The following is a 144,179-nucleotide window of genomic DNA, read 5'->3' as shown; positions in this document are numbered from 1 at the left end:
GATAGTCACAGGTGGCTGACAAATGCTTCTCCTGTTGCCATTTTTCTAAGAAGATTCAAGGCTTCCATTCAGAAACAAATGGAAGGCTACCCTCAGAGATAGTTTGATTTCTTCAATAACAGATGAAGTATGAGAAAAGTGAGAGAGGAACCCTTATAATATAAAAATAAAGAAATTGTGGTCCTAAAACAGATACCCAGGAGAGTAAGGGATACCCGGAGACACTACCATTTTCTAACTACAAAATTGATTGCCAAAGGCATAAATTTCAGATGGCTAATGCCAGAAGGCATTTTAATAAACTGGAATAATACAAGATATCGACTGGACTCAATTTGGAAAGCAGAGGACTTTGAAGTAAGAAATAGAGTAATTTTGGATGAAGGATTGCAGCAACAACAAGAGGATAGCAGAACAACAGCAGGAGAAAAGTGAACAAACAGGTGAAAGAGGAGGAATTGTCAGAGAGCAAAGGACTACAAGATCGACTAAACCAAAATACAAGTAATGAAAGAGGAAATGGAGAAAAAAATGAATTTTTTTCGGTAAACGTAAATGGACTAAATTCCCCAATAAAAAGAAATAAAATTTTTAGGAAACTTCAGAAATTAAATATAGATATAATCTGTTTACAAGAGACACACATAAAAAACAACATTATAAATTGTTGGAATACCTGAAAATGAGGAAGCTTTATTATACATCAGCACAAAAAAAAGAAACGAGGGGTGGCGATAATACGTTAAAGAGACAATAGATTCTAAATTAATATATTCAGATGAAGAAGGAAGAATTGTAATGGTTGAAATATATTTACATCAAAAACAAATACTGTTAGTGGCAATTTATGCCCCAAATGATAGTCAAGAACAATTTTATCAAAGATTACATAGGAAATTAATAGAAATGGAATACCAAAATATTTGCTTAATAGGAGACTTTAATGCATTAGTAGATGGAACAATGGATTACAAAAGTAGCAAAACAGGAAAACCCGTAAGAAGAAGACTACCCAAGACATTCTTTGATATGGCAGAAGAAATTGGATTTCAAGATGTCTGGAGAGAAATCAATCCTCAAAATTGACAATATACCTTTTACTCAAATAGCCATAAATCCTGGTCAAGAATTGATATGATCTGGATGACTTCTGAATTAAAGATGGATATACAGGAAATTGAGATAGAAATAGGTACATGGGCAGATCATAACCCTTTAAAAGCAACATGGAAAGGAACACAAAAAAACCCAAGATGGATTTTAAATCAATCTACACTAAAAGATAAAGAATTCATAGGCTTGGCAAAAAGAGAAATGGAATTCTTCTTTAAAGAAAATAAAGAAGAAGACACATCACTACAAAACGTATGGGATATAGTTAAAGCGTATTTTAGCGGTATAACTGCAAATGCTGAAGTAACAGTGTCTACATTTCTTTGTTCAGTATGTGGCAGAACATTTCGTGCTAACATCGGTCTTATTAGCCACCTACGGACACATCGTTGATGGCCCATAACCCGCAAGATGTCAAGGTCTTCATCAAAATCGATGGACGAACAACATATGGCAAAGAAAAATAAACGGAGAAGACAGCAATATTTATTATTAAAAGAAAAATTTATAAACTTGAAGACAGAATTACAACAAAATCCACAGAAAAAGACTTTGAAAAGAGAAATGGAAATAATAAAACATAAGCTGAATTTGTTGGACTCAGAAAAATTGGCGGAACAAATAAAGAGAGCAAAACAATTTTTTTTCGAAAATGCCAACAAGCCAGGAAGATGGCTAGCTTATAAGCTCAAAAAACAGAAAGAGAAGAAAATAATACATAACTTAGTAGATGGGAAAGGTTGTTTACAATTTAAAAAGGAAGAAATAAAAAAGATAATTAAGAAATATTATAAGGAATGGTATAGCAAATTGAAGGCTGCAAAAGAGAGAATTGCTCAATATTTAGAAGAAAGATAATTTGATTTCCTACCTCAAAGGACAATGTTACCTAGTTTGGGTAATGAAATGTCTGCAAGAAAAGAGAGCACCAAGGGCCCCACATTTCAACCCTGAGCTACAAATATTCTCCTTTATCTTTACCTCAAAGTCAATCACAGCTGGATTGTCCTTCATTGACTCCAGCCAATTGGTAAAGAGGGTGTGCTCAGGAAAAGCCCCCTTTCTTTCCCAGGCAAGAGCTGCAGCAAATTGGGATCTTCCACCTCTGATGAAGGATACAGACTTCTCTGAGGATTGCAGAAATGAACCTGGAAGGCAGATTTAAGGCCTGTGATTGGCGCAACAACATAAGCAAGTAGGTTCATAGCAACCATCAGAAGTCAAAACAGAAAAGATTTTATCAAAGACACTCTTGGAAATCAGAAAGAAATAAAGTAAACCATCTTCACCTATCAATGTCCTTTGCTACATTTTTGAATGGATTTATCCATTGTGCACCGAAAAATTATGAGTGGTCCTCACACTTATAGCTTCTGCAGGATTTATTATGCTATAAAACTTCTTCAACAACCATATAAACGCTATAAAACAAGAGCTTTGGCTACACTAAGGGCTATTAATAAAGCTGTATGTATTCAACATCCTCCTTTGCAGAATTTAACAGATGGCCCCCAAATAAACATCCTTCCCTCCCTTTTCATAACAAGCTTCTAGCCCTCAAGCATTTTGAAAGAATCTTGTAGAATTTCTGAAAACTGAAGCAGAGTATGGGTACTAGAAGCTGGGGAACCAGTTTTCTATCTTTAGGAAATCAAATGTTTTGGACTTCCATAGAAATTCACTAAAATTTACATAATGTTTGCTTATCATGGAATAGAACCTTTTCATTTTACATTATTTACATTTTGGTTCTGAACTTTCTTCGTTCGATATCTCAGAAACAAATATAGATCAAAAAAGTCAAGATGTGCAATGCACATATAAAACAGGCAGATCCTTGAATGAACCACCACTATCAACTTTCTTTTTAACCCTAACTTTTGGACATCCCTTCCAGCTATTTGCCCTTTTTGAAATTATTCTCTTTATTACATACAAAAGATGCATCTTTCTTTTGATATCTATAGATTTGATGAGCTTGCAGCAAGCAACATTTGGGCTGGTCTCTTTTAATTCTCAAAACATAAGAAGTCCTAGTCCTCTGTGCTTTGCAAGTAGCCCTTGACTTTCATCCATTAGTTTAGTGGTTCAAAGTTATACCAGCACTGGAAAATTATGAGTGGTCCTCACATTTATGGCTTTTGCAGCACGCCCATAGTCATTTGATCAAAATTCAGGTGCTTGGCAACTGGCATATATGTACAATGGTTGCAGCATCCCAAGATCATGTGATTGTCATTTGTGACCTTCCCAGTTGACTTCCAACAAGCAAAGTTACTGGGGGGAAGCTGGATTTACCTAATGACCATGTGATTCACCTAACAACTGCAGTGATTCAGTTAACAATCATGGCAAAAAGGGAGTAAAATTGGATATGATTCATTTAAAAACCACCTAGTTTAGCAATGGAAATTCTGGTCTCAACTGTGATTGTAAGTCAAGGACTACTTATATTTAGGAGCCGTGCTTGCGCAGTGGTTAGAATGCAGTATTACAGGCTGACTTTGCCCACTGCCAGGAGTTCAAACCTCACCAGCTCAGCCTTCAAATTGTTGGAGGCAATATGCTGACTCTGTAAACTGCTTATAGAGTGCTGTAAAGCACTGTGAAGTGGTATATAAATGCTATTGCTATTTTTAGATCTCTCCTCCTGAAAGATAACAGAAAATTAAAGGAGACACACGAGTGTTTGAGTCAATCCTAACAGTATTAACATTCTTATAATTCGTCATTGGAAGCTCTTGGAGTGAAATTATAACACTCTGTTCCCAAAGGGTCATGTTTTCCTTGATAATCACCTTCATGACGGGCAACCATTCTGTTGCTTGTACAGCTTGTTCTCACTTTCCTCCTTTTAAAACCAAAGATACGCCTGGTTGTTTCTGTCCGGATGCATTCTTGTGATGCTGCCTGTGTTAAACCTTAAGAAATGAAAATTATTTCCAAATTTTTCTTTGGCATTTACAAAATAAGTATTCACGCTTGTTTCCTCCCCTCTGAAACCACAGTTTCATCTAAATTATATGCATTTGACATATAAGGAAGCGAGACTGAAAAATTAAAATTAAAATGAGTTTACAATAGGAAGACCCAAAGGACATATTGTTCTTAATTATATCTGTACATGCAGTTTTTTCTTAATTTGAGGCTGCTTTACTTTTTTGGTTTGGTTGGATATTATTGTTCCAATTTCCCATTTCTTATATAAGTTTTCTAAGCAACCTTTAATAGAATTGTTATTTGGGGTTTAATTAGTTGTTTTTAGCTACTGCAAATGATGTGTATTCTTACGCCAGGTATATTTTTAATGATGAAAAAGCAGGATGCATTTTATTCTTAGCAGTACATTAATAAGAAGCTTCTTGTGCCATTAGCTGTTCATCTGGATGCAGTGATTATTTTAATATAGTAAAAGACAATAAAATAACCAAGAAATGAAAACATTCCTTGCTGTTTATTTCTTCTCATCAGTTGGGTTTAAGTTGCTCTCTATGACTGGAGTATTTCTCTACCACAGCAGGATCACTCTGTGAAGCAGTCACGTAAATCTGCCTTTTTAAATGGTCTTTCTCATAGAGAAAGCTTCCAGCAACACAGATGTTATCAATAACATAGCTCAGGGTTGAATGATGGGTCCTTGGTGCTCTCTGAACTTGGTTGTTTTCTTGCAGATGTTTTATTACCCAACTAGGTAATGTCACCACTGATGATATTACTTAGTGTGGGTAATGAAATGTCTCAGAGACCACCAAGGACCTCTCCCAGATGTTATCATTTTATATGCCTTCCATTTTTCTAAGTATTCTCTTCTCCCAAACTCTGTTTTTCAGACTTTGATAGAAATATATCTTTGGTTCCCTTCTCTTTTAATCATCTGAGAATAACAGAGTTGGAAGGGACCTTAGAGGTCTTCTAGTCCAACCTCCTGCTCCCTAAAAAAAACCCTTGGAAAGAAAAGGATGAATTACAGTGCTGCACAGTGAAATAGTAAGGCAACTTTTCCTTTCCCAATATAGTTACTGGCCCAGTAATGGGCCCCATCTTCTTTGGCTAAGGACCATATACCTGAATTTCTCAGCTCTTCAGCGCTGTACTGATAGAGAAGGTCATATCTGCCTCCCAGTGATCCAGAGGCATAGTAATGGGTCCCAAAATCATCAAATATCCGGCTGTAAAGGGGATAGTTGTACTCCAGGGGCAAGCTGTTAAGCGCCTCTAAGAACACCTTAGACAGCTGCAAGTCTGATCCCTTCGTTGTGAAGTTGGATACTGCTATGACTCTATGAATCCTAATAAAGTTGGACACCTAAAAATGAAGATGAGAAAATGTGGATGTGACTCCAGTTGATAATTAAAATATCTTTTCCCTAGACCTATGTTATGCAATGATTAGTAATGATTATGGTTCTGTTGAACCAAAACTGGAATCTGTCAGTCATCTTTTAAAGCCAACAAAATAAATAGCCAGGGCCATATTTTTTTTTAAGAAATAGGTTTTTTAATGAGAAAGTCAGCAATTTGTACTTAGGTAGCACATAGTCCTCGATCCATTTCTGTGGCTCCTGAATACATGCACACATGCACGTGCGCACCCAAATACCCAAACACATACGCACACTATGTCTGGGAAATACAATATATGTCTTTTATTTGATCAATTAAGCTCTAAAACAGATACATCATGATGGCATCATGGGCTATCATGTTTTAAGCTATCCTGAAACTCCCCAGAAACCCCAAAAGAGAAGTGAACCTATTAGCTATGTTTCCACTTGTGGCACCATTACTATACAACTTGAAGCCTTTTAGTATGAAATAAATAAAATCCCACTCCAAACTAGAAAAAAATTTCCAGCTCCCTTTTAAGTTCTCTACTTCATTTAATAGTAGAGTGTAATATTTTTTTAATCCTAAAGATTTAAATAATAGTGTACGAGATTTAAATAATAGTTGTACATAATCTTTGCAGTAATAAAAGCAGTTTTTATAACTGGAAACAATATTAGAAATCATGCTCACATTTGCCTTCCTTGGAAAAATGAATATAGACTTCGAATGGAACAAATGCCATTAAGCATATTTGTTTAAAGTAAACATTCTGGATTGTAATATTTATTTATTTATGAGACTTATATACCGCTTTAAGTGCAAGCACTCTCTAAGCGGTATACACCAGTAAGCAATGTATATATATATTTACATTGCCCCCAAAAATCTGGGTCCTCATTTTACCTACCCCGGAAGGATGGAAGGCTGAGTCAACCTTGAGCCGGTGAGATTTGAACCGCTGACCTGCTGAACACAGTCAGCTAAAGTGGCCTGCAGTACTGCACTCTAACTGCTGCGCCACCTCGGCCCTTTATTATATGCTTTTAGCCAGTGAGGGTTCATGTTGCATTTGCACATATATAAATATTAAGACAAAAGCAGAAATGCTGCTCCATGTCCAGCCAGGATAGAATTTATTAGAAGGAAGGTGGAAGTTATAACAAAAGGATTTTATCAAGTCCCTTACTTTCAAATAAGGCACCTGTATGCAGGTAGTCCTTGACTTATTAAGCCCAACATTTCTGTTGCTAAGCAAGACAATTGTTAAGTGAATTTTGTCCCATTTAATGATCTTACTTGCCAAGACAACTGTCTATGGAATCAATGGAGAGTCTCAGTCATAAACCGAGGACTGCCTATACCTTGCTTCACAAAAGGCACTACTCCTGACTTGGATACGTTCTTCTTGGATAATTCTTTTACTGCACTTTTCCAGCAAATACATGGGGGAGTCACTTCTGGACACACATCTACCTACTCATATCCTGATTGCGGGGCAGTGGTGCTTTAAATTTTACGACTGCTATATTTTTGAAATGGATATACTGCAAGATTATTGGTCTCTAGTTGGCATTGGTAATCACTATATAAAAGGAGATCTGTCTTATTTGGCTACAAATCCAAAGACGTCATATATTTGAGAAGCCAGATGTCACCAACTAGGAAACAGAAATGTTTCTCATTTTGAACTAGTTTAATTTCATTTTTAAAACAGAAATGAATGACCTGGATAGGAAAAATAATAGCTCTGTTCTCCCACCACGCCAACTGAATTGAACAGCCTTTTCTTGAAATTTATAACAATTGGCATTGACATTTCAGGCACGCAGTAATGTTTGTCACTCACATGCAAAGCAAAAGGCAATTCAGTAGAGAAATGTTTTCTATATGAGCAGGCTAATGAACCACTGACTTTTCCTGGTCTCTCCCTTATGTAGATGGAGTCGAAAGCTAGAATGAAAACAGCAATACCTTTTTCTTTGATGCTTGTATTGCTTCCTTGAAGGAGGAAGAGGATGTGATGTGAACTTTTGTCTTCTTGGAGAACAGGAATGGGATTCCAGATCGACTTTTGCCAGAACCAGAGAAAGAACCACTCTGAGAAGTATGGGTTTCAAAGGGAATTAAGTCATTGTAAAATTCTGAAACCACTTCATCTTCTTCATTCACTACCTATGGAGAGATATAATTACAGACACTTGGTTTGACAAAGGACTGAATCTTACTTCTTAAAGGGCAGTGAAAAGAACGGATACCCAGTCCCCATAGCTGGAATTCCCACAGCTGCATTTTTTTAAAAGTGTCTTCTACAGAGAAATTTAGCTTTGGTCTTAAGGAAGAGGTGAGAAATGTAGAATGGTTAGAATATAGAATAACAGAGTTGGAAGGGACCTTGGAGATTATTATGGAGACCCTACACTATTTCAGACAAAAAACTGTCCAGTCTCTTCTTGAAAGCCTGCAATGATGGGTTACCCCCAGCATCTGAAGGCAAGCCATTCGGATGTTGAAGGTTGCTCAACTCTGAAAAAGTATATAGAGTGAGGAGATACAGAACAGCTCCATCATGACCTTGTTGTCCTTGAAAAGAGCAGTGATGGTTTTTGACAAACCACAACAATAAATTAGTAGTAAATATAAATGTCAGTTTCTTGATCTGGCCTATTTCAAAGAGCTGACATTTTTCATTACCTGTTCGCCTGCACACCGCTCAAGTCTAGGTTGAGCCTGGCATGTCTGTAACCTCCTTTCTCTAGTTCCATTTTCTCTCCCTCCTTGTGGACATGTTAAGAACAAGCAGAGTTTCCATCCACAGCCACTGTGTTGACTCTTTTGACCAGGTCCTGCAGACACTTCTAGCACTCATTGTAAAGCATTTGTGCATATAAATATAACTTGTTGGTGAGTAAAAACCCATGCTTACAGCTAACATGTTTAATATTTTTTGATAGTTACCTGAAAGAAAACAGACTCTAAGTTTGCAGGGAGACGATATGTTTTCCTCAAGTCATTGGTCTTGATAAGTCTGCAGGTGTCTCCATTGAAAGAATTATGGAGAACTTCACCTCGATGCATTCCTGCCAGAATATGATATCTAAGGGAAAGCAATAGGAATTTTGCATCCAGTCACACAAAGCACCCTGGACCAGGTCCTTAATTATTCATAGTAAGGGAGGGGGTTCTACTCAAGCTGGTGTTTTTCTGAAGAATAAATAAAGCCACATGCTTATATTGTAACAGAGCAAACAGGCCAAAAGCTGATTCATTAAATTCATCAATAACTTAAATGATTGCTGGTGACCTCCAGATACTTGATTACAGTTCTTATCATATCTAACCATAGTTGCCCTATTGTCTGATGGGAGCTGTATCTAAAATACTTGGAAGGCATCACGTTTGATAAAATTAGACTAGATTCCCTTTTTTTCCATGTTCTTATCTGTCACAAGTTCTTTTCTAAATGTTTATCTGCAGTCTTTCTCTCTCTCTTCTTCTCTTCTCAGATAACTGCTTCTAAATGAAATTGAACATTTTAATGTATAACTATAGAACAGGTGGTAACATTTGAAGCCATGTACAGATATGGAGGAAGCCTGGATGGTTTGCAAGGTCAGAAAAGTATCAAACAGTATAACAAATGGTCTTTATATAAACGAGTGTTAGATGTGTTTTCTTTTCCTTTTCATAGCTTATGCCTTTGATTCCTTTGAATTATTGCTTCTAATTCCTCTTTCCCCTTGAGCACGTTAAACTTGGCTTACCCAAGGCCCATTAAGTTCCCACCAGGAATACTCTCATGTTTTCTAGTGCATACGGGTCTCACACGTGGACAGTTCCTTTCGTCTGAATTGTCCTCACAGTCATTTTCTCCATTGCACTTTAACTTCTGACTAATGCAACGACCTTTGAAGAAGAAGAAGAAGAAGAAGAAGAAGAAGAAGAAGAAGAAGAAGAAGAAGAAGAAGAAGAAGAAGAAGAAGAAGAAGAAGAAGAAGAAGAAGAAGAAGAAGAAGAAGAAGAAGAAGAGGAGGAGGAGGAGGAGGAGGAGGAGGAGGAGGAGGAGGAGGAGTTGGAAGCCATAAAGGAAAGCAGACAAATGACTCTGTAAGGAATGAATACTTCCATGAAGGCTTACATTATTATGCAGGAAAGAAATATTGTGCATATGTAGGCTTGAGCCAGTAAAATTGGGATAACTCTACAACTATCATTGGAAATACACAGAATGCTTATGGGGGAAAGGGAGGGAACCATAGAAACACATCGTAATTCAAGGGAAGAAACCAAAAATTTGACAAGAGTGTCAAAGAATAAGAAATTGCCCTCAGCTATGGCCAATAGAAGTTTCTTCTCTATTGAAAGCTTCTCCACATCTGGAGGGGTTCCTGCCACTTCCAGATCCCAGCCTGAGGTAGCTATACCCAAAGACTCTGGCTTAGCAACATATGTATAGATACGGTGTCTTCCATGCCTCCAAAGTCAATACATGACGTTAATGTACTAAGCAACATTTTAAAATTGCAGAGATGGTTTCGGATAGATGATCGTCCAATGGTATTGTTATTACTATCAATTAATTATTATTGTTGTTACTATTTACACTTAGTCTATAAGATATTTCTGGATTTGACACTTTTACGATATTACAATAAATGTGCTGTTTCAAATACTGAGACTTTTTGTAATTGATGAGTTGAGATTTTCTCCATTCCCATGGAATTGTGCCTTAAATACTTTTCCAGATCTTTTGATACATCCCAATCCATAACAACTGGCACACTATTACTTTCATTTTCACCATTCACTCCAGCTATATTTGAAGATCTTTATATTTCTCTATTATTTTTCTAGTTCTTTCCATTGAACCTTCTGTCTCCAGCAACTGATGTTTATAAGTTATAATTCTTAGTCCAATGAATCAATATAGTCACTATTTCCAAATACTCTGAATAATCTTATTACATCCACATACCAAATGTTTAACAGTCTTTTCCTGTTCTTTGCATAACCAGCATTTACTGTCTTACAAAATTTTCTGTTTCAATTTTTATTACCTTTGTTCATCAAAATTGTTCTTGAACTGCGAAAATAAGGTCTTTCATTTTCATGAATGTGTCTTTTTTAAAAATTGCACTTTTATTGTCTTTTTAAAAGCATATTATTTGTATTTATACTATTTGTATTTTTAATGCATCAAAATCATAAAAAGGAAGATACTATCAAGTTACCATTTTCACAATGGAATTTGTTGCCACAGTTTATTTCCTCCAGGTTGCAAAGTTTTGTGGAAAAACACGGTCGCGACTCCACCAAAGGTTCATTGCATGGTTGACCTTTAAACTGAGCTAGTTGGTTAAAGGATCTAGTACGAAACTGAAAAAAACAGAAGGATAATAACTAAACAGAGATTGTTTTATCCAGGTACTTTTAGAGAAAGGAATGAAGCAATTGGAACCACCAAACCCACCTTGGCTGACCTCAAAATAATAAATAAATCATAACAGGATTGGACTTAATTAGTACTTGGATAAAAGGTCATGGGGGCACTTTACCTGGTTAAGGAGCTTAACCACCCTGAGATGGTGGTTAAGCTCCTTAACCCTCTTCTTTTCCAAACCCATCTGCAAAATCTGAGTATTTTATGTAAAAATAAATCATTTGCTGTACTGAACTGGGTTATGGGGACAACCAGTGTTACTGACATTTTGGGGATGGGAATGAAATAGTTTCTTGTGCCCAGTCCAAATCTCGATTTGTAACTGCAGCAACTTAATTCCTAAGACAATGGGAAGATAAGGACTAGGAGTGACACGCTAACAGTGTTCCAATATCTCAGGGGCTGCCACAAAGAAGAGGTCAAGCTATTCTCCAAAGTACCTGAAGGCAGGATAAGAAACAACGGATGGAAACTAACCAAAAAGAGAAGCAACCTAGAACTAAGGAGAAATGTTCTGACAGTTAGAATAATTAATCAGTGAAACAACCTGCCTCCAGAAATTGCGAATGCTCCAACACTGGAAGCTTTTAAGAAGAAACTGGACAGCCATTTATCTGTAATGGTATAAGGTTTCCTGCCTGAGCAGGGGGTTGGACTAGATGACCTCCAAGGTCTCTTCCAACATCAATAATAATAATAATAATAATAATAATAATAATAATAATAATAATAATAATAAAAAAAACTGGACTGGACTGGACTGGACCAAGCAGCATCTGTTCATCTATTGGATCTACCACTGTTAGCTTTGGAGTGTCTGGTGGTTAAGCTTAATTTTTATACTATGTTCTTATTTATGAAATTAGCAGTCACCTTCAAGTGTATATTGTTACCTGAATCTAAATAAAGAGTAATGGGAACAACACCCCTTTGAGATTTCTTTGTCTGAGTAGGCCCCTTCAATGTTTTGGGAGCTCTTGGGAGATGGACTTTAAAAATATTCCTGACACTGTGAGGAATGTGACACTCTTGAAATGAGTTGGGCATTTGCTTATCAAGTGGCCAATAAATCCAAAAGCCAACTCCTGGTCCTCAAATGCTGAAACTATCTTTATTGAGGTTGGACATAAAAAAGAATCTTGCAAGCCTGATTGTGCTGTATTTCCTTGTTCTCCTCCTTCTTATACTCTGGTAAATTCGGGTGTCATCTGCCTGAGCTGCTTTCAAATGTTATCTCGCTCTTCTGAACTTAAAAAAATACTGAGCCCCTTTTGCCAAAGCAATGATTCTTGCATATCTCCCTCAAGATCAACTTCCTTACTCTCTACATCTATATCTTTTCCAACATACATTTTACTTACTTGTTTTTTAACACATGGATCACATTCTGACCAGGGGCCAAAGTCTCCAAGCTGGCAGTTGATTGGACACATCTGCTGGTTACAGGCTCTGGATTCCTGGGTGGTGCAAATTTGTGCACAGAAGTTTTTTCGGTAATAGTCATCCACTTTGATTTGCCTAGAATTCCAAAAAAGCATTGTTGTGACCAGAAGAATCTGTTAAACCAAGGAAACTAAGATCCATGGAATCCATGCTGAAAAGGACAAAGCATGGCTACAGTTTAGGGTGCAGCTATTTGATCCAGAACGTCAAGGCACATATTTAATATTTACTAGATGCAATAGTAAAGTGCTTCAGTTTGACAAGATTCTGTCTATAGATGTGGATCAATAAATAACTGAACTTATGTTTTTGGTTTGGGGACCTGACAACAGGCTTCTCCTTGGATGTATTTTATTGCAATACCCATCATTCCCAACTGAGATAAATAGCTTCGATCCAACATATGTAGACTTCTGAAGAAAATTTCTTTGGGCAGTTATGTCAAGGATTCAGGATTAGGATGGTCTAGTGTGAATGGATATTTCTTAAAGCTTTGATCCAACTTTTGAAGGCAAGCAAGTAGGGAAAAGTCAGAGGCCTTTTATATCCTTTTAAGATGATTGAATAATAATAATGTATCAGTTCTGTGATCACCATGATATTTTCTACTTACCTATGCCTATTTTGAGTCCCATAATTGCAGGTCCTTGAACAGCCAGACCAGGGAGTCCATGGATAATGGTCACAGAAGCACCCCTCGCTATTCTCAATTGCAACCAGCAGCAAGATTAGGAACAGCCAGTTATATGCTTTGTTCATGACTACCAGCCTGAAGAAGTCAATGAAGCCTACAATACAGACAAACAAAGTTCAGTTAGACCAGTTTGATATCTGTTTTAATACTGTGGCAACTGAAAAACTAATGTGCTGCAACATGCACTGCAAGGAGCAATCTAAAGCTGCATCCAGCTGTGATAACTGTGAAATCATAGTAAAACTGCTGACTCGTTGAGCACAAGCATCAGGACAACCCCAAGGACACCAAAGTTAAAAGTGCAGCAAAGGAGTTATCAAAGCACTCTAATTTCTGAAAGGGAACCATCAGAGGGAGACTTTAGTATTCCAGGTTCTCATTTAAATTCAACCAGGCAACCTGTACTCCATTTCAGAGATATTTCTTTACATACACAGAGAAATAGAATGACCATATATGGGCAAAAACACAGTGGGAATGGGAGTGTCTTCTAAATTCATGCTGGCTTTCCCATTGAGTTGTGGGAAACTAAAAGCGGGCATCAGAATTTTTCCTTCCTTCTCAGTTATTTTGCTTGTTGGAAGTTTGCACAGAGCAAGTCAGTGGGGAATCCAGCAGGAGACTTCAAGTACAAGGCAATCAGGCCGGTAAGTGGCTGCTACTGGGTGGGGGAAGGAGCAAGGGGATGCCTGTCAAGAATGTTATATGGGATGCATGAGATTGCCCTATGTATTGGGAAGGGTGTATGGATGCATGCTAGGAATGCTACATTGGTTGGGGAGAGCATGCAAGTGAGTGGCAAAGATCAAGAAGGGTGCACAAAGTGTTGTGTGGGTAGGATAGGGTATTCAGGGAGACCATGTGGTTCAAGAAGAGTGAGTGAGGGTCACAGGTGTGTGTAAGAGATGCTACATCAGTCAAATAGGCTGATTTCTCATCCTGGCTTCTTTTAGCACAGTGTTTCTCAACCTTGACAATTTTAAGACATGTGGACTTCAACTCCCAGAATTCCACAGCCAGCAATGCTGGCTGTGGAATTCTGGGAGTTGAAGTCCACATGCCTTAAAATTGTCAAGATTGAGAAACACTAGCACAGTGGTTCTCAACCTTTCTAATGCCACGACCCCATAATACAGTTCTCCATGTTGTGGTGACCCCCAACCACTTATACATCACCCCCAACCACTTATACATCACTTGGCCACTGGCCAGGGGCGTGGCCAAAGAAAAGGAAAAATGGCGGACAGCCTTGTTTGGCGACCCCCGTGAAATGGTCGTTCGACCCCAAATGGGGTCCCGACCCACAGGTTGAGAACCACTGCACTAGCACCTCTTCAGAAGCCAGATATAGTTCCTAAGCATTCAGAGTGTTGCTTCTGCAAATCCCAACAAGTGGCAGGAAACAGCAATTAATCATAGATAAGACTTAGCTGAGCAAGGCAAGTTTCCAAATTGAGCAGTCCAAAGTCAAGCCAAAGATTTATGATGCCAAGGGAGAGATGAGGATGTTGTTAGTCAACAAGCCAGGGTTGTAAATAACTAGATTCCAAGTGCCACAATGGACAAGCCAAATTCTACTGTTGCTTCTAGCAAGAGGTCAGTTGTCCCTATGGGAACTTAAATGCACTCTCTATGGAAGATTCACAGCTGTGAATATTGGTAGTGAGTTCAGCATCATGCTGCTTGATCATGAGTCACACACTTCAGTGATGTGCAGAAATCCCAGGAGGAATTGCTGGGGGGGGGGGCAAGTGAGTACCTGGAGCAACTGCACTGCAACTGAGTCAGACCCTGAAAGTATGATAGGCCCATGAGGGGAAAGGGACAGTATGGGTTAAGAAGAAGGCATGAGGGTTGCATGGGAGCATGAGAAATATGGAAGAGTGGGTTAGGTTGGGAAGAGTGCCTGAGAGTGCATGGGGACACACAAGAGGTTTCTCGCTGGTCAGGGAAGGAATGCAGGATTGTAACAGAGGTCAGAAGGGTACAAAAGAGTTCCTTCCTCTCTGTTTCTCCCTCCCATCCTTCATTTGTTTCTTCTTTACCCCTTCCCTTCTCTTTCCAGTAGGCAGGTAAGTGAGTTCTGCTGGGTGGATGGGGAAAGGAGAGACGGATTGTGAGACTGGCTGGGAAACTTCACAGAATATTGAAGAAGAAGATCATATGAACACAACAGCACACAGCAATATAGAAGCAGCCAGTGGCACTAAAGCAGCCACAAACTTCCCAAATTTTATTCCCTTGGGAGTCATGGTTCCTGGATTTTGGACACATTCTCTAAATGGATTTTGGACACATTCTCTATTTGAAGTACCTTGGTTAAAAACTTGTTGCCTCATGATATAGCATTTCACACAGTTAAAGGACACGACAATGAAAGTTTTAGTAGAATATATATTTGTCCTTTTGCCATGTCAATTTTGTCTTCTTCTTTTTTTAACATATCCATGTATTACATTCACTTTTGCCTAATGGACCCATTTTCTTGCAAGCAAATTTGCCCAGTATAAAGCATATTTGCAAGTTATATTTATTAATATAAGCTTGCTTGTATGCATTTTATGTTACTATGTGAAATTTCACATTTCTCTTTTTACTGGAGAATGGCATTACCACAGTGGAAGGAGTACCATCTTTGAAAAATGATATTTCTGTTTCCACAGATTGGATCTGAAGAGCTGAACAAGTAGCTGCTCAACAGATAAAGGCTGTTCCGGATCCACCTCTTCTCAGCTATTGAGAGGGTAAATATTGGAAATACTTTTATGGACTGGGAGAGACGGGAAAGTAAATGCAGATGTAGGAGGGACAATGGGTCATATGCTACAAGGCAGAATTGATTGACAGGCCTATTGTTGTATTCCAGAGGTCCCCAAACTTTTGGGCACCAGGGATCGGTTCTGTGGAGAGGTTTTTCCGCAGACTGGAGGGGGCATGGTTTTGTGTGCTGCCTGCATCCCGTGGATGGGGCTTTGCTTGTTTGTGCGGCCCCGTTGCTGGCATTCCGCAGCCCAGTACTAGTCCACAGAATGGGTGTTGGGGACCCGTTCTATTCCATAGCTTTAATATAATAATGTATTATACAAACAAATTGATACCCATCTGCATGCCTAATGATTAGTAATATTAGGATATTACTAATCTAATATTAGTAATTAGGATGCTGACAAAAACTTCTCCCTTTGTCTATTTTTTATATCAGAGAAGTCCAGAAGGGGTAGAAAAAGGAAGTGGGGGGGAAGGAGAGGGCGAGATTCATGGCTGACAGCTCTTGGTTGCAATCACACATATTTTACTGGAATGCATTAATAAGATAAGATAACTTTTATTGTGATTTTTTTTTACTGTGGGCACAATGACACTAAATGAAATTTAGTTGCCCACTTTCAAACACACACCTAATATACTATATACAACAAATGTATAGACTCACATTCCTACATATACATAACAAATAAATATTAAACACTGTCCATCTTGAAAATATAATGGAAGAAGAAAGCTTGAGAGTTCACAAATGCTGTATGGAATGAAACTATGACTGAATCTGGATGTTCTGCTTTGGATACCACGAATCCTCCTCCCAGAAGGTAACAAGGAAAACAAGTCGTGAAGAGGCTGTGTAGTGTCCCAGACAATCTTGCGACCCTGCTTAAGCAACGCTTCTGTGCTACGTCCTGGATGGGAGGGAGGGTACTGCCAATGATCTTTTCAGCCATTCTCTCCACTCTCTGCACCGCATTCCTGTCTGAAGCAGTGATGCTTCCAAACCAGACTATAATGCTATATGACAGGATGTTCTCAATTGTCCCCCTGTGTAAAGTGGTAAGGATAGAAGGAAGATGTGCTTTTCTCATGCGACGCAGAAAATGCAGGCGCTGCTGTGCCCACTTCACCAGTGTCTCGCTGTTGAGTGACCAAGCCAGCCTACTCATTAGCTGCACACCCAGGAATTTGATGCTGGTAACCATCCACAGGTGAATCATTAATGCACAGAGAAGTGTGGCTATGCTTGCCTTTTCTGAAATCAACAATGATTCCTTTAGTTTTTCCAGTATTTAAACTAGGCTGTTTCCTTACACCAGTTCACCAACCCCTCAACCTCCTTGCGGTAAATGCCCTCATTATCATCATGAATAAGGCCCACTACTGTTGTATCATCTGGAACTTCACAATAATCATTAACCAGGTGATGCAGAAGAGATGTATTGCAGGAGTTTTCCAGCTTCCATTTGCTTTGTTAGGAGCAGAAAGAACATTGGTGAAGCTTGTGAGAGCTGAAGACAAGGTGAAGAATGAGACAGTTGCTTCAGTAGAAAGTTCAGTTATCAAGGTTTTCTGCTTCTGCTAATGTATGTTTCGCTTCCATCATGAACCACTGTTTTGTGTGGTTTTTATGACTGGTACCGATTGTGAAGACAACAATAACAACAAAAATAATACAAAATACGAACTTTTTTCTCTTGATAGGATTTCTGCCTGGGGATATATCTGCAATTTATACCATTTTCATACCAAATGTAAAAAGAAAAGAAAAGCAAGTGTGAAAAAGCAACCTGCTTCTACCATTTCAGAATTTCAAGACAGGCCCAGCATGTGAATTTTCTTAAAACATTTCAGATATCTGTCAGCTTCTATAAAATATGCTATTATTTTTAATTCTTTTCCCCAAAATATTTGGGAATATGAACCTCCTGTTGAAAAGTTACAACCCTTTTGTTTGTGACAAATCCCCCTATATATTTATTTATTATAAACATCGAACAGAAATTAAATGCCAGATAATTTATTTAACAAAATGAAACAAAGGTTTATTTAAGAATAATTATTTACAGACTTGGAATAATATAATGATATATATCTTAAAATGGAAAAAGGTAAAATTGTCTGGGTTAGGAAGAACTGTAAAGGTAATAACTTTTTGCAAAGCTTAATTTTTTATTTAAAATTATTCCAATAATTATTGAACAAAAGATACTAAATGAATTGCAGATCCAAATAACCAACTTTAGATGACTTTAAAAGAAGACAATTTCCAGAGGTCAAATGTGCCATACTTCTAAGCATGTACATGTCTGTCTGTGAGACATGTACACAGTGGTGGGATTCAAATATGTGAACAACTAGTTCTCTGTGTGGATGCCACTTCTGGAAGTCCATTCTGGCCTGGGCAACAAAAAATTGGCTACCGGTTCTACTGAACTGGTGCGAATTGGCTACATACCACCACTGCATGTACACAAGAAAAAGAGAAAGACAGAGACAGGGGAAGGGAGGGAGGAGGCAGAGGGAAAGAGAGAGGGAGTTGTACTAGTTACATGAAAATTACAATTTATCTCAGTTCTTTCTCAGCTTTGAAATCAGTATGCCACATCTGTCAAAGGCTAATCTGTCTTATCAAATACATTCTTGGTGTTTAGATGATATGCTCTTTTAGAACATAATAAATGCCAAAGATGTTTTTAATAATTATAACTATATAGATGAATGTATTAAAACTTACCTTTTCTATTTGAATAGAAGCACAGCCTGAATATAATAATTCACCAAAGACAGCTACTTAAAAAGATTCCGTACTAGCTAAGAGCAGGGCTGACCTCAAACCATCAGAGCAAATGATGGTGCAACTCAAAGGTTTTGTTTGCAATCAATTAAACTGTAACTAAGCTTGTAATCCGGTAATAGAAGTATGTCAACTGAAATCAATCGTCAGGTATCTGGAAGGAAGTGCTTCATTTTTAAGCATTCCGGCTGTTATGTACTGGGTTTGATTGAGAGCAGGTGCAGGGAGCTGCACCAGAACAATCAGCAGATCACGTGGTCTGCCCAGGGAGACCTGCTGTCTGCAAGGAATGAATAAGCATGCAATTTGAGCGGGAAAGGCCATTGCAATGATTGGCTGGTGACGCCCCAGGGAGATTGTATAAAAGGGGTTGGAGCCATTTTGTTGTTGTTCTGTTTCTACTTGAATAAAGACTTATCTGTGCATGACTCTGACTGTTCAATGCCTACCAACGCGAAGAACAGAACATTGGCCACCCATTTTTTTTTTTAAAAAAAGTAATAATAGCTACAAAGCTTCTTATAGTTGCTACAGTGAAGCCATAGAATCATCATGTTGCCTTCTACTAACTACTAAGCATAGAGACCGTCAGGATAAAATAATTTTAATGTTATAACTTTACTAGAACAGGAAAATGTCAACTGCAGCCCATTAGTTACAATGTTCATTATTAGATAAATGTACAATCAATGAAATAAATTTCTCAGTACAACTTTTTCCCAAACACTTATATTTGTACACCATTTTTATGCTGAGGATTATAAGAGACAAGAGATATCATAACCATCATGATCTCATTTATTCAGTGAGTTGTTATGCAAAGGACATCATTGTTGCTTCAACCAAAACTGGGATTCAAGCAGTGAAACAGTAGGATAACCTGTCTCCTGGAGTCTTGAGTGCTCCATTATTGGAGATTTTCAAGCAAAAGTTGGACAGCCATTTATCTGGGATGGTACAAAGATTTCTGCCCTGGGCAGGGAACTGTGCTAGAAGATTGCCTATGAATCTATGATGATGGCACCAAGAATGATTTTAAAAATAAAACCTCTTTTTGCTGGCTCCTGATACAGATTAGTCTAGACCAAAAAAAAAAAAACATGCAATGAAAGGAAGACTAATGTCAAGTGCCAGGGGAATCAGGAGATCCAGGCAGTTCAAATGGGTATAAAGGTTTGTTGCAAGCTTACGTTCTCTACAAGAATCTGAACTACTACTGTATTTCCCCAAAAATATTATTTTTGCCTCCAAAAGAGGCATCAGGTCTTATTTTGGGGGGATGTCTTATATTTTTCACCTCATGGCAGCAGCATCCAGCTGAAGTCCGTGTGACTGATGGCCCACTTCTTCTGTGGCCACTCATGGCAGGAGGCTGCATGGCACATCAATGAGGCAAGGCAGGTGGGGGAGGGGTGGAGGTGCCCCATGCGCACCCACTTACTTCATCCACCCCCCCCAAAAAAACTGCCTAAGCACAGGAATAAGAGTAACAGTGAGACACTGGTGAATAAGAGTCACAGGAATTCAAAGTCGGCTGGACTTAGATCTCTAGGCACAAAAGGACTCATGACCAATGATGCATTTGACCCCTTCCTCAGACTCAGCCTGATCATCTCCTACAACCAGGGCTTTTTTTCTCATAGAACGCCCAGAATGGAGTTCTGGCACCTTTTTTGGATGGAACCTTGTAGGGTAGGCAAGGCAGGTTGTATGACGTGTGTGAGTTCTGGCACCTTTTTTTTTTTTTTTTTTTACAAAAAAAGCACTGATTACAACTAATTCACTAATAGCAATTCATGACTAATTGATGTCTTAGTTTACTGATGCTTATGAATCTCAGATGTTCTGGGGTTACATACATATATATGGTGCTGGTGCAGTAGTTAGAATGCAGTACTGCATGCTATTTTTATTGATTGTTGGCTGCCAGCAGTTCGGCAGTTCAGTTCTCACCGGCTCAAGGTTGACTCAGCCTTCCATCCTTCCGAGGTTGTTAAAATGAGGACCAGATTGTTGGAGCAATATGCTGACTCTGTAAAACTGCTTAGAGAGGGCTGTAAAGCACTGTGAAGCGGTATATAAGTCTAAGTCAGTGGTTCTCAACCTGTGGGTCGGGACCCCATTTGGGGTCGAATGACCATTTCACAGGGGTCACCAAACCATGCTGTCCGCCATTTTTTTCCCTTTTCCCTAGCTGTCCTGCTCCCTCTTATTGGTGGCCACACCCACTTGGGGGTCACCACAACATGGGGAACTGTATTATGGGGTCACGGCATTAGAAAGGTTGAGAATCGCTGGTCTAAGTGCTATTGCTATTATTTCATACATAGAAAGTGAAAATGTTAATGTTTCCTATAATAAAGAATGTAAAAATATATTACATAGATTGCTCCTTAATCATATTTCCATTATTTGGTCTTCATTATGCCTTCTCAGTACATAAAATGTGAGTGTTTCTAAAGCTGAGCAATTTGTATTATGGGGTTCTGTTCCTTGGCTTCTACTTTAACTCTCTTTCTTGAAAAGCTTGTACAACTTTCAGTATTATTTGAAATCCTTGGCATCTCTATGAGCAATGCTGTGAAAAACTATTCTTCTAGGTTCATATCCAAGACTCTTAGGTGGAAGTTCTGAGTTACTTTCATTGCTTTTATGTAAATATTTAAAAGATATTCTATTCTTATAGACTGTAAAATGAAATGTCTCAATAAAGCATTAATAAAAATAAGAAATTTGGAGTCTCCATGGGAAAAACAATTGTGTTACTACTGATATCTAAATATTCACTGCTCTGCAGTTAATAAATGTTTTCAGTATGACTTTAATTGCATTTCAACAGTAGGAACAAATACATTCCAGACAGCAACTTAGAAATTTTAATGATTTTTAAATATTACAGGCATTTAGAGATTTGTTAGATTTAGTCAGCAGAATTCCCAGTTCATTTAAGGAGGAGGAGGAAAATTCCAAGTGCTTTTCTAAGAATTCAATATCCTCACTTGGAATCTAATTGAAGAGGGAGTGGGAATAATTCTAAATTAATTATATAGATTATGGGTAGTTTCATAGAATCATACAATCATTAGATTTGAACACACTATTTATGCCTTTCAGATGCAACTGTCTGTTTCATGGAGGAATCTAAATCAGGGGTCTTAGTGCTCTCTGAGCTTGGTTGTTTTCTTGCAGATGTTTTATTACCCAAACTAGGTAACATCATCAGTGCTAGTCTAGTCTAACACTAGCACTGGTGATGTTACCTAGTTCGAGTAATGAAATGTCTGCAAGAAAACAACCAAGCTCAGAGAGCACTAAGGGTCCCTCATTTCAATCCTGAGCCATAAATATTCTCCTTTACTGGAATCTAAATTAATCAATAGCTGTCCATCCTCTGCTTAAAACATCCAGTCACTGTGAGATCACCACTTGCTTATGTAATTGGCTCCTCTGTCAAACTTTTTCCTGATGGAGTAAGTTTTCCTTATGTTCAGGGGAGGGGAATCCCTCTTTTTGCAATTCATGACTACTATTATGTGTCCTATATTCCAGGACAACGGGCTTTTTGATTGCTACATTCTTTCAAGTGTTAAGTGCTATCACTTCGCGATTCCCAATTCTTCTTTGTTTCCTTTTAAGGTTGAACATATTCAGTTCCTCGGTCTCTTCACACAAGATTTACTTTCCATGTTCCTGATGTGATCTCTTACACTTTGTTTACATTCTTAAAAACTGAGTTTTCACATCACGCTAGATAAACATGGCTCAGTGTGTTATGCAGATCAAGGTAGCTGGATTTTATTTTAACCCACAGTTGAGTAAACTATGGTTAGCATGTAGTAGGAACACAGCCAGTGTCCAAAACTGGAAATAGTGAGTTGATAATGATAATGTAAAATAGACTGGAATGATTACTTCCCATAATTTGGAAATTATATTAAAATATTTGTGATTGCTTTTCCCCCCCCCCCCAGCACTTACAGATTTTTTTTTTTATAAAAATGTTCTAGGTATATCAAGCCAAAACTTGAGCACAGCTGCTCTTCCTGGTAAGTACTGGTAAGTCTTTGTAGCTCTCATAAGTACAGATTTAGAAAGTTTTAAGACGGGGTGTCAAACTGCCAACCCATAGGCCAGATGCATCATGCTGAAACTGTGCCCATCCCATTGCCAGCAATGGAAAAAAAAGTTGCGATACTTCATGACATGTCACGTGACGTTGCAAGTTTGACACCCCCGTTCTAAGATCTTTCTCTTCCGCAACTGATCCTTCTAAATGAACATGTTAAAAAATAATGATCATGTTTGATGACAAGGGAAGCCCAGTTACCTGCTTTCCTATATAAACATCTCCTGAGAGAACAATTGTGAAAATAATTAACTAGTGGAACACTTGCCTTCAGATGTTGTGGGTGCTTCATCACTGAAGGTTTTTAAGAAGAGACTGGCCAGCCACTTGTCTGAAATGCTGTAGGGTCTCCTGCTTGAGTGGGGGGCTGGACTAGAAGACCTCCAAAGTCCCTTCCAGCTCTATTCTGATTCTGAATGTATATCTTGGGCTGTTGAAACACATTGGGATAGTATCCTCAGAATTTTGTTACCTTATTCTTAATTGTATAATCTTTACTTTTTTAGACTGCTTTCTACCTCTTCCCAACCTTCACCCCTTCTGCCCTAATTCTAATAAATAGTTTAATGGGTTTTAATAATGGCTGTTACTGTGGCAACCTGCTATAGCAACTAAGCAAAAGCTAAGATTCTATATTCAGAGAGAAAAAAACTTTGCTTATGTGATTTCAGAGTTACTTGAGTACCTTAGTATTTTTCTCTGCTTTTCATTGACATCAGTTTAATGCAATGGAGGAGGAAGACGAGGAGGAGGAGGAGGAGGAGGAGGAGGAGGAGGAGGAGGAGGAGGAGGAGGAGGAGGAGGAGGAGGAGGAGGAGGAATATCATCTTGGCAATCTATGATCTCTAAAGATTGTTCTAAAGATCTGTTGGACTAGGAAAGATCATATATGTTGCATGGAGTTCTTGGCAGAATTTGGCTGAAATAAAAATATATTATAGTAGGACTATTAATGTTGAGTTGAACTCATTTGTTTTTAAAGACAAACTCTCAATCCACAGAAAACCATACTATCGGGGAAGTTGCTGAATTACAACTCACAATATGTCATTAATGATAAATAGCTATTAATGATTTGTAATTCAGCAACATCTGGAGATCCATAACTGTGTATCCATAGTTCAGATAAATCTTACCATTAAAGTTCTTTTCCTAAAGCTATTTATAGACTCTTCTTCAGCCTTGAATCATCCATATATCCTAAACTTTCCATTTAGTTTGTTTGGTGTGTGACAAGATAGGTATTTCTCTGAATATCTTTAGAGGCATCTAATTCCTAATTCCGTAGAAAAACGGTTTGGTAGTATATATTTAGCACCAGGGAAGACAAGGAGTCCTTGTTTAAGCATTCAAAAGTGACTCTGCTTTTACACACCTTCCCCATGTCCCTCAGATTCATGTTACATCAGACGTATATTTAAAAATGGAGTAGAAAAAATAATCATATCAGGAAGGGAGCAAAACAATCTTTCAGTAGATTGGGTTTGCTTCAATTTTGAAGGAAGATTTTTTTCTGTTTTACTGTCTTAAAATAATTTTTTTAAAAAATATGATAAAAGACAAAGTTTCTTCAGTTTTGAAGAACATTCTTTTCTGTTTTACTATCTTAAAATTAATTTTTTAAAAACTGATAAAAGATCAAATAAAAAGTTGTCCATATTGTTGTAAACTGTTGAGTGAAACTTTCTTCCAGAGAAAGATATTTTAAGTAATGATGATCACACATTTGTCTCTACTAGGCTAGAAACAACAAGAAAAATGTCCCCAGGAAAGGGTTCCTAAACTTGATCCCAAGTTCTTACAATTTACCAAATTTATTTTTATTAGTTCTACATATGTAGCATTGTAAAGAAGATTAGGGCTACCATATCTGTCTTGCAAAAATATGAGTAGCAACACGGACATATAGAACGTATTACTATTTATGGCTGTGTAGAGGTTATCCAGATTTTTTGCAGTACAAATCTGATACAGGCAGACATTGGCTTGTACTCAGATTGGAATTTTGGTTGCTAAGCAATGTGGTTGTTAATCAAGCTGTAGTGTGACTTACCCAATTTTACAACCATTTTATTGTGGTTGCGGTAACAAATCACCCAGCTGTTACGTGAATCACACAAAGGTTAAGCAAATCTGACATCCCCAATTGACCTTGTTTGTTGGAAGCTGTTGGGAAGATTGAAAAGGTGATCACATGACCTCAAGATCTGCAACCATTAGAGCCAGATGCCAAGTGTCTGAATTGTGATTACATAATTACACGATCACGGGGATGGTGAGACAGTTGCAACTGTGAGGACCAGGTTTTAGGTCACTTTTTCTGAGGCCATTCTAACTTCTAACCATTGTTAAAAAAAACCGTCATAAGTCAAGAACTATCTGTAGATTAATGTTTCAGATTGCTTATCTACAGAAAAGCCTATGATTTGTAACAGAAGTTAAAAGATCAAGGACAGTAAGTAAGTGCCTGATGTCATTGAGGCCTGTGCTATATCTAAAATTCAGCAATTTTAAAATATGCAAAAATGATCAATCACACAGAAAACTATCTATTAATATATCTGGAATGATATCATTTTCACGCAAAATTTATATTCATTATTTAAAGAAAGCTTTGCCACTAGGGAGCGCCAGCATACTAATTATTCGGAAAGCCATTTTTTCCTGCCAAAGGAAAAGGGAAAAAAAGTTGAGTTGTTTCTAATGTACCTTCAGATTCAGGATGGCACAGGCAAGCATCTCAATTATCTTTATATTAGATTAACGTATTATTGATTTTAGTAATTAAATTAGTGAAATATTTCATTAACTAATAAATAATAGCAGAATGGAGTTTTGCGTTAATTTTAATTGCATTGATTAAATGACTGTATTTTTATTGGGTCAATTAAGTTTTGCATTACATTTAATGGAAAACCAATATGATGTGTATATTTCTGAATCCTGAGCCAACCAGCTGCTTTAAAGATCAGTGGCTGAAAGCACTGAGCAAAGCAAAGCCCTGTTCTCTATTTCTCCATCAGCATTACAATATTGACTCAAGCTCACTCTTGTACAGGTAGTCCTTGACTTACAACAGTTCATTTAGTGACCGTTCGAAGATACAACAGCACTGAAAAAAGTGACTTATGACCATTTTTCACACTTACGACCTTTGCAGCATCCCCATGGTCACATGAATGAAATTCAAGAGGCTTGTCAACTGACTCATGACCGTTGCAGTGTCCCGGGGTGATGTGATCACCTTTTGTGACCACCTGACAAGCAAAATCAACGGGGAAGCCAGATTCACTTAACAATCCTGTTACTAACTTAATAACCGCAGTGATTCGCTTAACAACCATGGCAAGAAAAGTCATAAAATGGAACAAAAATCACTTAACAAATGTCTCACTTAGCAACATAAATATTGAGCTCAGTTGTGGTTGTAAGTCGAGAACTACCTGTATTCTTGATAAACCCAACACTTTTTTTTTCTCCCAAGTACTACATTCTTGGTGCAGCCGAGTTTCCACTCTGCCTTCTACTAATTGTTGGAACTTTTGTAGAAGTTACTATTTTATTATGATAAGAAGACTGATATTTGGTCGTATCTTGGGGAGTTAAGCATACATGGTGCCTTCATTTTCTCCCCAAAAGATGAATGCTGTGAGATAGAGTGGTCTGACAGAAAATCACAGGCTAAAGAGCTGCCAAGCTGAAAGAGGCTCCAGTCCCAGCTCAGTGCCTTTACTATGAGGACTTACTTGAACAATACTTGAAAGTATTGTTCAAGTAAGATGCTAGATATGAAAATCTATTATGTGCCAACACAGCAGCCAGGAAAAACAGTCCCTTAGCTTTGCCTCTTGAGAAGAATATAAAAATCAGGAATGCCCAACCTTGGCAACTTTAAGATCTGTGGACTTCAATTCCCAGAATTCTCCAGCTACCTGTGAATGCAGAATTCTGGGAGCTGAAGTCCACAGATCTTAAAGTTGTTAAGGTTGGGCATCCCTAGTATAAATGTATCCCTATGATTTCTGACAGCCACTCCAAGAAACCCTCACTTCTGTAGCACCAATGCTTAAAGAATAATTTCTTTAGTGGGATAAAATAAGGAAACCCATTGCTGCATCTGGCCTTTGTTGATGGCTCTCTTTACCTTTCCTTAATTGTAGAAAATTTGGTATCCATTGTAGAAGCGGGAGAAAAGTGCTTGGAAATTTACAGGCAATTTAAGTTCCTTCAAGCTTTCTCTCTGCAGAAGGAGAGGCTTCCCATTTGCCACTTACAAAACTCTTTTGTGGGAAGACTCATCACCTTTATGGAACATACAAAAATGTAGTAAAGTTAACTGAAAAATTCATCTGGAAAGACACAAAGGACATTTTTAATGACTTTCTGCCATCTCTTTGAATGGGTTTCTGGAGTTCAGGTCAAACAGAGCCAAAAAGCAAACGCTGTAAACAAACTATGGAATGATTTGATGCCTCTTTTTATGATTGCAATACATGAAATAGGTCTGTTTATTTACATATTTGCTGGGCAGAAAGGAGGGAAAAGGAAAAAAACCAGCTCTTGTGGTACCTTCATCTGGAGATGGGCATCTGGAAATACAGCAGGTGTTATCTGTGCCTGGCATGGAACTGAGCTGGAGCTAAAATCCAGACTATTTTCTTTGCCAGGCTGCTCTTAAAGACACAAGAACAGAGCCAGAGAACAAAACAACACCAAAAATGGTTATCTGAGAAAACATTAGTGAGGATTAAAAAAAAAACCTTGTAATGATTTTGTAGACCTTTACAAAATGGTACAACCAGATCAGAGAAGGGATTGTAGCTCAGTGGTCATGCTGAAGTCACAAGATTTTTTTTACATTTATAGTCCAGCCAACATGCTCTTGGCTGGACAATATGGCCTTCTAACTGATCTCCAACTCTTCTATGACACTGCTTGCTTTTAAAATGGTATTCAGGGATTATGCTAGCGTATTGATGGGCTGTCTGTCAAAACAAAGCAAGATTCTGGCATACACTTGAAGGGAGACCAGGAAGCCTGTAATTGGGAAGTTTGTCTGGCAAGAACAAAGAATGTTTATTCACAGGGAATGTGCACATGTAAAGCTTGTAACAATTCTGTGTGGTCAAAAAGCCGATAAAAGTAACAAAAGACTTAGGCATCTTCCAAACTCAGCTAGAAGCTAGGAACAGGGATGGCCTGGAGCAAATAGTATGTGTATTAGATAACTCCTGAAACATTCATTAACCAAGGCTTTGGAATAGGGATAGCTAGAGACCAATAGAATAATTGTTAGATTATTATTGAAATGTTTATTAGATGATATTTCTTATATATCCCACCTTATCCCGCCTTCTGCTTTAGAGTCAATGTATAAAGCTTTATTAATTCTGTGGTTCTTGGTTCATTGGCATTTTGGCCAGGATCCTTTTTCTTGGAGTGCTTCAATAAAAGACAACAAAACCTGCACCTCATGTCTAGTATTCTTCATCAGTCTCAGCACCAGGCTCAGAACCTAATTGGGGACAACGGTATCATGCTAAAATATGTTAACACGACTGGTTTTGGCCTGCCCATAAGGTTCCAAGCAATGTTTTAGGGATTATTGTGATTATCAGTTTGGGCATCATGGATTAAAACAAACTGTGGCCTACCTGGATCATTGAATCCAGCTAGTGGCTCAGTGCAGCAAGTTAATAAAAGAGGCCTTCACCTGAGACTGAGGAAAAAGTACCAGGATGAGAGAGCACAAGTTCCTTGATTCAATCACTTCCAAATGGTTGATTACTACTCCCATAGTCCCAAAACATCGTATATTGTGTCTTGGAATACTATATTTGAAGTCCATCATATTTGGAGGATCTGGAAAGAATGAGCTAAACGAATAAAGGATTTAGTCTGGCATTTTAATCACATTGCCAATGGGTGTTCTCTAATAAGGTTAGGAGCAGGCAACCTTGGCTCTTTTATGACTTGTGGACTTCAACTCCCAGAATTCCTGAGCCAGCCATGCTGAGGGGAAAGGGAAAGGTTTCCAAGCTGAGCTATGTTGGCTCAACAATTCTGGGAGTTGAAGTCCCCAAGTCCTGGCCTAGCTAGAACTTGAGATGCAGGATTCAGCATGTGAAAATGTCATAGCATGAGGACAAGTCACAACCACCTTGCATGCAAATACTCTGAGGGGAAATAACAATAGTGGCTAGTAACAAAATGGAAGACAGTTTAGAGCAGTACCACTCCAAAACATGAGAAATGTCAGGAAAAAAAGCTGTTCCCAGAGCAAGAGTTATTTTAAATGTTCAGCAACATTTTTAAATCTGTAGCAAACTATGCTTACAGTATGTTATTTCTCTTCTTGAAAGAACTCAGAGGGTGAACATAATTAAATTCCCATTTAGGAATAGCCAGGAATGTCTGCAAGTGGGATGGGGCTGGGGGCAAAGATGGTCGACATGACCATGATAATAGCTTCTCCCATTTGATGTACATGCAGCGTTGAAGCATATACAAAGAGCTGGGCTTTGATCATGCAGTTGTGTCCACCAGTGTGGCTTTTTGACCACTCCTTGCCAATGCTCCTGTGACTGGTATTAACTGAACATTGTTTCCTTAGCTGATATTGTATTCTCTTACCAACTTTTTTTTTTAATTTTAATGAATGTTTGCATCATCCTTCCAAAGATAGAGCCAGTGTAGCATCAAATTGCTGGACTGAAGCCAGGAAGATTCACTCTCTGCCACTATAGTTCGTTGGGTGACTTTGATTGGTCACTTTCTTTCAAACCAACCTACCTCACAGTGAGAAAAAAGTGAGCAGGGAGTCCTGGATACCTGGCCTCAATCTCCTGGTACCTATGAAAAATGGGGTGTAATTTGAACAAAATCATAAATAAAACAATCTCCATACCCCAACCTGTTCAAGTTATAGATATATTAAACAGAGAAGCCTAATTCACTAAGAAGTAACCACATCTTGCTGGAAAAAGTAATGGTTCTTTGAATAGAATGCTTTCACTTTGTTTTACTTTGTTTTATTTGACTTTGGCTTAATGTAGCATGCCTGCTTAGTCATTTGTAAGTTGCGGTTTGTATTTCAATGTTCTGTATGAACCCAGCCAATTGTTGTTTATAGTACAAACCCTCCAAGGCTCTGTTTCTTATGCCAACAAATTGACTGCCCAGTCAGTTTCATGCACACTTTTGATGTTCAGATATTCAACAGCTTTCTAATCTAAGAAAGAGAAAGCATTACTGTGTCTAAGGAGTTTCAAGCAACAATGGAGGTGTGTAAGGGGCTCCCTCTCTTTGATAATCTGAACAGGTCTTTCAGAGCAGCATAAAAGAAACAGTGTGCTGTTAACAGGATCAGGAAGATCAAGCTACAACAGCATCTGGAGCACTGGAGGCAACATAGCCCCATGTAATTACATTAATTGCATATAATTGCTTCCAGAGACCCACACATGCTGCTTTGAAGGTAGGCAATATCAAAGGAGGTTTAGGAAGTAACTTAAACAAGCACATAAATCTCATTATAATATGATAGCCTTATTTAATGGGCCCAGGAAATAATAGGAGCTGTTGATACCACATGTTCTAACCATCAAGAGTTTTTTTTTATTGCAGCTATACTGTATAGAAGCTTAATAAATCCTTAAAAAAATAAAATGGGAAGGACCAAAACTTGATTGGGGCTATAGAGGAGCTTGGAGTTTCTGTAAAACACAATCCATAATCTAAGATAGGACTAGAACTCACAGTTTCCTAGTTCTTTGCTTGGTGCTTTAATCGTTATACCAGACTGGCTCCCATATGTACTGCATATATAAAGATAAAGTCCCATAATGATATAGAACACTAATAGCGAACCTATGACACGCATGTTAGAGGTGACATGCACAATATTTTGGATGACATGCCAGCATTCACCAACACCCAACAAAAACTATTCTCAAAAACGTACCCCATTCTCATGCAATTTTAGAACCATCACAGGTTCTCCATCACAAGTATAGAGGCTTGCCAATCATACCACTCTCAGTGTAGCACACGTTTTGTATGATCAGAAAGGGAAAACACCTATAGTTCCATTTCTTGTTTTTGTTTAGTTCAATATGAGTGGATGAAGACCTCTGTACTTTGAAGAGAAAGAAGGTAATTCTTCTCCCAGTCATTTTTTATTAAAATTCTCATTCTCTTTCTACGTACACACTAACATGTAACCAGAGGCTTTTAAAAATATATATATCTGCCGGTGCCAGTGAAGTTCTTTAAATGAAAACACAAATCCTGCACAGAAGATTATTTTTTCAAAGGGGCTATGAGGAAAAATCAGTTTTTCCCTATATTGCGTGTAGAGTAGCCGAACTGGACTGCACCTCTGCACAGTCACACTAAAATAAATAAAACATGTAAGCTATTTTTCACATCAGTAATAGGCTGTAATACTTGAAAAAGGGATATAGTTTTGATAGATATAGAAATTTGGAAGGGAAGAATATAGGATATGCTCCTGTACAATAATTTAATCCGTTTCCATAACATCAGCGTTTCCCTGGTAACACCATATTCCCAACTGAAGTTCTTTGGGACACCAAATATTTCTTAGGCATTTTTTTCCCATTAATACATTCCCTTCTAAAAAGATACCGTGCTACTTTTCTTACACTAAAGAATTCCTTTGAATTCCAATTAAGAGCTGATTCTGGAAGTAAGGCTTAGACCTTGAGGGATAACACCATTCATGCTTAGCCTTAAGGCACAGAATGGTAAAATCATGAAGACTCTAATTAGGCCATGTTTGATATAAAGCATAGCTGTCTGGCCAACTATATGTCAGTTCTTAGTGGAATAGGGCACAGCTCAGTCCCATGGCAAACAAAAATCCAAATCCAAGCAAGTGGAGTTTGAAAAAATGCAATTCTCAAATCCGGTAATGCCTGGTATTTTTGCATACCATTATGATGGTATCAGACAAATAACATTAATTATTTCATCTATATCAGACGCATCATGCTACTGATGCAAGTGACAATTTGTGTCGTTGGTACAATGATATTCCCCCCAGGTAATTTGTTGATCTTTATTTTGAATTTAATTGTTCATAGTTGCCCCATGTAAAATTTGATCCACCAAAATAACACGATTTTCATAATCAAAAAGCAAAATGTATTCTTGTAGAGTTGCAGGAGTAATCAACCTGTGGCATCTTTGCTCAAGCCCAGCCTTGCTTTGTGCAATCCTTTAGTTTCCAAAACCGTGAAGTACAGAGTATACAGTGTACCGTAAGCATCTGTTTTCATGGCATATTTTTGCTTGTGCAAAAATTCAAAGACATTTTGGAAAAAATAGAATGCAGTACAGTATGTCAGCTTTTCTCATAATTTTAGTCTCAAGCAATGCCCATATTCTGAATATCAGATGACCACAATTCTGGAAGGCAGTCACCAGCATATAAACCCAGCTTGGGGTTCAGGGGATTCCAATGCCTTGAATTACTAAATACTGCTAAATTATTGCTTAGGACTCTTGAGAGTAGGATCCTACTGCATTCAAAGGATAACAGAATAAAATACTCTGGTGTAGATGGTACTAAGCTACATGGAACAATGTCATGGTTCCGTATGAAGCCTCGGCTTTATAAATCTGGTTTGCTGCTTGTTGTTCTATGTCACAGACACAGAACTGGTAAAATGAGATTTGGAAATTATAGATTGTTAAATTATGGCCATGATAGGTCACAATCTCTCCTGCCACCAGGTTTCATCATGTTTCTAAAATTTCAGGGGCTTATGGAAGGAAAGCTTCAGTTGCTGAACTAGAGGAACAGTACAACTCAGATCATATTAGAGCATTAGCAGAAGAAAGTGGAAGAGATTCCTGCTTCCAAATTGCCAAGCAGAATGAATTTGAGACCCTATCTATATGCTCCATTAAAAGGCCTTAAACCTTTAATTTTCTTTCTCTATCATTTTTGCTGGGAATTCTTGTTCCTTATTAAAATCCCTCAACAGAAAATCTCTTAGGCTGTTATGGCTGGTAGTTCTTTCAAGACTGCCTTGATTATTTTTCAATCACATCACTGAGTCTCAGAATGAGAAAAGAATTGTTGGCATTTCTTGCTTCTCTCCTGTGACATTTTGCTTAGTTATGATGGCAAAAGAATGTGTAGTCTTTTGTATGATCAGTTTTATAGTGAGAAGCAAGGCATGGGAAATGATAATGCTTCAGTACACTGGACATTAAAAAGTATTCCACTTTCAGCATTGTACTTATATTCCTAGCCCAAGACAAAAGATGGACCAGTTTTATTGGATATATTTTATTTTCTGGGCTGCTTAAAAAATGCTTAAAAAATACACTTACAAGTTGTCAGCAATATTTGAAGCTGTTTTAAGCAAGAAGCTGATTATAGCGTGCAATTTCTTCACCAAGGTGATTTGTAAAACTGGAATAGTTACAAGTGCACATTTAGCTGCAACTACTTCATTAAACTAACTTTGCAATCTCTGTCTCCCTCTCTCTCTCTCAACAAATCTTTCCAGTTTCTTTCACTGTTGCTTTTAATAAAGCATGTGTGTGACATACACTGGTAGAAATATAAGGAATGGAAAGAGGCTTTGCAAAGGATAAAATTCAAATGATTCTTTTGTTTCATTTTTGTTATAAGATCATCAAGTAGAGAATGTTATACCACCAGGTTAGGAATGACCAGGTTCAATTCTCTCTGGTTTCTCAAGATCAGCTAATGGCAGCTAAGTTCTGCATCTACTTGAACTACCAAGTCTTGGAACATCTTGTGATGAGCACTCTTAACAATATTTTGTTTGCCATAGTCTAGATTTCTTTGTGCCACTATCCACTTTAAAACTAAAGAAAATACACTAAATTGCATATTTTTATTTGTCATTTAAGGAGGCTATTTATGCTTTAAAACAGTGGTTCTCAACCTTTTTAATGCCGCGACCCCCAACCGGACTTTCCCTGTGCCAGCTAAGGCGTAGCTGGCAAGCGGCAGAGATGGAGCAGGCCGACCACCGCCTGGGCCACCAGCTGGCCCAGCCCAAGGCAAATAAGGCACCCGCCGGAAAAGGGGAAAAAATGGCGGACAGCCTTGCTTGGTGACCCTCGTGAAATAATCGATTGACCCCAAATGGGGTCGCGACCCATAGGTTGAGAACCGCTGCTTTAACATATTGCTACTGATGTTGTTGGCAGTGCCAACTCCAGAACAGCTGCACTTATTTATTTAGGTGTATGTATTTTATAAGGCCACTACCCAACTGATAATAATTTCTGACTCTGGATAGCATAAATTAATACAAATAAAAAGCAAATAAAATCAAAATGAAAAAAAGAATCCCACACATTCTTGAGGCTAGGTATTACAATAGTTCTCAATTTATGACCACAATAATGTCTAGAAAATTCATTATGGTGTGGTTGTTAACTGTGACTTGTGACTTCCCTCACTGGCTTCCCAGTTGACTTTGTTTGTTGGAAGCCAGCTGTGAAGGTCACAAATGGCAATCATGTGATGTAAGACACTGCAACCATCGTAAATGTGTGGCAGTTGCCAAGATCTTGAATCATGATCACATTACCATGAAAATAATGTGACAGTCACAAGTGTAAGGACTGATCATAAATCACTTTTTTCAGTGCCATCATAATTTTGAACACTCACTAAACAAGTGGTTGTAAGTAGAGGTCTACTTGTACCAACATTCATTTTTATAGCAGAACAGGCTTAAATAATATTCTATCCCCAGGCATGAGAAAAAACCCAGGAGCCTGGTGGTTAGAATGCAATATTTCAGGATAATTCTGCCTATAGTCTGGAGTTCGATCCGCACTGGTTCAAGGTTGACTCAGCTTTTTATCCTTCTGAGGTTGGTAAAATGAGGACTCGGATTGTTGGGGGCAATATGTTGACATTGTAAACTGCTCAGAGAATGCTGAAAAGCACTATGGAACAGTATATAAGTCTAAGTGCTATTGCTATAATTCCTGACAGAAACCTTATACTTCTTAACCATTTTATTAAGAATGGACTGTAGCAAATTAACTTGTTGCCCTTTGCTGCCAGTATTCTATTGAACAGCATAATACGTACCCCAAATTTGTTTGATTTACAGTTGCTGCATCATAGATTTTGATAATTAAAAGTGCATAATCTTGTAATATTTTTTTCATATGTGATAGTACAAACCCTTCCAAAATGCTCAGTGATAATTCCAGTCAAAGCAAATAAATTGTGCAAGTAGAAATGTCCTCAATAACTGAATTTGATTCTGAGCTCTACATTGGTTGATATCAGATGTGCTGAGTACTTCAATTCTAAAACCTTTGCCAAGCCCTACAAAAAAAAGGAGCTGTTTCACTGGAGATATTTGTATCTCTCTCTCTCTCTCTCTCTCTCTCTCTCTCTCTCTCTCTCTCTCTCTCTCTCTCTCTCTCTCTCTCTCTCTCTCTCTCTCTCTCTCTCTCTCTCTCTCTCTCTCTCTCTCTCTCTCTCTCTCTCTCTCTCTCTCGTAAAATAAAAGCTGAGACCCACGGGTTGGGATTGCAGCATTCAGAAATCAGTGTTTACTTCAGGTTTCAGGCAAAAAAAGCCCATTAGCTAAAATGGGTTTACTTAGCAATCACCAACTTCATTTAATGACGGCAATGTTCACTTATCAACTACTACAGAAAAGATTGTAAAGTTGATCATAGTCACATGGTGACCTGCTTAACAACCAGCATGACTTACAACCATAATTCTGGGCTCAATTACACTTGTAAGTTGAGTACTACTTGTACTTACAAGAATGTTTTATGCTTTGACAGAGGATATCGAAGGGAAACAGATTTTATTGGATAAAACAGACTGGTTGTATGTGGATTCGGAGTTTTAAAAAATGTTGTGTTACAAAAGTGATATGGAAAAAGATGCCAAATGCCCTCTGAACATGGACTTAAAAATACAAGAATATAAGAGAGATATGGGGAAATATGCCAAAATGGATTTATAGTAGAAATAAAACTAGCTGATGTCTTAGTAATTAAAGGGGACATCCAAATAATAAATCGGAAGAGTTGAAAAGCCTTCTTATCTCACATTTACAAAAGGAATGTATGAAACCAGGGAAACTGTTTCTGAGAGGGGACAAAGAGAAAACTAATGAGAAATCAACTGGTAGGACATTATTTGATGGGATTAAAGACCAAGCTTTTTAAAAGTAAGCAGAAGGTTTATAAAGTGAACTTATTCAATCAGGATTAAAATATATATGTTGTGGTTTCTGGTAGCTATTAATCAGATTTATTTTTGACTGAAAGATGAGGGTTCAAGAAGCTGTTCATAAATTTTGCTTTATTTCTTAGAGAAAGTGATAAATTGGATTACAAAATGGACTTTTTTAATTAAGATACATTTGCTACTATTTCTGGTAGCTCTTAATAGACTTTTGCTGATTGGGAGTGAATGATGAGTTCTTACAATTTGATTATTGATAAGGGATGAGATATTGGGAAAATGTTTTTTTAAGTGAAATACTAGAGAAAGTGTTAAGGTACTGACATTGTTTATACAATGTCTCTTTGGAGGGAGAGAATTATCTTTTATAGATCTACTTTTTCTTCTTTTTTTAATTTGTTTGCACTTTTTTCTTATTTTGTATTAATCTTTTATCTTTGTATTTGTAAACTTTAATAAAATTACTGTAAAAAAAAACCAGACAATCAAGCAAAACAAAAATCCTAATAAAAGAACTACCAAGACCAAAATCCCACCCCTACCAATCTTGGCAGGGCAAGGTATTGTATACAAACAGGGAGCAAATTCCACACTCTCTAGCACTGAAAATAGTTGGGTAAGCAAACAACTACCGGTAACCTCAGAGAGCAGACTCCAACCTACAAAATAGGTTATATGCTCATCTTAGTCATCTGTTGGAACCCTTCTCAGCTTCTTTATCAAGCAGCCATAGTTCTGTGGCAGAGGGCCTCTCTATGTACTTTCCTGGATTAATTCACAGTAGCGATAGAATGAGAGGAAAAATGTGTTTCAGGAGACTATAGTATACTCAGAATGGTGTTTTGGCTTTGGATAAAGCAGCTTACTGTCTAACATCTGAATTTGCCTTTTCTATCTACTCCAGATATAAATAGCAAAACACCGGTGCTGAGAATTACGAGCTTAAACGTTACTTCAAATCTTCACTGAGCTGGGCATGGCTGAAGTATGACAATGATCAATTTCTGCCCTAATCCCCAGAGCTAGAAAACTAGATTTTAATTAATTTAGTCACAGCTGAATTTTGTTTCAGAGGGCATATTGGTATGCAGCACCATCAACCTTCCTGTGATAAGGAAGAGGAGGTAGCTGTGTCATTTTATTCCCTTGCCATCACCTCTTGTCACCCCAGCTAATTTGCATTCAGATTGCTTGACTCAATGCCATAATGAAATTGTCACATTTTGTAATGTATAGAGGAGCCATTTTTTGAAGCATAGTCTGAAATGATAAATTCAGAAAGGCAACCAAGAGAGTAAAACCCGTGCCTTTGACAAAAGCAAATAATGGAAACAATTCAATTACATTTTTCACAATGACCTATGAAGTTCGGCAGGCTTCTATGTGTGTTTCAGAAGGTGGGAAATGTATGTATAGGAGAGCATTCTCAAATTGGTTGCAGAGTTTTTTTTCTCTCTCTCTTGCTTCCAGATATTTTTGTTTAATGATTGCAGAGTTTTCTACATGATTAAATTTCAATCTTTCAGTTCCACCGGTAAGGCTATGTGAATTCTATAGTGCCTGCTATTAATTTGTGCATGTATATAGGCATCAAAGGCTATGTGTATATGTAGAAAGGATTCATCCATGACATTTGCACTGTACTGCCCAATGACATCTATGAACAAAAAGAATATGGATTATGAAATACTTCTATAGTTATTATGTTTCTTAAAGTGGAGGACAGCAGGATTGACAATGAAACACGAACTTCACGATGTGTGCCTATAAATGAACACAAAAGTCCCGTGTACTCTGAGAATAAAGAAAAAACTCAGGATGAAATGTCGTCAACTCCATTCCTGGCCTTAAAGCACCTATTTTTTAATATGACCTTTGTAGCTTTAATGTTTTTGATGATGAAGCACCTCTAATGCCTTGACAAAAAGCAGCAGAGTAATACAGTCAATACATAAATAATGAAATAATAATTTTAAAAAACCCTTCTGGCCAGTTTTCCTCAGTTTCATATATGCTCCAAATTACTATTTTAAATATTTAATATTTATTTAAAGCAATATTTCCTGCTATCAGAGAATGCACTTCAGACGATATTGTCTGCTAATATTTTATATTTTCTAGCATTTTCAATCTTTTGCAGGAGAGTCATCTTTTATGGATTACTATGTAGTCATGTCCTCTCCATGTAGCAACAGATAATGCAAATTGTCTTCTGCATTATAATATCCCAAATCCAGAGAGGCAGCTCATTGTTACTTACAAGGGAGGCTATTTCATAAAATCAATACAACAATCTTTATCTCAAATCTGCAAATTGTTCAATGATGTGTACTAAATAATGAAAAAGGTGTGTTGAGTTTGATGGCAAGTAGAATATGAGGGGTCCTTGGTACTCTCTGAGCTTGCTTGTTTTCTTGCAGACATTTCATTACCTAAACTAGGTAACATAATAAGTCTCTTGCTTCTAAATATTTTTATTTAATGATTTCAGAGTTTTCTACATGGTTGAATTTCAATCTTTCACTTCCACCAGTAATGTTATGTGAACTAGCACTGATGATGTTATCTAGTTTGGGTAATGAAATGTCTGGAAGAAAAAAATCAAACTCAAGAGAACATCAGGTACTCCTGATGTCAACCCTGAACTACAAATATTCTCCTTTACAAGTAAATGTCAATAATATAAAGGCTGCTCCTTAATGGGTATCTCCATTGGCCACTGTTTCTTGATTCAAAGGAGCCACAATTACAGAGGCAAGCCAACATTAACAGAGACACGGGTAGTCCTTGCTGAATGACCATTCAAAATTACAGCATGCTGAACAAAGAGACTTATGACCCTGTGCCTGAGGTTATGACCATTTCAGTTTGCTGTGGTCATTTGATGAAAAGTCAGGTGCTTGGCAGTCTGCCCACACTTATGCCTGCAGGGGCACTGCACCTCCCACAACCTGCCTATCTATCCCTCCCATCTCAGCCACCTACCCAGCCCACCTGTGTCCCACATCCTTGGAGTCCTCAGCTGGTTAAAGGGTCCACCAGTGCTTATAAAGCTCCCCACTTACCTTTGTAATTTTTCTGTAATTGCTGACAGGTGTCCCCAGTTGATGTGAGGCAGGCTCACCTCGTGCCATTCTCCAAGTGAGTACCTCCTTCTGCAAAATGTTTGTGAAAAAAAAGCACACTCTTGTGGGGTTTTAGAAATCTCATTCTCCAAATTGTACAATTGGGAGAATCCTAGGCCAGAGAATATCAGGATTGTGTTTAGGACTGCTTCTCTGAGATTCTGATCCCAATTGTGGTTGTAAGTTGAGTACTACCTGGATGAGAATTTTTGTCTGAACAATTATAACAGCAGAGGAAAGTACTAGATTTCTGTCCAATATGCATTCACTGTTGAGATCTGTCAGATGATTGAGGAGATGCATCTGTTGAATGTCTATCCTTCCTCAGATGAAAATTGACCTGAAAAAAGCAGGGTAACTGTGGCTGCCTGCACCAACTTGGAGCCATGTGAGACTGAGCAAAAGCGTCACAATTTATGTGTCACGGAATATCAGAATAGAACAGATACTATTTCCTTGAAATGTAACTAAAACCTGAAAATATGTATATTAAATTGATATGAAATTGAATGGGATTCAGTTGGATAATCCTCTATTTGAAGGGCTGCCTAGATTAGATGAGAAGCCATTGGAAGATTAGCAAGATCTCTTCAAGGGAAGAGGCTATTGTAAGTGTAGCTCAGAAGATCTGAACTGGCTTCTACTTGAAGAACTTGAAACAGTGCTGAGAGAGTAAAGCGAAGCAAAGCAGAATAGCAGAATAACAGAGTTGGAAGAGGCATTGGAGGTCTTCTGGTTCAACTCTCTGCTCGACAGGAAACCCTATACTATTTTAGACAAATGATTGTCCAATCTCTTCTTAAAAACTTCCAGTGTTGGAGCATTCACAACTTCTGGAGGCAAGTTGCTGATTAATTGTCAGGAAATTTCTTCTTAGTTCTAGGTTGCTTCTCTCCTTGATTAGTTTCCATCTATTGCTTCTTGCCCTGCCTTCAGGTGCTTTGGACAATAGCTTGACCCCCTCTTTTCTGTGGCAGATATTGTGCTATCATGTCACTCTTAGTCTTTCTTTTCACTAGACTAGACCTACCCAATTCCAACAACATTCTTCATATGTTTTAGCCTCCAGACCAAACCAAACCAAACCAAATCAATATAGGCAGTTGGCTAATAGAAGGAAGAGGCTTCCTTACTCTGAGCAGTGCTATGTGTGCTGAAATATTCATCACAGCATCTCCAGGATGCTTTGCATAGTTCTAATTAACCTGCAGGCACAACACAGATCCTCTGATCACAACCATCCCCTGCCTGGTGAAGCAGCAGAATACATTTTATTTGAGTTAGAATAATTACTTCTACATTTGCATCTCTTAAAACAGCCGATGCCATTTCAATGAAATTGATAATCGAATGTACTCCATTTCAGTCAAAAGCCTTACCTGTCTTTCGTTTGATTTCTGATGGTCTTCCAGCTACCCATTCCATTTAAGCAAAGGCCATAAAAATGTATCAACAAACTAACATATAGAAAAATAAAATATTTTATTTTAGAATCATGCTGCATCAACACATTAACCAAATAATCAAACCAAAAATACGGTTACCAGGACTTTATTTGACATTTCACGCAATACAAAGAAACATTTGGTCTTTTTTTTTTACATTACATATATTTTTTAATAAAAATTCACATTTGCTATACAGAACTGTAGACGATTGGTTTATTTTCTTTATGCAATATTTATTAAAATACCTACATTTGAAAAGAAAAACAACCTTTGGTACACATTGCAGTTTTAGCCAAGTTAACATATTCACAATTTCCATCCAAATAAAATTAAGTCACTGTAATACATTAGCAAAAGAAGGGAGTTGTTAGAGAAGGCTTTCCATTTTTCTGAAGAAACACAGAGGACATCAAAACTCACAATAGGTAGTTAGGGCAATGTAAGAATGAATCTTGGCCTGTGAAACAATCCATCACTTTTGTGATTTTCTATTCTTAGAAAAGAAATACAACTCTACTCCAGCTCCAATTAACTGGGATCAAGTCCCACTGAAAGCATTAGAAGACATTCAACTTCTATGTTCCATTAATTTTAATGGAACACATATCCTGATAATGGAACATATATCCTGTGTTCATTACAGAGACCAAGTCTTGATGGAACTTACTTACAAAATACTTGTACCCGAAATGGGAATTATTCTAGTTTAAGCAATATGGAAAGTGATGGCAAATTGAAAGAAAGATACATTAAGCCACCCCACAAATAGTACTGCAGCTCCTTTCAGAGAAGTGATTGGCAACCTTTGAGAAGCCTGAGGGTGTGCTTGACATTTCTTGGATGGATAATTATTGCAGTGGACAGACCTAGGGTACAGAATGCTAAGCATATTTTCTTGTATTTTCCTGGAGCTTGTTAATTATAGCAAATCTAACTCAAATGGGGTAAGTCATTCTCATGGTATACTTTGCCATATTTGTGACAATTGGGAAGAAGGTGACCATTTATCCCATATTTGGATTGCAGGTAGCCCAAAATTTCTGTTGTTAAACAAGATAGTTGCTAAGTGATTTTTGCCCCACTTTACCCCCTTTCTTACCATAGTTGTTAAGCAAATCCTTGCAGTTGTTAAATTAATAACATGGCTGTTAAGTGAATCTAGCTTCCCCATTGACTTTGGTGGGAATCACATGACTCCGGAACACTGCAACCATCATAAATAAGAGCCAGTTGCCAAGTGTCTGAAATTTTGATCACGTGACCATGGGGATGCTGCAATGGTCATATCTGTGAAAAACGTTCGTAAGTCACTTTTTTCAGTGCTGTTGTAACTTTGAACGGTCACTAAATGAATTCTTGTAAGTCAACGACTACCTGTACGCCACTGGATGACCAGTGAGTAGCAGCAAAGAAGAAACGTTTTATGAATCTCTCTGGCCCCATCTGGGGATCTAGCCCAGGGGTAGGCAACCTTGGCTCTTTTATGACTCATGGACTTCAACTCCCAGAATTCCTGAGCCAGCCATGGAGTCCCTTGGATTTTCAGCACACAGAGTCTTTCTGCCTTTGCCTTTACAATGTAAGGTAATTATTTTTACTCTTTTCCCCCGAGAACTTGCCTTTAAATAATTACCTTCTTGAGTGCTTTGGGAGCAGAAAGATTGGATAGAAAAAGCATAAAATAAATGATTGGTCTAAGAAAATTTTACATTTATATGTGTTGGTTTTAGGTTTTTGCTGATGTTTGACACATATCTGGGCTCATATTTACATGCCTAATTTTTTTATAAAGGGGTAGAGAATTCTTTGTATTTGAATATGGTTTTAGGGCATGATCTAATGGAAGTTTATTTTAGTCCCACAGGGTACAGTCTATGACTTAGTTCCAGGTAACAAAGTGAAGAAGGACTGCAACCTTAATCTGTCAGTAAAATACTGGAATTTGCTGAAAAGGTATCAGTAAATAATGAATGAAGGGAAAATCATTTTTATGTAATGCTTCAGTTGATCATTGCTAAAGGTAGGGGAAATGAGAGGGGAGACATATTAATTTAATAAATTAATAAAATAAATAAAATAAAAGTGTTCCTAAATCTGCTTACCCCATTCTGAATTGGCTTTCAGTCACACAAGACAGAAGCTGTGGACAAATTTCTATTCCTATTTGTGAAAAGTGGCTGATCACTATTATTTTGAAACCAATGTATTAAAGCTATGTATCAATTAATGAATATGTTAATTTTCATTGGTTTAGTTTAGTGCAATCAGTTCTGAACATTCAAAAAAATCTCTCTAACCACAAAACAAAGAATTTTTTGGTTTGGCTTTTTTTTAAAAAAAAAAACTTTTACAATTGATATCCCACCTTTCCTTATAAATATAAAATTCAGGTTTGGAGAGTAATAAGGCTAAAATTTACTGGTGGTTATATTAATAGACTTGAGTTTTAAACATTACAGAATTTATCCATCTTCCTTCTGGGACCTGAACTCAGGTTTCATGCTGGAACACAGACAGATGATGAATTTCAAATTGGGTGACAAATATATATGTCAAAGCAAGAATATACAGAAATTATTTTTTCCCCATTTTCAAATGTGAGATTCATGGTTATTGTTCTGCATTTATTTTCTTTCAGAATACCACAGTCATTTTAATGTTTATGATTTAAAAAAATGCATAGTAAGAACAACAATCAAAGCTTGCAGCTATGAACCAGAGAACCGTATGAAAGGTTTCATTTTTATTTTTATAGGCGCTCACTAGAGTTTCGTCCATATACATTAATCCTCAACCATACATGAAGCTTCAAGATTTCACAAAATCTTAAACAGATGCAACTTTGAAAAAACACAACCAGCTTTTTCATTTAGAATTAAGTTACTAATTCTCATAAATTGTATAATGCTCACAACCCACACCCCTGCACACATACGCCCAAACATACACAGGGAACTTACAGGAACACTGGCACAGTTTCAGAATTATGGAGAGGGGAATCACCAAAGTTTCAACTAATATGTCATTAATACATTTTACACTGTATACAGCATTTTTCTTAAAAGAACCTTGTGATTAAGTAAACAGATACAGTTCAGAACAGTGTAAACACAGAGGCCACTGAAGAATTATACCACACAGATTGTATAATATACTATTAGCTTTTGCTTCACTGTAAAGAAAGAAACATCTAAGAAAGTTATCATTTGAGCTATTACAATTACACAAAGCACACATTATAGATGGTTGTGCTTGTGTCTCCAGGTGCCCTCTTTGAAATTAAACACCCTGTGAAGAACAGGTCACTTTCAGAAATATTTAGTCTAAAGCTTCCCAACCAGAAAGTTTCTTTTTAATTTTTTTTTGCTTTTTTTACATTCCAGTAAGGGAGACAGTTCTTTGAACTAATTAAAATCATACTGGATTGAAATAAATGTAAAAACAGAAACACAAAGACAGACAGAAACATAGTCATCCTAAACCATGGAATAATAGAGTTGGAAGGCCATCAAACCCAATCTTTCTGATCAGTGCAGGAGTAAAAATGAAAGTGAAGGGATCCCACCACTTCTCTAGGTAGCTTGTTCCACTGTGATCATCTTTGTCCCTTAACTTTAAATAGGAATCTGTCTTCTCAATGATCAAAATCCATTATTCTATGTTATGCCCTCTAGAGCAGGAGTCCCCAATCCCCGGTCCATGGACTGATACCGGGCTGTGGTGTGCCAGCAACCGGGCCACACAAACAAGGAAAGCCCCATCTGCAGGATGCAGGAAGCACACAAAACCATGCCCCTTCTGGTCTGCAGAAAAACCTCTCTCCACATAACCAGTCCCTGATGCCCAAAAGGTTGGGGACCTCTGCTCTAGGGTGACAAAAAACAGTTCTTGGCCTTATGTGATAGCCTTAGTAAGTGAAAAATGCTATCATACCTCTTTTTAAGCTTCTCTTCTCAAGGCTACCCATTCCAAGTTCTTTCACCTCACAGGAATAAGATTGTAGACCTCTTATCATCCTTATTGTCCTTCTTTGAATTTGTTCTGCTTTGCTCTTCCTAAGGTGCAGTATGCAGATCTGGTAGCAGTATTTAAGGTGCGGTCTGATTAATAAAGTCAATGATTACCATTGATAAGCTATACTATTCTGAGTGAAGCCTAAAATTGAGTTTGCTCTTTTTAACCACATTGTGCTGCTGTTTGAATGCATAGTCATATTTATAACTGAAATCTTTTTCTCAAAATCTACTTTGAACTATGTCTCCTCATTCTATATTTATATGGGTGATTTATGTTTCCACTAATTGGGCTACTTCCAGTAATATTAACAACAATTCTATATGTAGATGTAGAGTCCTTGTTCATAGTGAAAGAGATCTCTACTGTAGTGATGTGCACAACTCTGCCAACCACAAAGAATGGACAGTTGTTTAAATTTGCATGCCTTTTTAGCTGGAACATAAACATGACTGTGGAATTCCTTGATCCAAGAAGTTAGAAATTAGCTGACTCCCTTCTTTACATAAAATACTAGTACAGGACAGAGGACTGCAATACAGGACTGCAATACAGTTCCCAAGATGCCATAGCATCTGCTGGACTTTGAGCTCACAAGTTATTCCTTAAAAATCTCATAAGAGTTTGGGTAACATGTATCAAGAGTCGTGTATCAAATCTCATAAAACTTTGGCAATCTCACAGGATCTCACTGAAATGTTGTGAGGGCATAGTGATTGGTGGGGGGAGGGAAGGACTGTGGCAAAAGTTTGTGTAATAATGCCATCATCATTTTAAAAAAAAGTAGTTAACCCTGGTAAAGAATGTAGAACAATCTTGGTGGAAATTGTTCTGTGGAAGAGGTGGCAATTTGGTGGTGGTGGGGAGATGCCAATTGGGCAGGATTTTAGAACATTCATGGGCAGGCTATGGATGGTTTGTCTGGGGAAGAACCCCTCAATCTTTCTGAAATTGCTTTTCAATTTATTTTAATGCTGTGCCTTTCTATCTCCAAGGGATGGCAGGAACATGTAAGTGTCTCAATTTCCTCAGCCATGGTGGAGCATAACAGTATAGACCATACTGGCCCAATAAGCAGAATTATCCCTTCATGTCTTTCATATAATAGTCTTTTCTGGTCACTAGAGGTGACTTAAAGGAAAGCTTTGTAGAAACCATTAAATTCATTAGAAGCTTATCAAAGATTTCTCTGGAAGTGGAAAGAATGAACAATGTACTATGACCTCTTTACTAATGCTTTTGATTTTTACACAGGAAATTCTATGCCTAGAACAGGGAAGGCAACAAGTAATATTCCAAATATTGCATTCACCATCCTTAACCAGTCTTTGGTAAGAAATAAAGCAGCAGTTTTTGGAAAGAGCCAGGTTGCCTATTACTGATCTAGAATAAGATTTCTATTCAGACATTAAAGAGACACCATTGTTCTTATGACAAATTTTGGATTTTTTAAAAGATCATTCAAAGACGATAGCCAGATTTATTATTCTTATGTTTTTAATCCATTGCATAGCGATAGTCAAAGAGCAATGGGGAAAGTTGAGGATATACAAATGAAATCATCATATGCTGGAGCTGAAAATTTGATAACTCCAAGACCCAGGGCTGTATGGAGTTTTTGAAAGCCTTTAGAGGATTCCCCCAGATTTCTAACAGCTTTTACAAGATTAATCATTTTTAAAGTGCCCCAAGCGAGACAGGTTTAATGCATGAATCAAGTGTGTTCATTTTCTGTTAATTTGATTTACATTTTAATAAAAATCACCATTAGCTTTTATTTCAGGCCTAATTTAGGCCTAATTTGTAAGGGGCAGGCCCTCCCTCCCCTGGAAAAACTGTGCATAAAGTGCACTGAAATTGTATGAATGTCCTGCTGTGGAAAGACTCAAATGCCAAATTACTTGAATTAGAACAGGAGAATTTTTAAAGTATTATTGCAAACATTCCCCATTAAAATTGTGTAGCCTTGCTTTATCCCACTGTGTTCATCAGATGTTTTGTCTCTCACTGATTACTTCCACCAATGAATAAAATGGGCCTTAACTCTTTTTAATGAAGGCCAATATATCCATCTGTCATCATTTCCATACTATTTTAGATCTCTCTAATAGGAAAGTAATTATTAGTTAGATGTAAATATATATTAATTAATGTTCCTCTCTCTTTTTCTACCTGTAGTTCAGTAACATCAATAAAACAAGGAAATATATTTGGTTATATCTACAGGAGCTGTTCTTTGTTTTTAAAGCTTGAATCAATAACTACAAGGGATGTCAATCTGTCATCTGAATGATTCCAGTAAATCTAAGATATACTGTACTATAGCTATACACCCACACAAACACACATACACACACACACACACTATACATTCTTCTTTTATGACTATTCAACATTAACTCCTTGCAGTGACCTTGACTGTAGGCTGTATTCTAGAGATCTAAGTATCCATCTGTGAAAGACTATGTGAAGGTACTAGAGTCATGTCAACTGAAACATTGACAATTTGGACAGCCCTTCCCCAAATCCACTTTGTTAAGTCCTTTGATCGTGGGCAAATGATGAAGACTCATTGTGTAGTTAACAGCTCTTTATTCGTTAACAGCAACACCCCAACAACACAAACAGCACGCAGGCCTCTCTCTTATCTGACCAGAGACTCGGACACAATGGCATGCGCGCAAGGCTGGCGCCACTCAGTCTAGTCCCAGGCAGCTTTTGGAATGCCCGGGACCAATGCAACGTCCCGAGCCTGCTTTTGAAGGCTCAGGACACAACACCCCTCCCCCCTAGATCTCTGCGCACATTCATGTACATCCTACCTAGGGGAAATTATATATAGTTCCATAAATCAAATGCACAGAATGTGGAATATTAGAGGCTACCCTCAGGCAAAACCCCCTCCACTTCGTTTTGGGAATAAATGTATCCGAAATCAGAAAATAATACAAAATGATCATGCCCCTTTATTCAGGGCCCATATGAATAGTTCCCTTTTGAACTTGACAGCAACTTCACAAATTCCCTAATATATTTGGGTGGGCACTTGGCCCGCTGCAACCTTCTCAGACCAGGAGATATTTGCTTGGCCCACCTGCTCACCTACCAGGCTAGGTGGGCCAAGGTCTTGCTGCCCTAAATTCCCAGGTGACCCTGGTGCTGTTGCCTGGCCTACCTGTCGCATACCAGGCTCAGTAGGCCAGAACTTTGCTGCCCCAAATACCCAGTTGACCCGCCCATCTGCTGGCTGACTGGACCCCCTAAGTCCAGGCCAGTATACCTTGGAGGGGTGGTAGTCCCCGGATCCACAATGGACCCTTCTTGGGAACACTGTCCCTCGAACCCAAAGCCAGCAGATGGAGAGTGCTGGGTAGCTGAAGTGCCCCAGTACTCTGTGGCCCCCAAGCACATGCCAGAAGTGCCAGAGTCAGGAGTCGCCTCCCTGGCTACCCCTTCCCTGTTGACCTCCTTCTGGGAGCAATTGTAGAATTGGGCCAGCGCCCTTGCTATAATTCTTGTTCTCTTGTTGTTTGTGGATACCCCCGGTCAGTCTCCCTGTCTGGAGCACTCTGTGACATGTGTGAATAATGTTGATACCCCCGGTGTCTGGAGTACTTATGGAACCTCAGTAGCGGCTAATGATGGCCTGTAAAACTGAACCTCAGAATGCATATTATGGTCCTCCTCCTCCCCCAGAGCAGAGCCAGGAGCGAAAGGGTGAGAGTCCAGTCTCCAACGCAGTTGGTCAATGTGTCTGCGAAGAACGCGGCCATCTCCCAAGGCTACTTTATATGAAAGTGGTCCACAGACCTTGTAGACCACAGCTGTGACCCAGAGATGACCAGGCTCATAGTTCCATGCCCAGACCGGATTGCCCACTTGGAGTCTCCTAGGTGCCCACAGTCCTGACACCTGTGAAGCCACCCGGTCGGGGTGCAACCTGTTCAGTTTAGTGATGAGGCGGCAACCCCAGTGGAGTTCAACAGGGCTCTTTCCTGTGGCAGTGTATGGTGTGGTGCGGTGTGCAAGAAGGAAATCTGCTAACCTGTGATGCCAGTTACTGTAAGTCAGTTTCTTGAGAGCATCTTTGGTGGTGCGCACCATTCTCTCTGCCAATCTGTTGGAGGATGGATGGAAGGGAGCCGAAGTCGCATGGCGGATCAGGTTGGCCTGAAGAAAAGCTGGAACTCAGAAGAGGTAAATTGAGACCATTATCGGAAACCAGAACATCTGGAAGGCCGTGTGATGCAAAAATTCCTCTCAACACCTGGATGGTCCTGGCAGTAGTAGTGGAGGATACAGGAACAACCTCTAGCCACTTGGAATGGCTATCAACAACAACCAGGAAGAATTGCCCCTGAAAGGGCCCAGCATAATCTATATACACCCCAGACCATTTATTTATTTATTTATTTATTTATGAGACTTATATACCGCTTTAAGTGCAAACACTCTCTAAGCAGTGTACACCAGTAAGCAATGTCTATATATATTTACATTGCCCCCAACAATCTGGGTCCTCATTTTACCTACCCCAGAAGGATGGAAGGCTGAGTCAATCTTGAGCCGGTGAGATTTGAACTGCTGACCTGCTGAACACAGTCAGCTAAAGAGGCCTGCAGTACTGCACTCTAACTGCTGTGCTACCTCGGCTCCATGGGGTTTGAGTTTCCTCCCACCTATGTACTGGGGCCTGAGGCATTTCAGGCCGAGACTGTTGGCACACTTGGCACCTGTGCACCTGGGCCTCGATGGCTTTATCGAGTCCAGGCCACCAAAGATGGCTGCATGCAAGCACTTTCATCCTGACTATGCCTTCATGAAGAGAGACCAAGATTCTAGACCTCAGTGAGGTTGGGATCACTACCCTGCTACCCCATAACAGGCATCCCTTGAAAGTGGAAAACTCATGCTTCTTGTGCCAGAAGCTTTGGAACTCAGTATCTGGGCACTTGTCAGGCCAACCTGACAACACCCATGTCAGCATGCATGTAAGCGTGTGATCAGTGGCAGTTTCTGCAGCCACATCCCTAGCATTGAGGGGAGACTCAGGCAATTTCTGAATGGACAGGATATTCACAGCTGGAGCAGGATCAGGCTCCAATTGGTTCAAGGGCAATCTGCTCAGGCCATCGGCCTGACCCATTTCTTTTCCTGGTTTGTGAACCAATGTATAGTCATATGCTGACAGGAAAATGGACCATCTCAGCATATGAGGAGAAATGATATGTGGGGTCTGTTTGTTAGTGGTAAACAACCTCAGCAGAGGCTTATGGTCAGTATAGACCGTGAAATGGCGGCGATATAAGAAATCATGAAATTTCTTAATGCCAGCCAATATAGCCAATGCTTCTCTGTCAATTTGAGCGTAATTACGCTCTGCAGAAGACAGAGTCCTTGAATAATAGGCCACAGGGACCTGTGTCCCATCAGCCTTCAGATGGCTAAGTACAGCTCCCACCTCATAAGGAGATGCATCGCAGGCGATACAAACAGGCAGTTGCTCATTGAAATGTGCTAAAACAGCATTAGATGTGAGCAAGGCCTTAACCTCATTGAAACTCTTGTAATGGACTTTAGTCCACTGCCAAGGAGCCTGCTTGTCCAAGAGCCTGTGTAAAGGCTCTGCCACAGCAGCCTTATGTGGGAGAAAGGCATGATAAAAATTTAATAGCCCCAAAAAGGCTTGTAGCTCACTCTTAGATTTAGGGCTTGGGGCCTGATGAATAGCTTGCAATTTAGTTTCAGCAGGGTGAATGTCTTGAGTATCTATCCTGAATCCTAAGAAGTCAGTGGAAGTGACTCCTATCTTACATTTATCCTTCTTTAGTTTAAGACCTGCTTTTTGAAAACGAAGCAAGATAGCCCTTAATCTCTCTGCTTAATTTTGAGATGACTCTCCAGCAATGAGGACATCATCAAAATAGGAACAGACCCCAGGAATACCCCAAAGTGTGCTCTCCATGACACTCTGGAATATGCCAGGGGCTATATTTACCCCAAATTGCAGTCTCTTGACGTTGAAGACCCCTCTGTGAGTTACAATAGTCTGGGCCTCAGCAGCTGCCTCATCAACAGGTAGCTGTTGATAGGCCTGTGCCAGGTCAAGCTTCGCAAAAATGCACCCCCCTTTGAGGGAGGCCAGGATGTGACTTACCGCAGGCACTGGATAAGCGTGCTGCTGCAGCGCCTTGTTCAGTGTACACTTGTAGTCTGCACATATGTGTATGTCCCCATTAGCCTTTAGAGGCGTTACTATGGGGGTTTCCCATGGACTTGAGTCTACAGGTTCTAAAATGTCCTGCTGGAGCAATTTGTCGGCATCAATCTCGCCTTTGAGGGCAAAAGGTACCCTCCTAGGCTTAACCCTGATGGGCATGATGGTTGGGTCTAACCGTAGCGAAACTGGAGGATTGGACCCTTATAGGATCCAAGCTCTGAACTAAACACATCTGCAAACTCCTTGCAGACTTCTGCCAGGCTCAATGTTTGCAAATGGTGCAGCCCAGTGACCTGGATTCCCAGAGCCTCGAACCAATCGAGTCCAATAAGACTCGTGCATTCACCCCCAACAACCACCACATCTAGGGGACCTTCAAAATTCTTATGCTGTACCTTAAGGGTGGCCTCCCCCTTAACACACACCATAGAATTCTGAAAATCTGTGAGTATTATATTGGATGGCCTGAGTTTGGCTCGAAGGCTACTGCTGTTGCAAATCCTTTTGAATGTGTTAATGGAAGTAATGGAGAGAGCGGACCCAGTGTCCAACTCCATGGATAAAGGAACCCCTTGCAACCTTACTTTAATGGACAGTTTCTTCTTTAGGGGTTTATGTGTGCTTGTCCTTAAAATACTCCTGCGCGATGCGCAGAAACCCACCTTATGTTAGCTGGGGACCCTGGTACCTTTCAGACGCAATTCTTCACGAGGTTGGACCTTCTGGCAACCCAAACAGACGGATACAATGTGGCCTTGCCTGCCATACAGTCTGCAAATGGCAGAGCGGAACCTGCAGTCAGCTCGCTTGTGGTGTCCTCCACACCCGAAGCATTGAAGAGGTGCTGGGGCCTTGTCTGGACATTCCTTCTGCCTCCTTTCAGTTGTCTGGTAAAGCTTATCCACCTCTTCTTCATGATCTGCTTCTGAACATTCTCAAGCGTCCTCTTGATGGATGGTGGCTGCCCCTGGAGGGCTCCTGGTGGGCCGCAAAGTCTTTACTGCCCCGCCTGCTGCTTCCTCAGCTGTCACCTCTCGTAGAGCATCTTGGAAAGAGACATCTTCTTTTCCAAAAATCTTCTGCTGTAAGTCTCTGTTCCTTAAACCGCATACAAAGCAATCTCACAGCCTCTCTTCCAGATCCTTGAACTCACACGGTCTGGCTGCTGGCCTTAAGGCCGCAATAAAATCCTTAACAGATTCACCTGCCCTCTGGTCCTTTTGCTTAAACGTGTGCCTCTAGGCAATAACAGACAACTTGGGCTAGAAATGTTCCTTCAGCAGTTTCTTCAAGTCAGTATACATTACTGACTCCAGAGGTGCAGGGGCCACCAAGTTCTCTGCAATTTCCAAACCTTCCTGTCCACAGACACACAACATGGTTGCAGCCTTCAAGCCATCTTCTCTAATCTGGTTTTCCCTGAAGTAATTCTCCACCCTTGCAACGTAGGATTCCCATTTCTCTGGGTGTGAGACATCAAATTCGGATAAACGACCAATCTTCTCCATCCTGTAGTTTACAGTCTTCACCACTCACTCCTCTGCAACTTCTATTGGGGAAAGGGTCTTTCAGCCGAACTCACCCTCCAGCGACGCTATACTGGCAGGCTGGGACGCTGATTCCAATGCCGTCTTCTCCTCTTCAGGACTTCTTGGGTAAGTCTTTAAAGCTTTCTTTTCTTCAGCTTGTAAAGCATCCCACCTTCATTGCCAGTGTTAAGTCCTTTGATCGTGGGCGAATGATGAAGACTCATTGTGTAGTTAACAGCTCTTTATTCGTTAACAGCAACACCCCAACAACACAAACGGCACACAGGGTTCTCTCTTATCTGACCATAGACCTGGACACAATGGCAACAATTAGCGGAGCGTTTCGTGCCCTGCGCATGCGCGCAAGGCTGGTGCCACTCAGTCTAGTCCCAGGCAGCTTTTGGAATGTCTGGGACCAATGCAACATCCCGAGCCTGCTTTTGCAGGCTCAGGTCATAACACACTTCATATCCAGAAGAGAACTGTGGAGAAGGAACATTGTATACATTTTGACACTGGCATCTGTTATATAAGGTTTGGTACATGGAATACCAGGCAACACCATGTGATTTGTTTAGTCTTTTTGACACTCTTCAGGTGAAGGTAGCTAAATGTTATTCTGGAATTCAAACTTTCTATGGGAATGGGACTCATAGACTTTTGCACTTTAGATGACTACACATGGTGTTAGCATTAATGTCCGAAGGGAATAATGTTGTAAGATTCCTCAAATTAGAGTCCTTCAGATGTGAATTTCCATCTTCCCTTGTCATGGATCATCTAAAGCAGAGTTCCCCAACCTTTTGGGGTTGGCAGCCTGGAGCGGGGGAAAGGGGGAAAAGAAGGGATGAGTTTGTGTGTGGGTGAACGCATGCATGCGCGTGTATGAGCACCCACTGCTTGCGTAAATGGGGCCGCAAATGCCCATGATGCTCGGGCGAGTGGGGCTGCAAATGCCCGTGATGCTTGTGGGCTTGCTTGCATGAGTAGGCCTGTGCACATGCGCACACACATGCACACTGGCCAGCCACTCATGTGGCCAGTGGCCAATAGGCCACAGCCCAGTAGTAGGCCCTAGTCCGTAGGTTGGGGACTTCTGGTCTAAAGATAACCCAAACTAATAACATGCCCTCACCAAGGACAGTCAAATGTTATTCTTCAAAGGAAAGCTTTGAATGTGAATACAAAGAAGGTGGTACTAATTTGCTCTCAGCTGTGTGCATACATTTACAAAAGTAGTTCTGCCAGGTTGTCTAATACCTCTTTTCAAACAAAGTAGTCAGATATTCCTGGAGAAATTAAAGCTATGTTTTGAAGACCCTTTCCCATTTGGTCCGATTGTAAGATTTGGTCAAAAGTGAATTTGCTCCTTAAGAATAAAATATTTATATTTATTTAATTCAAATAAAGACTTTACTTTTAAAAAGAAAATTGACAAACCAGGGAAAAAAATCTTCCTGAATTTGGCATTGTAGACTTCTTACATTAACCATTTCAAGCAAGGATCAATGTCAAAATTAAGATCCTTGATTCATCAGTTCTAAGTAAAATATGCTGGGTATAGAGATTGAATGATATAGTTTAGCCACCCAGATGATTACAAGTGTTTATTGGGATAATTATTTCCTACATTCATAATATTTTATCTCACTAATGGGAGCTATTCTGGGAGCAGATCAAAACTGACTTCAAAGAATTCTTAACCTATGTTAAGATTTAAATCAGAATAAAAAGGAAGGAAAGGGAAATCCATTCCTTGGGCAAAGGAGGTTAACAGGACACTAAACAATTGCTATTAGCAAGTTAATCATGATTGTCATCATCAGCAACTTCATCAACATAATTCTTGCTAGGTAGGAATTATAAAGCCCCAGATTAAGGAAAGTTGTAGTAAATAGAATAAAGAATTGCATGAGGAGAAACAGAAGAAAAAAAATCAAAAGCTGAAATGACTTGGAAATATTCTGATAATAATATCCTGGAGAGTAGGAAGTTATAACAGGGAAAGAAATGTGGGTGTGGATATTAGACGGTAGCGCTTGATATTGGTGATTTGACACAGCAGTTGCCACAAAGAAGAGGGAGTCAACCTATTTCCCAAGGCACCTGAAGGCAAGACGAGAAGCAATGGATAGAAACTAATCAAGGAGAGAACCAACCTAGAACTAAGGAGAAATTTCCTAACTACTTAGAACAATTAATCAGTGGAACAATTTGCCTTCAGAAGTTGTGGGTGCTCCATCTCTGGAGGTTTTTAAAAAGATATTGGACAACCATTTGTCTGAAATGTTGTAGGGTCTCCTGCTTGAGGAGACATGAGCAGGGGATTGGACTAGAAGACCTCCAAGGTCCCTTCCAATTCTGTTTTTCTGTTCTGTAAAGATGTGTGGACTTCAACTCCCAGAATTCCCCAGCCAACATGGGCAGTTGAAGTCCACACACCTTAAAGTTGCTGACATATCAAACTCATGATGTCACGTGACGTCGCGCAATGTATCAGAACTTTTTCCCCATTGCCAGCAATAGGGTGGGTGGGGTTTTGTCCAGCCCGCAGGCCAGCAGTTTGACACCCCTGCTCTATAACATTCTGGAGTCTTCTACGGTCATAGCAACTGAGTTTGTTTTGGGGAACTATTATTTATATAAAAGAGGATGCAGGTTATTCACGCCTAATTAACATCTTTCACTATTTCATCTCTTAGCATTTGAATATTCCCTTATGAGGCAAGTGAGTGAAAGAATTTTCTATTGTAATGTACTACAGTTGTTTTTGAGATAGATTTTTTTCATTAGTGTTCTTTCACTCAGACAATGAAAAATTAGCTTCATATTATTAATGCTCACTGAACTATACTGTTTATGCTCTTGAAGAGATATCCTTTTCTATTTTTTGCTTAGAACAAGCTGGGAAAGTATTTTTCTCTGAGTATTAAATAGAAATGTATGCTGCTTTTATGTGTTATCAAAATCCATACTTGGGGGCAGTGTTTTTTTGTTAAAAAAAAAAAAGGTGCCGGAACTCACACATGTCATACAACCTGCCTTGCCTACCCTATAAGGTTCCATCCAAAAAAGGTGCCAGAACTCCGTTCTGGGTGTCCTATGACAAAAAAGCCCTGCTTGGGGGTATAAATACTGAGTTCTAAGAAAAAAATAGTTGAGTAGATTTAGACCTAGTCAGGCTGAGAGATGATCCAGTGAAATCAATGTGACATATCAGTTCACGATTTCAATGAATCTCTGTAAGCATGGCTAAATATAGATCCAACCTTATATTATTGTCTGTATCTTGACAGTCTTACAAATACAAGAGAATATATGCAGTTTAGGATAGAACTGTGGTGTCCTTGGTGCTTTATGAGCTTGGTTGTTTGCTTGCAAACATTTTATTACTAAACTAGGTAACATCATCAGTGCAAGTGAAAGTGGGGTTTGTTCTCTGTTTATATACAGAGCTTATTCTGCCAAGTGTTAATGAGTGGTGGTGGTTTTCTCCTTGGTAGGATATTAGGATATTGTTTTCTGTTTGATTATTTGTTTGGTGATAATCCCTGCTTATCTGGATACTGGTTGCTGGAGGGATGTGTGGTTTTTGTATTTCTTTCATAGCTTTTTTATTATCTCTTTTGAAAGCTGTGTAAATATGGTTTATTTCTATGTGATTCTTGGTGGCTGACCCATAATAACTAATAATAATTCAGTTTAATAACTAAACTAAATATGTTTAAATATAATTCAAAAGGGTAAATATGCAGTAAAAGGGAAAAATAGGCCCCTGTCTACTGCTAATGCCATTCTATAGTGTCACTCTAATGCAACTATCCAATGCTCTCTAATCCTTTTTAGAAATAATCAGTGGCAGACTGTCCACAAGGTGCAAGAAGACAAAGTTAGATTAACAATGTAATGTTCCTTTTTTAAAAAATTAAAAAATATTCAAAGTGTTCTGAATTTCCAGAAAATATACACACAGTAGACAGTGGAACTAACACAACTTGTTAAGTTGGGATTAGTCTTTAATGTTGATGGCCTATCCTTTCCATTTGAGCTGATGCCCTCAATTAATTCAACATTAATTAATGGAGTACACTGGCAGATGCTACACCTTGATATGATAGTACACAGTTCTCATCCATTAGCAAAATTCCTAACAGCAATGAGAATTTATTGCAAACAGGAAAGTAAATGGTGCCAGTAATGAATTAAGCTTAGCAATGATCATACGTAGGGCCAAAACCACATTGGTTGCTGGCAGAATATATATTAATGGCTTTCTGAATTATGATAACTTAAATAATCAATCCTGACTGGGTTTCAAGAAATACAGTTGCATCAATGTCAGGAAATTATTACAACTTATAAAAATGTTTCCTTTTTGCCTATTCTGTCCAACCCCTCGACACTTTCAAAAGAAAATGATGATGTTCAGCATGTGCTTGCAAAATCTGTGGTTACAAGATTACAACCTAACCTAAAATAACTGGAAAAAAAAGTTCAACTCTGGGGCATGTTAGACATATTACGTTACTATCAGGTTGTATCAGCTTCACCTTCATCCAAGCTGTAGTTGAGTTTTATGACTGTGCTGACAAAGTCTCCAAGTTCTACAAAGTCTGCGGTGACAATGTTGATACCGCTTTCTCCTGGTGTCTGAGCCTGGACCCAGTGCATCATGGCAGGGAGAGCTCTGGAAAGAAAACAAGTAATCATTATTATCAAGCAAAGCAAAGTCCTGGATTCTATAACAAACAAACAAAAACATTAGCTGCTAACCATTTTCATCACGTCCATTCTCATCTTTTAATTCTGCTAAATCATGAACTGGGTATGTCTAGTCTAATAAAAAGAAGGACTAGGGGTGACATGATAGCAGTGTTCCAATATCTCAGGAGTTGCCACAAAGAAGAGGGAGTCAAGCTATTCTCCAAAGCACCTGAAGGCAGGACAAGAAACAATGCATGGAAACTAATCAAGGAGAGAAACAACCTAGAACAGGGGTGTCAAGCTTGCAATGTCACATGGCGTGTCACAACGTATCGTGACTTTTTTTGCCATTGCTCACAATGGGGTGGGCGTGGTTTCTCTATAATGCATCCGGCCCACGGTCCGACAGTTTGACACTCCTGACCTAGAACTAAGGAGAAATTTCCTAATGGTGAGAACAACTAACCAGTAGAATGGCTTGCCTTCAAAAGTTGTGAGAGCTCCATCATTGGATGATTTTAAGATGAGACTGGACAGCCACTTGTCTGGAATGTTGTAGGGTCTCTTGTTTGAGCAGGGAGTTGGACTATAAGACCTTCAAGGTCCTTTCCAACTCTATTATTCTGTTATGAAGCTAACACCAACTTTCATTAATATTCAAATAAAATGAAATTAATTTTCAGCACAAATACAGCTACTTTCAAACATGTCTATAGTGGACAAAATTGAAGACAAAACACATTCAGAAAAATGTATTAAGAACCCAGAATTTTTATAGGCTTGCATTTAAGCATAACTGCAATTTGCTGTTGATCTAAGTTAAGATTAGAAATATGAGGAAATGAATTTTGTTTAATCTTAAAGGCAAAGAAAAGAAGAATGAATGAAGTATGTCTTGGTTTGTTGTCCACTAGTCATGAATTAAGTGAATCATCTTTTGGGCTGGATTACTTAGCAAGCTGCAGGAAATCTGAAACAGAGCCAAAAGGTTGCACCTTTGGTTGTGCTGGAGGATGATGGAGACAAAACCACACTGGAGTTCGCAAGTATATTTTTCAGAGAACTCTGGAGCATGGCACAAATATGCAAATATTCCTTCTCACACTCAACAAGCCTTTTGTATACTTTATATACAAAATTCTTATAATTGGCCCAAAATAAAATTATAATGATAATAGTAATTGAGTCAACAGATATAGTAAAAAGGTTAAAGCAGAAAATCCATCTTTCACTGCATAAAAATGAATTACTAATACCTTTTTCATTTAACACTATCCTGAAGAGAAAGTTCACAGAAAAGAATTGTTGTTAGTTGCAAAGTTGTGTCCGACCCATTGCGACCCCATGGACAATGTTCCTCCAGGTCTTCCTGTCCTCTACCATCTTCTGGAGTCCATTTAAGCTCACGCCTACTGCTTCAGTGACTCCATCCAGCCACCTCTGTCGTCCCCTTCTTCTATTGCCCTCAATCTTTCCCTGCATTAGGCTCTTCTCCAGTGAGTCCTTCCTTCTCATTAGGTGGCCAAAGTACTTGAGTTTCAACTTCAGGATCTGGCCTTCTAAAAGGCAGTCAGGGTTGATCTCCTCTAGGACTGACTGCTTTGATCACCTTGCAGTCCAGGGGACTTGCGGGAGTCTTCTCCAACACCATAGTTCAAAGTCCTCAATTCTTTTGCACTCAGCCTTTCTTATGGTCCAACTTTCACAGCCATAAATTGCAACTGGGAAAACCATGGCCTTGACTATACATACTTTTGTTGGCATGGTGATGTCTCTGCTTTTTAGTATGCTGTCTAGATTTGCCATAGCTTTCCTCCCCAGGAGCAAATGTATTTTAATTTCTTGTCTGCAGTCCCATCTGTGGTGATCTTGGAGCCTAGGAAGATAAAATCTGTCACTACCTCCATTTCTTCCCCATCTATTTGCCAGGAATTGAGAGGGCCGGATGCCATGATCTTGGCTTTCTTAATGTTGAGTTTCACGCCAACTTTTGCACTCTCCTTCTTCACCCACATCAAGAAGGAGTTCCTCTTCACTTTCTGCCATTAGAGTGGTATCATCTGCATATCTTAGGTTGTTGATATTTCTCCCAGCAATCTTAATTCCAACTTTTGATTCATTTAGCCCTGCCTTTCTCATGATGTGCTCTGCATATAAGTTAAATAGGCAGGGCGACAGAATACAGCCTTGCCGGACTCCTTTCCCAATTTTGAACCAATCAGTGGTTCCGTGTCTAGTTCTCACTGTAAAAAAAATCAGGCTAAAAGCAAGAGTCCATAAATTCTGGTCTCGCCTTAGCCATAAAAGCCAGCTGAGTGACCTTGGGCCAATCACTCTCAGTCCAACCTACCTCAGTCCAACCCCACCTCACAGGATTGTTGTTATGGGGAAAATAGCAGAAGGAAGGTATGTTGGATATGTTCCCAGACTTGAGTTACAGTATTTGTAAAAACAATAAAGGTAGGATACAAACAATAAATAAATATCTTTCTTGTATAGCAGATCATAAGGAAATACTCCCTGTAATGATCTCAGTGATGGAAGAAGCCAGATTTGGTATTTTCCCCCAGGGGGATGGTGCCTTTTCAGTGGCAAAAGAACAGTTGTTTATCCTTCCTTATAATTTCCAGTCTCTGCATGCCTCAATCCTTGTAATGGCCCTTATTAAGTATTTCAGTCAGGAAAACAGAGACCACTCTGTGTAGCAGCTACCCGCATGGTTGAATGCTCTCGGAAACTTAGAACAGTTATATTCTAAACCCTAAAATTCAGAAATATCTTCTGGTTTCCAGATATAAATTAAATAAAGGGGGTGTGAGAGGTTGTTGATATGCTTGGCTAATCATGTTTTTCTGAACAAAGAGACCAGTTCATAAAGGTTAGATATATAGATACTTAGATACTACTTACTTACAGGTAGTCCTCTACTTACAACAGGTTGTTTAGTGACCCTTCAAAGTTACAACGGCACTGAAAAAAATGACTTATGACAGTTTTTCACATTTATAACCATTGCAGCATCTCCATGGTCACATGATCAAAATTTCAGATACTTCGTAAGTGACCCACATGTATGACCATTGGAGTGTCCCAGAGTCATGTGATCCCCTTTTGTGACCTTCCGACAAGCAAAGTCAATGGGGAAGCCAGATTCACTTAACAATCGTGTTACTAATTTAACAACTGCAATGATTCACTTTAACAACTGTGGCAAGGAAATGGGGCAAAATTTACTTAACAACAGTTTCACTTAGCAACAGAAATGTTGGGCTCAGTTGTGGTTGTAAGTTGAGGACTACCTGTATTGCCCCCAAAATAGAAAGAGTTGTGTTACAAAAGTGGGGATAAAAATCCAAGATGTTGGACTTGAGTTTGAGTCGCTCTTAATAGTCTGATTGGATCACAGAGAGGGAAGAGGAAGTATAAATATTTGAAAACAGTTGAGAGCTGAAAGGTTTTCTATATCAGATATGGTCCAAGTCCTAACTCCTAATTCCTAATCAGATTTTCTGTACTCAATCCTATAGTGGACTTCCAGTTTTAGTTATAATTAAAACATTTGTTCCCTCTCAAGAAATTAAACTGCACCATCTGATTGAATGTGCTTCCAAATTTTATCCAGCAATTGTAAACTGTTGAATTATAGATAAGCCCTTCTGAACAATAAATCTCCTAGTTGCAGGGTGCTAATCTGGGGAAAGTGGATTTGCCAACACTGTCCATCCATTTGTTTATTTCCAATTATGTATGTTGTTCCTAAACAATGGTTTTCATGCTGCCAATGCAAAAACAGGATTTTGTGACGAGGGAGCTGTAGAAAAGTGAAAAGAGCAGAGCCATTCTAGCTGCTCTAGTATAAAGACAGCTTCTCAAGTTTTTGGCTTCATTAAACAGTTTCCATTCCAGTTGGTCCTAGTGAGAACTCCATCCCGTCTTGTCCCATCCAGTCCCATCCCATCCCATTTACAGCCAAAAGGTCCCAAAGCCTGGAGTAAATTATTCAGCTTGAAGAACTAGTGCCTAAAACAGCCTTTCCCTTCTCTTCCCTTCCCTTCCCTTCCCTTCTCTTCTCTTCCCTTCCCTCTTCATTCATTTTCTTTATGTCTGATATCTTTAAATTAGAAGTTAGCAGGCAGGGACTGCCTAGTTTTAATCATTGTATGAAAGCGATTTTGGAACACCTCTAGACTGAAAAGTAGAGTAAGGTCCATTCCCTCAATGCAACCTCATGGACATTAGCCTTTCTGGTCATAGAAATGATTCATGGCAGTTTTCTTCTGGGACATCTTTTTGACTTCCCAGTTGAGTATATAGCCCTAGATTTTCTTGACTTGGTGGTCGCCCATCCTAAAAATGTCTAACCTTGCTTCAATTTTTCAGATTTGTTGTGTCATTTAAGTGTTGCTACATAGTTAAACAAAAGGCTGAGATAAAAAGTGCCTTTTGGGAAGTATTTATTGGAGTTATATCATGCCTTTTCTTCCCAAGCTTAAGACAGCTTATATGGGCGGGTCAGTTTGGTTTGTTTTATCCCCATAATAATAGCACAGGGACTAGACTGGGCCAGGCATTTTTCTTTGACCAAAGTCACCACATAACTTCCCAAACTCATCTGGCAGGACCTAGAAAGTGTGTGTTTTCTGTTGTAGTATCTGCCCTCTGGAGCACCAGGCCCCTGACAGCTGCCTGACTCTGAACTGACCTCTTCAATACCAGCCCCTGGGAACCAGCTAGCGCTGATTTTGCTTTCTCAAAAAGCCTTAAAAACACACTTGTTTTCCTGGGACAAAGAGGTTAATGGAGCCCCAGAGATTGAGATTATGTGTAATAATTATTGTCCTTGACTATGTATGTGTGAATGTGTGTGTGTGTGTGTGTGTGCTAAGTTTTAATTTTCTGTAAGCCACCCAGAGTTGCTGTCATAAGATGAATAGTCATATAAACCAGCGTTTCTGAACTTTAGCAACTGAAAAACCTGTCAACTTCAACTCCCAGAATTTCACAGAACAGAACAACAGAGCTGGGAGGGACCTTGGGGTTCAGAAATGCTGACAGGAACTGATAGAAATAAATAATTTATTTATTTCTGGCTGCCTCTCTGAATTTTATATTACTTTCGATGTATGACTAAGTACAAATCCAGGAAAATTAAGAAGAAAAACATGACCTTCCTCCTTCCCCAAAAGATAGGCCAATATTGCATGGCTTTTAATGATAACACAAGATTTATAAAAAGTATGCATTTTAAATTTCCTTTTCTACATATAACATACTGAGTTCTTCTGATAACATCTGCACTTGCAAGACTCAAGGCCATAAAATGTAATTTAATCAAAGATTTAGCATTGTCTTCTATACAATGTTACAGCTTACAGTAGTGGCGAAGATCTTTAGCTCCGGTGTAGGATGGAGGTGAGGGCTTATTCTCCAAGCTTGTGGGTTGGTTTCATTAGCAGGCTAGGTAACATCTTCAGCAAAGCTTAGGGGGTGTCAGTGTCGGAGTTGTGTTTATAAGGGCTTAAGGTGCGAGTGTGTCAAGTGAGGGTTTTGTGATGGGTCAGGTGTGAGTCATCAGTGAGAGGCTTGTGATGGTTCTTGTGATGGGGAGGTTACATCTGGTCAGGGTCATTGGGAGGTGAACTGCTGGTGGAGGGAGGGGAGGCTTGCGTGGGTTGATTGAGGGTCAGTGCTGTCTCTGGTTGGCTGTGTGGTTGATTGTAGGGGTTCATAAGCTGGTTGTAGGTCAATGTGTCTGTTGATGGTAATGAAACATTCAGAAACCAACCCACAAGCTCGGAGAACAAAACTTCACCCTTTTTTACACTATGTTATCAGTGCAGAAATATATGGAACTTGGATTTTGGTCCCTTCTTATGTCTGTTTGCATTCATTTTGCCAGTATCTCTCTTTATCTCTCATTTTTTTAAAAAAAAACTGGAATATTTTTTGCTTTTAAAGGAACTTGTTTCGTAGAAATTAATTTCCTCTCTTCCTTTATTTCTGAAGCAAATCTTCCCGCCTGCTTTTATTTAAGCCCTCCAGAAAGAGATGTGGCAATTATATTTACTGTCAGATCTTTTCTGACTTTTCTTTTAAAAAGCTTGTAGGAAACTGCCTTGTACTGCTCAGACAACTGCTACATCTTGCTCAACACAAGCTATGACGATTGCCAAGAGAGCTTTAAAAATTGCAAAGCATTTATTTAGCTCAGAAATTAATCCAAGGGACTTTTACAAAGGTTCTCTACCACTGCACCACTGTAACTGATAGATTTACTCCAGATCTATCTTTATTTCCACCCCTTTATTCATTTATTCGCAGGTGTGCCTGTGGAGACTGCTTGTTGAGTGTCCCTCCTCCAGGTGAAGTGCTATGAAAAGAGATTCAAAGGCAAGCATTTTCTGTAGGAGCTCCCATCCTGCGCAATGCCTTTCAACCAGACCTAAGTTCTACACCCTCAATTAACATGGCAACTGGGACTGGAATTAGCACTGCTAAGCAACACAGTCGTAAAGCACAACATCACATGACTCTGCAGCTTAGCAATGGCAATTCCATCAGTGCTGGTTGCCTTCAGTATGCAAGGACCTGGCATGACCCCAAAGTCTGACTTCCTGCCAGCTTCCCCACTGACTTTGCTTTCACATTGGAAATTGTGATCAGATGACTGCAAGGACACTGCAACAACTGGAATTCTAAAGACTAATTGCAACTACATAAGTCTGAAAGATTGCTGAACAAGTGATTATTAACCTGTATTCAGGAAACTTTTAAAAACATGCATTTGACGACTAGGAGTAAGAATGGGAGATGTCTCTAAATTCAGATGACTGACTGCTGAGTTTCTCTCACAGTGTGGCTGGAGGTTCTTTAATAGTTGGGTGGGATAATCTGTCTTTAAAGACAATAGTTATTTCCCACAAACATTGATATTGGAGGCTTTTTCACCTCTTTTACAATGTACAGATGTGTAGTATTTACAGGAATTAATAGAGAAAAACCAAAACTTTTTAACAGTGTTTCCAAACTTTCCAATTTGTATCTTTTTCTACTTATTTTCTAGGGCAGGGATGTCAAACTGCCGCCCGTGGGCTGGTTGCATCATGTGGAGGCCACACTCACCCCAGCTCCGGCAATGCAAAAAAAGTCACGATATGTTGCAACACATCACATGACGTGGCGAGTTTGACACCGGTGCCCTTGGCCTATTTACTAGCCACTTCCTGCTCCATTGCTTAGTCACTAAGTTCCCCTTCTCCTCCTCTTTCCCCTTCAGTATTTCACTAGTAGAGAAGGCTAGGAAGGGAATTGGCTGGGCTACTTTGAAGTCTCCTCAAAGCTTTTCATCCTAGGATTTTGGACTTTGTCAGCTATGCCTCTATATTGACATTACTGGGAAATGGATCTTCTTCCAGGTCTTCCAGTCTGGGGCTCCTCCAAGATCTTCAGGCAGTGCTTGGCAGGCAGCTACCTCCCTGTCTTTGGTTTGCACCCAAAGATTCAAGCAAGATGTTTTCAGAATGGACACTTCAAATGTAGGTTAGTATGTAGTTGCCTTTTCCTCCCAGCCAGGTGACCTTGAAGCACCATCCTGTGACTGAGTCTTCACTCCTCTTCTTCCAGAGAAGTCTCCAATGAACATCTTCACACTCTTCTCTCTCTGGGGCCAGGAAATGGTAACTGCCCAGGCCAATGGTCAGATGTCTGTCCCTAAACACCAACTTCGCCTACAGTCTCTTCAAAGACTCTTCATCTGTTTTGATATCTCAAGCAACATAGATGTAGGAGATGACCAGACTGAGCCTGAGGGAGGGGTCAAATGCATCATCAGTCCCTTCATGCCCAAAAGAGAGCTAAATCCAGCCCACTTTGTATTCTGTTGACTCTTATTTACTGCCAATTTGCTTTGACCATTAGTAGTTCTGATTCTTGTAGAGAGCATTAGCATACAATAAACTTATATTAATTTGAACTGCCTGGACTTCTGCTTTCCTGCGCTTGGCTCAAATATGGTAATGTGTTTCCCTCCAATATGCTGTCAGACTTAAACCTCTAAATAGAAACAATCCTTGGTATAATTTTATTAGAAGACAAGTGTATTGCAGTAATGTATAGGCAAAACTGACAATTGTGTGCCAAAATCTCTCCCTTAACTGCCTCCCCTGCCCATGACCAATTAGATGTTTTCAGAATGGACACTTCAAATGTAGGTTAGTATGCAGCTGCCTTTTTCTCCAGGTGACCTTGAGGCAGCATCTGGGGGAGACACAGATATTAGTTTTGCTTTCCCACAAGTATTCCCCCTCCCATCCACCCTCTCCACAGTTCATGGCAGACTGTCACTGCATGTTAATGAAGCACACAAGCAAGCATAAGATGATGGCAGCTATCTCTCTGTCTCTCTCTCTCCCCCTGCAGTATTATCTCCAGCAACCAAGAAGTTCCCTTCTCAAGCTCAAGATCCCCAACTAGGTTGGCCAATGAGAATATTGCCCATCTGTCCCACAAGAGTCCTGGCAAGAGCCAGGGCAGCATATCTGCCACCAAGGGAGTAGAGGTTGCATCTCAAGACCATACCTGAGCTTCCCCTCCCCATTTTCTTTTCTCACCTTCTGCTGACACACACCAGTTCAACAGCCAGCCTGGCAATAAAATACATACACCATAAGATGTGATACGATATTATGAATTCTGGCATTATGAATATATTTAAATTAATTGTATTAATAATTAATACTGGTTTTTCAATTTTTTTGTTCAATTATTTGAATTTTTCTAATATAAAATCAATCTATGTGGTTGCTAGGAGTCAACAATGACTTGATGGTACACAATCTTCAATCAATGTTTTCTTGCACACTTCCTCAAGTTGCACCATCTAATTGACACAGAAACATTTGTAATACAATACAAATATTCAGAAGCTCATAAAGTTCAAAGACTTCTTTGAAAAAAATCTGTAGGAGGGAAAATAATTGAATTGCATCCTTTTTTAAAATTACATTTTCTCAGAGAAATATATATTTGTCTGTTCTTGCTATTCTTGGTTACATTCTCATTTAATGGGACAGATCATTTTTCCTCAGTGCCCTCCACAAGTGAGCTCCAGCCTTCAAATGAACTAGAATACAAATCAATATAATACCTAATATTCAAGCCAACAGATCTGCTGTTTGGTGATGATGGGAACTGGATCTTAGCACCCTGCTGAGGAGAGCTATTCTGCATTTTTGGTATTGGCTTTCTGCCTCTCCTGGAAGGCATGATGATGAATAGCTGAAGGTGCTTGCTTTTGACATTTTTTTTAAATTGATTTGATTAGCGTTCTGTCACTCCATCAGACCAGGGTGAGTCAAACACAAATCCTGCCGCTGCTTCAACAATATTCAATATCCCTTCAATGAAAGAAATGCTCATCATCTGCTTTGCTTTGGGTTCCCTTTTTAAAATGTTAATGAGGTTAGCATTCCAATTACTTTAGTCCCAAGAATTGAACGGCACTGGATTCTCTAGAGCCTTTGAACTTGAAATTGCTCAGTGTTATTGTTTCAAAAAGGTTCCCCAAGGATGTTGAGACACAGAGTATGTCAGTATTTTGAAAGGTTGCAGCATAACACTTGGCCTTTAACAGTGCTAACACAGTCTTGATCCTTGACATTTTCTTATCTATGTCTCACACAGAGATAAGAATTGACACATGAACTCCTGTCTTATTTAAATATCCCATCTTACCATTTAGTTGGCCAATGAGCTGGGGATCAAACTTTCTACGAAAGCAAGAAAGCTTTCCAACTATGGCATCTCTAAGAGCTGAATCCCATAACCATCTGCTGGGCTTCAACATGCTGTATCTAGCTTTCTTCTCCCAGCAGGACTTAACCATGGGAGGATTTTCACTGCTATGTGGGCACTGCACATGTGGACTTGGCTCCATCTCTAATCTCCAAGGTAACCTTGGATTATTTTGAATTAACAGTGTGCATAGAGGTAACTTCCTGGTATCTGAGAAAGGGAAATATTCCATAATTTATATGGATAAGTATTCCATAACTTATCCAATGGTCAAACTGATCATTGCTGGGTGATAGACAAATTGCACACTACACCAACAATTTGGAAGAGAACTCTGGTTATTTTTTCATGAATAACAATGAACATCATAGTAATGGAACGTTTAATTTCTGAACAAAGGAAAAATTATAAAAATCAAGGTAACATTTCACTTTCAAATTTAATGTTAAACAGTATGAGAATTTATTTATTTATGAGTGTTCTCCTATTTATTTCTTTTTTTCAAGTCAATTTAAAAAAACCCTTTGATTACCTTGGAATTCATTGTCCACAGAACTAGGGAAAAGAGCAAGTTTATTTCTTCCAAATAAAAAAAGATGCCAGTCACCTGCTTTATTTTTCTGTTAAGTAAAGGATGGATACCGGAATGGATGAAAGCTAAATATTCTGAAAAGAAAACTTTTTGAAGGAGTCTGGGCTGTAGATCTTTCCCTTTGGGGTACAAATCTTGCAATACTTTGTGTTACACATTAGGACAGAAAAAACATTAGTTTCTGCATGAAGTGCAAAATGTACCAATGGTTGAACAAAATATGAAAGCGGTCTAGTCACCAAGAGTTGTTGTATTTCCTGGATATTTGGCTGCAAAGACCTTCCTTATGTGCTGTCAGGCAGCCTCAAAGGACATCAAGTAAGGGTGAGCTTATTGAAATCTTTTCCTCTCTTTGAGAGTCATAACCTTCTTAACTGACCAGAAAAATCCTCTGTTCCACCTTTCAAGGATAGAGAAATAAAGCACTAAAGCCTTTGAAGGAACATTATGAATTCTGCCAAGGACCACCAGGCAATCACACACTTATCAGTGAGGAGTATAGATACCCTAGCACTTGCTCTAATTGGCTGGTTTGAATGAATTAGTCTCTGCTCCAGTAGAAAAGCCTCTTTGCTGCCTGTTTGTATTTACCTCATAAGAGAAGAGGATTTCATAAGGACCAGCTGGTATCATTTGCTACTAGAGCCCATCAGGATTGGAAGATGATTTGGAGATAAGTTTGTTTGGATCTTACTCAAGAGGCAACATGGCAGCCATTTTTGAAAACAGATGCAGTTGCTTTAAGGAGCTAAATTATTAAAGTTATTGCAACTGTTAAAATTGCTGCTCTTTTTTTCAGATTTGAGCAGAAGTTTGAAAAATGATGGGCTGCTTTAAAGAATAGCAGGGAAAAGTTGGACATGAGACATTTTTTCTAAATTATTTTTGAATCCTGCATAACCTTACTGATTCCATGAATGAGGCACAGTAATGAGTGGCAAGGATTCTGTTTCTTGTACTTATTTTGACCAAGATTGATATCGTAGATGGCAATCATCTTATTGGCATGATGATGATGATCATGATGATGATGATGATGATGATGAGGAGGAGGAGGAGGAGGAGGAAGATTATCATTCTGTTGCTTTGCATGTACACTGAGAGCTTCCTCACTGGAGACAAATTCCTTTTGTGTCTAATCACACTTGACCAAATAAAGTATTCAATTCTATTCAATCAGACCTTTGGAACAGGACTGTGTTTGCAATGGAATACTGATTTGGTACCATCTGATCTGTGTTGGGTTCTCTATAGTTGCCTATGGAGACAACTATAATTACATTGGCAATAATACAAACTTGAATTGCAGTCCTAAGGGATTATAGTTGTAGAACATATGCTGAGAACTTTTATTATCTCAGGATATTCCTTAAGGCTCTGCATTCTGTTTCTATCACTTCCTTTGGTTTTTTTTAAATCTTTTTAACACTTTCTTCCCTCTCTCCAAATTTGTTGTGGGAGGGAGGGAGGAATTATTACTAAACTTGAACAGATGACTTGGAAAAGAATTTCTCAGTTTCAGGCTGGAGAAAATGGGGTAATACAAAATATTAGTCCTTAATCAGTGCTGTCCAGGAAATGTTCTTGCATTTTTTCCTACTGGTTCATTTCTTTTTTAATTTGTTGAATTAAATTATTTCAAAGGCAAAGAGAATTTTGGACCCAGATGTTGTAGATTCTTGTTGTGCTAGTTCAGTGGCAAGCTGAACAAGAAACAAGGACTATTCATCCTTCATTGGCCAATACTCTCTGCTTCCATTAAATCCAAAAAAGTAGATTCTAGGAGTGAATGCCTTCCATTAGGTTCTTGAGCCTAAATTCCCATCATTAAATCCTATCATAGTTTCACAATAAAGTATAGGCTTTTAAATCAAGAGCTAAGATCATGGCTGGATGTAATTAAGCTCTGATCTACCTTTCTGTATAAAGCATTCATTTTATATATGCTGTATTTACACAATGCCATAATACAAGCAAAGCACTTTCTATACTCTGAGAATTAGTAATGCATTGAAATATCCCTCTGTGGTTGAATGCATTCCATTTGACAGAATATTTAATGAATAACTGAACCTAGGAGATAAAGTAATAGGGTTAATCATGCGGCAGTGAAATGGAGTACTCTTGTGAAAATTCAGGAAACCAAAATTCAATAGTTAGCTCAGGGACCAATGCAACATGTGTCACTGAGCAATGGAAAGATTCATAAAGGAACAATAGAGGAAAAATGAGGAATCATATTTTGCACGGTTACATTAGCCCCAGATGGAGTTTTTATTCCATTACCACTGCAGTAACTGATTCTTAACTATACTTGAACTTGTTGCTACTTCTCTCTCCCTCCCTCCCTCCCTCCCTCCCCCCCCCCTCTCTCTGTCACTCTCTCTCTCTCTCTCATTCACTCTCTCTTTAGTCTATACAGGGATTATGGTTACTGATGTTTAGCATATTTTTATGAAGAAAAACTAATCCACTTATTCTTGTTATAGAGCTATACATGGAGAGGCCACTGTTCCAACCATATTAATAGGACAAGCAGAAAATAATTCAACCAAACTCTTATAAACATGCTTCCTTCACTTATCCTTCACTGACCTGGTTAATTTTCAGGAAGACCTAAAGTACATTTCAGGTCTTTAATGCCTTGCAGTGTATATATATTTAATCTATGTCGCAATTCAGCTTTTACTGCGAGTCATGATTTTGCTTAATTATGTTAGGTATCCTATATCACTGTACTTTTATAAAAATTGCCTTTAGAGACCCCCTCCATTCATAGCATTTTTTATTTAATATGTTCTCATTCTAAGGTTTTTTTTCATTTAAATATGAGTAATCTTACATACCAAATCACATGGACTCAGAAACAGATACATTAGCATGACATGCTTCTGATGCCTTGCAACTAAGTCACATCAAATTAGACAATTGACTTAATCTCTGAAAATTCCAAGCTAATGCCCATCCAAAGAGGTGATGGATCTCAAGCTTGTTGAGATCATCCTCTGATTTCAGCTGCTCCTTGCAAACCAAGAGGTTTTTGGCCTCTCATATGCCTGCAAGATTGCAATAAGGGAACTCTCCTGTACCTGTATTAGACACTTTCAGGTATTTCACTTGCCACAATGCAAGATCCAGTGTGACTGCTAAATCTTCCATCATATATTGTAGGAATGCTGTTGAGAAATTTTGCAATGCAAAACTGCAGCAGTTCTCTCTTATTGCCAACCATCATGTAGTCTTTAAAGGTAGTCCTCAACTTACAACCACAACTGGGACAGAATTTCCATTGCTAAGCAAGGTGGTTGTGAAGTGAGTTACACCCAATTTTCAATCTCTCATTGATTGGAAATATTTAAGCGCCACTGGACAACATATCTCAGCTGCAGGCTGTACTGCATCTCCTGTGCAGAACCAGGAGTTAGTTTGACTTCCAGTCTCAAATAATTTTATAATTTTATATAATTAAGAAGTGCCCTTTTCTCTAATGCTTGCTCCCTTATTTTGAAAGTATATCCACTCTGAATCTGGACACAAGCAATAATACAACTGGAAATACAGCATTTCCTTGCTATTCGGAGCAAATCTGAAAGATGCACTTGGTTTGATGACTAACTAACTAAACATGGAAATATTTCCTGGTTCTCCTTGTACTTCGTATTTTAGTTCCATTGGGCAAATGAAAACTATAAGAATTTCCAAGAAGCCTCTTGTTGCCAGTAGCAATATTTATCCGTTTGCTTATTTATAACAGGGACCCTGGCCACCATACAAGAACTAAAATAGGAACCACAAGAAAAGTTATCTCTTTCATTTAACCCTGCTCTGAGTAAAACAACAATAACAGAGCACTGTATGAATCTAGGTACCTGAATAAACAGGATTCTGCAGTTTCCCTCTTTAGGGTTCAAAGCTAGCAATAGTGCAACTACAGCCTGACTTAAAATCTAGAAACCTTCCTCCTCTCCCCAAAAAAATAAAATAAAATCATGGACAAGTGGCAAGTAATGAGGATAACAACAATCCCTTATTGAACTCCCAATCTGATTTGACCATGTTGAGAACCTCACTGAACTGTGTAACATCCTTTATATCAGGGGTCTTCAAACTTGGCAACTTTAAAACTTGTGGACTTCAATTTCCAGAATTCCTCAGCCAGCCCTGGCTGGCTGAGGAATTCTGGGAGTTGAAGTCCACAAGTCTTAAAGTTGCCAAGTTTGAAGACCTCTGCTTTATATTATTCTTAAATACACTTTACAGTTAATAGATGTTTATTACATAATTCTTACTTTAATATATGGTGGGGCACAGGAAAAGTTCATTTTTATTTAGTGAAATAATTAAATTGGTACGTTTTATTTGTTAAAATAATCTGTGATCCCAAATAATATATGGGATTATCATCCAAGAGAAAGTATTCCTTCCTTAATAAGACCATTAGGTCTTAGGATCTAAAATTACCTAGCTTTATGGTGGCCACTTCATCTTGTATTATCGTTTCTGAATGGCAAAAATGAGCTGTTGCTTGACAATATGAGGGATTAAAACAGATTTGGGATGCCTTTGTATATGAACCTTATGCACTAGAGCTATCTGCTCAGAACTGCAAAATACCAAATGACCATTAGATGGCAGTAAAAACTAGTTTGACTGTGTCTTTTCTGCTATCTAGTGGTAGCTCAGATTTCTTCAGTTCCATTTCATAATCTTAACCTACAAGACAACATAAAGTGCTGATACTGATGATTACTATTCTGTAAGTTCAATCACAGCAAAAAGAAGAAAAAACACTAAGATGTAATCTAAAGATAGTTGAAATTCTAGACACAGGTCTTCAGAAAGACTGTAAAATATTCTCCCACAAGATTTTGCTGAAATAAAAGTTAGTTTTTTCAAAGCAAAAGTTGATTAGTGATTAATTGGTTAGTGAAAATAAGTACAACTCCCACTGTTACCTCCACAGGAAATCCCGTACAGATAGTCCTTGACTTATGACAATAATTGAGCACAAAAATTATGTTAAAGTGAGAGATTTGTTAAGTGAGTTTTACCCCATTTTATTATCTTTCTTGCCAGAGTTGTTAAGTGAATCACTGCAGTCGATAAGTTAGTAACCCGGTTGTTAAGTGAATCTGGCTTCCCCATTGACTTTGTTTGCCAAAAGGTTGCAAAAGCTGATCACATGACTTTGGGATACAGCAATGGTCATAAGTATGAACCAGTTCCCAAGCATCTGAATTTTGATCACATGATCATGGGGATTCTACAGTACAAGGGTCGTAACTATGAAAAATGGGCATAAGTCACTCTTTTCAGTGCTGTTGTAACTTTGAACAGTCACTAAATGAACTGTTGTAAGTCGAGGACTACCTGTATTAAGGTTCCACTGTGAACTTATGTTGGTGATTTCCAGTTTATGATGCCTTGGATAGTTAATGCTTTATACTACACATTACTTTAATTACTTCAAGGCATGGAAGGCAAGGTTCTGTCTTGGATTAAGCTCTGAGTCTTGGTAAACAAAAGAATTGATCTGGCTGACCTCCAAGGCTCTAAATTGCTCTTCCCAATCAGTTTTGCTTCACTCTTTAAACTCACTTTATCAAGCAACAGTATATTCTGCATGACAGTTGCTTAGCTACCAGAACTCTTCCTTCAGCAACTCTACAACTTTTAAATCTCACCAAGGGTCAAAGTCTATTGAATGACCCTTCCATCATTTTCAACCCATCCATTGGTATACATGGTCATTATTTTATCAGATCAATCAAGAAGACTGGAGAAGACATGTTACAATAGAGGGTCTATATATTTCAGTCCAAGCATCAAGATGTCTGTCTGTCTGTATTGACAAGATTATCACTGTCATTGTCTTGTCCAATACATTAAAGACAATAAAATACAGATAGCCCTAAACTTACAACAGTTTGTTTAGTGACCGTTCGAAGTTATAACGACACAGAAAAAAGTGACTTATGACCATTGTTCACACTTATGACCGTTGCAACATCCCTGTGGTCACTTAATCAAAATTCAGACGCTTGGCAACTGACTCATATTTATGACCGTTGCAGTGTCCCAGAATCATGTGATCACCCTTTGCAATCTTCTGACAATCAAAGTCAATGGGGAAGCCAGGTTCACCTGACAAATGTGTTACTAACTTAATGACTGCAGTGATTCACTTAACACTATGGCAAGAAAAGTCGTAACATGGGACAAAACACTTAACCACTTTCTCACTTAGCAACAGAATCTTTGGGCTCAACAGTGGGTTGTAACTAGAGGACTACCTCTAACAAAATTGTCATCTCTTGAAAAAACAACAAAAACCAATCAGAACAATAAGGAAGTTATTGAATTGCATGCTGCTGCTTGAAATAAAAAAGTTTACAGTTTCCTTCCATGGGAAAAAAAATTAAACAGTGCTTTGGTTTCATTTGAATGGTTTAGCCTCTCAAAACCTCAGTGAGACCTTATCATTTGTTTTTCATTGGAAGAAAAAAATGAGACCAGAATAGCCAACTCTGGAGAAATCATATCAGCCACTCTGTAAGTGAGACACGAATGCAATGAAGCAAAGCTGAAAGATTATTTTAATACTGTAATATGCCTGCTGTATATTTGTGGTTGATATTCTCTCCGTAGTAGCATCGAATCGTGTGTGTGTGTGTGTGTAATGGAAAGTCTGCACAGATAAGAGACTTATGATAAATAGATGCCTACTGTGCTAGCTTTCTGGCTTTATAAGAATTGGCATTAATTGGCTTGTCTATCCTTTGCTATTATTAAAGCAGTATGTAAAATTAAGATGCCCTAAAAATATGCAAGTCATTTCCTGAGTATGATATAATTATAGCCAACCAATTCATGAGATATCTTTAAATTAGTCAATTTCTGGCCTTAACCAGAAGCCTTGTTCAAATTGAAGTCCACACACTCTTAAGTGGACAATGGATTATAGCACCACCTGGCTACATATTCTTTTGAATTCCATTCTTCTGCTCATCAATCTCATGGAAATGTGGATTTTTCAATGTTTTCTTGTAATGTCCAGTGCCAGAAATCCCATTTCTGTGATAAACACTGTACATAAGCCAGCAAGATAATGATAAAATTCTGTGTGCCTAACATGCACACAGCCCAGGCTCGAATCTCAGAAGGGTAAGTCTGGCTGAAAAGAGTTAAGAAACTCGAAATAGCTATCCCATTCTCCCTTAATTCTTTGTTAGCAATCCAAATTTTATAATATATATAAATAATATAATATATATAGTGTATGCTCACTATAGTTTATAGCATCATAGAATCATGGGACTGAAAGGGACCCTCGAGGTCTTCTAATCCAGCCCCCCTGCCCATGATAGGATCCCTTGAACCATCCCAGACAAATGGTTGTCCAATCTTTTCTTGGAAACCTCCAGCAATGGAGTGCCCACAATTCTAAGAGGCAAGCTATTCCATTTATTAATCATTCTCACTGTCAAGAAATTCCTCATTTCCAGGTTGAATCTCTGACCAGCTTCCACCTGTTGGTTCTTGTCCTGCCTTCAGAATAAATAGAATAAATCAACACCCTCTTCCCTGTGACAGCCCATCAAGTATTGGAATGTTGCTATGAATTCAGCCAACTGCATCCTATGCAACAAATTATGCTTGAGCAACCCATGGTTTAATGCATTGCATTGTTTCAATTCAGTTATCTCAAAAGAGACTTAAAGGTCTCTTTTTTCTTCAAAAGGCAACTGGACTGTTTTTTCCTTGAGGAACAAGAAGAAAACGTTTCACTTCTTATCCAAAAAACCTCATCAGTTCTGATGGCCAGAAGAATGGAAGGATTGATACTGGCAGTTGATATTGCATGCTGGGGAGATGGAATAATAAGTGGGGAGATGGAAGGATAGGATAGGAAGAAGAGGAAGGGGAAAAAAGCACCTTTGAGACAACTATGACCTGGATAACTGAGAATCTCCACAGAGTTTCAATACAGTTATTTCTAACACTTTAGATTAAGATCTTTATGCAAGCAACTCTCAAGTATTCCATCTTTGGGCAAGATCATCAATAATGCCCTTGTCTTAGGGCTCCAGTTGCACTTGAATGAAATTGACTATCCAGTTCAAAGTATAAGGATCATATGATGCCTCTACTGAAACATTTGCACTGGCTAACAACTTTCCAGACACAAATGGCCTGACTATGTAAAATAATATGCCTCCCATTGTGAACCTCTCTGGTGATGCAGATCAGCAGCAGCAGCATTTAGAACAGGGGTGTCAAACTGCCGGCCCATGGGCCGGATGCGTCATGCCAAAGCCGCGCCCACCCATTGCCGGCAATGGGGAAAAAGTCACAATACGTCGCAAGTTTCATACCCGTGATTTAGAAGGTGAACCTCCATCCAGAAGCTTGGGAAAGAGTCTTCTCCTGGGTGGCTTTCAGACCATGAAATGCTTTGCCAGAAAATTATGCTTGGCTACCATTCTTCAATAATTACAAAAATGGCAAAAGAAAAAAGAACCTTCAAATGCTTATATTTATTTTTATAAATACTTATATTTATGCTTCAGATCATTACTGGATGTTCCTAAGAAGAGACTGGACAGCCACTTGTCTGAAATGGTATAGTGTCTCCTACTTGAGGGGGGGATTTAACTAAAAGACCTCCAAGGTCCCAGCTCTATTTTGATTGACTTAATCCCTCTCCACTTTGCCAAGCTTTTGACTGTTAATCGATTTGATGTTTAATTCTGATTTACCTTGCATTGATTTTACTGTTATGCTTTATGTTTTGTATTAATTGTTATAGCTAACCTTGATAGCTTCATAAGCTGAAAGGCAGACTACACATTAATGAAATTTCATTCATTTCGAACAATTAGCAGAAGCCTTTCTTAGGCCTTCGGTTGTTTCAAATAATTAGTAGATGTCTTTCTTATTTTTGTCCCTACTCTGCAAATAATTTATTATTTCTTGAAATAATTCTGTACTAAGCTTTTATATAACCCTATACAATTCATAATTAGCTCAAGGATTGAAAATCTGCATGTATCAGATCCTCCTAACCAATCATTTTAGAAATGAGTTTTCTTGCCTGAAATGTTTATGTTTTTGCTAATATTTCAAAAGACATTGGACAAGAACACTGAGGTCTTGTGAAAGTCTACATGTTGTGAGATTTGGCCTGTTTTTTTAAGAATTATATTCTTATTTTTGAATCCTGGCTTCCCCATTGGGAGAGGTGGTTTCATGGAAGGCAAAGCACCTTAGAGTATTGCATTACCAAATCAGTTAAGACTGTGATTTCTCCATATTTGTTATGGAAATTAAGAAAGGGAAGGTAAAATGCAGGTATCTGACTCAAACCGGCCAGTTATTTTTTGTCAATTGTGAGGTATATAATACAGGTAGTCCTTGAGGGTCCATGACAATTTGCCACAGTCAACTTGCCACAGTCAACTTGCCACAGCCAACTTGCTGCAGGACCTCTCACCATGGGCAACTTGTCACAGGACAATTTGTTGCAAGACAAAAGTTACACTAATATCAAAGAAATGGTGGAATAGAATCATTAATAAAGGATGCAAAAGGAGGGACAGAATGAAATGTGAATGTCAAAACTTAAAATATTTTTTTTATTTATTTTAAATAGGTAAATAGAATTATTAAATTGTCCCTCCATGAGTTGTCCCACAGTGAGTTGGCTGTGGCAAGTTGGCTGTGGCGAGTTGTCCCATTCCCAGTCCTTGGCTTACAACCATTCATTTAGTAACCATTCAACAATATATAAATGATTTATGACCAGCTTGCATGTTTACAACTATTGCAGTGTCCCTATGTCACGTGATCAATATTCAGGCACTTGGCAACAGGCATGCATTTAGGATGCCTGCACTGACCCAGGGTCATGTGATTACCATTTGCAATCTTCCTTGTTGCGTTCTGACAAGCAAAGTCAAATTCGCTTAACAACCACACAACTAAAGTGATTCACTTAACAACCATGGCAAAATGGGGTTTGACTCACTTAAAATTTGCCTTGCTTAACAACAGAAAGGTTGGCTTCGGTTTTGGTCAAAAGTTGGGGAGTATCTGTATTAAGCCAGGTTACCTTTGGGGACTTGGAGAAAGGAAGATTTGGAGGAAACTCCTCCTGTTTGTGCATGACAACTGATATGTTTGATATCACTCTTCCTTCAAATTAGGAGATCCTTGAGATTGGTATCAATAACAGAACCCTGAAGTGAACATTATCGGTCCAGAGGAGATACAGTGTATTGGCCATTGAGCTGTATTATAGAGGAGTACGCTGAAAATTCACTTCCTTTTATCTTGATTACAGTGATGTTCCTGCATTGTACATTTGCCATGGTTCTCAAAGGGGTGAGGTGGGAGAAGAGCACACCCATTTTTCTTCCAGCAAGAAAAGATGATCTGTGCCCTCCTAATTCCAACTGCATTACAGAAACAGCATTCTGGCAGATGGGACCGTGCTTGTGCTTCAACAGACAGCAGCATCGCACGAGGCTTTGTTATGGGCTTATGCTGCCGGACTATGGAGAAAGCTCTCAAGACTGGCTGCCTGTATTTCTGCTCTCCGGTAGAACAGCAGGTTACCTAATTCAAATTAATGCAATATTAATGCATTTATGGACAATGAAAACTACTCAGGACAAATACAGTCCCATTAGAATAACTGCCCACTTAAAAAAATTGGTGTATTTTTATCACATCTATTGAATTAATGATTTCCTACATTAAGACTAACCTCCTGTGCCTATTTACCTGCAAGTATCTCTAGTTATTCTATTTATTTATTTATTTATTTAAATATATGGCTACTCATAGTAATGGGTCTATCAATACATAAAAATGTATTAACAATGCAAAAATAAAAAGAGTAACTTGTCTCTACCCAAAAAAAGATCAACAATTAAATACACATACTGGAGTATGAAAGATATGGTGCATTACAATGTGATCTTAATGCAATTGTTAAATCTGCATAGATTTGCACATACAAAAGAGCATCCTTTTAAAATGGGGAGGACATACAACTTACATGTAGTATATTACATTTTATAAAACTTGTTAGTATTGTAGCAGCTATCATATCAGAAAAGGTGTGTTTTTCAATCAGCTCAAGCAGTAAACAAAAACAGCAGGTAGAGAATGGAAAGAAAGAGAGGCAGTTTGGGTCCAGTGATTAAGGTTCTGGCCTAGAAACCAGGAGACTAGGAATTCTAGTCCCATTTTAGGCATAAAAGGCAGTTGGGTGACCTTAGGCCAGTCATTCTCTCTCCCTCAGCCCAACTCACCTCACAGGGCTGTTGTTATAGGAGGAATATTATGTATGTTCACTGCCTTGAGTTACTTATAAATAATAAAGATGGAATAAAAATCTAATAAATAGATAGTAGGCATAAAAAGAATGCTCTAAAAGAGTGACTTTCTTCCTGTGACTATCCCCTACCCTAATATTTTTTCTGTATCTGAAGGCTTAAAACAGTAGGAAGAATCTAGAAAGTAGCTACCAGAATTGGGTCCAAACCCCTCTAAAATTGCACTAAACCTTGTTCTGCAGAGACATCCAATTCTAAATTTCATTCAAGAGAAGGTTTCTAGGGAAGTCCTCTGTTGATCAGATGGGGATTTCATATTTCAAGATTACCTGAAATGAGCAGACCTTTCTACCCCCCTAGTTCATGTGTTTTAGAAACAATTTTAATTTATGAGATTTAGATATACAGGCAAGAGCCTGTTAAGTATAGTGTTAAGGCATTAGGCTGGAAACCAGGAGACCTAGTTGTGTCTTAGGCACTAAGCCAGCTGGGTGACCTTCAGCTAATCACTTTTCCTCAGCAATAGGAAGGAAATATTGACAAATTACTTCTGAAAAACTTGCCAAAAAAACTGCAGGGACTTGTCCAGCCAGCCTCTGAGAACTGAGGACACAGTTGAACAGAAGAGGGAGAAACAGATATAGAAGCAATCTGCCTTCATCCACTTGCATAATGGCAACTTCAGTAGATTATTACTCAGTAAAAGAAACTATTGGACAGTTGATCAGTTTGTTTTATTACTAAGATTTCTATGCCATGACTGTAGTGAATTCTAGGTTCCAGGTTAATTTTCTGGTTAGTGAGGACCATTAGGCAAGACTTCCAAATCTTTCCAAAGAACCGACACATTGAAGTCTGTGTGATTTTAAGCACAATGGCTGTGTTTTAAGAATGAGAACGTGTTAGTTCACCTATGAGGCCAATTTACATTTAATGCTAAGCCATATATAATTAATGATTGTAAACTCTTATATTATGACTTAACATTATCTGGGAACTTGACCATTATGGCTTATACAACAAAGCATGAATAAACAAATCTTGGCTTAGTATTATATGCTGTCAGCAATAGTTATGAAGTTCACAGTCCCTCATACAACTTTCCTGTCACGCATCCTTCCTCTTAGTGAACTGGTCTAAATTCCACAAAAACCTAGTATCATTTCAAAAAATAAATGTAAAAAACTAGAGTACATATAATAATAAGGACTGAGCGATATTATTCATTGTATTTGGTAAGCACACATGTACTAAGAAGGCACACACTTGATATAACAATTACTACTGAACAGATCAAAGGTTTTCTTGTGATTCATATACAACCACAGGACTGCCAAGCTGTATTAAAATGAGTATACAAACCATTGTTTTCCTCAAGGAATTTTGAAAGCTATATTTCTCTCTTATGGACCAGCATACTAACAGAAATCTTAGTACCTTCACTATCCTAAAGTTTGCAAGACTCCATAATTCCTCATGTAGAAAGAATCCATGACTGAAGTGATATGACCTCTGCTTTTATTGCAATTGATCCTCCTAATTCTCCTCCATAAAGTGGAATCTTCTTAAGCCTCTGAGAAACAGAAATTATCTATCCAGTTTCTTCCAATCCAATTCTAAATGTAAATACATTTTACTCAGTTTACTAAAACTTGATATTGTCTAACTATACAGATGACAGAAAATTTAAATGTATGGTCATAATTAATATTCTGGCAGATTGCAATGGCAAACATATATAATATTCATACACATTCAGTGTGGTCTGGGGATACGCAAACATGGTGTTGTTCATTATGCAATATCCAATTCCGATCAGAACAGAAAAACAGAGTTGGAAGGGAGGTCTTCTAATCCAACCCCTGCTCAGGCAGGAACACCCTATACCACTTCAGACAAATGGTTATCCAATCTCTTCCTTTCTCTTATTTACTCTGAAAGATCATGGAACTTGGCTAAAGATAGAAGATCCTTCTCTCATCTTTCCTTTCCAAATTTATTTTTCTGTCAAGGAAAAAAGTGAGTCAACTATTTAGTGGAACCATTAAAGGCATCCTTGGAACAAATTAAGAGGATAGGAAAGAAGAAGGAGAAAATTAAGGGAGAAAGAAGGTGAGAATTCCCACCAATGGAAACCAATTCTCCATACATTTCCATAAGAAATGTGCAAAGTCTTTTTCCAATGTTTTTTCTGGAACAGAAGTTGAGCCATTAATTAGCTGGTTCAACTTTGTAGCATCACAGTCATGTGAGGCCAACGTTCAGTTGGTGGCAGCTTTCATAGGGCATAGTTCTAATACTTCCTTTGAGATATAACATGGAAATAATAAGAACTTGGCAATGTGTTCCTTCTTCTACTCATTGTTAATAGATTCAGAGATGGAAGGGACTTAAGTATTGTTCTTTTGTTAAGATGAGTGCAGGATTTCTGTGTGAATATCTTAGCATTTTGCAATTATTAATAATAGTTATGGGGAAAGGGTTCTCTGCCTTTACTAATAGGAACTAACAGAAGTAAAAGACAAACTGCCATCAATCTGAGACTATCTCAGTATTTGGGCAGGTACTCACCTTTCTGTGATTGTTTCTCTAAGACCACTAGTGACCCCCTTGACCACAGTGCTAGCCTTTGGAGTCAACACCACCTGAGATATAAAAAAAGACCCCTTCTTCCTTCGATCAATGATTGATGCCTGGAGAAACTGGATCAATTTTTCTGGATCTGTGGTATTTGCCCAAGGAGCTGGCATCATTTGTCCTGGCCATAGAAATGGGACCTCTAAAGCCACTGGACTGTGATAAAACACCAAAACTTGATAATCCTTCTCCCACAGGTACTGGAGACAGACTTCATGGGCAAAGATGGGCGGGCACATTTTACTCCCAAAAGTGTCTCTGAGCATTTGAACCAGTTTTTCATGGTGGCATTTCTGCATCCCGTAGAAATGGTTGAAGTCCAACAAGACCACTTCTTTAAGATGGTCAGTGAGAAAGGCACTGATCTCCACCAGGCCCTCATTGACTTTGGCACTGAATAAACCATGAGCAAAGTAGAGTTCATTATCAGGGTCTCTAGGCTTTGTGGAAATCCGAAGGTCAAAATACCGTATCCCTGCTCCAAGCTGGCTTGTAAAATTCATTGTCTGTGTTGCAAGCCATTTCCTCATCAGCTTTTTAGCCACAGTTCCAAACACAGAGACAAAATTCTGGACAGTTTCTGGCTGCTCAGGTCCCACTGGAGAGGCCTCATCAATATAGAAGCTAAATGAATCATGAGACCCTAAAGATAATACAAAAGAAAGTTTGAAACAAAATCAGCAAGATTTAAACACCCATAAGTGATATCATGTACTCATCAAGATCGCCTAACTATTCCATGAAAATATGCTGAAATTCAAATAACAGTACAATTTACTTAAGTGTTTTATATTCAGGTAGATTTGTGGGAAATTCTGTAATTCGTACAATTAATAAAAGAAATGAAAACAACATTTGTGATTAAATGAAGATAAATATGAATATTCTAGAAGCAATTTTAATATATGTAGGAGTATTTTCTTTGATTATATCAGACATGAATGGATATGTAATATACATATAAGATGCTAGTAGGAGAATATAATATAATAATTTAGGTTATTATGTTCTGACCTGATTTGGATTCAAAATTTCTGTCAGCTATGACACTTACTAAGTCATATCATATCAATCTCTCTCTCTCCCCCTTCCTCCCTCCCTCTCCCTCACCCTCTCCCTTTCCTTCTTCCCCTCCCCCCTCTCCCTCTCCCTCTCCCTACTTCTATACCATCTTGAACCCTTAGAAATGCATGCAATGAAATAAGGAAGATTACTTTGCACCATATGAAAATTTTTCAGAATAAAGAATAATACTAATACAGAAGATTGACAAGATAGAAAAACATCTGAATTGATTTCTTAGCTACAATACTATTGCATGTCCTTAAGTAACATCTATGCAGAAATTCTCCTGGGTTCTGGCACGGAATATGACTCAGCACTTGGTTTTGCTTGGTTTTCATCCATAAATCTTAGGTGAAATTGACCAGCTGTTGTTTGATACATTAGTTATACAGGGAATATAGGGGACTGATATTCCTCAGTGTGAACGAGGAACACAAATGATACACCGAAGTGCATAAACCCAGCACCTGTTTAAAAGGAATTAGTTTTAAATGTCTGAGGCAACAAGTAGTTGTTCACTGCAACATTTGAGCAGCACATGACTTTACTGAAATCCTAAATTAGTGCTGCAGATGAACAGAAGGAATATACTGCTGTTACCTCAGTCTCACAGAATGTGATCTATGAAGAGTGTATAATGTTGCTACTATCCTGCAGTTTATTGTCTATTTTTCTACTCTGTTGTTCAGAATGAAGTAAATACCTGATAAATCTATTAAATCTGTACCATGCACAACATCTTAAGAGCACACAATGACTATAAAGTTGGAGAGGGACATTAACCACCAAGTATGCTGGCTGGAAATGTTTAGAATTAGAGCTCAACACATTTAAATGTTAGCAGCTTGGCAAAGGCAACTGCATAACTATCATATATGAAAACATACACCCACAGTGTATTAGCAGTAGATATACTAGCACACTATTTGAATATGGAAAAATAAAATATCTCAATATCTTGGCAAAGTTGGATCCTCTTCCATTTTTGAAGGAGAGTTATGCCAAAGAATGAGGGAGATGTAGACCTATACACCTACTCTGAAGAAGGTAAAAATTGCTCAGATTGAAGATTCAGACAGTCTTTTCTGGGGACATCATCATGATCTCTTTCCTACTCCTTTTGCTTCTTTTCCTCCTCTTTGGTTATACAAAAGAGCATCTGTTTGCTAGTATACCACAAACAGAAGGAAATAGAAGAATGAGCAGCTTTGGGGGACTTAAATAACAAGGAAGGCATACTCTATTTAACTGCAGCATTTTTTCTTGGGTAGGGGGAGAGAGAGGAAGGAAGGGGAATCACTGGAACATCATTTCAAGCCTTGCACTAAGCCTGGCTGTTTGAATCTTGTTCCACAGTAGTCCTGAGCCCTTGTGAATTAGTCTTGATTGCAGCCAAGGTTTATCAGAGACACAATCTAGAATATGATACCGGGCAAACAAAGACCTTAACCTCAGGGGAAAATAAATGTGGATCGCTGGCAGCAAATGAAATTTCGGTTCTCGTTTCTTCCAAGCCCCCCGCCCCTCCAAAAAGACAGATATTTTTATTATGCCAGATTCCCATTTCAGTATCTCTCATCCCTGTGCTCATGTCTCTATGCTTCATTTGCTTCTATCTCAGGGAAGCTTCCATCCTTACTTCAGTATAAGTGCCCCGAGAGCTGAGAATAAGATCAAGAATAGACATCGCACTTCTAATAGTAAAAAAGATTATGTGTTTTCCTCCTAAGGATTGCATTAAGAGTAGAGATGTGAACTTTATAATTCATTCTAGGCTGGGAAGGGGCATTATCTAAATTAGGTAACCACTGAGCAGATAAGAAGCAAGACAAACAGCATTCCTGAGCAGTGGGGGGGCAAGATCAGTAGGACCCCCATATCTGGGTTTAGCGTCCTATAGTTTCTTGGGGGAAGGCATTTCTCTTCCTCTTGCTTAGATGTCCAGGCGGTAAGAGTCAGTATTCCAGCATGTGCTCAGTCCACACTTGTGGAGTGCATTATTAAGTGTTTTTGTGAAGCCCAGGTTGCCATTCATTTCTGTTTCTATGTACCCATCCTGCCACATCACACTAAAGGCCAAACATGGAGGGAATCATTCTTTACAGAGTGCCGTGGTGAATGTGAAAGATGCTAAATGGCTACTCTCATCTATTTAGATCTTGGAGAACAAATAACAACTGGTTAGCAAAGACTAGACCAAACCAAACAAACATCCATGCTATGTCATCAAACCTGAACTCCCAGCACCCTTCATCACTGGGCTTACTGACTAAGGCTGCTAGGAGTTGCCTTCTTTCTCCATGAAAGCAACCTTCCTTGGTATAAAGGTCTAAGTACCTTTCCTCTGTTGAGGGTATCTAGCAGCAAATGCAATCCTTGGATTGAAGAAAAGGTTGAATGGCATTCTCTTAGAACTGGGCAAGGCCTTATCTGGGATTCTGAACACACACACAGAGAGAGAGATGCACACACATACAAACAAACATTGCTTTCCACATCTTTGGGCTAGAACAACAAAGCAAATTGAAAATACAAAAGTCAGTAGAAAAGAATTAAAAAACTATAATCATAGGTGACCAAATCAAGCAGAGGCTGAAATCATACTGGAATAATTTTTGCTTTAACCCTGTGAAGGACAATCCATGTAATGGAAGCCATTATTGAGAAGCTTTCTTGCCTCATCTACTTCCCATGAACCACACAAGAGGGGACACCCAGCAGACTTTTGTTAGATGACTAGACAAGCAGATTCAATTCTGGCAAGGCATTGCCTGATGTATTTTGGTGCTGTACTGTATTCTGGTGCTGTATAGAGTAGGGGTCTTCAAACTTGGCCCTTTTATGATTTGTGGACTTCAACTCCCAGAATTCCTCAATCAGTATGCCTGGCTGAGGAATTCTGGGAGTTGAAGTCCACAAGTCATAAAAGGACCAAGTTTGAATACCCCTGGTATAGAGCATTAAAAGTAATGACCAGGTTTCAGATTAAATGAGAAAAAGTACACAAAATAATTCATGCCATTAATAGAAATTTGGTGCTCAAATTTCTTAATAGTCTAGTTTAAGCAATTGGAAAATACCCATGGTGTCATGATGTGTTGGCTGTGAAGTCCACAACTCCTTTATTCCCAGATCTTTCCATATGGGGGAGGTCTGCATGGGATTCTATTCATATTCTTTTGAATGTAATAAGACCTCTTTGCACGCAGGGATCCAGTTAGTTGCATACTCTCCATAATGCGTGAGTAGATTAACACAAATATCTATACAAAATAGAGAACTGCTACCCAAACAACAACTGATGCATAATTGTTATCATAGGACAATGGATCCATAAAGCAGAGGTTTCCAAGCTTGACAATGTTAAGAGTTGTGGACTTCAACTCCCAGAATTCCTCAGCCAGTCATACTGACTAGGGAATTCTGCGAGTCAAAGGCCATAAGTCTTAAAGTTGCCAAGTTTGGAGAGCCCTGACATAAAGAAAGTAAAAGAACTCTTAAAGTTAAAAGAAACCAGAAAGCAAGATAATATGGAGTAAAGTGGTTGGGACTAGGAAACAGAACTTCATTTCTAGAGAGGAGTAGGCAATTTGTAGTATTTCAAGTGTTGTTGCATTATAACTCACAGCATCCCTCGCCACTCCCCATAACCCTTATGGGTGCTGGGAGATATACAGTAGATCATCAATAGCTAATGCTAAAAATCCTTAAAGAATCTGGGATATATACCACTGAGCCTAAAGAGAAAATGGCCACAGAGGATGAGAAAGAAAGGAAAGAGATAGAAAGGTGCAAAGTCAAGGAAGCAGAGAATTGTAAAGACAAGATCACAAATTTCTAAAGATTATTGGAGGAACCAGAGTAGCAAGACAGAGGGTAGTCTGGAAACAATCCATAATGGAAATATCCCGATGTAAAGTATCAGAAGAAAAATACACTGTAAAATATTTTTCTTTCCTAAACATCTTGGATTTAGGTAAGATTTCTCTAAATCAGTGTCTTTCAGACTCGGCAACTTTAAGATGTATGGACTTTCACTCCCAGAATTCCCCAGCTTGAAAAACACTGTTTTAAATGAATACTCTGCTGATTCTTCCAAGCATAAACTAAGGAAAGAAGATAAAAGGAAGAAACAACAATGGTGTCTAATCTTGTTTCTGTAAATAGTAATGACCTTATTCAACAAATCAAGTATTCTAGCCTCTCTTGAAGAAAGTGATAAATATGGAATCCTATCATGTAGAACTCCTTAATCACACTGATCCAGAAGATTTCACATTCATGTCTGACATATAGGACCAAATGTACCTTTGCAATAAATTCATTAACAAAACAGGTAGGGTTGTTATAAATGGGGACCAATCCCATTTACTGCAACTTATTTCTATTTTTTTTCAGTTGCTTTGTCCTCTTTTAAGTGATTCATAAGGATACATTCAAGACAAGACTTTTACTGGTGCAAATGGCATTTAAATTGAATCAGTTATCAGTCAAATGGAAGCATTTATTTAGATGTGTCTATTTTCTCAGCATAAAATGTTTGCACTGCATCATCAAAACAAAAATAAATCAATGGTTAAAAGCTCATTATTTCTCCCAAATCACATATAAGAAAGAGCAGTGACCTACAGCTAAGCAGTTAATCTGTTTGGAGCTGCCATTGTTGAACTATGGGGGTTTTAAAAACTCATTCTTCAAATAAAGAATGGAAGATCTTGAAAAAAATATCTTTGATGGAAGTCATCCTTCCAGGACACATTAATTTGCACTTCCAGGTAGAGATGAGAGATAAATTTATAACCATCTATTCTTGTATATGTTGGAAAGAAGATTAAACCATAATTTCATTTCACTTTGGCAAAATTTGTTGTAGCCTTTGATCCATTGTTCTCACTGGAATCCTGGATGTCTCCAATAACTAAAACTGGCTACTCCAACTTATTTTCCAAGCAATCATGTTATTTATATCTTGCATCTAAACTTGTCCAGTGTGTTCTACCGTATGGGGTCTTCAGCTGTGCAGAATGTCACAGTTAACATGCTGGCTAAACTCAATTATCCTAAATCTTGTTGTTTTCCATTGGATAAGACCATGGCTAGATTCCCACAACATGCTGAAACTCTAAGTAGCTAGCTCTATTTTAGCCAAAATTGAGGTTTTGTACAGACACAAGTTTCTCATCTACTTGGAAGAAGAAGGAGAAGATAAGGAGGGAGACCTAGGCGACACAGTATTGAATAACTGGAGGTTGTATAAATGTTTATAGAAGTATATACTGAGAAGGTTTGATAAATAGAAGTATTAATCTTATTGAATATAATACAGATAGGGAAATTTGGAGAGAGGAGTTGCTCGGACATTACCCCTGAATTGTATCTGAAGAGGGATGAGAGGGAAGAAAGGAGAGGAGAGAGAAAAGGGTAAAAGAGGGGAGAAGGAAGTAGGAAGGTTGGAGGAGGAGAAGTGGGGAGAAAGGGGAGGAGAGTGGTGAAGGAGAGGAGAGGAAGAAGAGGGAAGTAGGGAAGAGAAGAAAGGGAGAAAGAAGGTAGAGAAAAAGGAGTGTGGATACGGTGAAAGGGGAAATGGACGAGCAACACCAAAAGTTATGTGTATGTATTTATTTCATTTTATTAAAAGTATCTTATATATGAATGTAAAAAGAATGTATGTTAACATCTGATAAATATTATGGTATATGTATGGGGGAGAGTTTGGAAAAATAAAAAATTATTAAAAAAAAAAAAGTTTCTCATCTACTACTTACCTAGAGTTGATACTTAAGTATAAACTATACTCAAGGTTAGAAAAAAAATATCCAAATCCAGGGCTCCAAAGAGATTTGTAGCCTTTCCCTGGAACTTGTCTCATTAGACTTTGAAAATGTTGTAAGTGTTCCAATAGAAGAAATTATATGTAGTTCAAGTTCAAACTGTTGGATTCTTAATGCTCTCTGGACCTGGTTATTTTCTTGCATTTCAATAAAATGTTTTTTAGCCTGGTAATGAAATGCTTGCAAGAAACAACCAAGTTCAGACAGCATCAAGAGACTAGCTGTAAATGTTAAGGAATGAATTTAGGAATGGATTTCTAAAAGGTTATGAGTCTGGTCCTTCAAAATAACTTTTCCATGTCCATTAATTACTCAAACATTATAATACTGATGCATCAAAGACTTTTATATCATCAGAGTTCAGTGCTTTGCCTTTGGGTGCTGTTGTCATATAGCCATCAAAATGTTCCTGACTCATATATTTGTTCAACCATTTCCTTCTCCATTGCCCCTTTTATAGGAATTGTTATGTTTTACTTACACTACCCATTCTACAAGTTAATTCAAGGAGTAAGCTAACTTCTGCTTCATACTTTGACTGTTGATGGAAGATTATATGAAATGTTAAAGAACATGGCTACATATATTAGTTCTTAATACAAAAATGTGACTGTGTATGCATATACACATACGTTTGGGAATATACGTGTATAGATATTTTATGCTGGTCAACTAACTGTCATACTTTTTTATTTGCTATATATTAAAAGTAACTGCAGAATAAATTATTCTACTAATTATTTTTAAGTTTCTCCAATAAAACATTCTTCCTGTTTTATAATGTAGAATGATATACAAACAAAATTGAATTATGCTCATGTCTGTTAAGAGACTGAGCTATATCAACTTAGACAGGCATAGATGCTAATGGATATGGGAAGGTGTTTTTTTTTCTTTTTTAAAATTGGAAATCTCTATCTTCCAATAACATGGAGTAGAAGGACACTCAAAATAAGTAGAGCAAAGAAGTGTAGTGAGAAGCAAACCGTCTTCCTCAAGGAAAAAACAGTTCAGTTGCCATTTGAAAAAGCACCTTTGAGACTACACCCAAGATTTGGAGAAAGACAAGTTGTGCACAAAACTGAACAAAGATACTACTTTAGATAATCCAAAATTCATTGTATAGTATGTACTATCAAGCCCAAGCCCAGAGATGATACTGCAAAATCCAATCAAGTCCAATCCTTTACTTGCTTACACCTAATGAACAGAATCTTATCCACACTTGTCCTTCCAACCTACTAGATATATCCTGTGAGAGTCTAAGATATGGCTACTCTTAACCTCTATCGCAACCCCCATTCTTCTTGGGACTGTTCAGTCTCTTAATCTGGATTCTCTTTGGGAAAGCTCCATGTCACCAAAAGCCTCCCTCTCTGCTCCTAAACTTGAACCAATTACTTTGGCAAATGGTTTGACACACTAATTTAAAAGACCAGCCTAGTCATTTTGTGTGTTTTTAAAACTACTGCTGAAAGTTTGATCTTTGGATTGAGGATATTTGCTGGAGGGAATCTTGCCTGAATAAAATTACAGGCTCTTGGCTCACATTTTGGTCTGCCAGAGATTGCCCATGCCTTTCTAAACTTTTTAACACCCATCCTGAAGACACTGCTAGGCCTAGGGACATTAACAGAACTTGAGTGACCTGCAACTTGCTCTTACTAACTTTCAATTTTCTTTTTGCAATAATACTGAGCCTTTTTAGCTTCTTTGACAAAAAAATGAAAATTCTATATAATTCTACCAGTCTTAATAGCATTTAATTAAGTGAATAAATGTAACATTTTCTAATTAAAAAGCAACAAATGTATGAGGTATTATTTATCTGTCAATATAATTATATAATAATGGATTTGGGCAGTGGTGATAGAAGGAAAAAAATCTTTGCAGAACAGTGCTTATTAGTCACACAACTAATTTTAAAAAATGGACTTTATGATAATTACTGGAGCTCATCCCTAAAGGAGGCCTTCTGGTTCCTTGGCTTCTTTCTTTTTCCTTTTCCTATTTTCTTCCGTACAATCTGTACTGTTCTTCCACAAAATAAGACAGATTTGGATGTATATTTTTAGACTGTCTGCAGAATTTAGACTGTCTGCAGAATTTGTATGTCTCTTTCCTCTGACTTTTGTGTGATAGTTTGTGTTAAAATTGGAAAACATTTCATAGCCAGTACGGATGTTCTAAACTGAGAAGAATCTGAACCCCTTTCTTTTGTCTAAAGCATTTGTTTTGTTATAATAGTGTCTCAAGATGTTATTGCCAGATTTGGTCTTTCTTCTGGCATTCCTAGGCCAGGAAGCAAACCTGCCTTGCAAATGTGAAGGGAGGGGAGGCTTTATGGAGATTAAAGAAGATGTACTTGATGGAAATATGAAGGAGGAGGAGGAGGAGGGGGAGGAGGAGGAGGAGGAGAGGAAGATGAGGAGGAGTTACAGCAGGCAAGGTTTATTTCAGTCCCACTAGGTAGACCAGACCAGGAAGACTAAAACTACCTTTTTTGAGAATGGCTATAATAACAGAATTTGATTATGTTGCATCTTCTCCCTCTTAGAATTCAGTGAATTAGGGAAGCATCGGTCTAAGCTGCTTTCAAATATAATATAATCTTGTTTTGTTTCAGCCCTTTTGCCTAGGCAGCAATTTCTCTATGTCTCTATCAAGAGTATCTTCTTTTCTCTCTATGGGCATTCCTATTACAGAAATGGGTTATATGAGGTACTTGGTCTTATAGAAATTTTGCTTGGCTTCAACTCAATCTTCCCCAAGAAAATAAGCATCACATGTTTCGTAATGCTTATTTGTAATGTTTTGTTCCAATATGAAACTAGAACAACAGGAAAAGTAAGCATCCCATAAGGATATAGGGACTTTCTTTAAATTCTGAGCAGTTTTTTTTTATTATAGAAATAAATCAGGACTTGAAACAAACATTAAGAAATAAAGTCTTCCCAGCATGATCATTTGTAGAGCACCAGATTAGCCAAAGCTGCCAGATATCTTCCATAGCCTAACTCTTCCTATTATAAATAGGCCTATGCTTATTTGAATAACGGACAATGAAAACCTTGCTTCAATAAATTGGGAAGTTATACTTGATGGCCACACTCCATGTATTGACATTGAAGCAATTAAAAATGTGATAACAAAGATCAGTGGCTTCACCCCACTCCCATTCCCAATTGCCAAAGGCTTTATTGTTCACCAAATGCTGCAATAATCTGTGCCTCACCTGATCTAAAAAATAATCTTCTTCTTCTTCTTCTTCTTCTTCTTCTTCTTCTTCTTCTTCTTCTTCTTCTTCTTCTTCTTCTTCTTCTTCTTCTTCTTCTTCTTCTTCTTCTTCTTCTCCTCCTCCTCCTCCTCCTCCTCCACCTCCTCCTCCTTCTCCTCCTCCTCCTCCTGACATTTTTGAAAAATATAAATGGCTAATAGACCCCCATCTATAGCTGCAGTAGATCAACTATTCAGTGGTGTCCTGCAGGATGCCTTAACATTCATGCACAGGAATTTATAATATGCATTATTAGTAGAGAGACAAGATGCATTAATGCCCTGCTCTGAGATTTATATTCCAACCCAAAGCCTACCAGACAAGATAAATGGTGAAGAATGACAATTGCCCAGGGATCTCACACCAAAATGTATGCCCCCAAAATCATAAAGACGGGGACACACTAGGGATATAAGGACACTAATAAATGTTAATAATAACTTCAGCATTTAGAGCAAGAATGGAGAATTTTCATTCAAACATTATATTCTCTCAGGGCTGAAATATTACAGATGGTTTGCTGTAGGAGGAAGAATACTCTTTTCTCCCGCTACTATTCAATCTCCTTTCAATCTCTATCATATTCCTTGAATATTTCCCCTTCCTTCTTAGCATTCTTTCTGAGAGTTGTTGAGGGTGTGAACTTCCAGGAGTTCCAAAATGGTTCCACACCCATTTGCACTACCCAGGTCACCCTGAACGCACAGATAAACCACCAAGTAGCCTCAACGACTCTCAAAAAGAGTACTAATGATCAGATGACTGCAATGAATATAAATCCTTCCATTCCCCATCCCACCATTCAGTCAGAACTGAAGAAGCTTCTTGGATGAGAAGTGAAAGGTCTTCAAAGAAAAAACAAAGAAAGTCCAATTGCCTCTTGAAAAAGTACCTTTGGATCAACCATGACCTGGATGACTAAGAATCTCCATAGATGATACTAAGCTTGTTCAAGTACAGCTAAAATACCATCACACTATCAGATGAAGTCTTGCTGGTCCGCTAGGAAAAACTAGTTGCTTTCTTCATCTCTTCATGAAGAGCTGTATCTGTTCAGGAATTATATGGTAAAAGTTAAATTGATGGTCTCAGTTGTTTACCTTATGTTCAGACTATCCCCTCTGGTACATTAGCAGCTTCTCTGTTCTCCCATGTACATATAATGATAAAAATCATAAATTCCTGTCACGACAAGTGCATCAGAATTTTGCTCAGCAGTTATTCTAAAGTAGTGTGAATTAGGGGTAATTAAAGCATGCCAGTAACCCAATGTACAAAATGGCTCCTTGCCAAGAGAGAAGAAAGAAGAAAGAAAAAGACTTTGTACATATTTTAATTTCTTATGGCTGCACTGGGATTCTTCCTACCCCACCCTCTCCCATCAAATCTCATTTTACAGTTGAAAGATAATAAGAAAAACAAGAACTGCTTTGGGTTTTTTGTTGTTGTTTATATCCCTTTATGTTCATTTTGAATGAAAGCTTTTGAAGCTTCAAAGAAGGAAAGTTGAATATTTATTTTTCAATATTTCCAACTAAATACTTTGTCCTAAGACTTTCCAACTAAATATTTTGTCCTAAAATGGGTAGAATATCACACACTCATTGTATCTGCTGGAGTAAGCCAATTTTATAGAACAACTGTGTTTAGATATGGGGCTCTCAAGTGGCCACAATGAGCCCTCTGAAGAACTTCTAGGCACAAAAACTCACACAAGCAATTGTTTGAGATGCCCCTGAATACCTAAAATCTTATATACACAATTTACAAAATGAAAAAGTCAAGTATTGAAGCTTTCCCCAGACTCTAGGCTATAGATATGGCAACGTTGTGCTTGTATGTTCTTTCTGTGTGAATGTACATATCTGCACACAGACTGTTTTCCTGAACACAGAAGAAAAACAAGCAAAATACTTGGGTGAATCCCTTATCCTAATATCTTGACTTTCTACATTCCTAGAAAGTTACTTTCTACTCAGAAGATGAGGCATATGCACAATATGCCCCATTCTCTAAACAGACAAAATTCAGGAACTTTGAAAACATTTGATTGCACTGATTTTATAAAGGCAAAGAGCCAGCAGACGTTTTATTCAACGTAATCATCAGCAAAGACCTGCAGAAGTGAACTAGATTATCATGCTTCCATGTAAAAGGAATTCAGAGGTAAGTATGACAATAATTATTATTATTTTCTCTGAAAGTATATTCATTGTCTGGAGTAGCGTCATTCACTTTGCATGCAGAATTTGATTTGCTGATAAATAATCATAATTTTTTTATGCTGTGACTGACTTCCATAGTCACTAAGATTATTATAATTATCTAACTGCAGTGTTCTATCTAACTCAGTTTGTATATGCTCTTTACATTTATTAGGAAAGATGGATGAATATTTGCACAGTGCAGTCTGCTTTTGTGCTATGTGAAATATGTTTATATGCCATAAATCCTTTATCCCCAGGTACCCAGTAACGAGTCCTATGTCCAAGGATGTTCTCCCAGGCATTTTTCAGTATCTGAAGACAACATTAACCATTAAAATTGGCTTACCAATTATCAAATAAAAGAAGGAAACAAACAGTAAGTAAAGAAACCAATCGATTAGAAATTCTAAAGATTTCTAAAAATTAAAGCCTCTTCTATTTACATCACTAAATCACTGCTTGACCACTGTAGTCTTCTATTATTCTAAAAGATGTCTCCCTGACTCAGAAGACAAATATATTAACAGTTTGGAAGAACCCTACAGCTTGCAAAAGCAAAACATGAAACCAAAAAACAGTGGTAATATCTCACGTGGGAATAGTAAGAATACAAGTGCAGAACCCCATGAAATGCTGATATACCATTAAAAGTGAATAAAGGGAAAGAGAAATGGATTGTGAAAAGCTTCAGTCCATATCATAACATTTGCAGGTTCTACATGTCTTAGTATGAGCATGTATATTATCTGCCATATATCTAAGCTCTTTTTCTAGGGAAAAAAGAGAAAAGGCCAAGATTCTGCACTATAAGAACAGTACAGCATCGTACAGTACAGCTCTAACTTCTATTCATCTCAAAACTGTGGCCTTACTCAACACAATATTTAAATTGCTTTGCTGTTCATCATAAAAATGACCATCAGAACATTGACTATATATGCTGCTAGACTGAATGCTGCACCAAGTACATGACACATGAATTGATGTGTTGGCTAGAAAATGTTATTAACTTAGCAATCTCTGTTTACTGAATCAAAGTACTAGCAGATTTAGCTGGATAACATGGTGTCTCTCCTTCTGTTTGAAAGTGGAGCAAAAGATACAAGTGTTCTTGCAGAAAGTGGCCTGTACTATAAAATACAACATTAATCAGGTGTTTAAATTCCCTGTTTTGGAAGCAAAGAAAGTTGTTACAGAATCAAAAAGCCAGAAAAATATGCTGCTTTCATGATCTACATAAGCCTGGATATTTCATGAACAGGTATGTACAACTGGCTGAAAAATGTACACTACAATTGTTATTCACAGTAGGCCTTACTGCACACTAGTTAGTCCCATTCTCAAGAATTTTTGATTTGGCATAAAAATGTACAGTGTGTTAGCCATCCTTTGTCTAATTTCAAGAGCATTTCAAGGATATCTCTTCCTTATAACTGCTAGCCTTAAGTGCTGACAGAGATACCTATTATCACCATCAGGATATGTACCCTAGTAATCCCAACTGTTAATTCCTGGGAGTGATGGCGAATAAAGAATACACATGTTTCTGAAACAGCTCTTTATTGTGCTTATTTCAAACTCCAACAATGAGCAAAAGCACACAGGCCTCCTTTTATACGTCCCCATTCCCCAGACAAGATGGCAACATCACTAGGCACTTTTCGCGCCTTGTGCATGCACGCTTGGTCAGCGCCACTCAGTCTGGTCCCGGGCAGCTTTTGCAATTGCCCGGGAACCTTGCAATGTCCCGAGCCTGCATTTGCAGGCTCAGGACACAACACTGCTCCCCTCTTAGCTAGAACACACACAGTACTTGTTCTTACAATCCATACAAAATATAAAATAATAATAAATTTCTTTCCATCCTACAGACACTCCATTCTACTACAACTTGTTTGCCACTCTCTAATATGTGCTTCGCGGGTTCTGTTGCTACCCACATAGGTTCCATCTCCTCACCAAAGACTTGTACTATTCTTATGCTGACAAGAAACTTACATACTCATCTAGGTGTTTAGGAGGGGCCTTAACCTGTTGGGACCTACGCAGGATAAGGGAAGGTGCCTGGCCTGACAGCTCCCCTGCTCGACTGGACAGACCAGGACTTGACCTTAAGGGTGCCTGGCCTACAGGCCTGTCTGATGGACTCACTAGACCAGGACTTTTATGCACAGGTTTTGCAGGTGACCCCCTGGTAGGGCGTACCCAGCAGAAATGCCAGAGTTTCCCCCAGGCTCTGTGAGAGCGCTGCACTCTCCCAACCTTCTGAGTTGGCTAAGGATTCCAGAACTACTCTGGATGGTTCCTGAGAACCTATGTCCTCGAGCCAGCGACTGTTTTCGGACGTGCCCTGTGAAACAGGTGTGTGTAAGGTGCCCCAGTATTCGGCAGACCCCAAGGTCATGCCTGCGGTGCCAGAGTCAGGAGAGGCCTCTCTGCTTGCCCCCCTTACATAGGACTTCCTTTTGGAAGCAGTTGCAGAATTGAACCTGCTTCCTAGCTGGGTTGTCAGTTCTTGTGTGTTCTGTGAGTTCTGTGAATACCCCAGTTATACTCCCTGTCTGGAGTGTTACTGTTTCTGTATGGGATATGTGGATGCCCCCAGGGTGACTCCCTAGCTGGAGTGCGTCTTGGTGTGTAGGGTAGTTCTCTGCCCCATGAATTCTTGTCTGAAGCACTTCTCCTCAGCTGCTGGCAATGGCTGCTGACATTGATCCTCAGAATGTATTCTATAACCTTCCTTCCCCCCCCCCCAGAGCAGAGCCAGGAGCGGAAGGGTGAGACTCCAGCCTTGTATGCAGTTGATCGATGTGCTGCCGAAGAACTCGGCCGTCTTCCAGGGACACTTCATAGGACAAGGACCCCGAGAACTTGCAGACCACAGCTGGTACCCAGAGATGACCAGGCCCATAGTTTCTGGTCCAAACAGGAGCACCCACTTGCAGACACCTTGGTGGCCATGGATGTGACCCTTGAGACACCACTCAGTGAGGGTGCAGCCTGTCCAGCTTGGTAATGAGCCGACGACCTCAATGCATTTCAGCCGGGCTCTTTCTGGTGGCAGTGCAAGGTGTGGTGCGATGTGCAAGAAGAAAGTCTGCTAACCTGTGATGCCAGTCACCGTAAGTCAGTCTCTTAAGGGCATCCTTGGTGGTGTGCACCATACGTTCAGTTATTCCGTTGGTGGATGGATGGAAAGGAGCAGAAGTTGCATGGCAGATCATGTTGGCCTGGAGGAAAACCTGGAACTCAGAAGAGGTGAATTGAGGACCATTGTCTGAAATGAGAACATCTGGAAGGCCATGAGTTGCAAAAATACTTCTCAGCACCTGGATAGTCTTGGCAGCAGTAGTGGAGGACACAGGAACAACCTCTAACCACTTAGAATGGCTATCAACAACAACCAAGAAGAATTGCCTCTGAAAGGGCCCAGCATAATCTATATGTACCCTGGACCACAGGGTGTGAGTTTCCTCCCATCTATGAACTGGGGCCTGAGGCATTTCAGGCTGGGATCGTTGGCACACATGGCACCCATGCACTTGAGTTCAATGGCTTTATCGAGGCCAAGCCACCACAAATGGCTGCATGCAAGCGCCTTCATTCTGACTATGCCAGGGTGACCCTCATGTAAAAAATGCAGCACTCTAGTCCTCAGTGAGGTAGGGATTACTACCCTACTTCCCCACAGCAGACAACCCTTGAAAGTTGGCAACTCGTGTCTTCTTTGCCAGAAAGTCTGAAACTCAGTATCATGGCATCTGTCAGGCTATCCTGACAACACCCATGACAGAACGCGTGTAAATGTGTGGTCGGTGGCAGTTTCAGCAGCCACATCCCTTGCATTGAGAGGAGACTCAGGCAGCTCTTGAATGGAAAGAATATTAATGGCTGGAGCAGGAGCAGGCTCCAGTGTTGGAAGGGGTAACCTACTCAGAGCATCAGCATGACCCATTTCCTTTCCAGGCTTGTTAATTAAAGAGTAATCATATGCTGACAGGAAAATGGACCAACGCAGCATACGAGGAGAAAGAATATGTGGGGTCTGTTTGGTTGTGGTGAACAACCCTAGCAGAGGCTTATGGTCAGTGTAGACCGTGAAATGGCGGCCGTATATGAAATCATGAAACTTCTTAATGCCAGCCACAACGGCCAGCGCCTCCCTGTCAATCTGAGCATAGTTCCGCTCAGCAGAAGACAAGGTTCTGGAGTAATACGCTACAGGGACCTGTGTCCCATCAGCCAACAGATGGCTAAGAACTGCCCCTACTCCATATGGAGAAGCATCGCAGGCAATGCAAACAGGCAACTGCTCATTGAAGTGAGCCAGTACAGCATTAGAAGTAAGGAAGGCCTTAACCTCATTGAAACTTTTTTCATGGACCTTAGTCCACTGCCAACAGGCTTGTTTGTCTAAGAGCCTGTGCAATGGCTCAGCTATAGCAGCTTTGTTTGGCAGAAAAGCATGGTAAAAATTTAGTAGCCCCAAAAAGGCTTGTAGTTCCCCTTTAGACTTAGGGCTTGGGACCTGCTGAATGGCCTTTAATTTAGCTTCAGAAGGGTGGATACCTTGAGCATCTATCCTGAATCCCAAAAAGTCAGTAGAATTGACTCCTATCTTACACTTGTCCTTTTTTAACTTGAGACCTGCTTCCCTAAAACAAAGCAAGACAGCCCTTAATCTCTCAGCCAAGCTTTGAGGTGATTCTCCAGCAATGAGGACATCATCAAAATATGGACAGACTCCTGGAATACCCCTCCATAATACTCTGGAAAATGCCAGGGGCTACATTTACCCCAAATTGCAATCTCTTCACTTTAAAAGCTCCTCTATGAGTCACAATCATCTGAGCCTCAGTAGCTGCCTCATCAACAGGCAACTGTTGATAGGCCTGTGCCAGGTCAAGCTTCGCAAAAATCTGCCCCTCCCCCTTTAGGGAAGCCAGAATGTGACTTACTACAGGTACTGGATAAGCGTGTTGCTGTAGTGCCTTGTTTAGTGTGCACTTGTAGTCCGCACAAATACGAATGTCCTCATTAGCCTTTAAAGGCATTACTATGGGGGTTTCCCAAGGACTAGAATCTACAGGCTCTAGAATGCCCTTCTGGAGCAATTTGTCCAGTTCAGCATCAATCTTGTTTTTAAGTGCAAACGGAACTCTCCTAGGCTTGACTCTAATGGGTGCTATGGATGGATCTAATCGTAGTGAAACTGGAGGCCCCTTGTAGGTTCCAAGCTCAGAGCTAAACACATCTGCAAATTCCCTGCAGACTTCTGCAAGGCTAGACGTTTGCAAATGGTGCAGCCCCGTGACTTGGATTCCCAGAGCCTCAAACCAATCGAGTCCAATAAGACTCGAATGTTCACCCCCAACAACCAACACATCTAAAGGACCCTCAAAATCCTTGTACTGTACCTTAAGGGTGGCCTCCCCCTTAACACACACCTTAGAATTCTGAAAGTCTGTAAGTATCACAGTGGATGGCCTGAGTTTCACTCGAAGGCCACTGCTGCTGCAAATCTTCTTGAATGTGTTGAGGGAATTTATGGAGAGAGTGGAACCAGTGTCCAATTCCATGGATAAGGGAACCCCTTGCAACTTTACTTTAAGGGACAACTTTTTTTTTAGGGGTTTATGTATGCCTGTCCTCAGAATACGTCTGCGTGTTGCGCAGAAACTCACCCTATTTTGGCTGGGGACCCTGGTACCTTTCAGATGCAATTCTTCTTTAGGTTGTACCTTCTGATGACTCAGACAAATGGCTGCAATGTGGCCTTGCCTTCCAAAGGCCTGCAAATGGCGAACCGGAACCGGCAGTCTGCTCTTCTGTGGCGTCCTCCACATCTGAAGCATTGTGAAGTTATTTCTGTGTGATCTCTCTGTCTCCTTCCAGCTACCTGGTACAGCTTATTCACCTCATCTTCAGGAACCTCTTCCGAATCTTCTTGCACGTTCTCCTGGTGGACAGCAACAGTCTCTGGAGGGCTTCTGGTGGGCCGCATTGTTTTTTACTGCTCCGCCTGCTGCTTCCTATGCTGTAACTTTTCATAGAGCATCTTGGAATGAAATGTCTTCTTTCGTGAAGATCTTTTGCTGTAAGTCTCTATTTCTCAGTCCACACACAAAAGGATCACGCAGTCTTTCCTCTAAATCTTTAAATTCACATGGTCTAGCTGCTCGCCTCAATGCTGCGATAAAGTCCTTAGCAGATTCTCCTGCTCTCTGATCCCTTTGTTCAAACATGTGCCTCCATGCAATGACGGATAGCTTGGGCTGAAAATGTTCTTTTAGAAGTTTCTTTAAGTCTGTGTACGTTACGCCTTCCAGCGAAGCAGGAGCCACGAGGTTTTCAGCAATTTCAAAAGTCTTTTGGCCGCATACACACAACAACGTGGCAGCCTTCAGCCCATCTTCACGAACTTGGTTAACCCGAAAATAGTTCTCTACTCTTGCAACGTATGATTTCCATCGTTCCAGGTGTGCGATGTCGAATTCTGACAAGTGGCCAATTTTCGCCATTGTAGTTCGTGCTGCACTGCTTGCTTCTGCAGGGAAATGGTCTCTCAGCCAAACTCACCCTCCAGCGACACTGTACTGGCAGGATAGCTGCTGAATTTAACGCCGTTTTCCCTTCCAGGACTTCTTTTGGGTAAGTCTTAAAGCTTCCTTCTAGCTTTCTTTGTTAAGCATCCCACCTTCGTCACAGTGTTAAGTCCTGGGAGCAATGGCGAATGAAGAATACACATGTTTCTGAAACAGCTCTTTATTGTGCTTATTTCAAACTCCAACAACGAGCAAAAGCACACAGGCCTCTTTTTATACGTCCCCATTCCCCAGACAAGATGGCAACATCACTAGGCACTTTTCGCCCTTGCGCATGCGCACTTGGTCGGCGCCACTCAGTCTGGTCCCGGGCAGCTTTTGCAATTGCCTGGGAACCTTGCAATGTCCTGAGCTTGCATTTGCAGGCTCAGGACACAACACCAATCCCATATCTATAGCACACCATTATTTATTTCAGAACTTGAAGTTTCTACTCTGCAACTCTGGCCTATTCATCTATCAAGTCTGGATTTCTAGGAAGCTCTATCATTATCCATTCATTCCACAGTGAAGCAGAATTTAACTTTTCATACAGAATAACAGAGTTGGAAGTGAGGTCTTCTAGTCCAACTCCCTGCTCAGGCAGGAAACCCAACACCATTTCAGAAAAATGGTTGTTCCAATCTCTTCTTTAAAACTTCCAGTGTTGTTGGAGCATTTGCAACTTTTGGAGGAAATTTCTTTAGTTCTAGGTTGCTTCTCTTTTTTTATTAGTTTCCATCCATTGCTTCTTCTTTGTGAAAATCCCTTCAAGTCCAGTATATGTATGGAAACTTCCAAAATGAGATTCCAACACAGAAACTTACAGCCAAAATAGGCAAAAACAATTCCACCAGAACATGATGAAATATACGGAAAGTGGATTTTGTGTACCCTTATCTTCCCCTCTAAAGGAGAGTCATCCAGACTCCATTCTTCTTAGGGATCTGAATCTTTGAACTGTGAGTTTGCAATCCGGATGAGTTAGGATGAATGGAAAAAGATAATCATATTTGCCTTGTAGTTGAAGAATGGAAGCAAGAACAACTTATAAATTACTTGATAGCTGAATTTGGCCAGGCAGAATAGAGAAAAACAATGCTCTAATCAAATCACTCTCGCCTAGCCATAAAAAAATGCTGAGATGCTAAGTCCAGGCAAGGGAACAGTCAGTTTCCACACTAACTGTTTGAAAACAGATAAAGCAGAATCCCAGGGCTGGCATTTTTTTAATCATCTTTCCTCAGTGCTCTTTGCCCAACAAAAGCTTTCAACCTGCCATGATTTGCAGTCTGTTCTTCCTGTGGGTCTCAAAAGTGCCAGGATGTCAGCCCTGAGCATAAATTTGCCCTTTATAATCCTAGTGATTGCCTAGTGGCAATTGCCATTTCCATCCTGTTGTTTTTGATGATTGCAGGATGAATCCTTAGGAGATTCTTTTGCTTTTCCAGTCTCAGTACATTTAGCACTTTGTTCTTCATTCTTTCCACATTTCAACTGAGTTCACACTTAGCACTGAACCATGATCTGCTAACCCAACAGCTAAACCAAAAGACCAGAAGAATCAGCCTTAATTTTACCAATCAACCAACCCTACAAACTCTGAAGATCTGCAATAAAACAGTAACTAAAAGCATTAAAAATACCCTCTCGAAGTTTACCCCAGATAAACCTGGGGTAAAGGAAAGGAAAAGATACCTATATATTCTAGGTATAGAAGCTAATTGATCTGGCACATTTCTTTCAACTGTGAGAAAAATCTTATCACATAGGCTGTTTTGCCCTCTCCATAGCAAAAGAGTTCACAGGGAAAAACCAAGAAGGCTGGGTTTCTTTAGTCCTGTCAGACATCTGAAGGATTGCCTAACCATATTTCATAATGGGATTGCCCGGAAGATTTTGTAAAAAAGCCAGGGATGACTGAGACAGCTTGAGACTAAGGTCTTAAACCATCCTGTTTTTACCTTGCAAAAATTCTGTCTGTAACTACTGTTTTTGTAACTAGCACATAAATTTGGGGGGGAAGAAGACTGAGTAACATTTTGAAATTCCAGAGGATGATGCAATTTAAAATGATAAAATCCTGGATCCTCATGTAAGCTTTAGAATAGAATAGAATAGAATAGAACAGAACAGAACAGAACAGAACAGAACAGAACAGAACAGAACAGAACAGAACAGAACAGAACAGAACAGAATAGAATAGAATAGAATAGAATAGAATAGAATAGAATAGAATAGAATAGAGCTGGGACCTTGGAGGTCTTCTAGTCTAGCCCCCTGCTCAAGCAGGAGAACTTATACCATTTCAGACAAATGGTTGTCCGGTCTCTTCTTAAAAACTTCCAGTGTTGGAACATTCACAACTTCTGGAGGCAGATTGTTCCATTGATTAATTGTTCTAACTGTCAAAGAAATTTCTCCTTAGTTCTAGGTTGCTTCTCTCTTTGATTAGTTCCATCCATTGCTTCTTGTCCTGCCTTCAGGTGCTTTGGAGAATAGCTTGACTCTCTCTTCTTTGTGGCAGCTCCTGAGATATTGGAACACTGCTATCATGTCACTCCTAGTCCTTCTCTTTGTTAAACTAGACATACCCAATTCCAGCAACCGTTCCTTATATGTTTTAGCCTCCAGTCCCCTAATCATCTTTGTTGCTCTTCTCTGTACTCTTTCTAGAGCAGTGGTTTTCAACCTTTTTAATGCCGCGACCCTCAACCGGTCATAAGTCGAGGACTACCTAACCGGTTGTAAGTCAAGGACTACCCAACCGATCGTAAGTTGAGGACTTTCCCTGCCCGGGAGCGCTGCGCATGTGTGGTGCCTCCTCCTGCGCCGGCCGAGGTCTAGCTGGCAAGGGGCAGCAACGGCGCAGAGCGACCACCTGCTGGGCCACCAGCTGGCCCAGCCCAGGCAGGTAAGGCACCCTCTGGGCCCCACGTGTGCCAGCAACCCTCCCTGCACTCGCCGGCCTCCCACCTCCCACCCCTGGCCCTCTTTTACTTACTTTTAGTAGTTGCTCAGCAGGGAGGGAAGCTTTCCTTGCAGCACTGTTTGCAGACTGGAGCTTTTGGCGGTCTCAGCAGGGCAGAGACAGCCTGGACAATTCCTATTGGCTTTTGAAAGCCAATAGAATTAGACTCTATTCAAGAGAGTCTAATCTATTGGCTTTTGAAAGCCAATAGGTTCTATTGGCTTTTGAACGCCAATAGAATAGAGTTTCTTAAATAGAGTCTATTCTATTGGCTTTCAAAAGCCAATAGAATAAAAGGGAGTAGCACAGCTAAAGAAAAGGGGGAAAAAATGGCGGACAGCCTTGTTTGGCGACCCCGTGAAATGGTCGTTCGACCCCAAATAGGGTTGCGACCCACAGGTTGAGAACCGCTGTTCTAGAATCTCGACATCTTTTTTACATCGTAGTGACCAAAACTGGATGCAATATTCCAACTGTGGTCTTACCAATGCATTATAACGTGGTATTAACACTTCACGTGATCTAGATTCTACCCATCTGTTAATGTAGCCAAGCACTGTGTTGGCTGTTTTGAAAGCTGCAGCATACTGCTGGCTCATATTTAAGTGATTGTCAACTAGGACTCCAAGATTCCTCTTACAGTTACTGCTATTGAGCAAGGTATCACCTATACTATACCTGTGCATTTGGTTTTTCTTGCCTACTTTTACTTTTTTCACCATTGAATTTCATTTTTTTAAGTAGTGCCCAATGTTCAAGTCTGTCAAGATCTTTCTGTATCTTAAGCCTATCTTCTGAAGTGTTGGCTATTCCAGCCAGTTTGGTGTCGTCTGCAAATTTGATGAGTTCCCCATCTATTCCCTCATCCAAATCATTGATGAAGATGTTGAAGAGCACTGGGTCCAAAACAGAGCCCTGAGTCACCTCACTATACACTTCCCTCCATGTAGATGCAGTTCCATTGAGGACCCCACACTGAATACAGCCAGTTAGCCAGCTATGAATCCATCTGGTGGTGATGCTGTCTAATCCACATTTTTCTATCTTATCAAGTAGTAGGTGGAGGTCTACTTTATCAAATGCCTTACTGAAGTCCAAGTAAATTATATCCACAGCATTCCTCTAGTCCACTAATTTTGTCACCTGGTCAAAGAACGCGATAAGATTATTTTAAAGATAATCAAATTCAAAGACAACAAAAGAATGATGCAAATTTGTGAATACTACAGTTGCAATGCAGGTCGGAAGTTTCATTTTGAATTGCATTCAGAATGATTCCCAATATTTTGCCGACATGGTTCTCTTCCCTTCTCTCTTCCATACAATACACAAATTCTGAAATATGCAATTTAATGAGAACTGTATGGTAGCTACTCCTACCCAGATATGTAATTCTCACTCAGACATGTAATTCTCAGGGCTTCCTTAGAATAACTATTAAAACAATTTATATCCACAAGCAACGGATGGAAACTAATCAAGGAGAGAACCAACCTAGAACTAAGGAGAAACTTCCTGACAGTTAGAACAATTAACCAGTGGAACAACCTACCTCCAGAAGTGATGAATGCTCCAACACTGGAAGTTTTTAAGAAGAGACTAGACGGCCATTTGTCTGAAATGGTATAGGGGGTTGGACCAGATGATCTCCAAGGTCCCTTCCAACTTTATTATGGATAGTCAGCCAGATGTTCAGATTGGATTTGGCATTTTGTCTACCTATCGAGTCCTTACCCAGGACCTGGGACAGGCAGATGTGGATGTTTGATGATATTACAGATATCGTCGCAGGATGGAAGCAGTTCCTAGTAAGGCCGCCTTTTGCAATTGACTAATAGCGAATTTGTCAATGCCAATGGTGTTCAAGTGGTGCTCCAGTTGTTTTGGGATTGCACCCAAGGAGCCTATTACTATTGGTACTACCCTTGCTTGCTTTTGCCACAGTCTTTCTATTTCTATTTGTAGGTCTTTTAAAAGACTGTGGGCATAAAATCAACTATATTGGATAGAATGAGTTCCAGAGTGGTTGTCTTTCTCTTTTCCAGGAAAAAAATGTAGGTTCATCTCATGCAGCTGCCACGTCCACTGGAGACAGCAGAATAGAAGAGAAAGAACTGGAGAAGATAACAAAATACAAAGACCTACAAATAGAAATAGAAAGACTGTGGCAAAAGCAAGCAAGGGTAGTACCAATAGTAATAGGCTCCTTGGGTGGAATTCCAAAACAACTGGAGCACCACTTGAACACCATTGGCATTGACAAATTATTATTATTATTATTATTATTATTATTATTATTATTATTATTATTATTATTATTATTATCATTATTATTATTATTATTATTATTATTATTATTATTATTATTATTATTATTATTATTCCAGAGGGTAGACTTCTGCCTAGACACACACAGGGATGGACTATAAATCCATAGTGTTGTGCAACCTTCTGAATACAGCTCACCTCTCTTCTTTGGCTGCTAAGAATGACTTCCTATCATGAAGTTCAAAGAAAGCCCATTAAAACTCATGCCTTTGGCAGCCTAGGGGGAAGGGTGTTGCATAACACAGCATATATTTTTTGTGACAGAATCTATTTTCAAACACATTGATGTATTTATATCCATTCCCAAAGTTTGCCTCATTAAAGTGACTTAGCAAGTGTATTAAAATTTATGTTTCTTGGCCTCAAGCCCCAAATTAGAATAAGCAGCTCGTTTTAAAAGACTGTGGGCATAAAATCAACTATATTGGATAGAATGAGTTCCAGAGTGGTTGTCTTTCTCTTTTCCAGGAAAAAATGTAGGTTCATCTCATGCAGCTGCCTATATTGCCCTCCTCACCCTAATCAATTTTGCATTGCTCTGTGATGCCAGCATGTGTCCCCTCCTTGAACTGACGCAGGCTCCCTCCAGCCAGCCATTACTGCAGGAGAAAAAAACTGGAGGCAATCTTTGGCTTCTCCCACTCTACCTTGCCATCTTAAGCTTTCATAACCAAAAAAAAAAAAGAAACAAAGAAAAAGGACAAGCCAGCTAGGGAAGAGAAAACATCTTTTGGCAGGGAAGGAGGGAAGGTAAGTAAACCAAGGTATCATCACACCTGGACTACTGGAGAAAAAGAGAATTACAGAAGTGGGATGACATCAATGGAAAGTTCCTTTTGCATCAGCAAAAAAAATGCTGCAATATGGTCTGTGTTTCCTCTGGAGCAGAAGAAAAGCTGATCAACTTGTAAAATTGTGGCAACCAGAATTTACAGAATGTCATGCATGTACAATGGTCAAAAGTTCTCAAACTTTGCAGTATCACAACCTCCTAAAATAATAAATCTCCTCTTATGAATAAGACTAATGGTTGTACAGGTAGTCCTTGACTTACAATCGTTTATTTAGTGACTGTTTGAAGTTACAAAGGCACTGAAAAAGTGGCTTATGTCATTTTTCACACTTACAACCATTGCAGCAACCCCATGGTGATGTGATCAAAATTTAGACACTTAGCAAATAGCTCATATTTATGATGGTTGTAGTGTCCCTTTTGCCATCTTGTGACAAGCAAAGTCAATGGGGAAGCCAGATTCTCTTTACAACTTAGTTACTAACTTAACAACTTCAGTAATTCACTTAACAATTGCAAAAGAAAAGGTTGTAAAAATGAGTCAAAACTCATTTAACAACTGTCTTGCTTAGCAATAGGAATTTTGGGCTCAGTTCTACTGTATTTGATGATGGTTCTTCAAGAAATACATATACCACAAATGAAGGCAAATATAACGTGTCCCAGGATAATATTGGAGGATCCAATCTGGGTCAGTCACTGGGACTCATGCTGGAGCCCATCCTCAGGGAATTTCTCTCTATCAGAATGTGTGCTTTGGGCTATTCTAGGTGTAGTTGGTTAGGTGTGGCTTTTTATTTGTTGATTGGGATGTTGATGACCAGCTATTAAATCATTGCCTGTTTTTTCCTTGTGCTGCCAAGTCCTCGGTTCCTAAGTACCTGATAAGCTGGTGGTAAATCAGCATTCATGTTGACTGACAAGGAGGCAGTTTCCCAGGCTTCAATCATTTCCCTGGCTATCTTTGTACTTGCTCAGCCAACAATCTTAGAAGTTGCAAAATTGAATATATGTCCTTTTTCATTACAATTGCAGACTAAACCTCTGGTCCTGATGACAGACCCGGATTGGATCCTGCAATACATATACATTTTATTAAAAGATAAGTAGCTTTCAACGTAACTTTCTTGACTTGATCATAGTTTTATCAGTGGAAGAATACATTGGTATTTGGGGTGGGTGGGTTTGTACCACCTAGTAAAACCATTTCTATTTGAAATATTTTAACTGATTAAAGAACTTCTTTTACACATATGCTTTATCCATTCCAAACAGTATAGACAGATTACTACATGCTATATCAGAAGTCACCAGTCACTGGTAAACAATCCATTAAACATAATGCCACTTTAATAACTTAGCCATTTTTCAAAGCTCACTTCAGGTTTTGCTTCCCGCTTTGTCAGAATAAGCCCACTGCAGGCCATAGATTGGGCATCTTGGTAGGTTGCAAGCAAGAGAAGGGCTTGCAATTTTTTCTAAAGCTAATTAGTCTTATGGAGGGAAAGCAGGATGGATACTAAAATTTACAGCTGTACTTTTCCCAGGCAAACCTGCAGTGGGATTGTTCTGGTCTTAACCAATTCTACAAATTTGAACAAACTTCCTTCATTTTTTTCCATTGCAATGCCATTTTTCCATTCCACTGCAATGCCAAGATATGATCCTAATCTGAAGACAATGAACTTAACTTAAATTTTGCCATGCATATATATATATGCATGAGAAATCAATGATCCTCACTTGAAATTATTTGCCACTAATATTTTCTCTAGTGCACACCCACCAGAACTTATCACTATTATCATGCTACTTCAGTAAAATAAATGATTGCCTTTCAAAGCTCATGTTCCACAAAATCATCCTCAATGAATGACTAAACCTGTTCTCCTTTAAATACACCCTGTTATTTCCCACTACCACTACCACCACCACCAAATCCACTGTAGTTCTGCCGAGACCAGGGTAACAACTTCCTTGCACTTGAAGAAATTCCTATTTTAAGAAGTAGACTATATTGACTTAAGCCATCTCTCACGTTGGTCCTTTAAACCTTTCTGATTACTCCAAGCAACACAGCTCATTCCCTACTCCAAGGGCTATAAAAATGGCGTGGGCAGGTTGTGTGTTGTCATAGGCTCTTCTTCTTTCTGTACTAAGAATTTTAGAATTACTTTCAGAATATTTAGGTCTATTTGCTCTCAAAAATCTACTGCTTCATTAATTCTCAAACATGCCATTTCTTGACATCTATTCCATATTCCAAAATTACCCAAGAGCATCAGCATTCTAATGCAAAGTCAGTGAAGTTTGACTTATGAGCAGACTGTGAAATAAACAAATTAGTTTGGGGTTTGTGAATTACTAGGTGTCTTTTATCTTGGAATCATTGCACAGTATGAAGAATTTTCCTTGCCTCTAGAACTTAGCTGAATCAGCGCATAAAATACTGGGAAAAGATGTGTGAAGAGAGCCATCTCGCTAAAGTGTCACATAAGACAAGGGTTATGATGTGGCACCTCTCTATGGAAAAAAAATCATCAAATTTGCAAGAATGCATAGCGGAATTAAAATAACTCCAATTGTTCCTCTTATTGGCTTCCCATTTTAAAAATAACAAATTAGCATGTCAGTTATAAGCAAATACAGATTTTTAGCAGACACCTTCAGTGTTCTCCATTTCTGTCTTTCCTAAGGTTGATAAATAAAAAAGGGCAGAGAACTAAAACTTTGAGGGAGGATAGGGGGTCAAGAAAGAGACACTTAACTAATTAAAATAGGGAAACAAAACTCATTTCCCCTGCCTGCTGTGCTCTGAATAAATTAAAAGGCAAAACTGTTGCTGGATGTGCAATCAAAAGAGAAGTAAACTATTTTTACTGTGGAAGAAATGGCTTCTGTTTGCAAAACCTGCATGGGAACAGGAGCTACTTGTTCTGACCCATTATATGCAAGAAGATTTTCAAGCTTTTTACCCTGTAGACCAGAACTTCATAGCTATTTAATAATTATGTTTTATTAACAAATCAATCCAAATGTTCTTATAACGAGGATTTCTCATATAGTTTTCTTTGATGTAAATCCCTCTGTGCATCATATGCATAAAATATGAAAGATGGTATCTGCAGTAAACCAAAGTTCCCAATTAAATTCCTATTAAATCCATTTTAAGCTGGATGGTGCAATTTATTCTTCAGTACAATGGTGATGTGATGAAAATGCAACAATTAGCACCATCTTGTCTTCACTGGTGCATCAACATCAAAATAGGATTAGATCCCAAGATCCATGAACAAAGTAGTTTTCATGAAACAACACTGTCATTTCCTATGAATGCAGAGGAAGAATGGATTTCCGGGCATCCTTTACCTACTGCCTTTCTCTGGGCCCCAAGTTGATAAAGAAGAAAAAGAAAACTGAAAGAAAAATCACAAAATCCCATGACTTCACAGACCTGCACAAAATGTCTTCAAAGAAGGAAACTTATCTTCCATGATAAAAGGGGGATATTTTTTTTAGAGCAGATACATGACTATGTGTATTACTTTTTAATCTGTTCAAGAACAGATTTTTGCTGAGATGATATAAAATGAATAAATTCAATAAAATCTTGTGGTTTTCTTTTTCAGTGCAATAAACTTCAGTAATTAGCGCAGGAAACATAATGTAAAAATAGCTGCTACACAAAGATGTTAAAAGTTCTCTCTGTTCGGAGAAGAGGAACAACTTCCTTTGGCATTGGAAACATAACACTTAAGAGCATTTAAAATATTGTGGGTTTGGAAATTCCCCAGCACATTGGTCATGTAACATTTTTATTTCTTCCAGTATGTCTACCTGCTCCCAATGCCCATGGGACAAACCTTTAAGTTAACATATGCACACACTCCCAGACTGAAATGGAAATTGAAACAGCACAGGACAATTTAGTCTTTAATTGCCAAAAAACCCATAATGGGTATATGAGGATGCATTGGTTGGGAGAAATTTGCAGGATTAATAGGAACAAATAATTAGAAGAGAACTTTAAACCTATAAATTATTATTGTACATCCCCATAAAATACTTTAGAACCATCACCATTATCAGGAACAATGTATATGTGTGTATATTCTGCAGTTTCTGAAAAGAAAGAAAATGAATAATATTAAAATACAAACAGTTTCAGACAGATGCTAAAAACAGATGCTATAAAGGTTTCTATTGCTAGATCATTTTAAACAAGTTAGCTTACTCCCAATGGGATCCTCAGCTGTTCTCTACAGGTTTTTGGAAGTCATGTGAAAAGGACTTCCTGAATTATTATCAACTGCTTCTCATCCTTTGAATTTCAAAGGATCAACTGCAATAAAATGAGCTATTTATCCCTCTCTCTCTCCCCCTTTCTTTCTTTGCAAGCAACAGAGACAATCTATTGTAAGTCCTGGATATCATCCATTAACATTCATTATAGTGAAAGGAGGATAAAGAAAGGTCCCTAATGGTGGACATCTTCCTGATTGAGTTAATGCACAGACTCAGGTGACCTGCCTATGTTCACTTAAAAACTGGTACCATCAAAGATAAGATGTGAGGGCTTCACTCCATAAAGTCCTATACCACCACTACCCCTGTCCACAGGCATGTTTACCACCTGTTGAATTAAATAGATTAATTTAACTTTAACATTAAATCAAGGTGTGCAAGCATAAAAAATATTAAGTTCCAGGTGTAAAGCAAGGATGAACAACTCTAGGGTGCTCAAAACTACAAAGGCATACAGAAGTCTCCCAGACTTGTAATCAAACTGTAAATTTTAATCTGAAAAGAAAATGGAGATTATTAAATACACCACTGGAGATCAATGTTTTTGGCCAAATTTAATTTCAATTAAATATAAATTAAATTAAATGTATTGTTGTGCTACCCATAGTTTTTAAGACGTGGCCCTTGGCTTGCCCCACAAAGACCTTGGAGGTGGAATGTGGAAAGATGCAACTTAAAAATTAAGCAGGGTTATAACAAAATGCTAAATTGATGTTGATGTCTTGCTTGTATTTGAAAAAAAACTTGCATCACTTAAAAAAGAAAAAAAATGTTGAGTGTAGAATTGCAGGCTGTGCACATTGTAGTTGTACGCATATGTACAAAAGTGCAATACTTTGGAGAAAGAGAGAAGGAAGAAAGAAAGCAGACAATAAAAAATGTTACAAAAATGGGGAAGAAGAGTACTTTAATAGCAATGAAGAAGACTCTTGTTATTTCAAAGAGTTTAGTGACATGTTTTTATTTTTCCTTCATATTAAGAAGAATCTATAGGTTTATAAATCATTCTGAGTTAGCCTGCTTGGATTTTTTACTTCTGTATAAAGAAGGGTGGGGGAAACATCTTCACACAGCTTCAAAGCTTTTCTTGCTGTGAAATTGTCAAATTTTCAATTCGCATCTCAGAGTCATGTGCCTGCCAGTCAATCAAAATCAGGTTTTGTAGGGTCATGAAGTCATAGTGCCAGGTTTTGATAAAAAAAACCTTGTGACTGTTGTTGTTTGCTGGGAGCTTCTGCATGGCACCTAGCCCTGAGTACTATGGAAATGTCAAGGCAGTACCCTCACTGCCTTGACATTTGGCAAAACAGGGCCAATATGTCTCATTCTAGCCTTTAAAAAAAAGTTGATCTGCCCATTGAGGTTCTGCTACATTATCTGGCCCATCTAATATTAATCTATTCATTGCAAATCAATGGCTGCTAAGAAGAGGACCTGGGAGCCAAATCTTTAGAAATCACATTTAGTCCCTGGGCCACAGGCTGGGCACCCTGACAGATAAGAGTTCAAAAGTATTCACAAGAAACAAGTGATGTCTAGAAATCCTTGCTTTTGCTATGAGTAGTCTGAATAAACTTGCCACCTTTATTTATATCACCTGCAGTCCCTAGGCATGCACTCTTTCTAAAGAAAAAAAAAAAGAAACTCAGACAAAGAAACATGGCCAGCCAAGTCCTAATAATTGCTGGGAAACTGCCAGTCAACTAATTTAATGGATGCCTGTAGGACAACTTAGGGATGCTTGTTCCCCCTCAAGTGTGTCTTGCTTTCATATGAATAGCAAATGGGATTAAAAATATATGCCCATACATTAGTTTCAGCTTGATTAGCACCAAAAGGTGTGTTTCCTGAAAATATCCTGGAACTAGGATGGTGCAAGTAAATTGAAATAATTCACATGCATTTTAGAAAAGCAGACCACAAAATGGCCAGCTCGATTAACTTGCTTCAATACATGACTCAACCAATAAACCGAATCCTATGCTGGTACAATCTTTGTGTGTTTGTTACTATTTCACTCTACTTTATTGATATCTTGTGAAGATTATTCAGAGTGCCAGATAACACAAACAAGAAATCCCTGCACACATAAAATGTCAAATTCCCACTGCAATGCATAATATGTTTTAAATTAGCAGAGAACTGAGGAGAATAATAGGGATGATACATCCAGGTAGGCAATCTGATGAAAGAAACCAGGTATGGCATTAGTGGTTGAGATCGGTCTTTTTCATTCCCCACAAAAGCTGAAATTACCACATGGAACTGCCAAAAGCAGAGGTATGAGGTAAAATAACCCAGTAAAATAATAACTTCCTTACTACACAATAGTATATTTAATACAAGAATCAGGTTTAAAAACGAAAAGAAAACCTTCAGCAATGGAGAATTACCTCATTAATTGCTATTTAAATGAAAGCAGCACCCCATCCAACCTCTGTTTTCTACATTAAAGCACAATGCATTTGTGTTGTCACTTTCAGTTAAACAATGGTCTCTAACTAAAAAGAAAATTACACACGAAAAACTCTTGCTTTGGAAGAATTTTGAAAAAAACAAACAAAAACCAGTCCCTGAAGAATAGTTTCTTTAAAGATTGTCTCCCTATCCCCACTTCCTCCTTCCTTCAGAATTTCATTCCGCACTAACAAATTCTTCAGCTTCAGTACAGGGCCTGGATTTTCAGAACTGCCTTGCTTCAAATCAGACAATGGAAGAACTGAAGCTCAGTAATCAGGTACATGTTTTGCATGCAGAAGAGCTGAATTCAGTCTGATTCCTCTGTTAAAATTGTCTGACAGCAGGAACTCAAGGACTCGACTAGACATGACCAGGGAGGTAGTTATGGTAGTTATAACTATATTGAGGTAGCCTCCCCAATCTCTCCCTCGCCCTCTCCCTCCAACACAAAAAAACTTCATGGATGTCTATTTTTTACAATGCCTCCCCCACTGAAGAAAAAAAATGAGACAGTATCTAAATGAACTAAAATACACTTTCCAACTTCTCATTAAGGGAGCTTTAAAAATTCCAGATGTCATCTTGATATTAAGAGCACAGTGCATACACATTTCCCATATTATTTCTTTCTAGCTTCATCCATTTTGTAGTCTGAATGGTTATTATGGTTTGTTGCACAGTCAGCCAGATGTTTATACTGGTTTTGGCATTTTTAATTATTATTATTATTACTTCAAATCAAACTTATGGGTGCTTTTTAACAAAATGACAAATTTGTTCTTACACTGATGTTACTCTTTTGTCTGTTGTTTGATAGTTGCAGCTGCTCAAAAAGCTAGGATTGGTTTATGCAGGATAAATGTTGTTCCATATAAATATATTGATGCTAGAGACCCAATTATGATCATTCTTTTTAGTTTTCTTCTAACAGCTACTTGAATGTGTAACTAATTCAAGAACTGATTCTGCTGCAGTTCTTAAGAAATGAACATCCTTCATCCCAGCCAGTTCGCAAAATAATTTCAGTTTTGTTATTTATTGAGTTTGATTTTTTTGTCAGCCATTTCAGATTACAGTTGTTCAGCAGAAGGAAAGAATAATGAAATAACAGATTGGAAGGGACCAACCCCCTGCTCAAGCAGGAAACCGTATACCATTTCAGACAAATGATTGTCAAAAATGGAAGTCCTAGTGGACAATCACTTAAATATGAGCCAGCCGTGTGCTGCAGCTGCCAAAAAAGGCAACACAGTGCTAAGCTGCATTAACAGAGGGATAGAATCAAGATCATGTGAAGTATTAATATCACTTTGCAATTCCTTAGTAAGCCCACATTTAGAATATTGCATCCAGTTTTGGTCGCCACAATGTAAAAAAGATGTTGAGACTCTAGAAAGAGTGCAGAGAAGAGCAACAAAGATGATTGGGGGACTGGAGGCTAAAACATATAAAGAACAGTTGCTGGAATTGGAAATGTCTAGTTTAATGAAGAGAAGGACGAGGGGGGACATGATAGCAGTGTTCCAATATCTCAGTGGTTGCCACAAAGAAGAGGGAGTCAAGCTATTTTCCAAAGCACCTGAGGGCAGGACAAGAAACAATGGATGAAACTAATCAAGGAGAGAAGCAACCTAGAACTAAGGAGAAATTTCCTGACAATAAGAACAATTAATCAGTGGAATGACTTGCCTCCAAAAGTTGTGGGTGCTCCAGTAATGGAGGTTTTTTAGAATAAAATAGAATAGAATAGAATAGAATAGAATAGAATAGAATAGAATAGAATAGAATAGAATAGAATAGAGCTGGAAGGGACCTTGGAGATCTTCTAGTCCAGCCCCCTGCTCAAGCAGCAGAACTTATACCATTTCAGACAAATGGTTGTCCAGTCTCTTCTTAAAATCTTCAAGTATTGGAGCATTCACAACTTCTGGAGGCAAGTTGTTCCACTGATTAATTGTTCTAACTGTCAGGAAATTTCTTCTTAGTTCTAGGTTGCTTAGTTTCATCCATTGCTTCTTGTCCTGCCCTCAGGTGCTTTGGAGAATAGGTTGACCCCCTCTTCATTGTGGCATCCCCTTAAATATTGGAACATTGCTATCATATCATCCCTAGTCATTCTTTTCATTAAACTAGACATACCCAAATCCTGCAATCGTTCTTCATATGTTTTAGCCTTCTTAATCATCTTTTTTTAAAAATATATTTTATTGGTTTTTTAATTTTAACAAAAAGTACTTAAGACACACTGTGGTGTTTGGGTAAACAAACATTTCAAGATAAAAAAAAACATACATAAATAGCTCAACTTAATACATTCACTATCATCTCTCTATTTCTCACAAATAACATAATAGATTTAATATATTCCATTTCTAGATTAAATTGCTGTTACTACTCCACCTGTTTTAAAGCTTTATCAATTTAAAATTACCATAATTAAATATTGTTTTACATCAACAAATTATCACTTCAAGTATCTCTACCAAGTATATTGAAGTTCTTAATCTCTTTCAGCCCTCTTATCACCAATCTCATTCATTTCTTCTTCCAGTGATAACTAACTTAGTTTTAAAAAAACAATGTTAAATCTTAATTCCCTTCAATTCATTACACAAGCTTCAGATTCCATCCAATTAGTTATCATACCTTATCAGATCATATTATTATAGACAAAAATCACCTAATCAATTTAAGCACTTCAAAATTACATTCTCATGACTGAACATTTTTTTCAGTTCCAGAACATACATACATACATATTTTTTATATATTTTTTATCCTTAATACAATCCATAGAGCCAAGGTTCTTTTATCCAAACAAATTTCCATACAACAAAAAAAGGATCTAACTAATTTAAACACATATGTATATAGTTATAACTGACTTAATTAAGAGAAAAGAAAAAAAGAAAATAATAATAATGTTAAACCTTAATTCCTTTCAATTCATTACACAAACTTCAAATTCCATCCAATTAATCATCATACCTTATCAGATCATATTATTATGCATAAAAATCACCTAATCAATTTAAGCACTTACTAATTTAAACACGCATGTATATAATTGGATTTTTCTTACTTCTAGCTCTAGATCATTATCTTTAAAACAATCCATAAAATCAGCATTGCCTTTTACTCCATTAAACATTTTTAAATTTCTTTTTCAGTCTAATACTGGGTTTCTTTCTATGCCACACAAGCTTCCATAAAAGCGCTTCCCTTTCAACCAATATATCCATTCTTGTTGCTTGTCGTAATCTTTGAGAAAATATAAGTCTCTTCCTCTGCAGTAAACGTCTTTTTTCACTTTCAACCAATAGATCCATTCTTGTTGCTTGTAATAATCTTTGAAAAAATATAAATCCCTTCCTCTGCAGTAAATGTATTTTTCTGTTCTCCTTGCGATGTAGTTGCTTTGTATTTTGAGGTCTTAGTCTTTGCTTCTTCTGGTTCTCTAAGTTGCTGAAGAAAGGATTGTCAGATGAAATAAATTCCACTTCTATCTCTGTAGATTCCTCTTCTGGTACATTTTGATTTATGCCATAGTCAGTTGTAACCTGGACATCAGTTTGAACAAGTGTAGTAGAGTCTCTGGATCTTAATTCTAAAGTACAGTTTTTGAACGTAGCACAAATTTCTGCAGTGGCCTCATAAATCTTTTCCAATATAAGTGCACAATTCAGTTGTATCTGAGGTTTCTCCATTTTAATACTAATGCTTAAAAGAAAATCTCTTTTTCTTTTTTATAGAGGCTTTGTTTAATGCAGAAACATCCACTCCCACAGCTTCACAGGTGCACAGCTTATCTTTAGTGTTTTATAATTCAGTAGAAAAATAAGCAAAGTTGCAGTATTAAATTTTCACCACTAGATGCCCTCAGTGAGTTAAGAAAGTCTTTTCCAAAAATCAATTCCTTTTTTCTGTCTTTTAAAGTATAATATATATATATATATATATATATATATATATATATATATATATATATATATATATATATATATAATAATAGAGTTCTTAAAAAGAAAGGAGAGAGAAAACCTTTTCCTTCTTTTTTCCTTTTTAGTGTCCAAAGAAAAGTAAAATATAGTCTTTCAGTGTTTATAAAATGCCTTTCTTCCCAAAAAAAGCAGAAGCCGCCTTTCCAAGCCAGGGAAATAATTCCAAAAGCTCTTACAGGTACATAAACGTAAAAAGGCAGAAAAGAGAGAAAAACAAGAAGAAGTTCTCACCCGGATTCACCATAGGGGCACTCAAAGCTTAGATGTTGTCTAACTTACGGTCTAAAGCAGCAGGGCGATCAGCCATTTTACTGGCCGATCTTCTTCTCCATCGGCCCTCGGAGATTCGTCTGGACAGCTGGAGGAGCCGCCGCTCCTCCTCCGCTGGACAGCAGCCTCCTTGATGGAAGTCGCGCCCTTCGAGGCGACTTTGGACCCATATAAGGGTCCACTAACGGAGGGAAACCTAGTCAACAAGGAGAGAAGTCTCCCCGTGCGACTAGTGACGCCGCAAACTGGAACCGGAAGTCTAGCCTCCCTAATAATCTTTGTTGCTCTTCTCTGCACTCTTTTTAGAATCTTCACAAGTGAACTATATTCTCCCATAGTTAGATTTATTCTTTTTATTTAGCTTTATGAAGAAATGTTTAGTTGACTATTTTAAACATGGAATGAAAATACAAAAACATTTTTTTTCTCAGAGGATATATTTTTGTGCTAATTTTCCCTGATATTCATTATTTTGGCAAACAATTTTCTCTTAAATAAGCAATCTGTTGCACTTTTTTTTCTAATTTATGCCATTTGCTATAATGTGCATTTTTATTCCTTAGCAGATCCATCACAAATTCAGATAAGCACAAAACCTAAAAGACTTCTGTGATTTGGCTTTTATATGGATGTCAGTTTGGAGCATTTTTATTTTTAAAACAGATTTTTTTTTTATTTCTCACAAGAGAAATCATTTGAGAAAATGAGGTGTTCAAAATAAATTCCTTATGCACTTTTGATATACCTCTGAGGGAGCATCAAAGTCTTTGATACAAATGAATAACTCTACAGTGGATAGCCATGCACCAGAGCATAATATTTTCTGCTTAATAATGGACTAATACAGTAGAATGCACAGTAATTTACCAATTCTATTATTTAATGGTCTATACTAAAGCATACTAAAGTAGAATCTCTATTATTTTGATGATAATAAAAAATTATAATAATTAAGCTTGATTCTCATAATTTGTTTTTATAATGGTTGGGTTTAGAGGACACTACGCTCATTCTGATATACTGTATGTGTTTCGCTTTTACCTGCTTTTTGTATTATGGGATAATATATGGAAGCATCAATTCTTATTTACCTATTATGACTGTTAGACAGGATAGTGCTTTATTAAAACCTAACACATTTAAAGAAAGATTTAATTAAAAGCAACCTCCAGCATGTTGCAAAGAATCCCTTATTTTTTTTCCCATAACTGATTTTTCTCCTTATCTGTTTCAGCAGTAATATTGATTGAGAAATGTCAAAAGCATAATGTAGCCAAATTATTTAATGTCATTTTATTTATGCACTAAATTGGTGGGCAATTTACTAATTGTCTTAACTTTTGGTAAAAAAATATTACAGCTAGTCCTTGACTTACTGTTTGAAGTTACAATGGAGATTGAAAAAAGGGACATGACTGTTTTTCACACTTATGACCGTTGCAACATTCCCAGTGTTGAGCCCCACGAGGCCAACCCATTCGGGCCGATGAGCAGCGGGCCGTGAGGCCTTGGCAATGTTGTTCCCAGACTCCTTTCTCTTGTTTTGACCTGCCTCCTGGTCCGTCACCGTTGCTGGGACACTTGCCTCGCAGGGCCGACACTCACCGGAGGGAGAGGAGGCCATCAGCTGGAGTCTTTCATTGCCAGAAGTCGGCTGCGGGGCCGCACGACCAACGAGTGCAGTGCCTAGAAGGACACTCTAGGCTCAGTTGCTTTGTGAGCAGAACGAAGCAACCCTGCAAGGCCGCACAACCGAGTGCAGTGCCTAGAAGGATACTCTAGGCCCAGTTGCTTCATGAGCAGAACGAAGCAACCCTTCAAGGCAATAGAGCGCGGCCGGATGGAACAACAGAATGCTGAAGCCCAGCTGACCCCTGTATAGCACTTGATGCACCGGATGGTGACCTCAGGGGTGGGGTAGGTTAATGAGGGTGGGGCTGGCTTCCGGAGGGTGGGGTACGTGTGTGTAACCTATGTAAGGCACTGGGAGCAATTCCCTCCCAGTGCTGTCTTTGTTTGGTACGGAGTGAATTAAAAACTACCGTCAGTCTTTCGTTCCTGCTTGCCGGCTTGTTCTTTGGAAGCACCAAAAAGGACGCATTGACACCCAGGGCCACTTGATCAAAATTCAGACATTTGGCAACTGACTCATATTTATGATGGTTGCAGTGCCCTGAGGTCATGAGATCTCCATTTGCAACCTTCTGACAAGCAAAGTCAATGGGAAACCCAGGTTCACTTAACAACTGTGGCAAGAAAGGTCATAAAATGGGGCAAAACTCATTCAACAACTGTCTTCCTTAGCAACAGAAATTTTGGGCTCAATTGTGGTCATAAATCAAACACTATCCGTGCTTCAGGCAATAAAGAAACCCTTTGCACACTAGCTTATGTCCTCCATCAATCCTTCTTCCAGCGAGTACCACTCATTAATTTGTTTTACTTTAAAGGATACGCTGTTGCATTCACATTTTAAAGTGTAGTCCCATTAAATGCTTCAAATCTCTTGTTCATTTTTTAAGAAATGAGCACTGGATTTATATACTGCCCAAGGCAAAAAAAAAAAAAAAATCAGCCCTTGATTTTCATCAAGATGCCAAGAGCAGTTAATGGCAACCCAGTAATTCTCAATCATGATGTCCCATTTCTTATTCTAACTGTACCTTGTTTCAGAAAATCATATTACATGAATTATTCCAATGGCAGAAGAGCTCCACTTCCTCTCTATCTCATTTTTAAGAGCAGATTTTGTAATCCAATCAACCTCTTCAAAGCCTCCCTAGCAACAGCAGCCTGTGTCATGCATCTCAGCTAATCTACAGAGGAACTGGCTCAACACTGCCACATATTCAGGGCATCTTAGTCTGAAATTGACAGAGTGGAAAGCATTTTACTCTTTCCTAAGTGCCCAAAATTAATGGGGGAGGGAAGGGTTAGGTTAGATAAAACAGTCTTATAAAACCAAATGGACAATTTGGAAAAATGTATAGCAGGATAGTGATCTTGAAAATATTTAAAGGATGAGTTTCCTGAAGTTAAGTCAATGTGATGCCGGGTTTTGCATGAATGGGAAGCAGTGATTATCTACAAACTCATGTCCCAAAGGTGCTTTTTCAAGAGACAACTGAGCTTTCTTGTTTTTCTTTGAAGACATTTTGCTTCTCATTCAAGAAGCTTCTTCATCTCTGATTGGATGGTGGGGAATGGAAAGATTTATATTCCTTGAAGACATTTGTATATAAATATAAATATTTTCATTCCCCACCATCCAGTCCCAGTTGAAGAAGCTTCTTGAATGAGAAGTGAAACATCTTCAAAGAAAAACAAGAAAGTCCAATTGCCTCTTGTAAAAGTGTATTTGGGACAACCATGACCTGGATGACTGAGAATCTCCACAGACCTACAAACTCATGTGCAAACCTTTGACTTCAGTGAACTGCATGAAAACAATCAGTGTGTATACCTTTTATCACTTAATAATTTATGGGTTTCTGGGTTTCTCTGCAGAGTAATGAAAGACACTGGAGGCACTTTTAAAACTTGATCTCAAGCATATTATGAAAACCTTAAGAAATCCATATTTGCTTCTATTGAGAAAGTTAGGATTCTAAAGGAATTATGTGGTATATAAGGAATTAAAAGACCCGCTAATCTTTAAATCTTAGATCCTTTCTATCAGCAAAGAAAACCATCTTCTGATTGTTCATTCCCAGATTGCAGGATTTGTGTATTTAGAAAATTTGCCTATCAGAAATATATATTAAATTGGGGAAAAATGAATATAAAGAAATGACCATTTCAAATGGGAAAAATCTTTTGCTTTACAGCAAACCTTTCAGTAACAGTGACATTTCATTATTTTCCTCTGGCAAGACAAAACTGCTTTTGTAACTGTTTTTGTTTTCCCTCCCAAAATTTCAAATTCTTCTAGAATTCCAGTATTAAATGTATTTCCTGTATCTCTGTGTTTTAAGCTTCTCTGAATTTGGAACTCTGTTGCAACATTTGAAGAAGTATAAGGTCAAATGGATAACTATCTAGCCTTGAACTCCTCAAACATCTCTATGGAAAGGTTAGGCATGCATACACATAAATTAACTTATGTATTTTTTTTAAATTGCAGAACAGAAAAAGGATGGCCATACCATTAACTTCTTGTTCATAAAAAGTAACATGGATTTACAGCACCATCAAGGAACTCCAATAAAGTTGTCAGCTATCAATTGGGAGGAAAGACTATAAATAAAGTTTATACAGCCGACCAACAGAGGTGTTGGCAGGCTGCATTGTAAATGTGAGAAGAATCATTATCAGTCCAAGGTTGAGTTGCCAAGGTTAAAATGACTAAAATCAAGCTGCCTTTGCAGTTGAGATTTGCTTGCTTGAAAACAGAAAGATATTGTGAACAAGGCTAGAAGCAAACAACAGCTTTTAAGAGAGTGTGACACTTTCTTTGACGCTAGTGTGTCAGGGACAACATAACCCAGATCTAAGCAGGAGCATTTTGAGGCCAAATTTAGTTGACCTTTGAATGGCATGCTGGGCACTGCCTTGAAGAATGTTGTCAAAGCTGTATTTTATTTAGTTTAATTTTCACTTGCATTTATTTAGAATCACATTGAATTAACTAAATGCAGCAAACAGTAATATTTCCTTTGCTCAGTGAATCACCCAACACCTAATTTTTGAACCTTCAGAATCCTGAGAGAATAGATTGAAGACACTACAGGGTACCAAATACCCATATGGTAGCAATACATTTTATCAAGTAACAGCAGACCAGAGGTAACTATTGACTGCCTCTGTGAAATATAGGAACAGCAACTCTGATGGAAGATCTATTTGGAATTGGGCTGTAAGAGTAATATCAGTGGATTTATTTCCTAATAATTGAATACTACCACCATCTAACTCACTGATTACAAGATTTATTGCACTGTTGATAGTCTATGATTCTATCATTTGTCAGAGTGTTTCCATGGTTTGTTCCCTGTTGATTCCTTCTTACAAGGCAATTTGTCTGAGGAAGGAAAAGTGTTGAAGAAAAAAAAATACTTGAAAAAATGTCTTGACAAATGTATTTTTTTCTGAAAGGTCAGGAAAGAAATATTAACACAGAAATTATAATCAAAACTCATCCAACATTGATAGCCCACATTTGCTGAGATTCAGTGGCCTTGACTATCCCTCATTCTTTTATCAGATGCCAGTAAACCAGAAGCCTTTTTTTTTAAAAAAAGGAGAAACAATCTGATATTACTTGGTCATAAAAAGGGCCAATGAAAAAGGCTGTGATCTTTAAGTTTCCAGATTAATTCCAAAGGCTTCCATTCACTGGAAATTCTCAGAAAGCTTCTGGATCTAACTGAAGCAATTGCTAGCCAAGAAAAATGCCACCCATATATTTCCAAAGCCCTGGATAATCCTAGCCTGCGTCCAGCCAACTTTCATTTACTGTGCCCAATTTTGTCACTTCACGCATCTGCCTTGATTAATGTAATTCCAGTACACTGCTGCTACATCTTCAAGCTACAAAGTACCACAACAGCTCACTTTTCTGAAATCTTAGGGCTTATTTTGAGAAAACCAAAAAAATGTATAGAGAAGTTCTACCTAAGGGTGTTTTTTCACCTAGATTTTCACCTCACTGTTCCTCTTTTAGAGCTGAATATAAGAAAAGACAAATCAGTTCAGGCCAAGCTCTATTTAATTTGACATTTTGTTCATCAGAGGGATACCAAATGTTTTAGAAAGGCCACAAAAAAAAAGATCTAGCAGTACATTCATATATTTCAAATTCTGGATATTATTTTCATTTTTAATAATGACTTATTAAGGAGTCCTTAATGTTCTCTGAGCTTGATTGCTTTCTTGCAAATGTTTCATTAATCAACTTCAGGACTTACTCAACCTAGTGGGTTAATGAAATGTTTGCAACCAAGCTCAGAGAGCACCAAGGATTCTACAGGTCAACCTTGTTCTACAAATAGTGTCTTCTATTAATGATATTTTGTGTTTTAATAATGATTGTATATATGTTTGTTGTTTTATGTGATTGTTGTACACTGCCAGATTAAACTAATAAAATATATGGTTCCCAGCAATTGACATTTAGAATAGGATAGTGGAGATAATATACAAAGAACAAGGAAGCATAGATCAAGAAATACATTTTTCCTTATGGATTTGCACAAAACCTTTTGTGATGAAACGAAAGGGAGGGGGTACATTCCAGAGAAGTCAGAAGTAACATATCTCAGAGATCACGTGTGAGAAAAAGAGGGTGACAACAGCCTCTCTCTAATAATTCACAGAGTATGTTGCAGATGTGTAGAGTAGAGTATTCAGTCTGGCAAGATTCTGTCTATAGGTATGAAACAAAAAAGAGTTCAGCTTGGAAGAATTGCCACATGCCATTCTTCATTTTGGATCTGACAGCTGTATTGTCAAATGCAAATTTATGCATTTTCTAGTCTATGAAGATGCACATATTTTATTCATCCCAGATCTCTTACCACATGACTGTGGGCTCTAATATGATGAACAGAAAAGAAAATGTTTGCCTCAATCTTTATATTGACTCCAATTATTTCCTGAGCATGTTTCAAAAAAGATTTCTAGTATTAGCTGAGAAAAAAAATAGCATGACCTTACATAAAAAGTTCACAACTTATTTTTTTTAACCTGGAAAGTATATTTCTCTGAGGAAATCAGATATCATGAATATACTGTAAGATGCATGGTATTTCCTTGAGCCAAATTTTCTAGAAAATATGGAAAGGAAGACCACTTTATTTATTTGTTGAATTTCTCAGCTATTCAACTCTAAAACAATTCCGGGCAATTCTGAGGGAAAACAGAACCTCAACTCAAAAGAGGTCTATCCAGCCACTGAACCCAAGCCTGGAAAAGCAGTAAAGTACAAGTTTTTAAAGGTTGATTAAAGTTAAACAAGCAAATCATGCACTTTCTGGGGCTTCCTATTGTATAGGCCAGTGCTGTGACAGAAAAGACTCATTGTATCATATTTAGACCATGTGGTATAAGCCCATTGGTCTCTGAGAATTGATTTTGAAATGTAATGAAATCAAAGTTCTTATGAAGCTTGATAGACTAAGGTATGGGACCTGCCAAGCATGACAGGTGGAGGGTGGAAGGTATCAGAAAAAGTGTTGGGCCTACAGACAAAAGTTAGACCAACTAGGATCTTGCAAGCATGACTGTACCCTTATTCAGTGCAGTCTATACTGTTACATAGTCCTTTTATCATTCTGAAGCTTATGATAAAGTGATCAGGACCAATGCCATGCCCAATGTTTTAAAAGTATTCTTGTTTAATTTAACAGCAAACAAAAAAAAATATTTTATTTTTCCAAAAGGGAAAACAGTTTGCATGAAATATCCTTTGGCTTTCTCATAGCTGTGAGAAAGCCTTTCATTATGTCATTGTCTCGCCAGTGATCCTTAGCCTTCATGACTTCTCTCACCTCGGTTGAATTATGATTCCATGATAAGACATCATGGAAATATTTCTTCCCCCAGGACAGCCAGGAGAACTGCAGACTGATGGAAAGAAGTGCTGGGAGGAAGGGGGAAATGGCAGTCGTACAACAAAAATTTAGAAGTATCATTGAAAGAATTGTGAAAGAAACACTACAGCACACTGAGAAAGAAGTATAAAAACAGAGATCCCTTTCCAGACTTTCTGGAAATTGAAAAAGAGATTTAAGTATGCCATTTATCAGAGTCAGAAAAACAGCATTGTCCAATCAGATTAGAACCAGCTGAACCATACAGTATGTATGCTGTTACAAGATGAATTCTCCATTACCCATAATATTCCTTGGAACATAATCTGGAAAAGGTGGGAAATTGCCCCATGGTGTATTTTTTTACTAGATTCATACCATGGTTATCCTAGCTTGACAGAGATAGATAAAAGTTTGCTTCGACCACAATAATAAACTGGGCATTCACATTATGAGCAAAAACCATGAAAATGCATGCATCCCATTTCCTTTTTGCTGTGCCAGGGAGGCTGAAAGTTTGGAAGATCTTTTTTCAGTTTTCAACTAACCCCAGTTTAGACAAACTGTGTTGACACCATTAGCTATAGTTTACCAAAGCAAACCATGTTTGTGAAACTGACTTTGTTTCAAAAAGCCACTGTTGAGAATAATCAGAATAAAGTTATTTTCGAATATTCCTAACCATCATTAAGAATAATATGTTGTAAGATGCCTAGAGTTGCCTCTAGGTGAGATGGGCGGCAAACAAACAAATAAAATCAAAATGTCAAAGACCAGTTAAATGCTAAATTGTGGTTTGTAGGATGACTGCACTAAAGAACTCTGGCAGAATACATAAACCTAAGATTCATTAAGTAAAACATTTATTACAATCACTTCCAAAGCAAGAAATAATGACTTGGCCAACATCGCACAGCAACAAACGTCTTATCTGCTTAGGAATTTCAGCCCAGATCTTCTTAATCCAACATTGGTTCATTTTAACTATAGCAACTACAGAAAAGACAATGGAATAATCTATGTTTAGGATGAACTATAAAAAAAAAACCAAGAATCCTAGAGGAAAATCTATGTGCAAACCAGTTTTGAAATCTTCAGTTATTGAAAATGAATACTTTTCCCTCCATGCCCTAAAATAGGAAGCAATATTTAACAGTGAAATGATAGAATTTCCACATGCTTCACTGGCCTCTGAATGGCTAAGCAAATGTTCTTGAAACTTTCCCAGGAAAAAAAATCATCTTGGCCAAATATGAGCTTACAAAATAATCAGCCTAAGAAGTAATATACAACAGAAATTTGAAGATGTCAAAAGGAGAGCTAGAATTAAAATGTAACTAAAAAGAAAGAAACAAGTAAGAACACCCGCAGTGTGATTTATAAGAAGAAAAAAAGAATCTGTTATAAATTAATCCCATAGAAGGATGAAACGATAAATAAAAGAAATCAAAATATAGAAATATGGTATTTACAAGACAATCCTACTGAATGCTGGACTTACTCCTGGATAAACAGATGTCCTCTTTATGGATGGATTCATTCAAAATGGAATAGATATAAAGAAGACTCTGCAGCTGTGCATTTAAAAATGTTTTCTTCCTGCCGCATTAAAAATTCCAATTTGATAATGACCTTTAGCGCAGAGACATTCACAGGGGTTCACAAAAGTTAAAATGGCAGCCTCAACTCTGCCATTCAAGCCATCCTTTTGTATTTGTGCATAGTCATGGCCACCATTTTGACTTGTGAACACCTCTGCTTTTGCTATCACTAGGTGACCTGTGTGAGAGTGACCATGGGACCCCAGGTTGTTCAACTTTGAAAACCAATAGTGCCAAAATATACCTGGTTTGATGCATTGTGCTAAGCTCAAAACAAGCAAATTGAGTTACACCTTAGTACAGGCATCTTCAAACTTGGCTGTTTTATGACCCTGTGGACTTCAACTCTCAGAATTCCTCAGCCAGGCATGCTGGCTGAGGAATTCTGGGAGTTGAAGTCCACAAGTCATAAAAGGGCCAAGTTTGAAGACCCTGCCTTAGTACAAGGCCTACATGAAATTAGTCTAATTAGAAATTAGCCTACTGAAATTACTAGAAATCGCTCTCATAGTTGCTCAACCTACTACAATGGTTTCTTTTCTTTCTTTCTTTCTGGGCAACAGCTAGCAACTGCTTTGTTTATGTGCTCTCTCCTCTTTATTGTATTGACTTTTTCACATCCTGTCACTTGTCTCTCTTTGCCATTTTTCTTTATCCAGCTTCTTGCAGACTGTAGAATGGAAAGCTAAGCTCTGACCTTGGGGACAACTGATCCTTGTATTGTATTAACTTTCAGTGAGGATGTTATAATCACTGATCTTATTAGTTCCAGATGAAAGAAGATTATTATTCAAAGGTCTGGGGTCAGGCTGATGTTGGGTTTATTAATTTTAATACCTAAATCTCTAGCAGATGATTAACAAGGGCCAACCAGATTATTGTTACCACAAAAACTCCCCATTAGCAACAAAGCTGCTCTGTTCTTGCTAAGTCCTTGAAATGTGCATCAATGGAGCAGATAATTAAGAGACTGGATAACATTGAAATGAATTAATTAGCAAACAATGGAAGCAGAAGGAAAATATGTGTTGGCATCATCAATTGTCTTCAATGAAAAATGGACACATTTTATTTCTTATTGGGAAAACCAAGGTAATCCCACAAATATCTTTTTGTAAAGGTTACACTCAAAATCAGTGTGGTATTTATAATAATTGTGCCAGCTTACCCAAGTTGGAGAGCTCTGGATGTGTTAAGTTACATCCATATAATTTTGAGCCATAATTCCCAGAAAACAGCAGGTTTGATTAAAGGGCTACTTATCCCCCTCAACCATATCACTCACTCTAGTCATATTCTCTTTCCTATTCTACTTCACGGAATAATTTGATGACTGATTAGGGCAAGAGGGAAGCAACAATTTCATTAACTTTTGCTTCCTGAAGGAAAGCAGGAATAAAAATAAGCTCATATATGGGTTTTGCAAATCTTCTACAAAATCTTACCCTGAAGTCGCATGGGAAATTGTATGTGTAATTTCTTGGCAGTCATTCTTCATCTTCTTAGCATTTCATCTCCCCACATTCAAATCTATATCTGATGTAGAATGAAGATATACAAAATGACTTGGAAAAAAATGTGTAACATTTCATTCCAAACAAATATGCGTGGGTTTACTTCCGCTATAAATTGAGTTAAATGAATTTATTCCTAAATAAGTGAGCTTAACGTTTCAATCAAGAAGCTCAAAGCTTGTTTGTATGGATATAAATTCTGAGTTACATATCAAACTACACATGGTAATAATGTGATGGCAATGTTCTAAGGAAGCAGGCTGGACTCAGTGTTTTCATATTATGAAAATGGATCATATTTCTCAAGTCTTTTAAAAGTCTTTGTAACTAGATACTAAGGACAGCAGAGAATCAGCTGGAAAGCATCTTTTTCTTGAATGGTAACAATGCCAATCACACTTATCTAGAAATAGGTACCCCTTAACTTCTTTATTTCCTTTGTAATGAAGGACTCTTGTTGGATCAGCTGATTGCCAAGCATTACATAAAACTGCAGCTAGTATTCCAAACTAAACTTGTCCAAACTTTGCATGGATATGATTCATAAGCCGATCTGTGGATACCAGTCAGGCAAGCTTGTGATATTCCAAGTTTCTGAAACATGTTAAACTTTAACTACCCATATTAAACTGGAGAACCAATAAGTGTAGCATGTTCAGCATAGTATTTCTTTCCCAGTCACCTCCTATTCTAAGAAGAGAAATAGATGGCAGCAGCTCTTGTTATTTATTTATTTCATTTATAGCCTGCTTTTCCTCTGGGGTTCATGGACTGGGTCACCTTTCATTTCATCTCCACAGAAACAACCCTTTGAGGTAAATAGGACTGAGAGAGAGAGGGACTGATACAACTCTATAAGCTCTGTGATTCAGTCAAGACTTGAATCTTGGTCTCACTATTGTAGTCTGATACTTAAATCCCCTATACCACCCTGAATGGTGAACTGGACATCCTGCAAACAATCCTCTACTCTCACTTCATATTCTTTGAATATACAGACTTGTAAAGAATACTAACTTTGCAGGATCCTATATCATTCTGTTTGGTTACTGTCTTGTCTATTTTGTTTAGCAATGTGGAAAGATTTGGAGCAACTTCTGAACATTTAGGAGAGAAGTTATGTTATTGGGACAAGTTTGATTTTTGTCTTGCTTTGTTTATTTATTTACATTAAGTTTATATCTTTATATTAAGGGTGAGCATCAGAGCAGAAGGAGGATTCCTAATCGTATTTCCATTCTTAACCCCACCACCCAACATACCAAAAAAGTCCCCCCCAAATCACTCACACCCCAATATATGAAGCTATCTTTGGAAGATTGGGGATGGAGCTGAAGTGCTTTTTATCGGAAGCTACCTCTCCTATAGACATTTACCTCTCCCATTCTTCAGGGTGATGCCTGCTTACAATGGGATGCCATCACCTCCTGTAGGGAAAGCCCAATTTCGGCTACTTAGTCAACATATGTCACTCATACAAGCACAGAAGCGCACCCCTGAATTTTATGTAAGACAATTAAGCCAGTTCTAATGAAAAATTGTCTACTCCCAATGTGTAAAATTTGATTCCCAAACAGCACAGCCATGCCAAAAATTCTTTAGGTCAGAATTCTCTCATCTGGAAGTTTGAAATAAATGGTCACTTATCTGACACCAAAACCAGCAAGCCCAAATGTTCTGCTGCTAAGCAAGACAGTTGTTAGGTAAGTTTTGCCCCATTTTATAACCTTTCTTGTCACAACTGTTAAGTGAGAACAACTTGCCACTGCAGTTGTTAAGTTAGAAACACGGTTGTTAAGTGACTTTGGCTTCCCTACTGACTTTGCTTGTCAGAAGGTCATCAAAGTGGATCACAGGACCCTAGGACACTGCATTGGTCATAAATATGAAAGTTGCCAAGCGTCCAAATTTTGACCATGGGGATGCTGCAATGGTCATAAGTGTGAAATATGGTCATAAGTCACTTGTTTCAATATCGTTGTAACTTTGAATGGTTGTAAGTCGAGAACTATCTGTATTTAAAAACCAAATTTCAGTCTTCCAGGATCTTAAGGTGGCTGCCCTTGGATCAAGTTGTCAAATGTTTCAGCTCTTTCTCTTGGGACTTGATCAAAAACTGGATTTTTCATGTAATATTTGTGTTCATCAGCTTCCTACAAGTGCAGGAATAATAACATCACACAAAACAACTGTTTGTATGTGTACGTTATCAGTGGATAACAATCATTATCCATGTCCTCAGCACTTCATTTCCCTCTATAATTTTGTCACCTCATTATTCAGTCAAGACACCATTTCAAAATATCCCTTTGTATATTCAGCAAAGCAGTTGCATTTTATAAAGCAGTTGCAGTAAGTTCCATGATTACAGGGAAGGGGGGATGGTGCAAAATAAAGAAAAAAACTCACTCATAATACATCTTATTTTTAATGATAAATATATTACAATTTTGAGATATCCAGATTGCCCCTTGTTAGGTGCAATCTACCTTTAGAGTGTGGATTGGATAAATATAGGCTTTGGTGCACTGTTAAATTCTGATGCTAAAAGCCATGCTCCTCTTTTTAATTCCAAGGTCAAAGAACAAGCAGTATTCATAACTGCAGTGAATTATCAGGAACCAACTGTATTTTATTACCCTGAAACATCTTAAATATTGAATCAGTCAAGAGAAATCCATCAGTGCTATAAAGATAACTTGTCCTATGTACATTATTCTTGTAACAACAGATGCAGATAATGTTCAAAGTTAGAATTCAATTCTTGCTATATAAATCTTGAGATCAACATACTTCCTGATGGAACAACAAATTTAACATCTGCCCCAGGAATATATTGATTTTGGTGAAGATGAATAAGAACAAGCTATAAAAGAATTTATCCACAATTGGGCTGAACTGGTCTGGCATATCTGGATTGCCATGTTAATCTAGTAGTAGTAGTAGTAGTAGTAGTAGTAATAATAATAATAATAATAATAATAATAATAATAATAAAGTTGGAAGGGACCTTGGAGGTCATCAAGTCCAACCCTCTGCTCAGGCAGGAAACCCTACACCATTTTGGACAAATGGTTGTCCAATCTCTTCTTTAAAACTTCCAGTGTTGGAGCATTCTATTAAAATCTATTAATGCTAGATTTACCACCAGAGTTATTATTATGTTGGAGCAGCATAAAATGCTGCTAAACTGCTAATAACCACAACTAAATAAAATAAAAAATGGTGTTTGTTCAGCCATATGCTAGGCAGAGAAGACTATCTACTTAATTTTGTTGGGTTTCCACTATGACTGGACTACAATTGTGCCCTTTGTAAATATAGTCTGATCGGTCTTGGTCTGATTTCATCTCTAAGATGTAGATCAGACCAAGAAATCCATTTCATTTTAAGATTAAAGCTACTTTTATTGAGATTGACTGTAGTAATAGAATCTTTTGAGCCTGATTATGTTTCACCTCTTCCCTCTCATGCTCAGGTGAATTAAGGAGTGAGGAGAGTTTATACAAACCTTCATTGCTTGAGCTTAAGGGATGTTTTACTCCTCATTGCTATGGCAACAGATCTCCCGTCTCTCCCTCAAGGCCATCCTCTTTGCTCTCTACACTCTATGAATGATCACTATATTAAATGTTTTAAAAGGGAAAAAAGGTATAACAAAAAAGAATTAGCAAGATTAGATAGCACAGAGGTTCCTAGGTGCCTCACAATATGATAAGACTGGAATTCCTATCCTCCCCAGCCAAGGTGGACCCCTAAACCTATGTAACAATGAGCAGTGAGACTGATGTATTGGCCATGCTAAGCAGGTATGATAAGAAACCTAATGTAATACATGTGGAAGTTCCTAAACTGGCAGAGATCTTTCTATATATTGTAAATGGACTGGCACAGATACACTTAACTGCAGTTATCGTCTACTTAAATACAAATATAGAAGATATAATTTAAAAATGAAGAAAATGAAATAAACTGTGAGAGGGACCTTGGAGTCCAAGTGGACAATCACTTAAATATGAGCCAGCAGTGTGCTGCAGCTGCCAAAAAGGCCAACACAGTGCTAGGCTGCATTAACAGAGGGATAGAATCAAGATCATGTTGAAGTATTAATATCACTTTACAATGCCTTGGTAAGACCATACTTGGAATACTGCATCCAGTTTTGGTCACCATGATGTAAAAAAGATGTTGAAACTCTGGAAAGTTTGTTGTAAAAAAGATGTTGAGATTCTGTTGCTCAAGAGAAGAGCAACAAAGATAATTAGGGGACTGGAGGCTAAAGCATATAAGGAACAGCTGCTGGAATTGGATATGTCTAGTTTAATGAAAAGAAGGACGAGGGGGAACATGATAGCAGTGTTCCAATATCTCAGGGGCTGCCACAAAGAAGAGGGAGTCAAGCTATTTTCCAAGGCGCCTGAAGGCAGGACAAGAAGCAACGGATGGAAACTAATCAAGGAGAGAAGCAACCTAGAACTAAGAAGAAACTTCCTGACAATTAGAACAATTAACCAGTGGAACAACTTGCCTCCAGAAGCGGTGAATGCTCCAACACTGGAAGTCTTTAAGAAGAGACTGGACAGCCATCTGTCTGAAATGGTATAGGGTTTCCTGCCTGAGCAGGGGTTTGGACTAGATGACCTCCAAGGTCCCTTCCAACTTTATTATAGTTATTATTATTTCCCAAATTCATAGATAAAATAAATTTTTAAATAATTAACTATGCAATCATTCTGTCAAATCTAGTTATCATGTTTACATTCAGAAGATTTAAAATTTAAGTCAACCCAAAATTGTGTATGCTTGTCTTGGTCTGGCAGAAGAAGACACTTTCAGTGTAGTTCCATAAATGTTTGGTAGGAGTAATCCACTCATATTCATAAGGACTTTACTCCCAGGTAAATACAGGTACAGTGCATTGATACATCAAGCTCTTTTTCTCCTGCTTATAATAACCACAGTAATTAAGAAAAAGGGAATTATCTTTTGTTTCCCTCCATGAAAGAGAACCAAAAGCTGTTATTGATATTGCCAAGGTCAGTTCAAATAAGTGTTTAGGAATGAAATCCCAAGGATGGCTTTGGAACAAAGATGCTTTTCTCAACTCCACTTTCAGATCACTTCCACGGTCCAAGAGGCTCTCTAATAAGAAGTGTGCTATGATCCAACATATTTAGAGGATGAAGTCAGAGAAAGCTGAAGGAAGTACACGCAACCAGTTCAGACAATGTTGCAATCAGCATTTGGGGGAGGGGGGAAGGTTTTCAAACTAACACTTCTTGTCTTGCACAGAGAACTCACCCAAAAGGCAGCAGGGTTATAAAAATATTCACAGTATATCCAATCTCTTCCAGTTACGATACTTCCCCTGAGCATACGTACACCTTATACTTAGGAGCCCGAAGCCAAATAGAACCATCAAAGGAAACAACTTGAGTCTTTCTCAGATTCAAGGTTTATTTTTCAGTTAAAAATTAAAAGTAATGTCATGCATTATTTCCACCTATTTCTTGTCCAGGGCTCACTCAATCTACTCTGAAAGGGCTCTCAATGGGCTTCCAATCTGATGGGGAATCTCTTGTTTACTGAAAGCTACAGCTTTTCCTAGCATACCTGGAGACATCAAGGAACAAAACTGGGATATTTAGCATGCAAAGCAGGTGCATTACAACTGAGCTATGACATGTCTGGAATATGTTCAACAGCAAGATTAAATGCCAACCACCCACAGATGGCCTCATCGTCTATTGTTAAATGCTGTTCATGCTTTACCATAAACCTAGTCCTCATTGTAGTCCTGGCACCTGAATTACTCAGTAATTAAAAAAGGTTATCTAACTAAAGTGCTTAAGATGGTTTTTTAAACAAACAAACTTATGTGGTGGGAGGGAGCATAGAAGAGAGAGGAATAATTGTGTTTTGTTTTTAAATTTAAGTAGCCAAATAAACATATCTTCAATCAGCAAGCTATCCACTTTCTATGTCAGAGCAATTAACCTATTTGCATGCACTAGATTTCAATTAGCATATATTAGATTTCAATTAGCAATTAACAGAGAATTCCTTTGTACTACAGAATACAAAAGGTTTCTCTGTCGCCCTCCCTCTTTCTGTCAAAATGCTTTTTTGCAAACAAATTCCTTTCAAATCAGGTAAATTATTAAGAGAACATATTAGAATATATCTTTCCCCTAGAAGCCATCTAATTTTTACCTCTGTTTTGTCTTCTTTTTGCCTTTACTAAATACAAGTAGCTAAAATTCATGGAAATATTTGAAGTATCATCTGTTTTCATAATACTAGCTGTTCTGTATTGTTTGATTGATTACACCAAATAAGTAAGCATTATTTTTTATCCTAAAGTCTTCTAAATTTTAAAAACACATCCTTTTTCCAGATCATATAGAAGACAAAGCTGAAACTTACTTAAGCCCCCCCCTCACACACATGCATTCTTTAAATACCTTTTTCATTCTCCTGTATTATTACAAGTGTTGTGTGCTGTGCATTTGGATCTAAAATGCACTTAGCGTGTAGAGATTTTCATAAAGGCAACTTAAAAGGTATACCACACTGATTTATTATTTATGCAGCTATAAAGCTGAAATGGTCAGGATCCAGAGCTATATACAGTATCTAGATATTCACAAAAAAAGCTCAAGGTGATATAAACCAGGAAATTGTAGATGATATTGATGAGCAATAACAATGAAACAAACTCAGAAACAACAACAAAGTCTCAATTATTCAGTTGAATAACCTCATGTCTGCATGCCTGTGTGTGTTAAGAAAATTCATTATTTTTGGAAGCTGACTTTTTGTGAATAAAAATGTTCACAGCCCAATCATGGCAACAATCCTCCATGAACATGTAAAATTTATAATAATCTATCTCCACAACAATCCTTCCAGGTAAGACAAAAATTAGACAAAACTTCTCTCAAGACCTTCAAAGGAGAAATAGGATTTTGCTATTCAAAGCTCCCTATCCCACCATGGTTATCTCTGACAGGCATTGTGAAGGTAGGTAATTTTGAAATGACAGCAGTGCCTGGCCATCTATGTTGAATATTGTACTAGCAGATTTTCCATGTCTTATGCTATGTCAGAAGTAGCAATCTCAAAAGCTTTTGCCAACCAGTTGTATTTTAGCACCTAGTATCTATCAAGTTGAACTGCTTGTCCCCTCTATATGGTAAATACATATACATCTACCTTTTTAACATGCACATCCATTACTCAATCACTGCAGCATCAAAAAAATATGCAAACCCACCAACTTCATAACAGAATGGTTAGATTTTCATCTTAACTTCACATGACAGGGGCATAGCATTAACTGTCTGCTGGTTCAAATATTGAACTTCCCCAGTGTGGTAAACAAAGGGATGGGGTAGGATGGAGTGTGTGCATACTTATGTGTCTGGTTCAGGGGGAAAAAAACCCAACCAAAACGGTGAGGTTTTGGATATCTAATCTGAGTTACACTTGCTACCCTCACAGAATAGTAGGCAAGTGTAATGAATCAAAAAGAAAACATGCAATGTGTGGACAAACCAAAGTGATTGCACCACACACATCACTTTGTGGGACCCTTCCAAGGTGTTATGGAGATATCGATCTATGCAGTCCTAAAAGTCCGGAAAAGACAGCTATAAATGTGTGGTTCCGTGAGCCGTAACTTTCTTCTCTTGTTCTCGGAATACAAGCTGGATCTGGGAGATCGGAGAATATTTCAGCACCACGGATAGCGATATGACTTCTATTTAGATCTCGTGGCCATCTAAGCGGAAACCGAAGATCGGGGGATGTATCCCTACAGATAAGACTGTCATTATGAAACGGGGCAGTATGTCATGATCCCCAATTCGCCATCACATTCGTTTATCAATCCCCATCAGATAGCAGGCGCTGCATGGAGAGAGCGCCCAATGTCACCTTTCCGAGAAGGCAAAGGAGCTATTTTTTCCAGGCGCGATTAAGACTCAGCCGTCTCGTAGCTTCCCACCAATGAAACCAAGCAAACATCCAACAAAAAACAACGCCTCCTCCCCAACGACCTCGGTTCCTACCTGGGATGGCCAGATTTGCCAACGGCACGTTTTGGATGCTTTGGGGCAAATTTGCCATCCAGTCGGCGAATTTCAACTCAGTCTTGCCTTGCGACGAAGCCATACTTGGTGCCTGCCAAGGAAACCGCTCGCTCGCTCGCTCGCTCGCCTAGCTCAGCTGGTTAGTAGCAGCCGCGGCAGCCCCTCCTCTTTCTGCCGGCCTCTGAAAGCCTAACCGCTTTGCTCGTCTCCAGCTCTCGCTTTGCTGGAGAGAGTTTTACGCGCCACGCTGCGCCACGCCCACGGGTGGATGGTGCCGGCACGTGCGGAGTCGACTTAATATGCCAAATCCTCTCGGCTGGAAAAGCGACAGTCCGGGGAGCGCAGCTACCGCCCCGCCGCCTCCCCTGGCATTTCCCAGCGCATCTTCCGTCTACCTAAAACTCCGCCAAAAGCTGAACGCGCGCCTGGGGCGCAACGGGGGCTTGGAGACGCCGCTCCTGGATCGCCTCCTGGGGAGGGTCAGGCCAGCCAAGAATCAACAGCAAGCTGTTCTCCCCTGTGGTGCCACGAGGGGGGGGAGGTGAAACATACAAGAAGGGGACCTTTTTTCTCGGGGAATGAAAATGTGCGCGAACTAGAAAAAGCAACAGCCTCCTTTATCTTGCGCCATCATTTTAGCGCCTTGGCTGGGAGGATTGTTAGGCTTAGGTGCAAAAAAGCCATCCTACTCACATTCTTTCCCCCATCCCAACTCAAGCCTGCCCTATCGTTCAAGTGGTTTATTGGGATCGGGTTCATGCTGGGTGAATGCAGTCTTCAAGATTCAACCACACCATGGAGGTGCCATCTTGTTACACCCTGCGTGGGAGAAAGGCCATTGTAACGTTGTAATGCAAGCTGCCCCTTAGGTATTTGCCTGCAACAAGTATAAAAGGTATGAAATTGCATTGTGGCATCACGATAGACATTTTGTTATTATAGGTAGCTGTAAACAGTGGTCATGTTCTTTCTTTCACAAAGATAACTTAGCTACAGTCCTCCAAGCTCCAGTTTTGACAACTGCCTTGTGTCCTATGGAGATTTGCTTTGAAGACAACTGGGAAGTTGCTGGCAATGCTCAACATGGCTGCAAATCTTATGCCCTTTAAAGAGCACTTGTCACTGTTTGTCTACAACTGTAAGGGCTACCTGGAGCTTAGCAGGTGAATTTGAAAGGTCTAGTACCATAATAATGTTTAAACAGCATTCATGTTTAGTTTGTCCAAGAGCATATCCCCAGAACATTCAGATCTGCAGAGATGGATCTTCACAGTGATACACATATAAAATAAATTTAGGGACAGTTGAGGGTCTTTTCTATTGTGATACTATTCTTTGAAATGGTCCTCTTTTACTTCTGAGACTTCACACTCATTATGTTTTAAGGGATGTCTAGTATGTCTTCTTCATTATTATGAAGTTTACTAGTTTGTTATTATAATTGTACTATTTGTTATTAATATGCCAGTTTGGTGAAGGGATTAAAGCATCAGGCTAGAAACCAGGAGACTCCCACCTTAGACATGAAAGCTGGCTGGGTGACTTTGAGCCAATCACTCTCTTTCAGTGCAACTCACCTCACAGGGTTGTTTTGGGGAAAATAGGAAGAGAAAGAGGTATTAAGTATGTTAGCTGCCTTGAGTTATCAAAATAATAAAGGTGGAAAAATAAATTCAAACAAGTTTTACAGTATCTTTTCTGATAAATATATTAATTATTTTACTTGGTTTTATTATAGTTTTGGTGGATTGTAACCTTACCCAAATAACAAAAATCCATTCTATGGTCTCCCAGATTCTAACCCAATCTCTTAACCACTAGCCCAAACTGGCGGTACCTGTCAATATCTCCTTAAAGACAAGAACAGTGGTGTCTCTATGGTGGACTGGATCACAATTGTGCACAACTCTAGTAGAAGGCAAAGGGATCCTTATCATCTTTAGTTTCCCAGATTGCTGTTTACCAGTTCAATTTTCTTTTGTCTTTTTTGTAGATAAGTGGGATCTCTTCCAAACAAAGTCTTGTGCCACTCCATTTTCCAAAAATTCTCTGGAAATTGGCATGTATTTGGGATCTAGAAGTATCCTTGAAATACAGATTATGTCACAGGCTGGTGCTTTAATTTGCAGCCTGCTGGTCTCCCATTTTTGTTCCTTCCTTTTGTTTTCTATTTCAAAACAATATTTAAAAATTAAATAAGGTGGAGTCTTACAATTTATGAGATAAGTGTCTGTAAACATATGGATGCCATGCTGGAAATGAAGGGGCAGATGAGCAGAGAAAATGACAAGCATTATTTGCTTACAGAGAAGACTGGAGCCAATGCTCCTTTTCTCTTTTTGAAGACAAAAATGCAAATGAAAAAGAACTGATCTTCCAACTTCTATTTCTTGCTTACCCTTCCCAGGCAATGTGGCTAAATGGATGGTGCTCTGGAGAGAAAGAACCACTGTCCCAACATGCTTGCCAGCCTTCTCTGCAACATCTCAGCTGGCCATGGAAGAAACAGACTTCTAACTCTCTTACTCATCTGATTCTGCTTAGAGGAACATTTCTTCTATGCTGTAATGGTAAAAGAAAAGAACAATAGGTCCTATCCAACAACATGAAATTTAATGTGGATAAAAGCAAGGTTTTACACTTAGGCAGGAAAAACCAAAAGTACAAGTACATATTAGGCGAAACCTGGCTCAAAAATAGTAACTGTGAGAGGGACTTTGGAGTCCTAGATGATCACTTAAATGTGAGTCTGCAGTGTGCAGCAGCAACCAAAAAAGCTAATACAGTCCTTGGATGTATAAACAGAGGTATAGAACCAAAATCAAATGAAATATTAATACTGCTTTATAAAGCCTTAGTAAGACCACACTTGGAATACTGTATCCAGTTTTGGTCACCACGTTACAAAAAAGATGCTGAGACTTTGGCAAAAGTGCAAAGAAGAGCAACTAAGATGATTAAGGGCCTGGAGACAAAAATGTATGAAGAATAGTTGCAGGAATTGGGTATGGCCAATCTAGAGAAAAAATGGACTAGGGGTGACATGATAGCAGTATTCCAGTATTTGAAGGGCCACCACAAAAAAGAGGGGTCAACTTATTTTCCAAAGCTCCAGAAGGCAAGAAAAGAAACAGTGGCTGGAAACTAGTCAAGGAGAAAAGCAATCTGGAATTAAGGAGAAACTTCCTAACAGTGAGGACAATTAACCAGCGGAACAGCTTGCCTTCAGAAGTTGTAGATGCTTCATCACTGGAGGTTTTTAAGAAGAGACTGGACAGCCACTTGTCTGAAATGGTATATGGTCTCCTGCTTGATGACTAGATGACCTCCAAGGTCCCTTCTAGCTCTATTCTGATTGATAGAGAAATCTTTATTCATTAGTTCCCCAGACAGCAAGATGGGAAAGTGACGCTGCTGTCTCTAATTGTTCCCCTTGACAGGTAGTTCTTGACTTAATGTTTAAAGACCAAAGTTACAATGGACTCAAAAAAGTTACAACCCATCTTTGAAGCTGCATCATTCTCATGGTCACATGATCATATTTCAGGCACTTGGCAGCTGGCTCACATTTATGTGATCACATTTTATGACTTTTGTGCTGTTTCCCAGCAAAAAACACCCATTGGACAAGTTGCAGTCAGACTTACCAACATGATTTTATTAACAACTGCAATGACTTTTGTTAACAATTCCAGGCTCAATTGTGGTTTAAAGTCAAGGCTGCAACTTTTTTACAGCCTGGAATCTTCCAGCTGGATCAAGACTGCAACTGAGCATCGCAGCTCCAATCCATTTGGAAGGCTGATCTAGTAGTTTGCACATTTATCCCTCTCTGCAATTCAAAGAGACAGAAATTTAACAAGAGCATGTAGCAAGATAAACTGACTGACAGGAACCAGTGTCCTGCTTATTCGCCCTCTGCAAGAACATGGTTCGCTTTTTTATCTCCTTTCCTTGACTAAAACATTTATTTTCCATGTCTCTTTATAATACGCCTCTTATTAGTTTGATGGTTTTCTTATAGTTGTCAGCATTTTCTTCCCTTCTCAGTTTAATTCTCTTTTTTTTCTGTCTCTGACCTAATTCTATTCAGTCACTCTTAGCTGAATAGCTGTAAATACAGTTAAGTAATTCAGAATTTCTTATTACTTTTGCATCCTAAGCAAAGCTTAATTTTGTTTCATGTAAATCCCCCATTTCAAAATATGCTCTCCTAGAAGCTACAATACTTCTCTCTACACACATTCTTGTTTGAGCAAAAGTGTCTACAATACTAACAGTATCAAACACACACACACACACACACACACACACATACACACACACTGACAACCAGATGATGACTCAAGTGTAATGATATCATCACACATGTGCCATGTCTCCAATCCCACCACTGTACCCCCTCAGATTAAAGCATCCTTGGATACAAACTCTGGTGCAGAACAAAATCTAGTTAATAAATGGTAGCCTATCAAATGTGTCAATACACAACTCCAAGTTCCCTGTTGGTTTGTTTACTGATTGATTAGATATTATTTAAAAAAAACAATACCTAGTTTTTGGATAACAATAAGCAAGGAATCTTCTCAAAAGGGCTCAATGCTGGTTTTGCTTCTCCCAATCATTCAGAAAGAGAGCAGGAATTGGGAAATGCATGACATCCAGGCTCCATATATGCTATTTTCTGATACTTCTTCTTCTTGTTGTGCCATATTGGACGTTGACGATCATGTTGGCGATCCTATTTTTATCAGCAGCCGCACAAAAAAGTGCTGATGAGTTTTGTCCAAACCAGTCCCTTAGATTTTGAAGCCACAATGTTCTTCTTCTGCCTGGACCTCGTTTGCCTTCAATCTTTCCCTGGAGGATTAAATGGAGTATGCAGTATTTTTCTGGTTGTCGCATCACATGTCTGAAATATTTCGGGTTTTTTTTTTATGATTTCCCTTGGCTTTCACAGGCGGCTTATCACCTCCTCATTTCTGATCTTGTCAACGCAGCTTATACGTAACAGCTGCCTGTAAATCCACATTTCAAATGCTTCTAGTCTCTTCAGCTGGCCTTATGTCAGAGACCAACTCTCTACTCCATAGAGTAGGATAGAAAAAATGTAGCATCTGACAAGCCTGATTTTCAGTCTTAGGTTTATGTCGTGACTGCAGAAGACCTTTTTCATTTTGAAGACTGCTGTTCAAGCTTTCTCTATCCTTGTCTTTACTTCAATGGTAAGTAAATATATTTCTGATACTAATAATACAAAATGTCTTTCATTTACTCATTGGGTTCATATCTTTTTTTTCAGGAGCTTTTGACAGCATAATACTCTCCTCTGCTTGTATCCATACAGTAACATACAATAGTGATATAGGCTAAGAAATTCTGTCTGAATTCAAGCATACTACTAGGTCGGGATTTTTTACCCATAGTATGTGAGAGAAGCCATATTAGCTGTTTCACATTAGTCTATAATGAGCAATTCTTCCTATTACTAAGTCAAAAGCAAACTTGCCACAGTGTGACATTGCATTATGTGTTAACCAGACTGGTGCCCATGAGATTCTATGGCTGAACATGAACTTGAACATCTGTTTCCCTGTTCCAGCAGGTCCAACTACATTATCCTGGCTCATCAAAGTTTATATTATGATGAATGGTCTAAGTACTTTACATGGAGTAACAGTGGAGCATACATATAACAATTTGAGTATTGATACTAGTGAAACAGTTACACATCAGTAGTGCACTTCTGATTCATGTATAGACTCAGTGGTACCAAATGGTCTAAGTCAGGGGTGTCAAACTGCCGGCCCATGAGCTGGTTGCATTGTGTGGAGGCCACACCCACCCCAGCTCCAGCAATGTGAAAATAGTTGTGATACATTGCGACACATCACATGACACGGCAAGTTTGACACCCATGGTCTAAGTGGAGAAAATGAAAATGATACTCAGTGAAGGGCCAAGCCTCAAAATTGTAGGAGCTATTTTTCCTCTTATCATATGCAAAATCAGGGACATAAATTTTATTCTCTGTTATTCACATCACATAGATACATTCTCTCACTGTACCAGTACAATCACAAAGCTATAAAACCCAGCAGTATACATTGCACTTTAGAGTTAATAAACAATAGCATCTGCAATAGTGGTGAATACAATAACGTATTGGCATATTTGCTATTGGCTATGGCATAAAATAAGCATAAAATGTAAACACAATGATACACCATGCTGGTGGAATCAATCTTGTGACAGACAGTGTTGCAATTGTTCAATATTTTACAACAACCCTAGAAGTCATTGTTGACTTTTCTCTGAACAGAAAGAGAACAGAATTTTTACATTTCTGTGGTTTTTAAATAAATGTGGCATAACTGAATCATTTTGCAAAGAAAAGTAAAAAGGGCTGTGGGGGAAAAAATGTGCCCAGCAGATTCAATTTCTCCTATACAGCACAGACAAAATGCTTTTACAAAAGGATGTCATTGCACATCATAGCGTGCCAAAGAAAATCTCAGCTATATTTTGGTCACAATGTATTGATGAGACGAGAAACTGAATTTCCCAAATGTGTGATTTAAGGAGGAAGGACTGAAATCTAGCTCGTAGAGACCATGGGCAGAAGACTACCTACCTATTCTCCAGTGACCAGATGTGGCCATTGGAAAGGGGTGACTGTTTTTCTTAGGATATGAATTCTACTGGTACATACTCTGAACCAGTCATTGCTTAGGGAAGCAAGAACATGGGTCACATCTAAAAGAGGCAGACTCTTCATGGCATACCAGGTTGCCCCTTTTGGTCCCTGAACAAACACAGAATGAGGCTTATATTGGAGGAGAGTTCATGTCACTCAACTTCTGGCATTTTTTTTTCAATTCCCTGAGACTGAGGCTTACAATGGAAGACACTCCATGTAGATTTATCCAATTCTTACACCATTTGAATTAGAGCAGAATATCATTCTTCCCATGGCTTTTCTCCATCACCACTATGACCTACCTATGTTCAGGCATTAATGTGATGTTAATGCTGGACACAAACCCTGATCAATCTGGGTCATAAAAGGATGCAAGGCCTCTGAGAAGCACCAACATGTGCAGCATGGAAATGTTATTCCCCAAGCATCATGACATTGACTGATTGCTTAGAAGAGGATCTTTATGTAAAATTCCCAACTAGATATCATGTGGATTGGCTGTGTTTGTCCATGCAGTAATTTATTTATTTATTTGTTTGTTTAATTTTACTTAAATATAGTCAGACATCAGTGATTTATAAGCAAAGTACTGGAATATATTGGTTTGGTTGATCTACTGCTTAGAATCAGGGTGTGCATTGTTTGTGTGCACATAGTACATCTTCTTGGTCCCTGTTGATGTTGAAATTGAGCATTGAAATTGAAGATTCCTTTATATAAATAGCAAGTATTTTCATCTTCAAAGGCACTTTGACAGTTCCACAATCCATAGATTAAAAAAATGTTCTGAATGCATATTACACCTAAACTTAGCAAACTGTCATCAATGTAGTTGTTATCTTTTCTGAAAGTTGTGTGATAATAGCTTCCTTTGTTTCAGAATTTTTGACTTAGGCATCCATTCATCATTTTGCTCCAGGCAATGCATTTACTTGTGCTTTTTGATTTATGGAGACTTCAAAATATATTCAATTGTATATATAAAAAAATCTATACTAGTTCTCTTTCTCTCTCTCTCTCTCTCTCTCTCTCTCTCTCTCTCTCTCTCTCTCTCTTTGTGTGTGTGTGTGTGTGTGTGTGTGTGTGTGTGTGTGTGTGTGTGAGAGAGAGAGAGAGAGAGAGAGAGAGAGAGAGAGTAAAGCTTGAACCTGCAATTGGTTCCTGCTGATGCATATCCAGTTGATGTGCCATCTTCATACTCATATGCCACATTGTACTTCAAAGACACCATAAACAGAACATAGAACAGATCTCAGCTACCAAAGTCCTAACAAACACCAGCTTGCAGAAAGAGTCAGAGTT

The 144,179-nt window shown here is 38.6% G+C and overlaps 2 protein-coding genes across 2 annotated transcripts in view; both read right to left on the bottom strand.

Moving 5' to 3' along the window:
- Positions 1-18,684, bottom strand: part of C6 (complement C6) — a 40,119-nt gene extending 21,435 nt beyond the window's left edge. Inside the window, exons 1-10 of the mRNA XM_039331832.1 lie at positions 18,520-18,684; positions 12,936-13,110; positions 12,241-12,397; positions 10,671-10,815; positions 9,204-9,345; positions 8,398-8,536; positions 7,414-7,614; positions 5,179-5,419; positions 3,912-4,034; positions 2,095-2,261 (exon numbers count right to left, since the gene is read on the bottom strand). Coding sequence (XP_039187766.1) covers positions 2,095-2,261; positions 3,912-4,034; positions 5,179-5,419; positions 7,414-7,614; positions 8,398-8,536; positions 9,204-9,345; positions 10,671-10,815; positions 12,241-12,397; positions 12,936-13,081 — 1,461 coding nt within the window. The 5' untranslated portion in view covers positions 13,082-13,110; positions 18,520-18,684. The remainder of the gene's footprint in view (positions 1-2,094; positions 2,262-3,911; positions 4,035-5,178; positions 5,420-7,413; positions 7,615-8,397; positions 8,537-9,203; positions 9,346-10,670; positions 10,816-12,240; positions 12,398-12,935; positions 13,111-18,519) is intronic.
- A 33,200-nt stretch (positions 18,685-51,884) lies between these two features.
- On the bottom strand, positions 51,885-136,453 carry PLCXD3 (phosphatidylinositol specific phospholipase C X domain containing 3). The gene is made up of 4 exons (XM_039331834.1): positions 136,157-136,453; positions 81,283-81,991; positions 56,832-56,968; positions 51,885-53,098 (listed from the first exon to the last, which is right to left on the bottom strand). The coding sequence occupies exons 1-4, from the start codon at positions 136,257-136,259 to the stop codon at positions 53,058-53,060; spliced, it is 990 nt and encodes a 329-aa protein (XP_039187768.1). The 5' UTR covers positions 136,260-136,453; the 3' UTR covers positions 51,885-53,057.
- Positions 136,454-144,179: the final 7,726 nt, after the last annotated feature.

Source organism: Crotalus tigris, unplaced genomic scaffold, assembly GCF_016545835.1.
Source record: "Crotalus tigris isolate CLP2741 ecotype Arizona unplaced genomic scaffold, ASM1654583v1 scf7180000024438.362428, whole genome shotgun sequence".
NCBI lineage: Eukaryota > Metazoa > Chordata > Lepidosauria > Squamata > Viperidae > Crotalus > Crotalus tigris.
The sequence above is the reverse complement of the archived record's forward strand: the minus strand, read 5'-3'. Positions and strand labels throughout refer to the sequence as shown.

What these genes read in the sequence shown, in the direction of transcription:
- PLCXD3 (XM_039331834.1), bottom strand. Translation starts at nt 136,259, where the DNA reads ATGGCTTCGTCGCAAGGCAAGACTGAGTTGAAATTCGCCGACTGGATG. An exon ending in GGCAAATCTGGCCATCCCAG is followed by an intron (nt 81,992 to 136,156) that starts GTAGGAACCGAG and finishes TATTATCTTTAG; the next exon opens with GGTCTCATGATTCATTTAGC. An exon ending in CAACTACAGCTTGGATGAAG is followed by an intron (nt 53,099 to 56,831) that starts GTGAAGCTGATA and finishes CCCCCGCTCCAG; the next exon opens with GCTGCCAACCCCAAAAGGTT.